Below are 144,179 nucleotides of genomic sequence, written 5' to 3'. Positions count from 1 at the left end.
CAGGTAGGATTGGGGCAAGAGTGCAGGGAGATGTGTGCATGCAAGAGTGGGGAATGTTTGTGGAATATGTGTGCAGAGAGGTTTGAGAGGTGTGTGCAGGCAGTAGGGGGGTAAGTGTGTGCAGGGAGGTATGTACAGGCAGGAGGGGGGCAGGTGTGTGTAGGCAATTAGTGGGCAGGTGTGTGTAGGCAGGATGGGGGCAGGTGTGTGTCAGCAATTAGTGGGCAGGTGTGTGTAGGCAGGAGGGGGCAGGTGTGTGCAGGTGTATGCAGGCAGGAGGATCTGCTCGGATTAGGGACAATGATCTCTCGGTGGAAAATAGGAGTGCATATTAGACTTCGAATATAGATTCATATATTGAAATTTTATATTGAACAAATGCTCCAAATTCTATCACTAAGATAAGTACAATGAAGTTTTCCAGATTCAGATTTCAGTACAAATGTAGAAAGCTTATTTGCCAAACGATCAAATCCTATATTTATACAATACAATATCTACCATCCTTTATTTGCTTCACAGCTCACACATTAAATATTTCCATAACCATGATAAAAATTTTCACATGATACTTTTATACATCTTTAAGAAATTCTAGATAAACTTGCAGCACTAACAATATCAATGACAATAGAAACAACTAAATTCAAGAATCAAGTAGAGTAGAGACACCTTTTTGTTCTTTGTCCATGGCAATTTCTTCTTGTGCTTTTTTGTTCATCTTTTGCAACTTTGCCAATGACTTTGGTGGAATGAAATTCCCTTTTCTGTTTCCTTCTCTCAAATTTCTTATGTTAGCGTGATACAAATTTATAAAATATCAAAAATTATTATAATTGATGGGAAGCAAATTGAATCATTCTTAGTTGAAATGATACCCTTCTTGTAAATCTGATTTGAGGTTCATTCTCGTGTTCATGAACCTCAAGCTCATCATCATTGGGAATATAATCATCATCGCCCCTGCCAGCACTGCTTTTTTCTTTTCTTTTCTTCTTTTTTGTACTTTCAACCAAACTCGTCATAGAGGAAGCAATTCGTTTTACGCCCAACAACTCCAATCTTTGTTTGTTGGCTGCAATTGTTAGAAGCCTCTTTCTTTCATACTCATTCATCTGCTTTTACATTGATCATAAAATTTACAGTTACAAAACAAACACGAGTTGCAGAATTATATTGCACATTAATTGCCTTATAAAACCTAATGCATGGGTGAACCTCCTAGCTACTATACATGTCATGTCAGATACTTTGTTAGTCTAATAAGGCCTATTATCAATAATTATTCACAATAATAAAGGCATTTCACATAAAAATATTCTACAAAAAACCATTAAGCACAAATATAAAGTGTAAGAAAAAAGCAAACGTAATTAAAGAAATAGTTCAAAACGCCTAAGATATAAGTATGAATACAAGCAATTCATAACTTAAAAAAAAACACAAAAAATTTGAGTCAAGCAAGATCAATATCATCATCATTATCACTCTCTTGGTCACTCTCACTATCATCCTCATCATCTTCTAGTAAATCGTCATCATCAAACTGTTCATTTTCTTCAGAACTGAAATCTTTGGGTTGATTTTCCTCAGTGGCATCTATGACGATTTCACCAACATCATCTCTTATTTCAACAGGTGGATCATGAGTCTCCTCTAAATTAGTTGTGCTTAAGACATGAGGGCCTTCAGCGATCATTGGTTGTAGTTGTTGTAATGCATCCTCATCACTTTCAATCACTTCCTTTTCTGGAACATTATAATGATGCCTTGGATGGGTCTTCACAATAACAAGCCAATCAGGATCAAGTCCATCACTAACATAGAATACTTGTTGAGCTTGAGACATGAGCACAAAGGGTTCTTTGGTACGCAATGAACAATGACTATTGACACTCACATTGCCATGCTTGTCAACCTTAACACCTCTTCCAACTTTATGAACATCCCACCAATCACAACAAACAACACCACACGTTTTCCATCCAAATATTGTATCTCAAGTATCTCAGTGAGGATCCCATAGTAATCTTTTTCTGAATTCCCAACAATGCCCTTGACCATAACTCCACTATTTTGGTGTACCCTTTTCATTTCAATATCCCTTGTGTGAAATCTAAACCCATTTGCAAGAATTCCATTTAAACACAAAACACCTTGCAAAGGACCTAAAGCCAAAGTTTTCAAATCTTTTACGACTTGATCATTGCCTTAATTAGGCAGATTCATAACCTATAAATAAAAAATAAATAACATTAAAAAAATGAGACTAACACGAACTGATAATATAAAAAATAATAAAGCTACTTTTAATTATATAAAATACCCGATCACGAAACCAATCCACTAAATTTTTGTTAGATGTGCTCTCTTCATATTCGCTGAAAATCAAATGAAAAATATATCATACGATAGTCGTATCAAAAAATATATTTAGTAGTTTTTTAAAAATAAAAGTAATATATCATACTCTAAATAAGCTTGTGCTTCATCACAATTCTTAAGTATATATTCTCGTACTTGAGCTAACTCTTCCTCATTGAGAGACCTACTTTTAGCCTTCCCCAAAGGAATACCCGATGATGCGAAGATTGATATACCTTCGTAGTCATTATTTCCCGCATCATCATTCCTCTCGGGTTGATTAAATTTGGTCTCAATTTCATGCAAGTACTTTGAACAAAAGTACATGCACTCCTCAATGATGTAACCTTCCGTGATGAAACCCTCCGGCCTACTCTTATTTCGAACATAACATTTAAATCTACGTAGGAGCCTACAAAATAATAAAAAATTTGAAAACATGTTGAAATAGTTAAATTAAGAAACTAAACAAAAAATATTCATATACTAAGGAATACCTTTCTATTGGATACATCCAATGATATTGTACCGGTCCACCAATTTTTGCTTCAGTAGCTAGGTGGACACACAAGTGGACCATGATAGTGAAAAATGATGGAAGAAAAATCTTCTCCATTTCACAAAAAGTAAGCACAATTTCACATTCAAGATTTTCTAAATCTTTCACTTTTAATGTTTTAGAGCACAGGTCCTTGAAAAATGTACTCAATTTCACTATCACATCGTACACTTTGGGTAAGGATACCCCACGAATTGCAAGTGGCAATAATTGTTCCATAAGCACATGGCAATCATGAGTTTTAAGACCATATATTTTACGCTTGTCAAGGTTTATGCATTTTGAAATGTTAGAAGAATATCCATCAGGAACCTTCAAAGTCTCTAAAAACTTACACACCTTTTCTTTTTGTGCCTTAGACAAGGTGTAAAGTGCTGGAGGAATATGCCACTTTCCATTTTATAATATTGGAGCAAGATGCTTCATAACCTTCAAATGCTTTAGATCATGTCTAGCCTTTAAATTATCTTTTGACTTCCCATCAATATCTAGCAAAGTACCGAGAATATTATCAAGTACATTTTTTTCAATATGCATGACATCAAGATTGTGTCGAAGCAAAAGGGTACTCCAATAAGGCAATTCAAAAAAAATACTTTTCTTCTTCCAATTATCATCTCTCTTTGGCAATTTCATTGTTTTTCCTAATTTCATGTCTTCAAGATCTCTAAGTTGCTCTAAAATCTCATTCGAAGATAAATATTTAGGAGGACCTCTTGCTTCTACTTTTCCATTAAAAGATTTGTTATCTCTCCATTATGATCGGTAGGAAGAAACCGGCGATTATCCATGTAACAACATTTTCCCTGATTTGGTAGTCGAGTAGAGCTAGTTTCCTTCATACAATATGGACATGCTTTATAGACTTTGGTAGACTACCCAGATAAGTTAGCGTACGCTGGAAAATCATTTATGGTCCATAATAATGCAGCACGCATTTGAAAGTACGCATCCTTTGAAGCATCATAAGTCTTGGCTCCAGTTTCCCACAATTCTTTTAAGTCCTCAATTAATGGTTGCAAGTATATATCAATGTTATTTCCAGGTCCAATTTTCCCTGGAATTAACAAAGATAGTATTGTGTAAGGTTGTTTCATACACATCCATGGAGGAAGATTGTACACAACAAGCACTACTGGCCATATACTATAGTCACTTCTAAGCCCGCTAAATGGATTGAATCCATCACTTGCTAAACCCAGCCTTACATTACGTATCTCTGCAGAAAAAGAAGGATGTTCTTTATCAAAATGCTTCCAAGCTTGACAATCTGCCGGGTGTTTAAGGACTCCATCATCTTCGCGTTTATCAGAATGCCATCTCATCTCACTTGATGTTTTAGATGACATAAACAACCTTTGCAACCTTGGAATTAGTGGGAAATAGCGTAGTACTTTTGGAGAAGCTCTATTGCGCTTAGTATCACATATGGAACACTTTTCAAGGTTAGCATTTTCTTTCCAAAATAACATACAATCATTTTCACATGATTCTATTTTTTTATAGTCGAAACCAGGATCAGTAATCGTCTTACGTGCTTCATAATAATTTGAAGGCAAATCAGCACCTTCAGGCAAAGCATTCTTGAACAGTTGAAGCATATTAGTAAAAGCTTTGTTAGTCATGCCATCCATACATTTGATTTGGAATAGCTTTAGAATGAATGACAATTTGGAGAATTTGTCACAACCAGGGTACAAAGTTTGTTGAGCATCTCTAATCAAATTTTCAAACATGTTTGCCTCATTTGTATGCTTAGTAAATCTAGGAAAATCAAACTCAGAACCCTGTTGCTCTTCATCCCACATGTCATCTATCTCATCATTTGAGACTCCAGGACTAAACCTATCATGGATCATCCTAAATATATCATCATTAGCACTTTCTTCCAATTCATTTCTACTTTTTTTTTTGTGGCGGCTTGTATTCTCCATGATAAATCCAACGAACATACCCTTGCACAATTCCATTCACCAACAAGTCACTGTATATTTCGTCCCTTGTTTTATGTTGAACATTATTGCAATGATTACAAGGGCAAGGTACCTTCTTATCATCCTCTCCTATATCACTATTTGATGCTAAGTCACGAAAAGCAAACTCAAGAAATGAATTAACCCCTTTTATGTATAAGTTGTCTGTCCTATTAGCACACCTCATCCACTCTAACCTCTCTTGAACATCCAACGTATCCATGTGTAAAGAAAGGCTATGAATACATAAAAAGTTAAAAAAAAAAAAAAAAAAAAAAAAAAAAAAAAAAAAAAAACAAATGAATGAATGAATTAAGTTGCTCCTAACTTGAAAGAACAAGATAGAAAAATTTTCATCTTCATGAACTTTAAGCAAATACTCAACATTACTTCTTTGATTGTAATAATCAACATGTTACTTTTGTAAAATACCATTAGACATTTATACATAAACTGAATTTTCACAACTAACTTCCAATTCAGCACATTATCACATATACAAACAGTTGACCCCTCCTTGAGTGCACACCTTCCCCCCTGGCTACAAACCTGCCCCCTCCCTTAACTTGTTACACCTGCTTACACAACTCTCCCTTGCTTGCACATTGAACTCATCCCCTATTTGTACACTAAACTCATCCCGTCTCTGCCTGCCTGCACACACTAATCCCATCTATTCCCGTCCCCCTCCCCTTGTTGCACACCTTCCTTCCCCCTGCGTACACAACTCTGCCTTTCTTGTACACTAAAATCATCCCTTACCTGCCTGCCCCCTTCCCTACACACTGAACTCACCCCGCCCCCTTCTCGCACACACTAATCCCCTCTCTTTCTGCCCCATTCCCTAGCTGCACATTTACCTTATCCCAGCCTACACACCCCAACATTAATTTTCATTGTAGTTTCATGGTCAATTTTGTTAATTAGCTTTGTATTATTCTTATTTGTTTCAAAAATTGGTATTAGTGAGCTTATGTCAGTTCATGTTGCAATAAATTTGTAGTTAGAGGCTTAGAGCTAGTATTATCTAGTAGTAGTTTTAGATTAAGCTTATGTTCTAATTTTATAGGGTTTTTTGATAAATAGCTTTTCTTATCTAAGTGGACATGACATTATTTAAATCATCATTTACTTTTGTTTTTTTGGACTATTAGTGTTAAATGAAAACAGATACAAAGTTAGGCTTATGCAACACATATTAGCATTTTTAACCAATGTGGTTTAACTGTTTAAGCCTTTAAAGACAAGTTGATTCTAAGATATTGGGTATATAGGCAATGTTAACACCAAACATGAATGACAAATCGACACAAGGTCAATGCAATAGGCAATGTTTGGTCATGCAGATTTATTGAGATTCATGCTAGATGTTAATACATATAATCAGATTAAGCCCATGACCCACCCACTTGGATTGGTTAAGCCTAGTAGCCAAGGGGCTTAGATTAAGTATCCTATAAATGAACATCAAACATATAGAAGAGCAGAACAATCGGCTGCAAGTATCTTCCTACAACTGAACAACAGGGACCTTAAAGACCATGAAGCTAATCAAAATAAGTAGATAACCAACAACAATCACAGCATATCATCAAAGAAACTACTTTTTAAAAATAAATCAAATTAATTAAATGAAAACAAGAAACCTGCCAGAAGAAATTATTAGAATTAAACAACAAAAATCAGTTGAGCCACACCAAATTGAAGCAAAAATTGGAAAAAAAAAAAACATCAAAATTTGAGAACAATTCGATTCAAGCATAGCAACTAGATTCCGTTGTAATTCAATTGCTACCACATAAGTATTGGAAACAATAAATTAAATTCAACATTGATTCACGCATAAATAAACTACATATAAGAAAAACGAACAATAAATAGATCTAACCTTGAAATTTTGACCAAGAATTAATCTTGCGCGTTAGTCGAATCTTCGATCTAGGTATCGTTTGAACGGTTTTGGTTCTCCAACAAAAAAGATTTTTGGTTTTTTTTTTTTTTTTATAAGGGAAGGTTTCTGAGTTTTAAGGCATATTTTGGGGTTTTGCTAAAATTTTTAATAAGTTGGCGGCTAATGAAAGGGAATTAAGCGCCTAATCAAGTTTGGGATTTGTGATGATGTTTTTGTTTTTGTTAATTAACTGCCTAATCAGCAAATCAGTAGTTTTTTTTTTAATTTTATTTTATTTTATTTTATTTGAGGAAGGAAAGATGATCTTACACAACTAATTGTTAGCTTATAATGTAACATGTATAAATTATCATACAAACTAAGGCATGTGATACTTTATAAAACGTATCAATATAGTATAATGAGCATATGTCCTTTATAATCTATATTTTATAAATATAATTTATGATAACTCTAATGTTAATAATTTTTATTTCATAATACATATCACATGATTAAAACTAATTATTCATGAACATAATAATTATTTCATAATATATTGACATTAGTTTAAGTTTTTTTTTCTTTTCCTTAAATGAATGTTCACATTCCTTAAATGAATTTGGGTTAATTTATGTATGTCCTAAAAATATACTACCTCTGTTTCACATTTTTTTGCAATTTTGAAGGGTGTACGGATTCATAGGCAAAATTTGTTTGTGAGTGTAAGATAGAGAGAGTAAAATAGGAATGCATGTGATGAAGAGAGAGATAGAGAGAAATGACAACCTAAAAAGGGACACTAAAATATTAGTTGCAAATAATGTGTAGCATCCATTATTGGAAAAAGTTGCAAAAAATATGAAACGGAGGTAGTATTTTGATGTGGTAAAAGTGTTAATTTGTTGTAGTGTCACCTGAGACAAGGAGATCTGGTATGATGTTAATAAGGTCTAATATGATCTGATCTAAATTTCTATTATCTGGTCGTCTGATTTGATTTAATAATTTGAGTAAATTTTGACCACATTTTAGTATTAAGATATAATTAAACAAAAATATATATTATCAAAATATATTTGTTAGATTCGTCTTATTATGAACTTTTCAAAATTGGATTTTCAAATACATGAAAAACTGTAAAAAAAAAAAAAAAAAAAAAAAAAAAAAAAAAAAAAAAAAAACTGATAAACTAAAACACATCAAACACAGCATAATTAGAAAATAAACCTATTCAAAGTAACCTGACACTGGTTAGCTATATGCATGATGAGAGAGATTGACTTCCGCTCTTTCAACATTGAATATGATGCAATGCTGAAAAGTGCTTCTGATTTTAACAATCTCCTTCCAAATTCAAAAAAAAGGTGAATATCCAAGGGTCCCTTGCTTTTAAGAGAAGTGACAAGTGAGGCAGAGTCAGTTAAGATCTTAATTAATTGACCTATAACCATTTTCACAAGCCTATCTTAATGCATAAAGACAAGCTCATGTAAGGGTTTTCAATTCAAATCGAACCATCTCGAATTAAAACTAGCTAAAATTAGAATATTTAATGAGGTTATTACATCAGTATATTCTTTTACCTATTTACCCAAGGCTTAAGTTACGTGTTACTTTAAGAAAGAGTTAGAGGTTAACTAAATAAAAAAATTGAGTTCTTTAATCCAAATACCATCTTAATAAGCCAATATAAAGCTGACAAACAACATTATTAGAGTAATATTAGCTTATTGTTAAAACATTATTAGAGTAATATTAGCTCATCGTTAACCCGATTCCAATTATTTTTATAAAGCCAAACTCATATAAGGGTATTCAATTCGAGCTGAACTATCTCAAATTAAAACTTGATACTATTAAAGAAAACCTAGTCATGCTATATGTAATAATTTAGTCTTTGGTCTAGCTAGCTTACTTTATATGTAGTTTTTCAATAATACTCAATTACATCATTTATATTTTATAAGGATACACAACTAGTAATAAATTTATATAACTTTAATGAAATTTTTCATCATATGCTTATCTTATCAGTGTAATGCAAATGTGCAACTATGCTCATATCTACTACTCACTTATACCATATTAAATTTATATGTATATTTATAAATTAATGAATTTAGAATTATTCTTGCATAGTGACGGAGTGCTATGTAATATGTAATTGTTTCACACTATCAAAAAAAAAAAAAAAAAAAAAAAAAAAAAAAAAAAAAAAAAAAGAGAGAGAAAATCAAATACAATTTTATATATAAAGTGTTTTTTTTCTATTAAGTTATATAGAGTGGTTAAAAAAAATCTATATTTCAATTTTGCTAATATACAAATGAATTTTAGGCGGAAAAATTACCTCCATAATCAATAAAACACTTGACCTGGTTAAAATGATGGAAATTCTTCCCTCTAAAAGCATTATTTGGCGGAAAAACTTCCTCCGAAATACATGTAATTTATGAGTTAAAAAAAAAAGAAAAGAAAAATGAAGTAAAGCATAGCTACTTCTCCAACGTTCTTCGGTTCTTCCCATCATTCTCTATTCTCTAACGACCATCTCCTAAAGTGATAGGTAATTTCCTTCTCTCCGAAATCTGAAATTTAATATTTCTCTAAAATTAGTTTCGTCAAATCAATTTGGGGCTTCTTTTTTTGTTTTTTTTTTTTGATATTATTGATATCAATTTGGGGTTTCCTTAATTCCATGGGTTGTGAAATTTGTATAATCTATCACCATCTCCCATAGATCAAGTCAAAGACGAATCCACGAAAGAATTGCAAAACTTGAGCTCCAACTCTCTTCCTTTACTTCTTCCGATCGCCGCCACTGACGCCACCCCATAGCGTCTTTCCGGTGATCTGAGAGGTGCAAAAATGGCGATATGTTTGGTGGCTTCAATTGCAAAGTGGTAAGTGGTTTGCTAATTAGTTAATTCGATTTATATCCTAATCCTATTGATAGGTTTTTTTTTTTTTTTTTTTTTTTTTTTTTTTTTTTTTTTTTTTTTGCAATGGGTGATTTAGTTGTATTTTTATTTCGGTTGAATTCAATTAAATTTAATTGTGCTATTATGTACGAGTAATTGATGCCCAATTGAAGTTTAAAATGGAAATTAAAATTGAAATGGAGGCTGAACTAAAATATATATATATAGAGTGGTTTGGTACTGGAGTCTAATTTGAGTATTGTGTTATTGGGGGGTTCGTTTTATCAAGATTTTATGATGATTTGTTGTTAATGATCAAAGTGATACTCTCAGCAAATTCCTTGTCTTTGGTAATTTATCTTCTGTTTGCATTCTCTTACTTGCCTAAATCAGCAAGGTGGCTTGTCAGCAAGGGCCAAGGGAAGGAGGATATCTGAAGCCAAGAAGGAATTAATGAGGTTACGAGGAAATAACGATGTCACAGGTGAATCTCTTCCTTAAATTTTTGTTTTATAGTATATGGCTTACCGTAGTTTTGTGACTTTTGTCCTTGTTTTTGGATTCAAGTAGTGTCTAAAGAATCTAGCTGTAACATTCAAGAAGACCAGCAAGTTACTTATATTATTTGTCAAATGTGGGCATTTTTATGAATCCAGCAGTCAGATATGCATGCATACTAAGTACTGATTAAGTGGTATTAATGTATTATGCTTTCCCGAAGTCTTAGCTCAAAGTTTGAATATGATTTTGGAGTTGAAACTGTAACATGATGTTTGCTTAGTATTAAATGTGAAGACTTAAGTTAATGAATGTGCGTTACTTGTAGACTCAAATAATATTTCAATTCATCCATAGTGATTTAGCTTGAATTGACTCTTTGTAACCAATCAATTCGAGCACGAAAACAAGCAATAAACTGTACTTTATTAAAGTACTTTTACTTGTAGTATATATAAAGAAGGAATTTTGACTTGAAATATTTGCTGCAGATGTCAAGGTAGTCTGGTGCCAGGAAGAGGCAATGAACATGGGCGCTTACAGCTATATTGTACCTCGTCTATGTCCAGCAATGAAATAATTAGACAGGAAGTGCTGATGACATTGAGTATGTTGGGTACCTTCCATCTGCTGTAACTGCTACTGGTTTTATCTTAGTTCATAGAAAAAGACACACTGAGCTTTTGCAGTTAGCATTGCAGCCAGAGCCAGTCCCATTCCCATGAGCCAGTGGGCTGGTGCACGCTTAACACTGATGGAGCAGCAAAGGGCCCTCTTGGGCTAGCTGAGGGAAGGGAAATTATCAGATATGAGACAAGTTAATTTCGAGGTGTTCTGCTACTGTTGTTTGTCGCCACTGCTGGCGGCTCCTTCTGCTTCCCGCCACTGCTGGCTGCTACTATTGGCTGCCACTGTTGTCTGCTACTACTGACTGTTGTTTGCTGCTACATGCTGCTGTCTGCTACTCTGCTAGTAGTTGTTGTTAGTGTTGTTGTCTGCTAGTAGTTGCTGACTTGTTGTAAGTGCTGCTTGATAGCTGCTGTTATTATTGTTGTTTACTGATTCTGTGGTGATTTTTTTTAGAATTGAGGTTTTTCTTGTTTCCTCACTTTTTACAAGCTAGAGACCTACGCAGTAAGTTTTTTCTTTTTCTTTTGACTATTATATTGTTTGGTCAAACATAAAAATTGGTGTATGGATGTTTTTTTTGTATGAGTTATGAAATTATTTCAATTCAATTTATTGTTTAGTATCATATACGTGTAATTCCTCACTCATGGTTGTACATATTTTTATTTTTTATTTTTTGAAACAAGCAAGCGGGAATTTATTAACTTAAATCAAGTTCCGCCAAAGTGAATAAACATTGGGGAAAGTTCAACATACATATGCTCCAATGAGATCGAAGTATCCCATCTAGCTAAACAATGTGTAACTACATTCCCACCCCGCTTCACATGAACACAGTTAAATGACATAAAAGAAGGTTTACTATGAATAATTTCATCATATAAGAGATAGACAGGAGAAGCCCCCTTCAATTCATTGTTGATAGCCGATACAACATTGCTAGCATGCATCACATTCGAGTATGACATCCTCAAAACCAAACCTGCTCGTCAATTGCACACCATGCATATGCTGCAGCCCCTGCTTCAGCAAGCTCAACAGACCACCGCACCCCTTAATTATTAAGGATTATCGGCTTAGTGCAATTTTACATTAGTTCATATTAGAATAGTATCTTTTATGTATATGTTATACTATCTGCATTATAAACTAAACTTGAAAAAAAAAAGAAAAAACCCAAAATTAATGATTAAAATATTGTAAAAAAAAACCTTGTATTTGTGGGCTATTTTACACTAAGGTCTTTTTTATTTTGGAAATAATTAATAATTATGAGAGATAATAATTTTAAAATGAAATTATTGAATTTTATTTGCGTAAATGTCATACGATTATAGATTTATAATGGTGCATAATCAAGTTTCATCAATTTTACATATAAGAGTTTGTAAATAAATCTTTTTACACAGTCGTTAATATCTCATGGTTAAAACTAATTAAATAATTGATAACATTAGTCTTAGTTTATTTTCCTTACAAATATATAATTCGTTTGTAATAACATATTGCCACGGAAATAAATTTTAATGTGGCACAAGTGTTAGAATGATTGTCACAGTCAAAATAAATAAATACCCGTGACACAAGTGTTTGTTTGCAACGAGAAAATTATTTGTTGCGGAAACAATGTCCATTTGCCACGGGAATATAATTATGTGTGGCAAAAGTGTTTATTTGCCACGGGGAAAAAAATTTAGCCGTGGCACTAGTTTCAATTAGCCACGAACTCATTTTTCCCGTGGCATAAAATTTGCTGTCATATCAAGTTTATAATTGAACTTATTTTTCCCGTGGCAAGCTCAAATTTTGCCACAAATTTTGTATTCCCGTGGCATAATTCGTGGCACAAGAGTCAATTTGTTGTAGTGTCGGTTGAGAAACGAGCAAGCAATGAGCAATTGAAGCTTTCGGGTTTCTTCGAGCAGTTTTGCGACGAGCAAAGCAGCGAAATGAAGAGGAAAGGGGTATTTAAGGAAATCCCCGTGCTGGCGCCAAGCCCTATGCATTGGCCTCACAAATTTGGCTTGGGCCTGGCGCTAATGCTAATAAGGTGGCGTTGATGGTTTTTCAGCGACGCCAAAGCACCCAGCCACCTGATGAGGTTGTGCTAGCCTTCTGCAACATATTTTTGGATTCCTTGGTACGCCAGTTAGCCCCTCTAAGCAATTTGACATGATTTAATAATCGGCTTGATTACATAAAGTGATCGACCTGATAAGAGATCGTCTCACTTAGCTTAAAGCGCCTAAGCATTGGCTCATTAAAAAAAAGTACCGACATATAGGTTCAAAAGCGCAAAAAGGCACCGACATATAGGTTCAAGAGCAAAAGAGCACCAACGTACAGATTCAAAGCAACGGAAGCGCCAATGTACAGGCATAGCGGGAGCAAAGTTCAGGCGAACTTTAAAAGATCGACAGGCGTGGATCTTCGGTAATTTCCTATAGAAAGTTATCGCATTAAGTGAAGGTGACTTAAAGAGAAGATATCTTCGAAGGCATTCCCTAGCTTGCGGAAAGTTGTCATGAACAACTGGAGGTAATTTCGGGCGAAGTTATCTTCGATGATATTCCCTAGGATGTGGAATATTATCAATGCGGATGGAGATTTTTTCAAGAGAAATAATCTTCGATGGTATTCCCTTGGATGTGGAATATTATCAATGCGGAGGAGGATCGTTTCAGGCGAAGCATTCTTCTAATTTGGAAGCAATTACAGGCGTAGCGGTTTTCAAGCGGGATGACATTCTCTAGCTTGCAGGAGGTCATCAAAACAATCAGTTACTGTAGAAACCCATTTGTGTCTCCCCAAAACCAAACCCAGTGATGAGTACCTTTCACATCGAATCATAATCGAATAAAACGAAAGTGTGGAAAGATCTAGTGTTGCGGATAGTTTTTATTTCTTTTCTCTTCTCTCTGTTATTAAAAACTTATTTTAAGAAAACAGCCAACCCAGTTTGGTTGGTCCATGATATGGGTCCAATAGTAGTGTAGTTGGATGGGGCTTGCAAAGACCTTTCCAAAAATATATTATAAGCCTAATTCCGATGAATATTGAGGAAATTATGGCCAATTTACTAAACTGGGCCCGGTTTGAGCTTTATGTACGGCCCAATGATCTAGGGGAGGGCCTAATATGATTTATCATTCCTAATGCAATTAGGAATGGTTTTAGTCTTCTAGATTCTTCTAGAAGGTTCTTTTCATTCCTAATTCAATTAGCATTGATAAATTGACTTTTGTTGACTTTTTAGAGTTTTAATCAAAACCAAATAGCATTTTCGAGGAAATTATATTATTTTATCCTCCAGTACGGTAAACTTATCGGATTTTCGAAAACGCATTGGAATCAGGCTTGGCGCCTAACCCCAGGCCTTGGCGCCTGGAACCAGGCCTGGCGCTAGCCATTGGCGCCTGGCACTAGTGTTGGTGCCTGGCGCCAGCTAGCCAGGGTTGGCGCCAGCTCTGTTTTCTGAGCGTCAGACTCTGTTTTGTTAAATTATCTTTTTTGGCTGATTTTCTCTATAAATATCGTATTAAAAACTCCGTTTTCATTCACCAATTATCATCATCTACATTCATTCACCAATTCTCCTCATTCGCAAGTTTTCATCAACAATCATTAATTCTTTAGCATTCTCTAAATCATTCATCTCTCTTAAACATTCAATTCTTTCTTACTTTGCTTTTACATACAAAATTCCGCATTCGCAAGATCTAGAAACACCTAGCCATATTCGAAGTTGCCTTCGCCCTAGACGTGAAAGGTTTTAATTTCTGAGGGTTTGGTCCCAAATCTCTCTTTCCATTATTTTTTGATTGTTTGTTTATTATTTTCCTTGAAGTTACTAACGTGTGTATTTTGTTATTAGAAAGAGGTACGAGACCTCAAAGTAAGTACTTTAATTGCTTTATTGATGTTATGATGTAGAAATCATGCTTATATTGTTATTATGATATTCCTAGTATCATGTCTAAGGTAATTTTAATATTTAATATGATTCTTGCGATGCTTCCTATGTTCTTCCTAATATTTATGATTGTTAGTATCATGTTAGGGTTAAAGATTTGATTTTTATTGCTTAGTGACATGCTAGGGTTTGCTATTAATCTTGTTAGTATCATGCCTAGGATCTTGCTATTATTCTTTAACATGAATATTATTATAATTATAATTATTATTCATGATTGATTATTATTATGTTGCTTGATGATTATATTGTTATTGTTTGATCACACCTTTATTGCATGTTTAGAGGGAATTGGTACTTGTAATCATGCTTAATAAGATAATTAATAATCTTGTTAGGTTTAATGTGATTATATTTCAAGTGATCGCCAATAATAGTTTATTTGTGCATTAAATTCAACCAACATAGATAAACAGGTTTAGGGTTAATCCTATTGATTGCATGTTAATCAGAAAGCGCACATGAATACGAGCAGAATAAAGTAGAGGCCTATTATTAGGGCAGGTTCAATCTCTTTTAGGTTGGATTTGTACCTTCATCCCCGAACCCTTATTTGGTTCTAGACCTTATGGAGTTGACGATCTCTTGGATCGTTAAGGGGTGTAACCTTCACCTCGTGAACGGTTTACAAGTTCCTAAAAAAACTTGTTAGCGACTCTTTTGCTCTATCTTCTTCCCTTTTGGACGCCACCGTACTTTAGTGTATGATCACAGTGGGGTTCAAGTTAGTGGGATTTAAAGCTTGAAATTATTTCCTACTTTTTTTGGCGACTCCACAAGGGAAGATTTCTTTTTTAATTCCTGAATTTGTTTCGGCAATGATTTAGAATGAGTGAATGAGACTCGAAAAGTTCTAAGTATTTCATGTGCGTAATTTTGATTAACATTATTGTCATATGCATAAAAAAGATCTCATTGGAAAGACCATCCGTAATGAGTTAAAAACATAGGATTTTACACGTAGGAAATTTGAGAAATATCTTTCACAACTAAGACTGAAATAACACCGCGCGAAACTGGAAAATTTTATCGAGCACAAAAAGCTGCTGAGGCATGTGGGAAGTAGCGTTAGGGGCCAGAGCTTGGCGCCAGCATTTTAGTCGTAGCGCCAGACGCCAATATTGGCGCCAGGCGCTACAATTAAAAGCTGGCGCCAGTCTCTGATTGCTGGCGCCAATTTCCCCCAATACCGAGCCAGAAATATGCGTTCTAATTTTGTCCGGTTTTTTGTATTGTTTGCTCGATCCTACTTCCTGATTGAATTTTTTTTCTCACTATTCTGAAACCCATATGTGTTCTACATATGGACATAACCCTCTGGGAATTCATGCTCCATCTACCCGATTGAACGCTCCGTGCAACAAAGGGTACATCCGAGATATTGAATTCACCAAACCATGGAAGCGAGTTTTTTTTCTAAAGCTCGCGGTTTCCCATCCACCCGCGCCAACCCTTCACGGTTAGGCTTCCGTGCGGTGCATCCGGAAAATTAACTATGGACCTTCTTTGACTAAACCATATCCCGAACTTTAGAGAACTAGAGCCATGGTTAGGTTGCGAACGCATTGCATCATATTGTGCCTACTTGACTAATTATGCATCATTTGTTGTGCATATATATGTTTCTCTTAACCGTTTGTTGACTTGTGTTGAGACTAAATAAATTAATGACTTAAAGAACTTTGCCTAATTAATTAATTAATTTTTTAATTTGAGTCAATAAAGTCTAATATTTTAATCGGAATTGACCTAGTACGACTTTAGGCATACCCTAGTTGATTAATAACACCGAAAACAGTCCCAGACTGAAGCTCCAATATTGGCGCCAAGGTCTGAGCTGTAGCGCCACACGATGGAGTATAGCGTCTGACGACAGCTATGTTGTCTGGCGCCAAGCTCCACAGTGTGACGCCAGTCCTGTCGCTTGGCCGACAGTTCGGATTATTGGTCGAGTCATCACCTAGGGTCTAATTAATCAGTTTTCTGTTTAATTCGGTTAATTTTGCTGTCAATTGAATCAATGATCGATTTTAGGCACTAAGTCCCATGGTCTCACACAAGAGTCCAAGCATGTCACTTACACTCAACGCACACACCAATACACATACTTTGACCATGATTAAGAGAGTCTTGTGTGCGCGTTTTTCCGTCATTTTTTTAGGGGGGTAAGTCGGATATTAATCCTCCAATAAAAATAATAATACTTAATTCCCTAAAAATATGTACATTATTTTTGCCAAAAATATGCACCCTTTTCTTTTTCTTTTTCTTTTTTCCCTTAAAATAAACCATAAAGTCAAGATGATTCGAGTCAAGTAATTAAAACGCAAAATGGTTTAATTTACATCGCGTGGTCAAGAAAGGAAGGACGATTAATCAAAGATAACCTCTTCGTACAAGTCCAAATTTTCGACAAACCAATAGCTCGCAAGAGAAAAGCTAGGGTTATAATGGCAACTCAAGAAGAAGTCAATGATCTTAAGAACCAGCTGGCTACTGTGAATGAGACATTGAAGCTTCTTGCACTTAGGATCGATGATCCCGTGAAGCAACAACAAATGGACCTCATGCAAGAGAGTTTAAGCAAGTTGTCCAGCGACTACAAGTTTCAAGAGCTTACATCACAAGGGGTCTCGGTGGACAAGGATCTTCTTCCGCAGAAGTTCAACGCCAACGACATCCCAAAATTCAGAGCAATTGACAACCCTTACTTTCATTTGAGAGCGTTTGAAACAATAATGAGTATCAAGGGTATCGATAAGAAGGTCTTTCCTTCTCTTTTCTCACTATCTCTCGAGACCGTTTGCCAACAATGGTTCTTTTCTCTTGAGAAAGAAAAGACCTTTACTTGGGAGTCTATAGCAAACGCTTTCGTTGATAGGTACAAGTGCAACATTCAAGTCGAGACTGACCATAGAGAACTTGAAATCCTCAAACAAAAAGAGAATGAAGGCTTCACTTCTTTCTTTAATAAGTGGAGAGAAACCTCAGCTAAGATGATTGAGGTACCAAGTGAAAAAGAGTCTGTGAGACTGTTTATCAAGAATCACCAAGAAAAATATTCCAAGCACCTTAAATATCAAAATAATCTTCATACCTTCAAGGCCGTTTATGACATTGGGATCAATATTGAAGATGACTTGGCTAAGTCAAAAGCTGCCAACAATAACTCCAACAGTGGCTGGAAAGGAAAGAAGAACGACAATCCTTCTTCTTCCAAAACCGCCCACTCAAATAATGTTAGCACCTTTAATTTAGGAGAAGTTCTTGCCATGAACAACCAAGGACAGAAGAAACCATTTAGGAGGAACTTCACTCATATTGGCATGAGTTATGACACCGCATTTGATCGATTAAATGCAAAAGGTCTTATAACTCCCATTGGACCATTTGGGGACCCACCATTTGAGAAGAGGTCGGTTAACTGGAACCCCAATGCACACTGCAAGTATCACCAAGGTAGGGGCCATTTCACTGAAAGCTGTTGGAAGCTTAAGGAAGCTATCCAAGACCTAATCGACAACAACAAACTGTCGTTGCCCCCTGCCAGTAAGAAGCCAAGTATCGACAATGCACCTCTAGCTCATACTCTAGCTATCTCCGATGAGGAAAACGAGGTTGGCCCCTCTTCTCTCATTGAACCTGTCAAAGAAATCTGTGCCATAGAAAAAGAAGAGGAGATCTTTTTTGATGTCAAGGATAGTCTTCTAGAACCAGCAAATAAGGAAGATATACAATTGCTCACACTGTCTATGAAGGAGGCATCGCAATTACTACGTGAAGCTCTCAAAGTTATGAACGAACTCCATAAGAAATATGATGAGTTTCCACTTCCAAAAGAAGAACCTAAAAGAGAATCAACATTAGTGAGAACGACTTATGAGGCAAAGCGCTTTCCCTTACAAGTCACTGAAAACCCCAAGAAGAGCAATAGAACCTACACTCCGATTGGGATCCCATATGCGCAAATGTTCGAAATGCTCTCCGAGAGTGGCGAGGTCAAACCTCTCAAACCGAGACCATTCGAGTCATTGAAAAGGACAGATAAATATTACTGTCAGTATCATCAATCAGGGGGTCACACTATAGAAAACTGTTTCAAATTCAAGGATTTGGTACAGAAAATGATTGATGAAAAGAAACTAGTCCAAGTTCAACAAGAAGAGGATATAACCATTAATGGAGTTTGGGACAGTGATGAAGAAGATGTCTATCTAAAGGACATAGTAGGACCTTCACCTTCTGTGTCATACACCACAGATGACATTTGGGCTGAAGAAGATTCATCAATAGACGTCCTCACAAGATCTGGGAGGATGCAACCTCCCGTTTCAACACAACCTATGCCCACCATGCATCAAGTTCCCATACCTATCATCGAAGACAACGACATTGTTAAACAATTTAAGAAGACGAAAGTTGAGATGAATGTGTGGAAACTTCTGGCAACATCTCGAGAGCATAGGTTGGCTGTAATGAATGCCTTGGTGAAATCGGGATAGATTCTGACACTACTCCTGAGGGACTAGCCAACTTCCTCACAAGTGACCTTCCTAGTCCGATTAATTTGATCACCTTTTCTAACAAAGATTTACACCTAGAAGGTGACAAACATTACAAGGCATTAAACCTCACGGTAGTCTGCAAAAGGATGAATGTTCCTATGACCCTTGTAGACAATGGATCGGCTATCAATGTCTGTCCACTTAGAACCGCGAGGATGCTCGGCATAAGGGATGAAGACCTAACTCCGTCCACACAAGGAATAAGAGCGTACGATAATACTCGTCGTCAAGCTCTTGGCAAGATTACCCTAAATGTAACGGCAGGAGCAATAGAACATGCTACTACTTTCCAAGTAGTAGACATCAAAGCTTCATTCAGCTTATTGTTGGGACGCCCTTAGCTTCATGATCTAAAGGTCGTCCCTTCATCTCTCCACCAACAAGTGAAGTCTATAATTGGAGGAATTCCAATCACCATCGATGCTTCGCCTATGAGAATCAAATCCATAGAGAATCCAATCATTAATGTGGAGCACGACGAGGATGATGAAGACCTATGGGGCTTTAACGACGAGGACATCTCTTTGCCATGATCCCCATTCCAACATGACCGTCAACGCCATGCTAAAGAAACAAGGACACTTTCCTGGGATGACTTTAGGAAAGAAGAAAGGAATGGCAGAACCGCTGGAGTCACCTGGCCTCCCTAAGTTAGATACTTTCGGACTTGGTTTTGAACTGACTCGGAAAGATCTCAAGCGAGCCTAGGAAAAGTGGTACACGGACATACTCAATTATGTCACCAATGGAGAATACCCTCCTCATGCTGACAAAAGAGCAAAGCGAGCGTTGAGACTTTTGGCTTCTCAATATGTACTCATAGACAATGAGCTACATAAAAGGGTACCTAAAGGTCGAGCTCTCTTATGTGTAGGAAAGATGGATGCACAAAGAGTAATGAGAATAGTTCACGAAGGAATCTGTGGCACTCATGTAAATGGAAAAATGTTAGTCTAGAAAATAATGCGAGAAGGATATTATTGGACTACAATGAATAGGGATTGCCATCAATACGTAAAAAGATGCCCTAAGTGCCAAATTTACGCCAACTTACAACATGTCCCTCCATCTTTGCTCTACACCTACACATCGCCATGGCCATTCTCTACATGGGGAATTGACATCATTGGCAAAATCACTCCCCCAGGAACAGGAGGCCATGAATTTATTCTAGTAGCAATTGATTACTTTACAAAGTGGGTCGAAGCGCAATCGTACGCTAAACTCACTGCAAAACATGTAGCACTCTTTATCGAAAGAAATATTATTTGTCGATATGGAGTCCCACATGAAATGATAAGTGACAATGGAACTCACTTTCAAGCCGAATGTGAAGAATTGCTACAAAAATACGGCATTCAACATCATCATTCTTCCCCTTATAGACCTCAAGAAAACGGAGCAGTCGAGGCAGCTAATAAAAATTTAAAGACTATCATCGAGAAAATGACTGAAAATTATAAGGATTGGCCTGACAAGCTTCACTTCGCATTGTGGGGTTATCGCACGTCAATCCGTACATCAACAGGAAATACGCCATTTTCCTTGGTATATGGAATGGATGCTGTACAACCTGTCGAATTAGAAATACCATCTCTACGCATCGCGTTAGAGAGTAAACTCGATGAAGTTGAATGGACTAGGGCAAGATATGAAGAATTGATTCTACTCGATGAAAAACGACTAGAAGCTCTACATCATACTCAGTGTTACCAAACTCGTATGGCTAAGCATTTTAATAAGAAGGTCAAGACAAGAAATATCAAAGTAGGAGATTTGGTATTAAAAGCGCTAAGGAAAAATGTTTTAGACCCAAGGGGAAAATTTAGACCTAACTGGTCTGGCCCCTACATTGTCAAAACAATCCTGTCAGGAGGTGCAGCAAAACTAACTGACATGGATGGCAATGAATTCTCAAACATGACCAATCTTGACCAACTTAAAAAATACTACCCATAATTACTTGAGTAGGATACTCAAGAGAGCTACGTTCGGCCTGATTCCTTAAGAAAGGATACGTAGGCAACCCTTTATGGGTGCGGCCACTTTATTTTTCGACATCTCCGCGTTCCAGAATTAATTAAAAATTCAACAGAAAATCGGCGAATTGTTGGCGTCGCAGAACAGAGCCTGGCGCCAGCCAGAAGTCATCAGCGCCAGCCGATGGAATTGGCGCCTGGCGCTAGACTTCAGTAGCTGGCGCCAAATACCAATGACAGGCGCCAATTCAGGAATAAAATCTGGGCGAATTTCGGTGTTTTTCGGAAAATTTTCGACTTCCGTACTCGAAGAATTTCTGGAAAATTAATTTTTTCGATTTTCATTGCTTTAATAAAATAAATTAAAAGTAAATAATTTAATTGAAAGCTTAAATTTCATTAATAAAATAAAATTACATTATTGATGGAATTTAAATAAAAGCTTAAATAAATTAACTTTAAATAAAAATAACAATCTAAGTCTAATAAATCTAAAGCTAAGCAATGCTCTTAATCTTTCTTTTCCTTTCTAGCTCTTTTCCAATTCTTGTCTGCTTCCTCCTCTTCATCCATTACTTTAGCTAGTAGGCATCCTTTAGAGGACCTACATTCAATTTTGGAGTAGATGGTCTCCCCTTCTGCTAGCACTCCATGCTTCTTTTCCACCCTAGCTTTTTTGTCTGTGGTGTTAGCTTTCCGTTTTCTTTTGTCTTTGGTAGTATTTTTCTTCCTAGGCATTGCAGGTGTTTTGAATTCAATTCTTGCACCTAAGCGTTCCTTGGCAGGAGTCACTCTGTCACCTAGACGATTCTTCACATCGGTTCTACCCTGATCAATCGAAGATTTCTTCAGCAACCACTTCTTTACATCATTGAATTGGGCAAAGAAGGAGGAACCTTTTGGGTAATCACTTCCCATAAAGGTCTAGCGCCCCAGTAAACATCAAATCTGTCTACTTCTTGAGAAATAGGGTACTCAAAGGGAGGACGAAGATCTCCGGAAGGAATATTCTGAAGCAAGCCGTATTGTCTTTTTACCCTGCAGGGATAATAATAAGTTACACGAGACAAGCTTGGAAGACGGCAGAAGGGTTGCTTGTTAACACCAACCATCCTTTCTATTTTCCACCATGGGATGACCCACTTGATAGTAAAATCACGTGATTCAAAGACTTTTCTCCACCCATGGCGCCTGTAGGGAATAATTTCAAGCCTTAAAATCCCACTAGCTTGAACCCCACTGTGATCATACACTAAAGTACGGTGGCGTCCAAAAGGGAAGAAGATAGAGCAAAAGAGTCGCCAACAAGTTTTTAAGGAACTTGTAAACCGTTCATAGGATGAAGGTTACACCCCTTAACGATCCAAGAGATCGTCAACTCCATAAGGTCATGAACCAAATAAGGGTTCGGGGATGATGGTACAAGTCCAACCTAAAAGAGATTGAACCTGCCCTAATAATAGGCCTCTACTTTATTCTGATCATATTCATGTGCGCTTTCTGATTAACATGCAATTTATAGGATTAAACCTAAACCTGTTTAATCTATGTTGGTTGAATTTAATGCACAAATAAATATATTATTGGCGATCACTTGAATTATAATCACAATTAACCCTAACAAGATTATTAATTATCTTATTAAGCGTGATTGCAAGTACAAATTCCCTTTAAACATGCATAAAGGTGATAAAGCAATAAAGAATAAATAATGTATCAAGCAACATAATCAATAATCATCATAATAATAATTAATTATAATCATAATTAATAATAATAATCATGTTAAAGCATAGCAAGATCCTAGGCATGATACTAACAAGATTAATAACAAACCCTAGCATGTCACTAAACAATAAAAATCAAATCTTTAACCCTAACATGATACTCACAATCATAAATATTAGGAAGAGAATAAAAGGCATCATAGCAATCATATTTAATATTAAAATTAACCTAGACATGATACTAGGAATATCATAATAACAATACAAACATGATATCTACATCATAATGTTAATAAAATCAACTAAAGTACTTACTTTGATGCTTCTTACCTCTTTCTAATAACAAAATACACACGTTAGTAACTTCAAGGAAAATAATAACCAACACAACTAAACTAAATAATTGAAATAGAGATTTGGGACCAAACCCTCAGAAATTAAAACCTTTCACGTCTAGGGCGAAGGCAACTTCGAATATGGCTAGGTGTTTCTAGATCTTGTGAATGCGGAATTATGTGTGAAAAAGCAAGAAAGAATTGAAGAAAGAAAAGAATGCTAAAGAATTAATGAAAGCTTGAGAATGAAGAGAATTGGTGAATGGTAATTGATAATTGGTAATTCGTGAATGTTGGTGAATGAAAACGGAGTTTTTGATACGATATTTATAGAGAAAATCATCCAAAAAAGATAATTTAACAAAACAGAGTCTGAAGATCGTAAAACCACATTGGCGCCAGCCCTGACTAGTTGGCGCCAGCATCAGTGGCTAGCGCCAGGCACCAATGGCTAGCGCCAATCCTGGTTCCAGGCGCCAAGGCCTGGGGTTGGACTCCAAACTATTTTTCAACGCGTTTTCGAAAATCTGATAAATTTCCTGTACTGGAAGATAAAATAATATAATTCCATCGAAAATGCTATTTGATCTTGATTAAAACTCTGAAGAGTCCTAATTGAATTAGGAATGAAAATAACCTTCTAGAATGTTCTAGAAGACCAAAACCATTCCTAATTGCATTAGGAATGATAAATTATATTAGGCCCTCCCCTAGATCATTGGGCCGTACATAAAGCTCAAACCGGACCCAGTTTAGTAAATTGGCCATAACTTCCTCAATATTCATCGGAATTGGGCTTATAATATATTGTTGGAAAGGTCTTTACAAGCCCCATCCAACTACACCACTATTGGACCCATTTCATGGACCAACCAATTTGGATTGGCTGTTTTCTTAAAATAAAGTTTTCAAAATCAGGGAGAAGAGAAAAGAAATAAAAATTTTCCGCAACACTAGATCTTTCCACACTTTCGTTTCATTCGATTATGATTCGACGTGAAAGGTACTCATCACCGGGTTTGGTTTTGGGGAGACACAAATAGGTGTCTACAGAAGCCCCCACTTTGACTGAGTTTGGAGAAACGCGAGTTTCGAAAACGAAAGTCAAAGTATCTATAGGGACGGAGAATGATTCAGAACGTTCTGCGATCCTAAATCATTCTTATAATGTCGATACCTGCAAAACTAGCATTAGTTAAACAGATAGAAGAGTTAAGAAACGCGTATCTTGCACCGCCGAGCACACGTCTCTGAAAGTAGCCGATTTGTTTTGATGACCTCCTGCAAGCTAGAGAATGCCATCCCGCTTGGAAACCGCTACTCCCGTAACTGCTTCCAAATTAGAAGATTGCTTCGCCTGAAACTATCCTCTCCGCTATGATGACATTCCACGTCCAAGGGAACATTATCGAAGATTATTTCTCTCGAAACAATCTCCATCCGCATTGACAATATTCCACGTCCAAGGGAATACTATCGAAAATTATTTCTCTCGAAATAATTCTCATCCGCATTATGATCATCTTCCATGCCTAAGGGACTATGATCGAAGACAACTTCGCCCGAAATTACCTTCAGTTGTTCATGACAACTTTTCGCAAGCTAGGGAATGATGCCGAAGACATCTTCTCTTGAAGTCATCCTCATTTGATGCGATAATCTTCCAAAGGAAATTACCGAAGATCCACGCCTGTCGATCTTTAAAAGTTCACCTGAACTTGCCTTTGCTATGCCTGTACGTCGGCGCTCTTTTGCTTTGAACCTGTCTGTCGGTGCCTTTTGCTCTTGAACCTATATGTCGGTGCCTTTTTCTAATGGGCCAATGCTTAGGCGCTTTAAGCTAAGTGAGACGATCTTTTTATCAGGTCGATCACTTTACGTAATCAAGCCGATTACTTAATCATGTCAAATAGCTTAGAGGGGCTAACTGGCGTACCAAGGAACCCAAAATTGCTGTATGAAGTCGAAATCACCTTTCTGAGAGGCTTCGAGCTCTGTTGTTGTTGAGATATTTTTGGCGCCAAGAATTGATTCTGTCGCCGAAGATAGGGTCTTCCCTGTTCTGCTACACCTGTTTTTATTTTTTACTATATAACTTTGGCAATTTCTTTAATTATCTTAGGGTTGACCTAAGGCTTAAAATTATCTTAAGATTGACCTAAGGTTTAATGTTGCTTGACTCATCGACTTGACACGACTCAAGGTATAAACTTGACTCGCTGATTGACTGACTCGAGGTTGACTCAACTCAAAGTGAAATGACACATGTGTTAGACTCATGACCCGTGTGTGCATTGTAATGTGATCGTGCGACCCGAAAATGCAAAAAGCAAAAATTTTCCGTCATTTTTGTGGAGGGTAGCTACTTTCTCCCGAAAAGGAAAGACGCGAAAAAGAATCGAAAGTCTGAAGATGCATGTTGAATGAGCTTAGTCAAATGTCATTCGATACTATATCTCAAGGTGCAAGGATTAATCCATCCTAGGCTATCTCAATGGTTGACTCCATGATGAAATTATTTGGGTAACTTAGGCACGGAGGCTAAGCACTTCATACTTTTATGTAATGACAATTATGAGTGATGTTGATATGATAAGGTATGCTTCATCGTTATGTTAAGATTTCATGACAAAGGGTTCCTAAGGGAAATATATTTGGTCATGTATGCATGATGTGTGTGATAGTGACACTAAAGTTAGGCCGCAAGAGCTAAGTGTGTGAAAAAATATATTATTGAAAAGAGTCAAATGGTGGTGACTCTTAGGCTAGGTAAGCTAATGATGTAGGGATCAAGCCCCCAAGTCTAGCTCTAAGTGAATAGGGATGAGCATTGGAGATCCCTTGATATGATCATGGTGTAAGTGTGTGAATGTGAATATGAATGCATGTTTATTACGGCCGCACCTCGATGTGAGATTGCCTATGTATCCGTTAGGAATCAGGCCGAACGTAGCTCTAGCCGAACCTCGCACAAGTGTGTATACCTCAAAAAGGTCTTTTTAAGGGTTGTAACGTGGTTAGGATAAAGGTTGAAGAAGAAGGGGATAAAGTCTCAAGACCCTAGACAAGCCCCCAAGGTGTGCAACCTTGCTTTTGAATATTTGTATTTTTATGCTTAAGGTTTTCTACTCTTTTTTTTTAGCTCTCTTTCATCTTTTGCTTTATCATCTATTTCATTTTTATAAGTGTGAGCAATCTCGATCATGTGGTCTATCACTCACTTGGCATTCATGTTTCTCAGGCACAGTACCGAGCACTCGATAAGAGACGCAATCTGAGACGTGTTCTTATCGAAGATATTTTCATATCAAAGACATTGGAACACTTACCCTTTTGTACACTTTTATTTATTTTTTTTGCTATTTTTGCTATTTATTTTGATATTTTGAAATCACTCAAGCTTTTTAGAATTGCATAAGTTGCACACCATCCCATCCCAAGGTAAGGTAGATGTAGGTTGAAAAAAGAAGGGTCTATCGTTAGACGAGGCTCAAAGTGGTTTATGAAGAAAGGATTGTATAATTGAAGGGCGAAAGGAGATATGATGTGGCTACAAGGGGTGCCTCAAATCATTAGTATACCTTGTGCTTAATTCGACATGGTTTTTTTTTTTATTATTATTATTTTATTTTTATTTTTTTGAATGCAATGTAATGAAATGATCATATGCAAGGAAATAAATGCTCATTTTATTAAAAAGGGAAAAAAGAAAAAATCTAGAAAATAAAAGGCGCCTATGCTAGACTTATTGGGGAAAGGAAAAAATGAAAAAGAAAAAAGGTCATGAAATCTTGTCATTGTAGCTCGCCTCTTGTCTTGTGTTGTTCGCTTCATCATCACCCGGTATTCTCGCTAGCTAGAGGCAATGGGATCTTGTTTGCTTCTATGAGATCTTGAATGAGGTTTTGAAACCTGTAGCATTCATCAGTGGTATGACCGTTTCCTTGATGGTACTTGCAATAGGAGTTTGGATTCCATCTTGAAGATCGATTTTCTAGTGTTGGATCCTCGGTAGGGCCAATAGGTTTGATTAATCCTCGATCATAGAGACGATCGAAAGCAGCATCGTAGGTCATTCCAATGGGTGTGAACTCTCGCCTGGGTTTCCTTTTAGATCCTTGATTGTCCATGGCTAAGACATCATTATGGTCAAAGGTACTAACATTATTACTAGAGTGGGCATTTTCGGAAGAATAAGTATTGTCGCTCTTCTTTCCTTTCCAGCCACCGTGGTTACTATTGTTAGTAGCTTTTTACTTTGCGAGGTCATCTTCGATTTCAATTCCGATGTCATAAACGGCCTTGAAAGTATTCAAGTTGTGTTGATATTTTAAATGCTTCGAATACTTCTCTTGGAGATTCTTGATAAACATCCTCACAGACTCCTTTTCGGTGGGGACCTCAATCATCTTAGAGGAAGTTTCCTTCCATTTATTAAAGAAAGAAGTAAAGCCTTCATTCTCTTTTTGTCTTAGCATCTCAAGTTGTCTATGGTCGGTTTCAACTTGGATATTGCACTTGTACCTATCAACGAAAGCGTTCACTATCAATTCCCAGGTAGAGGTTTTCTCCTTGTCAAGGGAGAAGAACCATTGTTGGAAAACGGTTTCAAGAGATAGTGGGAACAGAGAGGGGAAAACCTTCTTATCGATACTCTTAATGCTCATTATGGTTTCGAAAGCTCTTAGATGAAAGTAAGGGTTATCTGTTGCCTTGAATTTAGGGATGTCAGTGGCGTTGAACTTATACGGAAGAAATTCCTTGTCCAACGAGACCCCTTGTGAACTCATGCCCTGAAATTTATAGTCACTAGATAGCTTGCTTAGACTCTCTTGCATGAGATTCATCTGTTGTTGCTTCACGTGATCATCGACCTTAAGTGTGAGGAGCTTCAGTGTCTCAGTCACAGTAGCCAGTTGGTTCTTAAGATCATTGACTTCTTCTTGAGTTTCCATTATCCTTTTAGCCTTCCTCTTTTGACGAATCGGTTTATCGGAAAGTGAAACTTGAATAAAGAGGTTGTCCTTGATTAATCGCCCTTCTCTCCTCGACCAAGTACTGTGGAAAAGGAATTTGGGGATATTCATTATTAATTATTTGACTCAAACTTTATTCAACATGCAATGGATGGAGGAAGTGAAGAAAGATTGGAATAGAATGTGAAAGAATATTTAGATGGAGGGATATGAAGAATTAGGAATAGAATGTACCGCCCAACTCAAATGATGGAAAAGACCGACTTGTGCATGAACCTAAGACATGGTCATGGTGACATGTGCTCAAAGTGTGTGCTAAGACTAGTGAGTGTAGATGGTACTTTAAGACTCGTGTCATGACCATGTGGCTAGACTATGTGACCAAGACTCGATTAATGACTCGACAAGGTGTTATTGACAGCGAAAATTAACCGAATTAATTAGCAAACTGGTTAATTAGGCCCTAGGTGATGACTCGACAAATAATCTGAACTGTCGGCCGAGCGACAGGACTGGCGTCACACTATGGTGGTTGGCGCCAGAAATTTTAGTTAATGTCTTGCGCTACACACTACAATGTGGCGCTACAGCTCAAACTTTGGCGCCAATATTGGAGCTTTAGTCTGGGACTGTTTTCGGTATTATTAGTCAACTGGGGTATGCCTAAAGTCGTACTAGGTCAATTCCGATTGAAAACAAAAAGACTTTATTGACACAAATTAATTGATTAATTAATTAATTAGGCAAAGTTCTTTAAGTCATTAATTTGAGTCTCAACACAAATCAACAAACGGTTAAGAGAAACATAGAATATATATGCACAGCAAATAATGCACAATTAGTCAAGTAGGCACAATATGATGCAATGAGTTTGCAACCTAACCATGGCTCTAGTTCTCTAAAGTTCAGGATATGGTTTATTCAATAGAGGGTCCATGGTTAATTGTCCGGATGCACCGCGCAGAAGCCTAACCGTGAAGGGTTAGCGCGTGTGGATGGGACACCGCGAGTTTTAGAAAAAACTCACTTCCATGGTTTGGTGAATTCAACATCTCAGATGTACCCTTTGTTGCCAGGAGCGTTCAATCGGGTAGATAGAGCATGAATTCCCAGAGGGTTATGTCCATATGTAGAACACATATGGGTTTTAGAAAAGTGAGAAAAAAAGTTCAATCAGGAAGTAGGATCGAGCAAACAATACGAAAAACTGGTCGAAATTAGAACGCATATTTCTGGCTCGGTATTGGGGGAAATTGGCGCCAGCAAACAAAGAACTGGCGCCAACTTTTAACTGTAGCGCCTAGCGCCAATACTAGCGTCTGGCGCTACGGCTAAAAGTGTGGCGCCAAGCTCTAGCCCCTGACGCTACTTCCCACATGCCTCAGCAGCTTTCTGTGCTCGATAAAATCTTCCAGTTTCGCGCGGTGTTATTTCAGTCCTAGTTGTGAAAGACATTTCTCAAATTTCCTACGTGTAAAATCCTATATTTTTGACTCATTACGGATGGTCTTTCCAATGAGAACCTTTTTATGCATATGACAATAATGTTAATCAAAATTACGCACATGAAATACTTAGAACTTTGCGAGTCTCATCCACTCATTCTAAATCATTGCCGAAACAAATTCTGGAATTAAAATAGAAATCCTCCCCAGTGGAGTCGCCAAAAACTCTAGGGAATAATTTCAAGCCTTAAAATCCCACTAGCTTGAACCCCACTGTGATCATACACTAAAGTACGGTGGCGTCCAAAAGGGAAGAAGATAGAGCAAAAGAGTCGCCAACAAGTTTTTAAGGAACCTGTAAACCGTTCATAGGATGAAGGTTACACCCCTTAACGATCCAAGAGATCGTTAACTCCATAAGGTCATGAACCAAATAAGGGTTCGGGGATGATGGTACAAGTCCAACCTAAAAGAGATTGAACCTGCCCTAATAATAGGCCTCTACTTTATTCTGATCGTATTCATGTGCGCTTTCTGATTAACATGCAATCAATAGGATTAAACCTAAACTTGTTTAATCTATGTTGGTTGAATTTAATGCACAAATAAATCTATTATTGGCGATCACTTGAATTATAATCACAATTAACCCTAACAAGATTATTAATTATCTTATTAAGCGTGATTGCAAGTACAAATTCCCTTTAAACATGCATAAAGGCGATCAATCAATAAAGAATAAATAATGAATCAAGCAACATAATCAATAATCATCATAATAATAATAAATTATAATCATAATTAATAATAATAATCATGTTAAAGCATAGCAAGATCCTAGGCATGATACTAACAAGATTAATAACAAACCCTAGCATGTCACTAAACAATAAAAATCAAATCTTTAACCCTAACATGATACTCACAATCATAAATATTAGGAAGAGAATAAAAGGCATCATAGCAATCATATTTAATATTAAAATTAACCTAGACATGATACTATGAATATCATAATAACAATACAAACATGATATCTACATCATAATGTTAATAAAATCAATTAAAGTACTTACTTTGATGCTTCGTACCTCTTTCTAATAACAAAATACACACGTTAGTAACTTCAAGGAAAATAATAACCAAAACAATTAAACTAAATAATTGAAATAGAGATTTGGGACCAAACCCTCAGAAATTAAAACCTTTCACGTCTAGGGCGAAGGCAACTTCGAATATGGCTAGGTGTTTCTAGATCTTGTGAATGCGGAATTATGTGTGAAAAAGCAAGAAAGAATTGAAGAAAGAAAAGAATGCTAAAGAATTAATGAAAGCTTGAGAATGAAGAGAATTGGTGAATGGTAATTGATAATTGGTAATTCGTGAATGTTGGTGAATGAAAACGGAGTTTTTGATACGATATTTTTGGAGAAAATCATCCAAAAAAGATAATTTAACAAAATAGAGTTTGAAGATCGTAAAACCACATTGGCGCCAGCCCTGACTAGTTGGCGCCAGCATCAGTGGCTAGCGCCAGGTGCCAATGGCTAGCGCCTGGCGCCAAGGCCTGGGGTTGGACGCCAAACTGTTTTTCAACGCGTTTTCGAAAATCTGATAAATTTCCTGTACTAGAATATAAAATAATATAATTCCATCGAAAATGCTATTTGATCTTGATTAAAACTCTGAAGAGTCCTAATTGAATTAGGAATGAAAAGAACCTTCTAGAATGTTCTAGAAGACCAAAACCATTCCTAATTGCATTAGGAATGATAAATTATAGTAGGCCCTCCCCTAGATCATTGGGTCGTACATAAAGCTCAAACCGGACGTAGTTTAGTAAATTGGCCATAACTTCCTCAATATTCATCGGAATTGGGCTTATAATATATCGTTGGAAAGGTCTTTGCAAGCCCCATCCAACTACACCACTAATGCGCTTCCTCCTTTTCACGAAGCAATTGGGAGTATATTTTTCAATGTCGTCCGGAGGGCTAATTAATCCTAGCCTCTCCATTAGCCACATCTGTAAAAAAAATTGCAATGCAAATAAATTATTATTACAATACAAAAATATATTTTTTGATTTCTGTAATTAAAAATATTATTTTTCTACCTGTAATAAAATTGGAGAGCCGCGAAGAGGCGCTTTTGGGTCCCTTTTCAATTCGTCTAGACTAATCATAGTCTCTCCAACTATTAATGGCATTGGATTTCTCCCCGGTTCAATTTGTTCTAGTATAGTGGTTATAATTGATTGACCCTCATTATTTTTACCACTACTAAGAAAAAATTGGTTAAGCATGCAAAATAGGAACGCACTTCTTCTATATATATGAAACGATTCAGAAAGAGGTTTATCAAAATAATAGCGTGCAAATTCTTTCAAATTCACTATATTGCCATCCACTATTTTTGATAAATCTCTTTCCTTCAAATTAAAGAAGCGCTCAAAATCCTTATAATAGTATGCGTCTACTCTAGGGATTGCTATAAGGTCTATCGCAGGGAAGCCTAAGATAGCACCAAATTCCTCTGGCAAAGGACTAATCTCATCATACCCTATTCTGAAACAATGAGTATCAACATTCCAAAATTCTAAAGCGGTATGTATGAAGTCTAGGTCTAGATCTACCCCTTTGATGCCATAAATTCCCCCCAAGTGAAATAAATCTAATTCTTTTTTGCCTCTAGCGTTAAGAGATCGACACCATTTATGAATATATTGGGTGAAGGTTTTGATGACTAAAGACATGATTATTATTTTTTCTAAAGAAGAGAATTGTTTTATTCGCTGGAATTATGAGAAGAATCGGCTGGGCAGGGGAATATTTATACACATATTGCGAGGAATTTCAATCAGAATGAAACACGGAGTCAGCGTTAATTGGCGTTAAAACCCCGTGATTGGCGCCAACCGCCAGCGCTTGGCGCCACACGCTAAGTGTAGCGCCTGGCGCCACGCGCCATAGTGTGGCGCCAGCTGGCGCCAAGTTTCCAGACCAACCGCGCGTGCTCAACCTGTGTTTTTAATATTAGACTCGAGTCGGTTAATGACTTTATGGCTCCATTTAATTTTCCTAAACATCTTTTCTATCCTTTTTTCTTAATTAATTAAATATAGCTATTATTTTTAATTTATACTATTCTTTTTGGACTTTATTTTAAATTCCAAACACCCGACATTTTATTCGATTTTTTTTCCTTTTTTATTTTTCTTTTGGGGGAGAGAGTCGGATACCCTCCATCAATAATAAAATTGACGGAATTTTTGCGCAAAATTGTTGTCACACTTTTCTTGCACACACTAACATACACATAATAATAACAATCGAATAAACTCATAATGGCATAAATATACAAAATGTGTCTATGAATAATGAGTCTAAGGCAAAGTTCTATAAAAAAAAGTCAAAATAAAATATACACAGGAACAAACTACGGCGCCGGAGGACATAGGCCCATCATGACATAAAATTGCGCCGTACGAGGAGTCACCTCTCCACAAGCTCCAGCTCCAGCTCCAGTCTCCGTAGGAGGAGGAAGACTCAATACAGGACCACTCCAGCCAGGATCAACCTGAGGCTGAGGCTGCGGAGGCTGCTGCGATGACGAGCCAACCTCGTACATCCCACCACCTCTGAAAGCCGAGGTAGCCTCTCCTACCGGTGCAGCGTGAGCACCCTTAGAGGAAGATCCCGAGCCCTCTGCAACATCAGCTCGAGCAGCCTCAGAGCGACCGCCTCTACCCCCTGACGAAGTGCGACGACGTCTCGAGCTAGACCTCGCTGGATCCCTCCGCCCCTCAGGCCTCGTGCGGGTGTGAGATGCGATAGGCTGGCCCTGCAAAAAGAGTTAAATCAGAAACAAAGTAAAATTGAAGCAGCAATGTAAAAATAATGAGCAAAGAAAGGCTACCTCTTGGATGACGTCATCCCGACGGTAAGTGGCCGCGTTCCTCATCCGGACGAGCTGGCTCCGGAAGGCATCTATGCATCGTACCATCGCCGAAACCACCTCGAGCGAAAACTATCAGAAAAATAAGTCAGTAAATATAAATGATATATGAACACAAGATTCTGAAAAAAAACTAGATTTACTCTAGTCTGGTGGCGAGGAATCGACCGCTCTACGAAGCGCTCGCCCTCGGGAGCCGGAGAAATCATCTCCTCGATCGGCCCGTACATCCCCTGGTAGTGGATGGACATACGGGGTGGCACGAACTCAGCAGCACCGTCCTGATAAAACAGAAAAAATCAGTAAAGCATTACTTGGGGGCTACTTAGTGGAAAGTAAAGCTAAGAAAATCTTACCCTCACATCCTCAGCCGGTACGGGGGCTGGAGCTAACAAAGGTAGTAGCTCCTCAGCATAACACCGCCCGAGGATCACATGGGACCGCCAAGGGTACCAGCTCCCTCAGAAATGCTCGACAACCGCGCCTCGTCGAACATATGACGTGGTGGAGCAACAGGAACGACGAAGACATCAGAAGAGTGCTGTCTAGCAACCCTCTCTCCTAAGTACGCGACCGCTCCATAAGTCCCCAGAAAATAGCGAAGTGGAAGGCGTAACGTCATCCTCCACGGGCTCATGCTCCCGTCTAGTGTTTCGGGACCGTGAACCCGAGTCTCGTTGTCTAGCCATGCTACATTGTGCAAAATTATCATGAATTAAGGTTCTATAGTATCTAAGGTTCGCCTAGCCGCATGATACTATGTTCGCAAAAACAGAGTACGTAGTACTAAAATAGAGCACAAATTCAAATTGAACATGACAACATTTTTTCAAGCAACTAAACAATTTCTTGCAACACTATAGTGATTATTGTGACAAATTGAACAAAAATTGCTAGCAAAAGTGTCAAGATTGAGTCACATTGTTCTTCACGACCTGAAGAGGTCCAACAATGGCAAATTGCTCATTTCTTCACCAAATTGAGTCAAACAAGTCTCAAATTACTCCCAAAGCAATATATAAACATAATCAAGCAATTTCATGGCATAAAACTTGACAAACAAAGCAAATTGAGCATTATAAATTTCGAATTTTCATGAAATTTGTGAATAAACATGCCAAGAATTCATAAAAACTGATGTGAGTTTGAAGAAAACTTACATAGATCAGGAAAATAGATGAAAAGAGCTTTGATTTGCAACAAATTTGAGCGAATTCGGTTGAGAAACGAGCAAGTAATGAGCAATTGAAGATTCAGACTTCTTTCGAGCAGTTTCGCAACGAGCATCCAGCAAAATGAAGAAGGAAGGGGGTATGGCCCTATGCGTTGGCGTCACAAATTTTGCTTGGCGCCTGGCGCCAATATCAGCGCCTGACGCTAAGGCCAGCTATGTGGCGCTGATGGTTTTACAGCGACGCTAAAGCACCCAGCCACCTGTTGAGGTTGTGCTAGTCTTCTGCAACATATTTTTGGGTTCCTTGGTACGCCAGTTAGCCCCTCTAAGCATTTGACATGATCGGCTTGATTACGTAAAGTGATCGACCTGATAAGAGATTGTCTCACTTAGCTTAAAGCGCCTAAGCATTGGCTCATTAGCAAAAAGCACCAACATATAGGTTCAAGAGCAAAGTAGCACCGACATACAGGTTCAAAGCAACGGAAGCGCCGACGTACAGGCGTAGCGGAAGCAAAAATCAGGCGAACTTTCAAAGATCGACAGGCGTGGATCTTCGGTAGTTTCCTTTGGAAAATTATCGCATCAAACGAAGGTGACTTCAAGAGAAGATATCCTCGACAGAATTCCCTAGCTTGCGGAGGGTTGTCACGAACAACTGAGGATTGTTTCAAGAGAAATAATCTTCGATGGTATTCCCTAGGATGTGGAATATTATCGGTGTGGATGAGGATTGTTTCAAGAGAAATAATCTTCGATGGTATTCCCTAGGATGTGGAATATTATCAGTGCGGATGAGGATTGTTTCAAGAGAAATAATCTTTGATGGTATTCCCTAGGATGTGGAATATTATCAGTGCGGATGAGGAGTGTTTCAAGAGAAATAACTAGGATGTGGAATATTATCAGTGCGGATGAGGATTGTTTCAAGAGAAATAATCTTCGATGGTATTCCCTAGGATGTGGAATATTATCAGTGCGGATGAGGATTGTTTCAAGAGAAATAATCTTCGATGATGTTCCCTTGGATGTGGAATATTATCAATGCGGATGAGGATTATTTCAAGAGAAATAATCTTCGATGGTGTTCCCTAGGATGTGGAATATTATCATAGCGGAGGAGGATCGTTTCAGGCGAAGCAATCATCCAAATTGGAAGCAGTTACAGGCGTAGCGGTTTTAAGGCGGGATGACACTCTCTAGCTTTTAGAGGTCATCAAGACAATTGGTTACTTTCAGAGACGTGTGCTCGACGGTGCAAGATGCGCGTTTCTTAACTCTTTTATCTGTTTAACTAACGCTAGTTTTGCAGGTATCGGCATTACAAGATTAATTTAGGATCGTAGAACGTTCTGAATCATTCTCCGTCCCTATCGATACTTTGACTTTTGTTTTCGAAACTTGCGTTTCTCCAAACTCAGCCAAAGTGGAGGCTTCTGTAGACACCCATTTGTGTCTCCCCAAAACCAAACCCAGTGATGAGTACCTTTCACGTCGAATCATAATCGAATGAAACAAAAGTGTGGAAAGGTCTAGTGTTGCGGATAGTTTTTATTTCTTTTCTCTTCTCTCTGTTTTTGAAAACTTATTTTAAGAAAACAGCCAACTCAATTTGGTTGGTCCATGATATGGGTCCAATAGTAGTGTATTTGGATGGGGCTTGCAAAGACCTTTCCAACAATATATTATAAGCCCAATTCCGATGAATATTGAGGAAATTATGGCCAATTTACTAAACTGGACTCGGTTTGAGCTTTATGTACGGCCCAATGATCTAGGGGAGGGCCTAATATGATTTATCATTCCTAATGCAATTAGGAATGGTTTTAGTCTTCTAGATTCTTCTAGAAGGTTCTTTTCATTCCTAATTCAATTAGCATTGATAAATTGACTTTTGTTACCTTTTCAGAGTTTTAATCAAAATCAAATAGCAATTTCGAGGAAATTATATTATTTTATCCTCCAGTACGGTAAACTTATCGGATTTTCAAAAACGCGTTGGAATCAGGCTTGGCGCCTAACCCCAGGCCTTGGCGCCTGGAACCAGGCCTGGCGCTAGCCATTGGCGCCTGGCACTAGTGTTAGTGCCTGGCGCCAGCTCTGTTTTCTGAGTGTCAGACTCTGTTTTGTTAAATTATCTTTTTTGGCTGATTTTCTCTATAAATATCGTATTAAAAACTCCGTTTTCATTCACCAATTATCATCATCTACATTCATTCACCAATTCTCCTCATTCGCAAGTTTTCATCAACAATCATTAATTCTTTAACATTCTCTAAATCATTCATCTCTCTTAAACATTCAATTCTTTCTTACTTTGCTTTTACATACAAAATTCCGCATTCGCAAGATCTAGAAACACCTATCCATATTCGAAGTTGCCTTCGCCCTAGACGTGAAAGGTTTTAATTTCTAAGGGTTTGGTCCCAAATCTCTCTTTCCATTATTTTTTGATTGTTTGTTTATTATTTTCCTTGAAGTTACTAACGTGTGTATTTTGTTATTAGAAAGAGGTACGAGACCTCAAAGTAAGTACTTTAATTGCTTTATTGATGTTATGATGTAGAAATCATGCTTATATTGTTATTATGATATTCCTAGTATCATGTCTAGGGTAATTTTAATATTTAATATGATTCTTGCGATGCTTCCTATGTCCTTCCTAATATTTATGATTGTTAGTATCATGTTAGGGTTAAAGATTTGATTTTTATTACTTAGTGACATGCTAGGGTTTGCTATTAATCTTGTTAGTATCATGCCTAGGATCTTGCTATTATGCTTTAACATGAATATTATTATAATTATAATTATTATTCATGATTGATTATTATTATGTTGCTTGATGATTATATTGTTATTTCTTGATCACACCTTTATTGCATGTTTAGAGGGAATTGGTACTTGTAATCATGCTTGATAAGATAATTAATAATCTTGTTAGGTTTAATGTGATTATATTTCAAGTGATCGCCAATAATAGTTTATTTGTGCATTAAATTCAACCAACATAGATAAACAGGTTTAGGGTTAATCCTATTGATTGCATGTTAATCAGAAAGCGCACATGAATACGAGCAGAATAAAGTAGAGGTCTATTATTAGGGCAGGTTCAATATCTTTTAGGTTGGATTTGTACCTTCATCCCCGAACCCTTATTTGGTTCTAGACCTTATGGAGTTGACGATCTCTTGGATCGTTAAGGGGTGTAACCTTCACCTCGTGAACGGTTTACAAGTTCCTAAAAAAACTTGTTGGCGACTCTTTTGCTCTATCTTCTTCCCTTTTGGACGCCACCGTACTTTAGTGTATGATCACAGTGGGGTTCAAGCTAGTGGGATTTTAAAGGCTTGAAATTATTCCCTACACTAACGTGTGTATTTTGTTATTAGAAAGAGGTACGAGGCATCCAAGTAAGTGCTTTAATTGTTTAATTGATATTATGATTTAGAAATCATGTCTAGGTTGTTATTATGATTCCTAATGTCATGTTAGGGTGTTTTGATCTTCCTAGTATCATGTCTAGGGTAAAGAATAAGTTTCTTAAATCAATTATGATTCCTGCGATGCTTCCTATTTTCTTTCCTAATATTCATGATAGTATCATTTTAGGGCTATATATTTGATCTTTATTGTTTAGTGACATGCTAGGGTTTGTTATTAATCTTCTTAATATAATGCCTAGGATCTTACTATTATTATGCTTTAACATGATTATGATAATTGTGATTGTTATTATTATGATTTTGATTATTTTTATTATTATTATGTTGCTTGATATTTATTGTTATTTCTTGATCACACCTTTTATGCATGTTTAAAGGGAATTGGTACTTGTAATCACGCTTAATAAGATAATTAATAATCTTGTTTAGGTTTAATATAATTATAATTCAAGTGATCGCCAATAATAGCCTTATTTGTGCATTAATGTTCAACCAACATAGATTAAACAGGTTTAGGGTTAATCCTATTGATTGCATGTTAGTCAGAAAGCGCACATGAATGCGAGCAGAATAAAGTAGAGGCCTATTATTAGGGAAGATTCAATCTCTTTTAGGTTGGATTTGTACTTTCATCCCCGAACTACCAGTCATGGTTCCAGATCTATTGGTGTTAACGATCTCTTGAATCGTTAAGGGGTGTAACCTTCACCTCGTGAACGGTTTACAAGTTCCTAAAACTTGTTGGCAACTCTTTTGCTCTATCTTCCTTCCCTTTGGACGCCACCGTACTTTAGTGTATGATCACAGTGGGGTTCAAGTTTGGGGTAATGCTTGAAATATTCCCTACAAGCTGTTTATTTGATCATTGATTATTATTTGTATTGATTATATTTTGTATTATTATATGTAAATTTTATGATTTATTTGTATGATCAAAATTTATATATATGTAATTAAAGTGTTTTATTATATGATTTGATTGTCGTATTAATTAATTGTGTTATTTATGCTAGGGTTTTTTTAATGTTGGTTCTATAGGGAGTATTGTTTTATCGAGGTTTTAGGGTCGTTAATGCAAAGTGTTATTTTTTTGTTGTGAGTTAATTAATTTTGGGAGCTAGTTTTATTTCCCTAAGGGTTGAGATGTTTTTGAATTTAATTGTTGTATTATTTGGGAACTTGTGCCATTGTTGAGTTATTATTATTAGATTGTGAATTATTATTTGATCGAGTCTGATATCAAAAGGTGGAGAATGATTATTTTGTTCTTGGTTTGAGGCTCGGCGTTATATACCTTAGTCCTTGGCATGTTGGTAAGAGAATGATAATCATGAGTTAAGAATGAGGTACAATCTTTATTATTTTTCTATGGTCCCCTACATTGGGAATTGACCCGTATGTGGTCTGGTTCAAGGTGTTTTCTGGTTATTGATAGTATTCTAGTTTTTATACTTGTTGGTTTGTTATTCAAATTACTCATGTCTAAGGCTAAGTATAGAATAAAGAGCGACACACTTATTGATTATGAGTTAATTGAGTGAAGGATTGTATTATTATTCGACGTTGAGTTTGACAAAGGTTATTTTAAGAGTACATTGTGTAATATAGTTTTGAACTACATTGATTAATTGATGAGCTAGTAATGTTGATTATTTTATTTTACTCTATATACTCTGATATGTGATGATTACTCAGCTTTTTGCTGACGTGTGTATTATTTTGTTGTGCTACTTGTGTTTGCGGCCATGTCTTTTTCTTATGGTGGCCCTGCGACAATCTATTTTGGAATTTGTCCTTAATGGTGAGCAGTCAAGATATTCTAAGCAGGTTAAGCAAGTAATCGTAGCTAAAGGAGCTCAAGTGTTTCGATTAGTATGCTATAATGAGTTTGTAAAGTTATATAAATAGCTCACTTAGATTTATTGGGTTGTATTATTGGGATTTTGTAAGCCTTAACACTTGACAAGTTGTTGAGTGTGGCAGTTTTACCTCCGATTTAGGTGTATGCTTCCGCAATTTTATTCAAAGGTTGTTTATCTTTCCTTTAATTCTTGTTTATTACTCCCTCTGTCCCCGGAAGAACGACTCATTTGGCCTAAATTTAGTCCTAAAAAGAATGACCCATTAGCATTAAAATACCCACCAATTTGCAACAATATATGTGCAAAATTAGCTTCCCCATGTAAAATTTTGTTTTTTCATATACTTTTATTACTATCTCTCTCTACTTTTTTATAAACTCCATTAAAATTTATCTTTCCAATATACTTTTACTTCTTTTTATTAACTTTATTAATACCCGTGAAATCAACCCAAAAGGGTCGTTCTTTCGGGGACAAAGGGAGTATTAATTAGTAAACCGGGGGTGTTACACAACCAAAATCAACTTGTCACATAACACTTTATTACTTTAGTTAAGAAAGGGAAAGAGAACACTTACTTTACAGAGGGTCGTGCGTAACCCTAAATGGCCATGAAATAAAACAGATTATCCCTTGTGTGCACACCCCTCACTAATATCTAGTGATTAGGAGGAAGAATAACAACAATATACAATAATTTAAACCATCTAGTAGTATTCATAACTACTAGTGGGCAACCTGTTCTTCACCCTTTATGGTTTCATTTTCCTTCTTAGATTAATTTCGCTATACATTTTATTAGATTAAATCATCTGATTACACTGTACACAAGTATTGCACAAATCAATTTAATTTCAAGTTACAATACTTCAATTTCAGTATTATTAGACCATAGTCATCCTACATGACATACAGACTATCAATCACATGTAATCAATTATCCAATTTCCAAGATTTTATTTATTTTAAAAACTCATACGATATCAAATAATCAATTTTTTTTCGAAAATACATATATTAGTACACAAGATAGAAAACTAGTATATAATATGATTCTACAATATCATACGATAGCCCACTCATCATATATTATTACATTAGCACATAGTTGACCCATAATATTTCAAAACCATTTCCTAACGGGATTCTAAAGATGATGGACATTGAAAATTATCTTGATCGTGCGTAAATACTCAAGGTAATTAGCCTCCAAAACGTTCACCTATTAGCTTCCGTCTACACATAAACCGATCGATGATAAACTAAGTTACTAATACTATACACACCTAGTATCTAATAGAACTATTGTAAATATAAGAAATATATTTTGTGTTTTATAATTTTAATATTCATTTTTCCTTCTTCCCTTTCTTTGTTCTTCTCCATTCCTCATTCTTTGTTCTTCTTCATCCTCTTGTTTCTCATAATGTGGCCTCTTTACCAAAACCACATACAACGACCCAACACTACTATTTTTGCCGTAAAATTAAACAAAAAACTCTAAAAAAAATATAAGGATATTATTAACCTTACAGGGTAAGGATCTTTCTGCTCCATTAAAAGTGAATGGAAAAAGGCAAGGGCGGGGCAAAGAATTTCGGGAGCAAATTTTTAAAATTGGATGGGCATTTTTATTTTTATTCAAAGATAAAAAAAAATATATATATCTAAATAAAATTATGTTGTCATGTGTAGCTTTGTAAACTTAGCATGTTTTCATCCAAATTCATTTTTCAAAATGACTGGTAGTGAAATTAGGAAATAGATACTGTATTATTTTGTGGAAGAAAAAGATAAAAAAATAAATAAATAAATTAAAAAAAAAAACCCAAAGAGATTATATGAGGGTGAAAAATGCTAATTAAGAACTAGTATTCCTAAAGTCCTAATGTCTTATGCATGAGATAGAGAGGAGAGAGAGAGAGAAGCAAAGAATAAAGTGAAGTCCATTAAAAAAAAAATACACTTGTAGACACCCAAACGTGTCTCCCCCAAAACCAAACTCAGTGATAAATATCTTTCACGTCATTTGATTATCGAACAAAGTGAAAGTGTGAAAAGTCTGGTGATGTGGTTGTTTTTATTAAAATATCTCTCTTGCTGTTTTTGAAAATATTTTTTTTACCCTCTATTTATGAAAATATCCAGTCCAATTTAGTTTGGTCCATGATAAGGGTCCCATAATAGTTTAGTTGGTTTGGGCTCGAAAAGATCTTTCCAACGATATATTATAAGCTCAATCCCAATGAACAACGAGTAAGTTATGGCCTAAATTAAATTTTGCCCGAAATGAATTTTATATGTGGCCCAATGATCTTGAGGAGGGTCTATTAATTATTAAACCTAAAGTTATTAGGATTGATTTTAATCATCTAGAATAATATAGAATGTAATACCCCAATAATTCTCTTTTTAAACCTGTGAAAACCCTGAACAAAATCCAAGAGAATTACTGGCGTGCTACCGTCACGTGTTCAAACGTTAAGGTTATATCAGAAATTAGCAGCGAAAAAACTAAATCAGTTATATAAATAAGTTTCAAAACCAACGAATGAAACCAAATTAAGTGTCACAAGTTGGAACCATTAAGGCCCTTATTCAAAACCCAACAAAAGTAGCAAATAAATAAAACCAGAGTTTAAATAAATTCAAACTTATGAAAAGAAATAAACTGCGAATAATAACCAACTCTCCACTCAAAATCCCACAAACCCTGATGTGAATGTTGCATGTGTAACAAACTGTGGTTAATCTGCTCCCCAATATTACAAGTGTAAAAATTGGATCATCACAGGGTCATTGAAAGGCGAAGGTCATGACCAAAGAAAGACACATAAAGCATGAAATCAGCAAAACTGAGTACATACAAGCTGCAAAACATAAAAGAAATTCCTAACATGCTACTAATAGTCAATCATCACGCACCATTAGTTTATTGACTCGACACATGACTCAACTATTTATATTACAAAGACTTCATTAATTAATAATAGGTAAATCATTATTTTTATTCATTGGATTACGCAATAGACAAGGTTGTCCAACCCATGCTCCATTTGGAACATCAATAAAAGAAAAACCCCATGTCTCCTTTCGGAAACATCAATAAACATCCAACGACCACAGGCGCGACTCCGTGACCATAGTTAGTATGAAATCTCACCTAACTCCTAGTTTTGAAAAATATTTAAAATAAGAGACTCGTAGATCAGACGGCCTCGAGAAAAGTACACGGCTAATACCCCGTGTACCCCAACCCCTAATTGTTATCACTCTAGAAGTGCACCAATCCGGAGTTTTATTGCTCATTTATCTTGCAGTTTACGTGATTTACATGTTTAGACTTGGTGATGACTCATATGCAAATAATACAATCTATCCAATATCAATTCAATCAAGTAAAACAACTTTCCAATTTCAATTCTTGATTTATTAGTGACAAGCAACATTTATTATTTACTAGGGCGGTTAAAACGTGCGATGCCATAATGAGAAACAAGAGGATGTTTGAACTAGCCATATTCGAAAGTTCTTTTGGTTTGACCTTAAATCATGAATTTAGTTGTTGATATGTAACAACTATGTTTAGGGGTTTAATTGTCCAAGACAACTTTATTTTTTTGAATAACACCATGGCTACTAACATTTATGATAGAAAATAAGTAAATAAATATTTTTGAGGATATAATTGTCCAAATACTTTTCATTAACAGAAACTTGTACATATTAATGAGGGTATATATGTAAATACACTTTTTAAGGGATAAATTTGGTGTCACACTATTCATAAGAGTAGTTTTATACTTTTTATAAGGTAGGGATTCCTTTAACTATCTCGGTGTATAAACACCTTGAGTGCATAAGGCACCCCCAAAACCTTAGCCTCGTCTTATAAGACTTGAATTCTTCCTTTACTCATCCTATTTCAATAATCATGAATGGGTAATAAATAAATCATTCCACATATTCACATACCTTTGCCTCTAAGCGCATCTTGCAAAGTTAATGCATATATAAATAATATTTACAAAGTAGAATAGTGCACATCACACGGAAATCGCAATGTATAACCAAACAATCATTCCCAGTCTTCTCTATACATGATACTAGGTTCTCGTTATGTTCCTAAACATGCTTCTAAAGGAAAGATTTCGTAACTCATACGTACCTTGAATAAACAAGTTGGTAAAACGCTTTTCCAACTAAAAACACCTTCTATGAGGTCCTCTCCTAAACCAAACAACAAAACCTCAATCAATACCCAAACAACCAAATTTACAGCAATACTAACTCGCTTAAAAACCTTCAAAATCTAATTAAACAACACTTTAATACATTCCCTTTACTTAAAATCAAAAGCTTATACATAACTCTTTATATTTCCTTCATAAAAACCTTAAAATACACCTTTATACATAAAATTTCAGCACACTTAAGTTACTACGAAAATCTGAAATTTTAGTTTGTTATTATCTTTTGGAAAATCAACAATATACTCTTGAAATATCAAAGTAGTAGCTTAATAAAATATGTAGAAACATTAAAACTTCTTATTTGATACTAAAACAATACAATTCATATGACAAAGTCTGAAATTTTATTAAGATCTTTAAATTTGAAACTTTATTAGCAACCCATGAACATAGTTTAATTGGAATAGCTCGGGAGTATATATAGAATTCTAAAAGTATGGTTTAGAATAGTTTTAACCCAAATATTCATACTTTTATAATCTGAAAATTACTTTTAATAGTCAAAACTAAAGATTGAAAAATATTTAAACACAAAGTAACTATTTAAATAATAAAAAACTGCCCGAAAATCATATTTAGAGGCTGAATTTGGCCACGAGAGGGTGGTTCTCATTACCAAAGGTAGTGAATCTTTCTTAAAACGTTGTTTACACATGGAAAACACTACTTTTTTTTATCAAAATCGGATGAGTTCAGAACCTGACCGGGATTAAAACGGGATTAATATTAACAAACGAAAATCTAAAAATTAAAACATGTATATAATCTGAAATTATAACCTTTTACCATCAAAATATAGATTTGATACTAATTATATCAATTTCAAACAATTAAATCAAAAACCCAAAACAATATTTATATAATTATGCAAATAGAAATAGAAATAAGGGGAAAAGAAGGAGAGGAAGAAGGGGGAAAAGGTGGCTGCGGTGGCTACCGGCTGGGTGGTCGCCGGCGACTAGGTGGCGGCAGCAGTAGGTGGGTCCGGCCGGCAGGTGGGGACAACAGTGAGTTAATTCTCACGTAGGAAGAGGAGGAAGAAAGAAGAAAAAGAAAAGAGAAAAAAGAAAAATAAAATAAAAATGATAAGAAGAATAAAGGAAAAGGAAAATGAAATAAAATAAAATAAAGGAGAAGGAAAAATAGAACTAACCTTTTGTGTGACAAAATTTTGGGGATTAACGGGGTATTTATAGGAGAGAATGTTGTAGGGTAAGTAAGAAGATTGAGCCTCATAAAAATAATGGGCCAATTAGGTAAATGAAATGGTAGGCTTTGTTTGTATGATCATGAATTGTAGATATATATTCATAAAATAGTTTGTGCTAAAATAATTTCGACCTATATATATTAATAATTTAAAATTTTTGAAATTAAATTCCGAAAAAGTACAATTAAATATTATAAATAAAATAAATTTTCATTTATAATATATTTAAAAATACGAGGGATTACATAGAAGGTTCTTTTAAATTCTAATGAGATTAGGATTGATAATTATATTTTAAAGAGTTTTATTTAGAATAAAATAAGTGTTTTATCACAAAACCTGATTTTAATCTGATCAATGCGGAATTAGCTACTTACTCATATTAAAAAGAGGATTCCGCGTACAAAGCACGTCTTATCTTTTAATTAACGCCAAACGACAGAGTTTGTCACCAGACAACAGAGTCTGTCGTCTGGTGCTAATGTTTGTCGCCTAACACTAATCTTGTTGCCTGGCGCTGATATCTGTCACTTGGCGACAGCTGCCAATTTTATTCCGTATAGAACTTGAAGTATTTTCTATCGTTTTCGGACTATTTTTCTATAAATAGGGGTCGTATCTCCTCATTTTCATTCATTGACAACCATTATCTCTCTCTATTCTCTCTCTAAAAGTTAGAAGCTTGCTCTCTCTATTCTTTATCTAAATCTTCCCTCAAACAAAATTCCACATACATTAGTTCTAGACACACCTAGCCAAGTTCAAATTTGCCTTCGCCCTAGACGCGAAAGGTTTATAATTTTTTAGGGTTTGGTCTCAAATCTCTATTTCAATTGTTTAATTTAATTGTTTATTATTTTCCTTGAAGTTACTAACGCGTGTATTTTGTTATTAAATAGAGATACGAGACATCTAGGTAAGTCGTTTTAATTATTCTTTTAATATAGAAAGCATGCTTTGATTATTTTAATTCCCAGTATCATGTTAGGATGTTTTATTGCTTCCTAGTATCATGTTTAGGGTGATAATTAATATTTCTAATATCATGTATGCCTATGATGCTTCTATTTCTTCCTTCTATCATGTTAGTATCATGTTAGGAATAAAGATTTGATATTTATTGTTTAGTGACATGTTAGGGCTTGTTATTAATCTTGTTAGTATCATGCCTAGGATCTTGCTATCATTATTATGCTTTATTGAGAGTATTATTATCATTATTATGATAATGATTGTTATTATTGCTTGATATAATTATTATTATTATTGCTTGATCACGCCTTTCATGCATGTTTAAAGGGAATTTGTACTTGTAACCACGCTTAATAAGATAATTAATAATCTTGTTTAGGTTAATGTGATTATAATTCAAGTGATCGCCAATAATGGTTTTCTTTATGCATTAATATTCAACCAACATAGATAAACAGGTTTAGGATTTATAATGATTGTATGTTAGCCATAAAGCGCACATGAATACGAGAAGAATAAAGTAGAGGCCTATTTTCAGAGCAAGTTCAATCTCTTTTAGGTTGGATTTGTACTTCATCCCCGAATATCCAGTCATGGTTCCAGACCACTATGGAGTTAGCGATCTCGTAGATCGTGAAGGGGTGTAATCTTCACCCTGTGAACGGTTTACAAGTTCCTAAAACTTGTTGGCGACTCTTTTACTCTAGCTTCCTTCCCTTTGGACGTCACCATGCTTAAGTGTATGATCATAGTGGAGCTCAAGTGTGAGATGCTTGAAATATTCCCTACTACACTTTAATAATCTCAACTATGAGTGATTTACCTACAATAATCTCAACTAAGGTTTATTTTATTAATAATCCTATCCATTACATCGATTTTTCTCCATCAGTCCCAAAAATCGGTTACCTGCTGAAAGGGTAAATTTTTTTTTGTTTTTTAAATGCCACATGTCAGAAAATGATTGACTTAATTTTAAAAAAAAAATTTAAAAAAAAAACAAGTACAAAAAAAAAGAAAAAAAAAATAGAAATCTATCCTATATTCAGCCAACCGCCGCCGTTCCTAGCCACCCACATCAAATTGGAGCCGACCAATCACCTCCCTAACCTCTCAAAAATGACCGGCCAGCCCTCCCTATCCTCGAAACACACACCCCTGATTGGCTCTAACCCCCTTAATCACTCTCCTCCCTTCCCTCCCCTCCCCTTCGCCGGAAAATCGATTCAATCAAAAACAAAAAACACTCCCTGACAGGGTAAAGTCGTATCCCCTGATCAAAAATAATTACCTAAATCACTAACTACAGTAGATAGGGAAGTAGGGTCGAACTCCACAGGGAAACAAGTCTTTTTAATTCTAATTAATTGTTATAATCTAAATTATCTAAGTAACCAATATTTTAAATATGAATTCTATACTACGAAGGATGAGTTTAGGGAGAAAAGAATCAATAATAAGGAAACCTAGGGTCGCAGGTTCACCAATAATTAATATTCCGGGATAGAACGAAGCAATTAATAATTAACAATGCATCAATAACATGATTAACAGGCTCCCGCAATTTATTAACCAACATGGATCTAACAGGCTCTCGCAATTTATTAGACCTAAGTTCCTATTAAAAATAGCCTTTAATATTAAATCAACATCTGCTCGATTCATCAATTCAATATTGCTAAACATTCACAACCAAATTACATCTGCTCGATTCATAATCTAATTGCAAAGAATTAAAACAATTCAATAGGAAATTATCATGCAATATCAACAATCAATAATAACAAGCTATCCCTTCATATTAATTATGGATCCCCTTAAACCCTAGAATTAAACTACTCACTAATCATCATAACTAATCCAATCAAATAAACAATTAAAAACATAAACAAGAAAACAATTAAAATAGCTGAAATTAGAAAGGGAAGAAATTGTACCAAAACAAATCTGGAATTAATGAAGGAATTAAGTACAAGAGTTTAGAGAGAATTCTAGAGATAGAGAAATACTAAGTAGAGAGAGAAAGTCTAAGAGAAGGAAGTGATTAATTATCCGTACAAAACCAATATAAATATCTCCCCTAAAACACGAAATAAACAAAGCTTAATCAGGTTCTAACAAAACACGCGCCCGATCGGGCGAAGGGGGCGCCCGATCGGGCCCGCCTTTTTTTCTACGCCTATCTTTCAGTGCTGCGCCCGATCGAGCCTACGCTCACCCGATCGGGCGCGCATCTCCTTGGCAGCTGGCATACGACAGCTCGCCCGATCGGGCGTAAGCTTGCCCGATCAGGCCCGGCTTCATCTTGGAGGTTTGGACTTCGATTTGGGCTAGATTTCTCGGCCCAATCCATATTTCCTCCCGGGTCTCGAATACATGGTCCAATTGCCTCGGGCTCCGAAAATGGTCATGCTCCTTCGATGCTCGTAGTCGCTTCATAAAAATCTCAGGAAAATACTCCAAAGGTGCAATTCCCTGCAAAACTTAACCAAAACTACGAAAACACTAGAAAACACATATTAGTAATAAAAGTGGCCTCAAAGGGCCAAAAACACTACTAATTATGACCGAGGGACGGGGGTAAAATACTATATAAAATAGACATATCAAACTCCCCCAAGCCAAACCTTTGCTTGTCCCTAAGCAAAGAGCTCATCAATGAACATATAAAACATACTTCACCCCAATCAAAAAATCAAAAGCCAACGATTCAAGGTAAAATTAAACAAACATGCTTCGACGTCAATCAATCTTATTCATCTAATCACCCTTCCTCCCCAACAATTGTCAAGTAGAGCAAACCACAAGAGCATATAGAATTCAAGACTAGTGCTCACACACTCGACTCTCATTTATGTGGCGAGTAAAGAATGTACTCGATCGCTCTCCACCCAACCCCTTTAATGTGAACAATGCCCTCCCAACTCACACTCTCGTGTGTATAAAAACATTGAACGCTCATCCTACTAGTCGACTCGAAATATGTCAAGTCATAACTTGCATTGAAAAACAACACTTTCACATTCACATAACTTCTATGCACATGGTCGGAAGGTCTTTTAAGCTTGTAATGTAAGGCTAGGGTAAAGGTAGGATAAATTTGGGATTATGTGAGAGAAAAGCTATGCATTAAGGGAGCCAAATCCTAATAAAACCATGATCAAAAGTAATGATCATACACATCTCCAACATAACCAACTCCAACAACAACCAAATATAATCCAAACAATAAAACAATCCCAACACTCACAAATTCACTCATAAAAACATGATAGTGTAGAACAAGAGTGAATAACAAACTTTGAACTCATAACTTGAAATATTTACATTGAAACTCAACTTTTTTTTTCTTTTCTTTGAATTAACCTTCACTTAGAACATTTGAACATCAAACACTTTTTCTCTTTTTTTTTTCTTAGAAGTTCACTTTCTTTTCTTTCATATTTCTCATTTTTTTCCTTGAACTTCTTTTTTTTTCCATCACACTTTTATTTTTCAAATATATACAACTTTCAAATTCATAAAAACAAAAAATATGATCAAGAACAAATTACTTCTCAAAGCCCACCCAAATTGTGCAAATAAAGTGCACACCACAAACTCCCTCACCTCACTCACTAATAGCTCCCCCAAGCCAAACTTGGGACTAGTAACCAATGGGGCAAATTAGGCTTGCAATGCAGCTATGAACAATAAAAGGGCACAAGCAACAACATGGGTGACAAGAAGGGAACAAATGTATCTAAATATCTCTGAAGGCTACCTAAGGAATGAACGCCTTCGTCCTCCTCATGTGCATATTATAAAGTCATGAAACACTACTCATAGTTGCAAATCAATACTCAAATTCATTGACATACCAGGAATTATGGAACTATCACACATTTCCTAACCAAATCAACTAGTCAGGCACTATATTCACAAGTAGTTGGACAAAATTGACGCAAGTTAAGGAATCCAAACAATTAGACTTCAAATCATGACCAACAAATCCACAATGTTCATCATCAAATACCAAGAATCAAAACAATTTTCTCAAGTATGGGGCACAGGGAAGCATGATTTACAATTCATTGGAACGTATTTTTGATTTTTATTTTTTCAATTTTTTTGTATTTTTCATAAATAAGAAAGCAATAAAAAAACTATACTAGAAAGCAGATAAAGACTACACCAGAAAGCAAATAAAGGGAGAGGAGGAAGAGAATTTCAAAGTGAATGAAGAAGAAGAAATAAGGAGGAAATGAGGGAAGAAAGAAGAGAAAAGAAAATAAAGGGGGTCGTCCTGATGGCGCGCCCGATCAGGCGAGCCTCGCCCGATCGGGCATAGGTGTGATTCTCCAAAATTCAAGTTGCGCGCCCGATCGGGCGAGCTCCGCCCGATCGGGCGCGAACGCGAACGATTTTTCGCCCTTTTTTCTCGCCCAATCGGGCGAGCTTCGCCCGACATTTCTTTTTCTTTTACTTGATTTTCCAAAAAATTTGCCCGATCGGGCGAAAATAACCCTGGAATCCACTTAGCTTGCGCGCCCGATCGGGCTGTTTTGCCCGATCGGGCGAAATTTGCTTCGATTCTTAGCTCACTTACGCGCCCGATCGGGCAAAATTGACCCTGAATTCTGGCTCACTTGCGCGCCCGATCGGGCGAGCCTCGCCCGATCGGGCCCGAGAGAGCCTTTTTCCTCCGATTCCGTTTCTTCTTCAAAATTTCTCTAAGTCTTTATACCCTGTGAAATTCATACCTGTACAATAACACTTAAAACCGGTGAAATATCACTCTCCTCGCCTCTCTAAAAAAACAATAAAAATAAAAAAGGAAAAATAAGGAAAAGGAAAACTAGCCTATAAAGCATGAAATACGGGTTGCCTCCCGCAAAGCGCTGGTTTATCTAGGTCCCGCACGACCTTCTCACCACCTTGAAACTCATGTTGGAAGTGGAGTTAGGAGAGTCTCCTCCCCATCTCTAATGGTAGCACCTTCATGATACCTTTTCAACCTTTGGCCATTCACCTTGAATTCTTCACCTTTGTCATTCACCAACTCTACCGAACCAAATTTTTTTACCTTTGTGACAGTGAAGGGACCGGACCACCTAGACTTCAACTTTCTTGGGAAAATCTTCAATCTAGAATTAAAGAGAAGAACCTTATCGCTCGGTGCAAACTCTCTTGGTAGGATCCTCTTGTCATGCCACTTCTTGGTCTTCTCCTTGTAGATCCGCGCACTATCATATGCCGACAATCTAAACTCATCCAACTCGTTGAGTTGAAGGAGTCTCTTCTTACCCGCGGCCTTAGAATCCATATTAAGCTCTTTGATCGCCCAAAAAGCTTTGTACTCCAATTCGACGGGAAGATGACATGCCTTACCATAAACCAATCTATAAGGTGAAGTACCGATCGGTGTTTTAAATGCAGCCCGGTATGCCCAAAGTGTGTCATCAAGCTTCATGCTCCAATCTTTTCTTGACTTGGCTACTACCTTTTCTAGGATCGCCTTGATTTCCCTATTAGAGACCTCAACTTGACCACTAGTTTGAGGGTGGTAACTAAGCCCTGTTCTGTGATGTACGCCATACTTCTTGAGGAGGTTATCCAATTGTCTTTCATGGAAGTGGGTACCCCCATCACTAATAATAGCTCGTGAAACACCAAACCTGGGAAATATGATCTTCTTGAAGAACTTAATGACTACCTTGGAATCATTCGTTGGTGAAGCTATGGCTTCAACCCACTTGGACACATAATCGACGGCTACAAGTATGTAACAATTCCCATTGGAAGATGGGAACGGCCCCATATAATCGATACCCCAAACATCGAATATTTCAACTTCTAGGATGCCAGTTTGGGGCATCTCATGCCTCCGCGAAATGTTGCCAGTCTTCTGGCAAGAATCACAAGCCTGCACAAAAGTGTTAGCGTCTTTAAACATAATAGGCCAAAAGAAGCCTGACTCATTAATCTTGGCCACCGTTTTAGTGGGGCCATGATGTCCACCATAGGGTGAAGTATGACAACTGGTAAGGACGCCGTGAACCTCCCATTCGGGAACACACCTGCGAAATAATTCATCTGCACACTCACGAAACAAAAAAGGGTCATCCCAAAAATAATGTTTAACATCATAGAGGAATTTCTTTTTCTGTTGGTAGGACAAGTCAGGAGGTAGAGTACCACCCACTATATAATTAGCAAAATCGGCGTACCAAGGGTGATGCTCTACAACTGCATACAGGTTATCGTCAGGGAAAGAATCATCTATAGGTAAAGAATCCTTACCCTCATCATACCTGATACGTGACAAGTGGTCTGCCACTACGTTCTCTGCTCCTTTTTTATCTTTTATTTCAATGTTTAAATCTTGGAGCAAGAGAACCCAACGGAGTAGCCTTGGCTTTGATTCCGCCTTGGCTATCAAATATTTTAATGCTGCATGATCAGTAAAAACAATAACTTTAGAACCAACTAGATATGATCTAAATTTCTCTAAAGCATATATAACAGCAAGAAACTCCTTTTCTGTGGTGGCATAGTTGACTTGGGCTTCATCTAAGGTTTTGCTAGCATAATAAATAGCATGCAAAACCTTATCCTTCCTCTGTCTGAGCACGGCTCCTAGTGCAAAGTCACTTGCATCACACATGATCTCGAAAGGGAGGTTCCAATCGGGAGCACATATGATGGGTGCCGATATCAAAGCCTGCTTAATCCTGTAAAAAGCCTCAAGACACTCGTCAGTAAAAATAAATGGGGCATCCTTGAGCAAAAGCTGTGTCAGTGGTTTAGCAATTTTAGAAAAATCTTTGATAAAGCGGCGATAAAACCCCGCATGACCCAAGAAGCTTCTAACTCCCTTGACATTAACTGGGGGAGGTAATTGCTCAATCACTGATATTTTAGCTTTATCTACCTGTATGCCCTTATCAGATATAATATGACCAAGGACTACTCCCTCTGTCACCATAAAGTGACATTTCTCCCAATTAAGCACTAAGTTGCACTCCTCACATCTTTTCAAAATTTTAGCGAGATTAATTAAACATGAATCAAAAGAAGAACCATATACGCTAAAATCATCCATAAAGACCTCCATAATAGACTCTATGAAATCAGAAAAAATGCTCACATGCAACGTTGAAAGGTAGCAGGTGCATTACATAAACCAAAGGGCATTCTACGATATGCAAAAGTGCCATAAGGGCATGTAAAGGTGGTCTTTTCCTGATCTTCAGGGTGAATCGGAATTTGGAAAAATCCCGAATACCCGTCTAAATAGCAAAAGAATTTGTGATTAGCTAACCTCTCAAGCATTTGATCAATAAAGGGGAGAGGGAAATGATCCTTTTTAGTGGCGATATTAAGTCTACGATAGTCTATGCACCTACGCCACCCTGTACAGTTCTGGTGGGTATTAATTCATTTTTATCATTGGTTATCACAGTCATCCCACCCTTCTTCGGTACTACCTGCACAGGACTTACCCACTTGGTGTCAGAAATAGTATAGATGATACCTGCATCGAGTAATTTCATCACCTCTTTCTTGACTACTTCCTGCATGTTTGGATTTAATCTTCGTTGGGGTTGAATGCAGGGCTTATAATTTTCCTCTAGATGAATCCTGTGCATACAAAAATCAGGGCTAATACCCTTAAGATCATCAATACTGTACCCTATAGCCTTCTTATGGGTTTTGAGAACCCCTAGAAGTTGGGAAGATTGTAGGTCAGTGAGTGCAGTACTGATGATCACGGGGTGTAGTTCCTGCTCATCTAGAAAAACATATTTTAAATGAGAAGGGAGAGGTTTTAGCTCAGGTTTCTTGACCTCTGTAGGTTTTGATTCCTGAACTAAATTTACTACCTTCATTGTCTCCTTGGGGCGTAACTCTTCTAAGGAAAGAGCTTTTTCAATATTTTGTACCTCATTACCCCAAATGCTTGCATTATCGCTGGATAAATTCCCGCAGAGACTTCCTCCAAGGGATCCTTAGCAAGAACCTGTGGCAAGCTATCAACACAAATATTGTCCATTATATCAATTGTATCAATATAACAACAATTTTCCTCCAACATAGGCCCTTTCAAAACCTTCCCTAAATTAAAGGTAACATTATCGTCGCCTACAGAATGGGTCAGTTTACCATTTTTCACATCAATAATAGCTCCTGCAGTGTGGAGGAAAGGCCTACCTAATATAATGGGTATTTGTGTGTCCTCTGCCATATCTAAAACAACAAAATCAACTGGAATGAAAAATTTACCAACTCTGACAGGTACGTCCTCTAAAATACCTAAGGGATATTTTACCGAACGATCTGCCATTTGTAAAGTTATATTAGTAATTTTTAATTCCCCCATATTTAATTTAGCACATATAGATGATGGCATGACACTGACACTAGCACCCAGATCACATAAAGCCTTATCAATAAAAACATTCCCAATGTGACAAGGGATAGAAAAACTACCGGGATCCTTTAATTTAGGAGGTGATTTATTTTGCAAATAAGCGCTACACTCCTCTGTGAAAGCTACAGTTTCTACTTCATTAAAGGCCCTTTTCCTAGTCAGAATGTCTTTCATGAATTTAACATAAGCAGGTACTTGAGTGATTAAATCAGTGAAAGGGACTATTACCTGCAGGTTTTTCACAACCTCTAAAAACTTACCGAATTGTTTATCAAGCTTACTCTTCAGTTGTCTATTAGGGAATGGAAGCTTGATAACTGGGCTCTGCACAACTCCTCCCTTATCCTGCAATTTACCCTGCACAGAAACATTAGTAGGGTTAGTGTCTTTTTGTAGCCCTGCAGGGCTAGCAGGATTACCGTTTGATATAGAGGAATCTAGATTAGAAACTGGTCCATCTTCCTGTGGCATAGGAGGTCCATCATAATGGGAACCACTCCTTAGAGTGATTGCATTAGCATGATCTGTAGGATGGATAGGCTGTGACGGTAGAGCTCCCTGCTAACGGGATTGTAGGGTAGATGAAAGTTGTGCAATTTGATTGTCCATGATTTTATTGTGGGCTAGGATAGAATCAATTTGCGCATCCCTACTCTCCATGTGCTTTTGAGTATTAGCTAGCATCGCTCTAATTTCTGTCATGGCAGGGTCGGAAGATGATGAGGGTGATACTTGGTTTTTCTGGCCGACATTAGGATGATAATATTTTTGCTGTGGTGGGGTTGCTGTTGTGGTTGTTGTGGAGGTGGAGGGTTTTGTACATTGGTACTCCGGTATGAAAGGTAAGGATGATTTTTATAACCGGCATTGTAGGAATTGGAATAGGGGTTGTTTCGGGGTTTTCTGATGTCCTGCGGGAGAGTTACAATTCCGAGACTGGAACCGGACGCCTGTACCTGCAAAACAAACGGAGACTCCTTGTGGTGGGAGCTCCGCCTCCGACGGTCAAGTTAGTACTTGATTAAGGAGTAATTAATGCGGAAATTAAAGTGATTGGGTCTCTCTAGGTGAGAGTGTTTAATGTGTGTAATCTGAGTTCTCTTGTTCTCTCCCCTCTTAATGAGGATTAAGAGAGGTATTTATAGCCTCGGGAAACGTGCCAATCTAGGTTTAGGTTAACCTTGGGCTGATTGGGCTTCCCTCGGAAATTGGGCCTAGGTGGTCGGGTTCTCCATTAGGCATGAAGTATGCCATATGTCATGGCATAATAGGTCCAAGGTGGACGAATAAGCGCGTGCCACGTGGCAAGCCCTGAGAGGTCCAACTGGGGAACACTTGGCAGGACCTGATTGGCCCACGTGGCGCATTCCGATTGGTGGGAGCAAAATCCCTCAATCATTTGCCCCTCACAGGTGGTACGTGACTGGTCACGTGTTACCTGTGACAGGTGTCGCCCTGTAACAGGCGTCGGCCTGCTACAGGTGTCACTCGGCGAAAGGCCGACAGATTCTCCCGCCAAAATTTTGAATTCTGGAAGTGACCCTTCGCCTTCTCACTTCGCCTATATAAGGGAGTGTTGACTTCAGTCATTTTCACACTTGAGAACTTTGTGAGAGAACATTCGGACCCCTGAACTTGCTCTGACATTTTGGACCTTTTCTGCCTACCGCCTGCTCTGACAAGCCGACTGCTTAGGATTTTCAGAACTTCATCAATCGTCATTCGTTCAGGTAACCGTCGGTTCTCTTACTCTTAATTTTCTTGTTTTTTAATTCCTTTTTTGAAATGGAACCACGGAAGCACACGACACGACCTAGGTTAGTGATCAGCCGGTCACCGGGGACGGCTGAATCTAGGACTAGGAGTGCCGCCTGCCCTTTTCCGGACCCATCTTCGCCCTTTATACATAGTCCGACTGTATTTGTGTCTATGCAGAACGTGATGGCCAGGACAAAAAAGACTGCCAGGATATCGAACTCAGACGGCTCCCCCCACAGGGTGCCGATTAGTGAAACATCTGACCAGGCGCCAGATGTGGAAGTGGTACAAAGCGGCTTGAAAGCCGGCAATTCTACCTTCTCTCCTGCTCCTTTGAAAGGACAAAAGGCGAGCCCCTCCGAGAGAAGGGAGGAGTCGTCCTCTTCGGACTCGTCAGAATCTAGCTCTTCTGGCCATACTTCTCTGGACACAGAAGAGAAAAACAGTCGTCTACAAGAGGCGAGGCTGTCTCATGCAGTTGAGAAGGGGGATGATTGGGCGGAGCCTTCCGCCTCTTACCGAGAGAAAAATACCCCGTACTACTGCAAGGTACCTCGGGGCCGGATCACGGCCATGCAAGAGAAAGTGGGGAGCTTTATCGCAAACCACACAATGGGCCCCGGCTTCTTAGTGTTCGTGCCGGATCCAGAAGACACGGTCGTCTGGCCGGCTGGTACTAGCTATGACAGCGCCTGCTTTGGCTGCTACGAGGCGGCTATCAAGGCTGGGCTGCGCTTCCCACTACATCCGGCTGTTCAGCGGATTTTGGATGGGTATGAGTTGGGGTTATGGCAGTTAGCCCCAAACTCCTGGGTCAACGTACTCGGCTATATGGCCGGGTGCGAACTGCACGGGGTGGAGCCGAACTTCGAGGCTTTCGCCCATATGAACTACCTCAGCCGGACCCCTAAGGCAGGCGGTACCGGCTGGTATCAGTTGACGAGCCACAAGGGCTACCTCATGTCAAGAGGTAAAGCAAACAAATGGAAGGACTGGCGGAGCACCTTCCTCATCATTGAGAGTTCAGACACAGAGCTGAACAAGCGCTTAAACAAGTGGAACAGGAATCCGCCCCTTCTTGCAGGCGGCCGCAGCATGCCGCCTGTTCCCCCAAAGGCTAAGAGAGAGATCCTAGATAAAGGACTCTTTAAGGTAGAGTCGAGGGTCGACTCTACTACAGGGGTACGAGAGCAAGTGCCCCTGCACTGCGTCCCGAGCTTCAAATGGCTCTACGACGAGTACTTTCTGGCCGCCTGCGGCCTCAGCAGTCGGTGCTCAAGAGGTAGCCGGCCTGTCGAACACTCTGTTGTTGTGCACATTCCTTGTTATAATTTTTACTAACTTTGCTATTTGCTTTTGTAGCGGACGCCATGAGTAAAATCACCGCCTCCAAGACTGCGGCGGCCATGTTGCGGGCCTCAATCATGCAACAGACTTCAACCGACTCCCCCAACAAGGGGGCACCCTTGGTGGGCTTTAAACCTTTCTCTCTTGTTGGAGTTGTAGTTAAGCATATACTGACTATTTTTCTTCTTTTTTAGACGGGCACTCCAAGAGCTTCTTCCTCACAACAGCCGGACCCCAAGGCCCGGAGGACGACTGTTTCGAGCTCTCCTGGTTCTGCCAGGAAACGTGCGGCGGCTGAGAAACAGCCGGCCGCATCCTCTAAAACCCCAGTTGGGCCGCCTAGAGGTATGAAATTGGCCTTGTATATTTTAGACCTTTTTTGTGTTTTTTTTTTTGTGTTTTTTTTTTTTTTTTTTTTTTTATAAGTCTAATCCATTTGTTTATGCTTGATGCAGCCGGCCCTCAGGAGCCTGACTTGGTCGAAATGGCCAAATCTATGATCAGGGCTGTACCTCCAGCTGAAACGGAGGCGGTCAGGGGTGTCGGCACCCTTGACCTAGACGGAATTGCAGGGGTCCTTGCTGAGGTATGCTTAGCCTATTTTTGAGTACTTGAATTCTAGGACGCCTGCTTTCTTTATGTTTGGGAACTGACGCCTGTTTCCTTTTTTACTTAGGCCCTGCTCCGAGTGAACGGCCTTCGCAAGCCGCTTACCCAGAAGAACAAAGAGGTAAAGGCTGCAAAAACTATGGCCGCCTCTGACTGTGACAAGGCAATGTTTCAAATTGCCCAAAACGAAACTCTGACAGTTGATATTCTTTATTATCAGGCGCAGGCTAACGCCACTATCAAGGCTGAGTTAGAGGCGGCCCAGAAGAGGAATGGCGAGCTGGAGGCGACCATCAATGCCCTAAAGACCGAGCTGAGACCTCTCCGCCATAAGATGTCCTCATATGAAGCCATGGAGAAATCTTTGGCGGCTGTTAAGGAACGCCTGGTGACCCAGGAGAGGAGTCTTGTTAAGGAGCTCTCGGAGAAGGCCGAGTAAGAGAAGAAGGAGCTGGTCAGGGAGATGATGGAAGACTCTGCCCAAATTCAGCGCATGACCTGGGGCCGCCTCTTCCCCAATGCCGACTTTGCCTCATGGGAGAAAACGTACCGCCAGTGTTCTGATAGATACAATCAGGAGATCCTGGCGGCTGCTGAGGACGAGGCGCTGGAAAGGGAGGAGGAGGAGCCGGTAGTGGCGCTGGTGCCGCTTGGGGGTAATGCATCAAAGAAGAATGCAGCTGAAGCCGAGTCCAACAAGAAGAGTGCTGACCAGGCGGTAGCTGCTAATATTGAAGATCTGCCCCCTTCTTAAGCTTTATGTATTCTATTCACGGCCTGCGTGCCGTTTGTTTTTATTTACCCGGCCAGGGGGCCGGGGCTTTGAATATTTTGCCGGTCTTTAATGACCGGCCTTCTTTTAATGAATATATATATATTTTCTTCAAATTTACTCAAGTATTGAATATTCAGATATCCAATTGTAGACCATACCGACTGTTTTACATGGCCGATAATTGCACAGGTACAGATAGTTAGTCACGCCGCCTATGCCCCTGGACGACTGGTTGTCTTTTTCCAGGCTAGACGATCAGTCGGCCATCTATTCAATCGGTCTTGTCTTTTGCAAAATTAACCAAATAGGAACGTGGTTCCCTACTTGTTATGTTTTTAGGCTAGAGACTCTAGGCCGTCTAGGCCGACTGTTCAATATACTAAGTTTGGTACTTAGTTTATTTCGTTAAGGTATGGCTGGTCGTCAGCTTTGGCGGCTGCATAGTAGCAGGCGTTAAATAGGACGTCCAACCAAAGTAGGTACGCCTGTTTGGTTACAGACGGCAGGCTTAAGTATAGACAACCTAGTAAGAGTAGACGAGTACCTCTGTTTACCAAAAAACAGGCGGACTCCTCGTACCTTTTAGGTTCCATGCTAAGTTTGAGAGTGACTATGAGTTAACATGGGAGTTACTCAGTCTCCGTCACTCTCTAGCTTGAGTAGTAGAGGTACCAGGCGGCGTAGGCCGGCTGATCCCCTTGATTCGCCAATTTTTGTTGGCTATTAACCCAAGTAGTGGTAACCCAGTAGGAGTAGTGGTTTGAGTGCCCCTGTTTGCCAAAAAACAGGCGGTCTACTCAAACCTTTTAGGCTCCATACCAAGTTTGAGGGAGTGACTATAAGTTAACGTTGGTGCTACTCAGTCGCCGTCACTCTTGCTTGAGTAGTAAAGGTACCAGGCGGCGGAGGCCGGCTAAACCTTTTGATTCGCCAATGTCTGTTGGCTATTAACTCAATAGGTACCCCCTGAATTTATCCCAAGTAATACAGGGGATCATCCGACTCAGATGTCAACTGCTACCACTGGTTTGGTTAGTGATAGAGTTATCCTTGTCTCAAAAACGGCTACGTGGTTGCCCTTGGGGACAGTCGTATAGGTACCGTGTAATTAGTTTATAGAGCAATGTTCCACCCAAAAGGGAGCTGCTCTCTGCGACGAATTTCATCCGGAGGGATGCCGCCGGACGCCTGCTATAATGTTGGGACAGGTCGTATTAGTTTAAATATTGGATCAGTTGGCTAGGCGCCTGGACTGATCATTCGGCTTGTTGCCTTGGTTAGTTCTTGGTGAACGTAGGTGCTAAGTTAGAGGAGGGTAGCCGCCTGTTTAGGCACAGGGTCGGCCAGGCCCTGATCATTTTTTAGCTAAGTATAGGAGGGTGGCCGTCTGCTTTGGAAACAGTCGGCCATCTTCTATGGAGAGTAGCCGACTGTATGTCCAGACGGCATGCCCCTCTGGTGATGGAGTGAAATACTGAATGGAGAGTAGCCGACTGTAGAGGTACAGGCGGCATGCCCCTCTGAAGATGTAGTAAAATACTCAATGGAGAGTAAGAATTTAAACATGGAGAGTAGCCGACTGTTTGTCAGTCGGCATGCCCCTCTTAAGTAAAAACTATGGAGAGTAGCCGACTGTTTGTCAGTAGGCATGCCCCTCTTAAGTACAAAATTGAATATCAAGTATGCAAACTTTTATTAAGTAGCCCTTGACTTTACATCATTCAAAAGAAATATTTCTTAAGATTATCTACATTCCAAGTTCGAGGCAACGGTTGGCCGTCTGGTGTTTCCAGACGGTAGGTACCGTCCCTGACTTCTGCATAGATTCGGTAGGGTCCTTCCCGATTGGGAGTTAGTTTGCCAGACTCATTAGCCCTTCCAACTGCTTCCATTTTTCTAAGTACAAAGTCCCCCACTTTGAGTGGACGCCTGTGTACTTTTTTGTTGAACGATCTAGTCATTCTCAGGCGGTAAATTTCATGGCGCAAGACAGCATTGCCCCTCTTTTCAGGGAGTGAGTCTAATGCCAAGCGCATGGCTTCCCAGTTTACCTCTTCGTCGTATAGCATTACTCGAAGAGTCGGCTCGTAGTGTTCTATTGGAAGAACAGCTTCCGCACCATAAGTTAAGAGGAATGGAGTTTCTCCAGTCGCCCCTTTTTCAGTCATCCTAATGGCCCAGAGAACATGTGGTAATTCATCCGCCCATAGGCCGCCTGCTCGTTCAATCTTTTTCTTGAGACCGTCTGAGATGATTTTATTAAAAGCTTCCACCTGGTCGTTTGCTTGTGGTCGGCCGACAGATGCAAAATAGTGTGCAATTCCTTGGTCACCCAACCAGCTTTTGAGAACAGGCGTCTCAAATTGGGGACCATTATCAAAAACCATAGACATGGGAACCCCGAACCGAGTGATGACATTTTTCCAGATGAATGAAATTACATCCTTCGTCTTGATTCCCTTTACAGCCTCCGCCTCTACCCATTTAGTGAAGTAGTCGACGGCAACAAGTATGTATCTCCTTCCGCCTGTAGCAGGCGTATATGGACCCAGAATATCCATGCCCCACTTAGCAAACGGAAGTGGGCTTTGAATGGTAGTGAGGTCAGTAGCCGGACGGTGAATTAGTTTGCCAAACCTTTGACACTTGTCACATTTTTTCACCATCTCCATCGCATCTGCTTCTAAGGTAGGCCAGAAGTAGCCCTGACGCCTTGCCCGTTGAGCAAGCGTCCTACCGCCTATATGGGAAGCACAGTAACCAGAGTGGAGATCGTCTAGTATCTCTCGCCCCTTTTCTGGAGTAACACATTTTAAGAAAGGTTGAAGGTACCCCCTTTTGTGAAGCTCTCCTTTTATCATTTCAAAACTGGTTGCTCGTTTTTTTAGTACTGCCGCCTGATGATGATCATCCGGCAGAGTACCGTTTGTCAGATATGCCCTGATTGAATCCATCCAGGTCGAGCTTCTGTCTAAGATTCCAATAGGGTCTTCTTCAATGCTTCTCCTCTCCATTACTTCCCAAAAAACAGTTCGAGGAGTATCACAGGAGGCGGACGATGCTAATTTTGAAAGTGCATCCGCCTGGTTGTTTTCTGACCTTGGCACTTGGGTCAGATGGAAATCCTCAAGGGAGCCGACTGCTTGTCGGACCGCCTGTAAATACTTGATCATGGCCGGATGGGTTGCTTCGTATTCACCATTGTACTGACTCACTATCAGTTGTGAATCGGAACAGGCGTCTATTTTCCTTGCCCCTGCCGCCTTGCACATGCGGATTCCGGCTAGTAAAGCTTCATATTCTGCCTCATTGTTTGAGGCCTGAAAACTGAAGCGTAGAGCATACTCGTACCTATCGCCTTCTGGCGACTGACATATGACGCCTGCTCCACAACCATTTGAAGTAGAGCTCCCATCCACATATACCTTCCAGACTTGGTCTGGGGCTTGAGAGTCAGGTGGACGAGTCATCTCAACAATAAAGTCAGCAAAGGCTTGACCCTTCACTGCTTTTCTAGGCTCGAAGGTAACTTCGAGGCTTTGTATTTCTATGGCCCATTTGATCATTCGGCCTGACGACTCCATGACGGTCAGTGGCCGCTTGATAGGTTGGTCTGTATACACGAAGATCGCATGTGCCAAAAAGTATGGCTTCAATTTTTTAACAGCCATGAAGAGTGCAAGACCAAATTTCTCTACTAAGGGATACCTCAACTCCGCATTCTTCAGTACATGACTGACAAAGTAGACCGGGAGCTGACAGCCGTCTCTTTCAGCAAGAAGAACAGCGCTTAGTGCATGATCAGAGACGGCCAGGTACATGTAGAGTACTTCTTTGGGCAAAGGGCTAACCAGCCTCGGCAAGGAATGCAAGTGAATCTTTAATTTCTGGAAGGCCGCTTCAGCATCCGGCCCCCATTCAAACCTTGCCTTTTTCTTAATTGCCTGGAAAAAGTATAGGCATTTGTCGCCTGATCGGCTTAGAAACCTTCCCAAGGCCGCCAGACAACCTGTTAACTTCTGAACCTCTTGGACGGTACGAGGCGACTGCATGTCGATGACCGCCTGTACCTTCTCAGGGTTCGCCTCTATTCCTCTCTGATTGATAAGGAATCCGAGAAATTTCCCAGACTCAACTCCAAGGACACATTTCTTGGGATTGAGCATGACATGGTGCCGCCTGAGTGTGGCGAAAGTTTCTCAGAGGTCCGACAGATGATCTCTCTGTAGTTTAGTCTTGACAATCATATCATCAATGTATGCCTCGACATTTCTCCCAATTTGATCAAAGAACACAGTGTTTATCATTCGCTGGAAGGTGGCCGGGGCATTTTTCAGACCAAACGGCATGACCGTGTAACAGTATAACCCCTGATCAGTGACGAAGGCTGTCTTCTCCTGATCTTTCTTCCATAAAGGAATTTGATGGAAACCAGAGTAGGCGTCCATAAAGCTCATCAAAGCATGGCCGGCTGTTGAGTCGACCAGGTTATCAATTTTAGGCAGAGGGTAACTGTCTTTGGGGCACGCCTTGTTTAAGTCTGTGTAGTCTACACACATTCGCCAGGTGCCATTCGGCTTTTTAACAAGCACCACATTTGCAACCCAGTCTGGGAAGTAACATTGCCGAATGAACCCTGCATCAAGTAGTTTTTTGACTTCGGCGGCTGCCGCCTGACTTCTTTCTTTGCCATGGTTCCTCTTTTTCTGCCTTACCGGCTTCTTTTTCGGATCCACGGCCAGTTTATGTACCGCCAGATCAGGACTTATGCCTGGCATTTCATGGACTTCGAATGCAAAGATGTCCTTGTATTCTTTCAATAGTTTTTGAAAGTCGTGACCCAAGTCTCTTAGAGCAGCCGTCCCAACTTTGACAGTTCGGTCAGGACGAGAGTCATCTAAGATCAGGTCCGTATGCTCACCAGCCGGCTGAGGGCGGAATTCATCCGACCGCCCCTCTGCCAATGATTGCTATTTCCTGTCTTTTCTTGCAGCCTCCAGCTGGGATGCCTTTCTCTTCTTGCCGCCTGCTTTTTGAACAGGCGCAGTCTCCTTGACATTGTCAAGGTCCGTTTTTCCACCACTTGACCCAGCGGCCGTAACAGTGGGCTTGACATCCGAGAGATAGCACTCTCGGGCCATCTTCTGATCTCCCTTTAGGGAACCGACTGTTCCATTATCCCTCTCAAACTTGAGCAGCATTAGAGATGGGATTATAACAGCCTTGGAATTATTCAGGGTTGGTCGTCCCAGAATCATGTTGTAGGCCGAGAGCTCGTCTACTACCAGGAACCGGACTACCATGTGTCGTCCTTCCCCTTTCTCGCCCAAGCGGATGGGTAAATCTACTCGTCCCACTGGGTGGACGACTCCTCCTCCAAACCCTACTAGAGGGTGGGATACCGGGTGTATGCAATCAGTCTGATATTTGAGCTTTGACAGACATTTGCTACTGATGAGATCTGAGGAGCTTCCGGTATCTATGAGAATCCGGCCAACTCTTTGGTTGGCCACTTTACATTCAATGACGATAGGGTCGTCATGCGGCCCTCTTACCCCTCCTAGATCCTCTTCGGTGATGACAATCTCAGGAAATGAATATTTGGAGGGCCGTTCTTGGTGAACGGAATTTATATCTAACCGCCTGATATTGTCTTTGTTGCCCCTAATAGTGGGGCCGCCTCCTGAGAAGCCGCCTGCAATGGTGTAGACGACTGCATCATCTGTATCTGAGCTGTCGGCCTGTTGATTCTTTTTGGCCGACTGTTTTTTCGAGGAAGTGTTCCCCGTGGATTTCTTGACATAAGAGTCAAGATCACCTTGCTCAGCCAGGCGGTCCAGATACCGCATGAGACTGATGCATTCTTTGGTGTGATGACCAACATCTTCATGATAATCACAGAATTTTTCTTGGTTCCTGTTGCTTGCAGAACCTTTCATGGGGACTGACTTTTCAATTGAGATCCGTCCCTTGATTTCTTTTAGGATAGCTTGGCTGTCCTTGTTAAACGCATACTTTGGGGAGTATGGTTTGAATTCTTTTTTCTTCTTCTGGGACGGCTGTTTAGAGGAATCAGCCACCCAGACCTCTTTTCTTTTCTCGTCTTTGTTGGACGACTGCTTCTGTCGTCCCTCTCTTTTGTCTGACCTTTTCCAGTCCGACTGTTTTGTACTGCAAAGATCAGTCGCCTGTATATAGGCTTCTGCTTCAATCAAGGCCTCTTGAAGAGTCGCCACCCTCTTTCGGACCAAATCGAATTTGAAGGTCGACCCGTCTTTGAGACCTCTGAAAAAGTCAGTATAGGCTACTTCATCCGGTAACCCCTGAATCTGTATTCTCATCAGGTTAAACCGCCTGATGTAAGAACGAAGCCCCTCCTTCTCGCCCTGCTGAATTGTCCCTAAGTCAAGGGTCGTCTTCTTCGCAGGGATGTTCATGGCGAAATTGGAGGTGAATAGGTAAGCCAGCGTCTTGAAATTATTTACACAACCAGTCGGCAGGTTGCCGAACCATTGTTGTGCGATTCCTTTGAGATTCGCTGGGAAACACTTGCACCAGGTGGGATCATCCAACCCTTGAAGGTACATCAGGTTGGTGAATGCCATCAGATGGTCTTCTGGATTAGTAGTGCCATCATAGGCGCCTACTAATACATTTTTTACCTTGGCCGGCTGAGCGGCTTCAGTAATTTCCTTGGAGAAGGCCGACGGCTGTTCCCCAAGTCTAAGCAACCGTAGCTGCCAGTCCATAGGTTGGACATTTTTTGCTGCAGGTCCACCAAACGGAGGTGGCTGCAAGAAATACTGTTGTTGCGGTACAAACGGTAAGTTTGGTACCGCCTGGTCGCTATGAAAGCCGGTCTGACGGGAGGTGCCGCCTGTCTGACTCTCATGGTACGACTGAGTATGCCTCATCGAGGTATTTCGCAGACTATCTTGGAAGTTTGAAGTAGAGGCCGACTCTGACAGTCGGTCACTCTTCTTCTGCTCTAGCAGTAGCCGAGCGTCTGTGTATGTTTTCTTCGACCCGTCCGCCTGAATATGACGAACAGGTTTCCTATTTCCTAGAGTAGGAAAATGGTATTTTGTGAGATTAAGGGCAGATGGCTCCCACTTCCTAGACTTAGGATGAGGGGTCGCCTCTCGCCCCTGAACTGGCTTCCTCTTCCGTGAGGTGGAAGGTTTCTTAGCCGACTGCTCTTTGTCCAGAGCAGGCGACCTCTTAGCGATAAATTCTTGGATTTCTCCCTTGAAGTCCCTCATGAAGGCCATGAGGTCGTTTCTTGTAATAGGAGCAGATCCATCAGTCGGCTGCTGCCGAACAGGCGGTGCGCCTGCTGGCTCGCTTCCTGCTTGAAAATGTTCCCGCTCCCTCCTTTCGGTAGGACGGGTACGTCGGGCCCTTAGGGTCCCGTCTGAAGCTGTGTGAGTTTCAACTTCAAATTCATTCTCAGAATCGTGGTCCGACTGAACTTGAGGGTCGTCTAGGGGACGCCTCTCTTCAGGAGTCGGTACAAACGTGGATGCCATCTCAGAAGTACTCTCCCCACAGACGGCGCCAAAATGTTTCGGGGTTTTCTGATGTCCTGCGGGAGAGTTACAATTCCGAGACTGGAACCGGACGCCTGTACCTGCAAAACAAACGGAGACTCCTTGTGGTGGGAGCTCCGCCTCCGACGGTCAAGTTAGTACTTGATTAAGGAGTAATTAATGCGGAAATTAAAGTGATTGGGTCTCTCTAGGTGAGAGTGTTTAATGTGTGTAATCTGAGTTCTCTTGTTCTCTCCCCTCTTAATGAGGATTAAGAGAGGTATTTATAGCCTCGGGAAACGTGCCAATCTAGGTTTAGGTTAACCTTGGGCTGATTGGGCTTCCCTCGGAAATTGGGCCTAGGTGGCCGGGTTCTCCATTAGGCATGAAGTATGCCATATGTCATGGCATAATAGGTCCAAGGTGGACGAATAAGCGCGTTCCACGTGGCAAGCCCTGAGAGGTCCAACTGGGGAACACTTGGCAGGACCTGATTGGCCCACGTGGCGCATTCCGATTGGTGGGAGCAAAATCCCTCAATCAGGGGTTATTTTTCCTATAGGTTTGAAAGGCATTAACCTGTTCCATAGAGCTCCTACAATCTTGCTCCCAATGACCTACAATTCCACAATTTTCACAAAAAGCTTCATGGTTAGCAACAGCAGAAACATTAGCTACAGAGTTAGGAGTAGTAGTAAGATTATCTAATTTTTGACAAATAGAAGTTAATTGAGCTTGCAAAAAGGATACAGAATCGACATTATGTTTCCCCTTATTTGCAAACCCCCTCGGATTCCCATATTGGGAATTGTGTATTGCCATGTCTTCGATAACCTGTCCTGCATCATCCACATTTAAATTCATAAACCTCCCACTAGCTGCCGAATCTAGTACTGATCTGGAAGAATTTCCAAGTCCATTATAGAATGCTTGGATCAATTGCCATTGTGCTAGATTGTGGTGGGGGCACTCTCTCTGTAGATCCTTGAACCTCTCCCAAGCCTCATATAGTGTTTTGTCGGCCTCTTGAGCGAAGTTCTGAATAGCACTTCTTAGCACCGCTGTTCTCTCTGCAGGATAATATTTATTATAAAAGTTCAAAGCAAGAGTTTCCCAGTCAGTAATACCAAGTGCAGTTCTATTCAAACCATTAAACCATAATTTTGCTTTGCCACATAAAGAAAAGGGAAAAAGAATCTCCCTGATTTGGTCCTGCGTAACCCCGGCTTGTCTAATGGTGTTACAATATTGGCAGAAATCTGCGATGTGAAGATTAGGATCTTCACCCTTAGCTCCGCTGAACTGCTTCCTCTCTATCATAGTGATAAATTGGGGCTTGATCTCAAATTGAACTCCATCTAGAGCCGGAGTAGGAGTAAGGTGCGGGAAATCTGTGAGCTTCGGTTGCGAATAATCACTGAGTTTCTTCTGGGCCGTCATCTCTGATTCCGAATCTGAAGGAATATCTGTATCACTAGAATCAGTGGGAGGATCTCTTCGGTCGTTGTCCTCCTCAGAACCCGCCAGAATTTGTCTGTAGAGTCTCCTTTGCCTATGAAAAGAACGCTCGATCTCAGGATCAAAAGGGATGTCACCTGATCTAGAACACCTGGGCATAAACAAAGAACTAAAGACAAATATGAGATTTGCCTCAAAGAACTAATGTTCTCTGAGGCAAAAAGGGGGATAATCTAGACTACAAAAATATAATCTGAAAATAAAAATAAAACCGTTTCCCCGGCAACGGCGCCAAATTTTGACAGGGTAAAGTCGTATCCCCAGATCAAAAATAATTACCTAAATCACTAACTACAGTAGATAGGGAAGTAGGGTCGAACTCCACAGGGAAACAAGTCTTTTTAATTCTAATTAATTGTTATAATCTAAATTATCTAAGTAACCAATATTTTAAATATGAATTCTATACTACGAAGGATGAGTTTAGGGAGAAAAGAATCAATAATAAGGAAACCTAGGGTCGCAGGTTCACCAATAATTAATATTCCGGGATAGAACAAAGCAATTAATAATTAACAATGCATCAATAACATGATTAACAGGCTCCCGCAATTTATTAACCAATATGGATCTAACAGGCTCTCGCAATTTATTAGACCTAAGTTCCTATTAAAAATAGCCTTTAATATTAAATCAACATCTGCTCGATTCATCAATTCAATATTGCTAAACATTCACAACCAAATTACATCTGCTCGATTCATAATCTAATTGCAAAGAATTAAAACAATTCAATAGGAAATTATCATGCAATATCAACAATCAATAATAACAAGCTATCCCTTCATATTAATTATGGATCCCCTTAAACCCTAGAATTAAACTACTCACTAATCACATAACTAATCCAATCAAATAAACAATTAAAAACATAAACAAGAAAACAATTAAAATAGCTGAAATTAGAAAAGGAAGAAATTGTACCAAAACAAATCTGGAATTAATGAAGGAATTAAGTACAAGAGTTTAGAGAGAATTCTAGAGATAGAGAAATACTAAGTAGAGAGAGAAAGTCTAAGAGAAGGAAGTGATTAATTATCCGTACAAAACCAATATAAATATCTCCCCTAAAACACGAAATAAACAAAGCTTAATCAGGTTCTAACAAAACACGCGCCCGATCGGGCGAAGGGGGCGCCCGATCGGGCCCGCCTTTTTTTCTACGCCTATCTTTCAGTGCTGCGCCCGATCGAGCCTACGCTCACCCGATCGGGCGCGCATCTCCTTGGCAGCTGGCATGCGACAGCTCGCCCGATCGGGCGTAAGCTTGCCCGATCGGGCCCGGCTTCATCTTGGAGGTTTGGACTTCGATTTGGGCTAGATTTCTCGGCCCAATCCATATTTCCTCTTGGGTCTCGAATACATGGTCCAATTGCCTCGGGCTCCGAAAATGGTCGTGCTCCTCCGATGCTCGTAGTCGCTTCATAAAAATCTCGGGAAAATACTCCAAAGGTGCAATTCCCTGCAAAACTTAACCAAAACTACGAAAACACTAGAAAACACATATTAGTAATAACAGTGGCCCCAAAGGGCCAAAAACACTACTAATTATGACCGAGGGACGGGGGTAAAATACTATATAAAATAGACATATCACTCCCATTCCTCCACCACCAAAAATGCCCCTTCTCCCTTTCCCCACTCTTGAAATCGTTCGTTTCGGTGGTGGGAGAAGGGAGGAAGGGCAGTTATAGTGGCGGATTCAAGTAGGGGGTCAAGTTTCGAGGGTTGTTGTAGGTTAGGTTGGTGGTATTCGGGGTTGGCATGGGCTAGGTTGGTGGTTTAGGAGGTCGGGGGTGGGTTAGTTGGGTGGTAAAGGGTTGGCAGCTGGTTTCCGATGGAGGTTAGGGTAGGCGCGCGGTGGATGACTGTGCTGGGTTGTGTGTTTTTTTTTGGACCAATGTCATGGTACCTGTTATAACATGTCGTTGACTTTGTCTTGACCGGTTGGGACAGTTGGAGGAATACTCATGGCATAGTTAGGATTATTAAATAATAAACCTTAGTTGGGATTATTGTAGGTAAATCGCCCATAATTGAGATTATTAAAGTGTATTTTTCCAAAAAAAAAAAATAAAAAATAAAGAATAAAGTGAAGCACTGAAGTTATTTCTATATTTATATTAAGGCATCAATTAAAAAAAAAAATACTTGTATAGTAATAGGTTATAGGTGGCGAAAGCATTTATTGATAAAAAAAATTGTAACAAAAATTAAACACCTAACTTCTTTTAAATAATCCAACTATTGAGCAACCTCGAGTATTGCCCCGGGCTGAACTGTTGTAGGCGTACAATTGATAATTTTTTTAAAAGGCTATTCAAAACTGTAATTGTCATTGTGAAACTAAAATTGAGTTATTCTTTGAAATATTGAATATAGTTTTTTTTTTTTTAATTGAACCTTGTGGTTTGCACTTATATGATTTTTTTTTTTCATACAAATACCTAACTTGATATTGGCTTAAATGGTTAAATAGTCATATGTGTTATCGGAGGTTGAGGGTTTGAACCTCCTTATCCTACCGAAAAAGCTCTACATAACTATTATGTTCACAATAACGTTTTATAACTTTTATTATATTTTGAGTCCCTATTATTCTGGGGGGCTTACGCGGTCGCCCAAGTTACGTCGTGTCAGCGCCGTCCCTGGAAGAAGGCGAAGAACAGATAGACGAGAGGAAATGAAAAACAACAAGCAAATTACAATTTGACTCCCATCTTATTGTAAAAAGACGAATACAACCCTTGAGATGCTTATCAAGTGTATTTATATTTTTCCATTCTAGCAGGTAGAAAGAGCATGCCATAAATGAGGGTTCGCAAAAGTATGATCAGGTATCAAAATCACACTTGACCTGACCCAAAAAATATAAGTTAAGTATAAAAGTAGGTACTATCTTTTTAGATTTTTCACCTTTTGGGTACTCTATGTTTTTTTTTTCACCTTTTAGGTACTCAAAGGCATTTTCCGGCCAAAAGTTAACCAAAGGTGAGTTAAAAACTGAGTACCTTGGTTAACACGTGGGACCCACTTAAAAAAGACCATGGGAAACGAAAAAACTGAGTCCCCTCATAATGGGTTTTTTCTATATTATTTTGCATTAATGTATTATTGAAATCACAATTCAAATCATTGAATCTTATGGAGTATGATTTAATTATTCATATATGACCTTATGATTCGCATTACGATATTTTCCGGTTTTACATACTTCTCTTAAATAACGAAAACATTATAAGTTATTTTTTTTTAATGGACGAAAACATTATAAGTTTACAAACTTATTTAGTAAATAATACTCCCTCCGTTTTTAAATACTTGCTTCATTTCTATTTTTTGCACTATTTATTTGTCCTACTTTGACTAATGTTTGTGATTTATACATAAGAAAAAATATAGTCTTGTGGGTACTTATTGGAATCATCTCAATGAATAGATTATTAATTTTCAATTGTTAGAATTCATACTTATTGATAATTAAAGATATTAGTGATCAAATATTAGCATCGGCATACGTGTCCAAAAGAAATGAAGCAAGTATTTAAAAACGGATGGAGTACCAGTATATAGCAACTATATAAATTTTTTTTTACTCGTATTAAATTTATTTTATTTTTTTATTTTTTTATTTTTTTGAGAAACATTACCCGTATTAAGTTTTATACAAACACATTCAATCATATTTGACTATAATGTCTTGATTATGCATGTTAGCTTTCGATTCTGAAAGCCCCTTTCGATTAAAAATAAAATTCCGAATTTAATAACGTTGATTGTTACTAAATTTAAACTAATTAAATTATTATTTTGTATAGAGAAAGCAAGCATGAACATGATGATGGTGGAAGGAAAAGAGTGCGTGGAATATTTCCCATGGATTACCCCTCATGATAAAGTACTTCATGCTCCCTGTAAAGATGAGTGTTACAAGAGACATGGAGTTACTGCTTCTGTGGAATGTTTTATACCAATTGAACACCCGTTATTTGGTGTGAGTGTGATTATTCATGTTAATTAGTATGAATTTTGATCTTTAAACTTAAGAGAAATAATTTTATTATATGGACACAATAGTATAAAGGTTTTAATGCAAAAACTGAGTCCCCTCATAATTGTCATATATGAATAATTCAATAAAGGGACTGAGTTTTTTCTGCATTTAATTAGCTAAGGTACTATGTTTATTTCCGGTGGGTTTATGTTGGGTTAAGTCACCGATTTCTTAACTTGAGTACCTAAAAGATGAAAAAAAAACATATAGTACCCAAAAGGTGAAAAATGCAAAAAGATAGTACCCAGTTTTATACTTAACTCTAAAAAATATCCAATTTATTGATTTAAATTTGGATTTTTTTTAAGGACAAGAATTGGATTCATATGACTCAAGTATTCAAAGTTTTAAAATTGACCTGATATGACTCGACTCCATGTATCCGATTGTCCAAATTGACATCTTTAGATGTATGTATTGATGTTTGTTTGTCAATACTCTATTACTTCGTTTGTACTCTCTCCGTATTTAAATACTTGTTTCATTTCTCCATGCGCGGAGTTTTAGGAGAAATTGGAGAGAGTAACAAAATATGGAGGTAGTGGGGTAGTTGAGAAAAAAAAAATTGTAAAAAAAAAAAAAAAAAAAAAAAACTACTAGAAGAATAGGAGGAGAGAGAGTATTATGTTAGGTCAACTAAGTGTGAGAAATGAATTAAATATTGTAAAAGCTTTCCATAAAAAGAAATAAAACAAGTATTTAAAAACGGCCGGAAAAAATGGAGACGGAGGGAGTATATATGTATCATTAATCTTATCTTCCTCAAACATTTTCATTTTTTGAAGCTCTTCACTTTTGCAAATTAGCCGTAGGTCACCCCATCCTTCTCTCTCCTCCGCTGAAGCGCAATGCTTTGAATTCTCCATTAAAGCGCACACTCTAAATTCACCATCGAAGCAGCTTCTGAGATTTCTCTCTCCTCCATTAAAGCAGCTTCTGAGGTAAGTTATTTGTTTGTTTTTAATTTTTTTTATCTTAAGCATCAGATTCCAATTTCACAATGTAGGTTTTTTGTTGATTTAATTGTTAGTGTAGTCAATTTAGGGTTCTTCTTAGATGAATTATTGAACTTTTGGTTGTATAATTACTCAAGTTATGAATGATTATAACAATTGATTTTGTTGCTAGAATTTGCTATGTGCAATCTGCGTTGACATTCTTAAGCGAAAAGAATTTAAAGTGATGATTTTGAAGCCTAATTTGATAATTAAGTCAAATGTAGTTGCTAATTTGTTGAATGCTGTTGTGTTTATGACCAATTTTGCTCCTTATCTTGACCAATTTAGGCTCAAATAATTGTGTTTAGGGATTTGTTTGAGTATTGGATTGGTTTTTAGCAATTACTGTTACTTTTTAAATATCGATTTATCGGACTTTATGTTGGGACTAGAGGACAGGACATTTTTTATGTCTACACCATGTCAAGGGTTGTAGAGAAATTTTTCAGTGTCACATTAAAGCAGTAGATGGAAATCAATGATGAACTCATCTAAGACGAGAAAAAGAAAAAGGAAAAAAAAAAGAGAGAGAGAGAGAGAGAATGGAAAGAGTAACCCTGTTAATTTCCATTTTCTACATTTTGCCTAACATACCCTGCCGTTATCCCGTCATTAAAAATTCCGTTAGTGGGCCCAATCTCAATTTATTAATATATTTTTTATCGATTTGTTCGTTGGAAAATGTTCCGTTCAAGGTTTTCGGGGTTATTGGTTCTTAAGAGTCCAAATTGAGCTCAGATTTGGCAAAAAAAAGGACTTAAATACCTCGTTTTGCTTATTAAGTAATGTCTCGATTTACGTGTTTACGTTTTAATACTTATATTGAGGCATTTATATTATTTTTTTTTTTGTGAAATCTGAGCTCAATTTAGACCCTTAAGAACCAAAATAGCCCCCAAAACCTTTAACGGAACATTTTCCAATTCACAACTAGATTAAAAAAGTACTAATAATTTTTTACGGCGGGATAACGGCAAAGTTACCGTATGGAAACAAAATGTATATTGGGCTTACAGTGTAGAAAGTGATATATGTCGGGGCACAACGTAGAAAAGTGAAATTAACAGGGTTACTATATAGAAAAACCCAAAAAAAAAAAAAAAAAAAAAAAAAGAGAGAGAGAGAATGGAAAGAGTATTTCTATTACGTAGTATATTACTGCAAAACAAATCAGTTTTTATAATAAAACCTACATCTATTCACATATTCTTATGTGTGGTTAGTCACACTATCGTCACTATATAGCCACTTCACAGTTCACATGTAAGACAAATAATTGAGTAATGGAGGTTATGATAAGGAATTAGTGCTTACTGAGATGAATAAATGGGGTTAATTTTTGTTAATAAATTGATGTTACTCATGTTATGAATTTGGTTTACTCTCATGGAAAAAATTAGTTTACCCAACTCATATTAATGAATAATGGTTAGTCTTATAAGCAATGTGGTCACGCCATGTGATAGCAACGCTCAAGATTTGCCGATAAAATTTAGGTATTTGAAAAATATAAAATTATACGAACTTAAAAGACCAATTTAATGTGTAGTATTTATTAGTATATTTGCATACAAATACGGTTAAATTTCAATCCCAACAAACTTAGAGATTGTATAAAAAAATTTGTTATATTGTAGATAATGCATGTAACAAAGACATTTTTCGTCATTTTAGGCATTATGAGTAACTTAAGGATTACAGGGAAAAAGAGAACGGTGTAACTGTGTAATGGGAAGTTATTTTCCAAAAAAATACATACTTTCCATGTTATATCAGTTATATGCACTATTCAAAACAAATAGACTTATTGATGAAAGATTAAAAAAGGTTGAGTCCTATCCTCTACTCACATAGTCACATTGCCTCTTTTCAGCAACAGTTGAAGAAAAATAATTAGCAAGAGAGAGGAAAGATAGCCATTGGAGATGTCTCTTCCTTCTCTTTCAAGGTCAATTTACTTCCTCAATTTCAGATTTATTGTCTTGATTTTGATAATTATTGATTTGCATTGACATCAAATTTGAATTCTATAAATCCTCAATTTTCATTTTCATGGCGAATTTTGCAGCGGTTGTTGTCACACTAATGGTTGGAATTCGTTGAGCTTTTTATCTACTCTTCCTAATTCCAATTATAAAAACTTTCTCTCTCCTCGTCGCAAGCTCAATTACAGGAAATTTCCTCTGACTTGTTCAGCTTCTGCTACCACTGGTATGGATTTTTATAATTCTGAGTTTAATTTAAATGCTTATAAATTACAATCTCCGTCTTTTTGGTGCAACTTTTATATTTCCATGCTTCAAAATACTTAACACCATTAAGGTTTTTAACGAACAATAAGAAAAATATAAAATTTAACGGGTCATTTGGTATGTGGTAATTAGGGGAAGAGAGAATGGGAAATGTATTGGAAATTGCTGGTTGGGTATTTATAAAAATATTACCAATGGCTTGTTTGGTGGGGAATATGTTAAGAATAGATATCACAGGAAACATAATGAGCTTAACTTATGTTTCCAAGAGTTTCACAGGAGGTTAAATCTTAGGAGACCGGGTATTGTTTGTGGTAGTATATGTTAGAATGTACAAATTGAATCTGAGGAGCCCTGTATTATGTCTTATTTGCATCATGGTAGATGGCTGACTATTTGACCTATGCTGAGATTGCTGACTATCATGGTAGAGAGCAGTGATGAGTCTGATGACGATATGTGCGCTCTTAGCACTTTCCATGTATCTGTCTTTTTTTTTTGGCTAGATCTCTTATTTCCTCCACATTTTACAAAATTCAGATCCACTCTTGGTTCAGGCTGCGAGAGGACAACCTGTTAGCCGCCCCCCAGCATGGATGATGCGCCAGGCAGGAAGGTATATGGCTGTTTACAGAAAGCTCGCAGAGAAATACCCATCCTTTAGAGAGAGATCAGAGACAACTGATCTTATTGTGAAAATTTCCTTGCAGCCTTGGGAAGCATTTCGCCCTGATGGGGTTATTATATTTTCTGACATACTCACCCCTCTTCCTGCTTTTGGGGTTCCTTTTGACATAGAAGAAGTCAGAGGCCCTGTCATCCAGTCACCTATTCGTGATGAAGATGCCTTGAAAACATTGCATCCAATTGACTTGGAAAAACTTAATTTTGTTGGTGAATCTCTTAAAATTTTGCGCCATGAGGTGAATGCTATTTTCTTCATGATCCCTGTGTACCTCGTGCTGTATGAATCTCTGTTGTTACTAAATGCACTCCCTTCCCCTTAGGTTGGTGACAAGGCTGCCGTTCTGGGATTTGTGGGTGCACCTTGGACTATAGCAACATATATAGTGGAAGGGGGTACTACCCGCACCTACACCATAATAAAAAGTATGTGCCATACATCGCCTCATGTTCTCGAGACTCTTCTGTCACACATAACGGAGGCAATTACTGAATACGTAGTTTACCAAGTTAAGTCTGGAGCTCACTGTATTCAAATATTTGATTCATGGGGTGGACAACTACCACCACATATGTGGGAACGCTGGTCTAAACCTTACATTAAACAGGCAAGTCTCCAATCTGTTTTCTACAATTTATGACTAGAACATTGTTCATTTGTTAGCTTGTGCTTTTGAAATTTATCTATTTTCAACGCCAAGAGACTTGCATTATTGTTTAGAAGTTGTCTGCTAGGGGTGATTAATTCTCTTTATCAAGCAAGCCAGAAAAATTAGATGCAAGCCTCTATACTGCCTTTTACAGATAAAATTTTAAAGCTAAACAAGATAAGAACTTTTGTCAAATCTTGAGTCCACGTCCCACTGATTCGTAATCATACATAGATTACTATGGAACTGTTTTTCAAGAGCTTTGATATCCCCTGACAAACACCTACTACCTACTCATTCTTTCCTTTTCCTGTCATTTTTAATCATTGCTTTCTCTGTTTTGTAATGTACACTGACCTGGTTGAAGCTCTTTCTGATGTTCCTACTTTCCTGCCAGTTATTACCCTTATTTTTGTGGGGAATTGGGGGGTGTTGATACAATTGAAGGCTTGAAGCTGACCGTGGATGTAGGGTTGCATAGCTTGATGGTAATTCTAAAGCTGATGCTGGTTGTGGGGTTTGTCGGTTTGATAACTTTGCAAGGTTTTGTTGAATTGTATTCCTGTGCCTGTGAATCCGCACCGCATACTAAGGTCTTTGTGGTTTTTTGAGCTGATTACCAGGCTTAAATTTTCCAAATACGCTTCCTCTGCAAGAGAGTAACACATTGTTCTGGATGAGCTTAACATTGACATCTGGAACAGGGCCCTAGTATCATAAATGTATCTACTCCTTGGATGTTGGATGTTTAAATTGTCTTAGGCCCTATTCTCTTCACCTTGAATAAATATAATAGAGAATCAGTAAAAATAAGTTAAGTTTAGGATAAACAAGTAAAGTTCAGTAAAGGTAAGTTAAAAGAGCAAATATAATAGAGAATTAGTAAAAATAATACGAGTTGTTGATTTTAATGGCTATACCTTTTCACTACACCTTACTTTTTGTGTGGTTGTAATTTGGAAAAGCTTGGTGGTATCTGATAGACTTAGAACAAATGCAGATAGTAGATGCAGTGAGGATAAAATGCCCTGAAACACCACTTGTTTTCTACATCAATGGAAATGGCGGTCTCCTTGAAAGGATGAAAGATACTGGAGTCAATGTGATTGGGCTGGACTGGACTGTAGATATGGCTGATGGGAGGTCACGATTGGGTCCAGAAACCAGTGTACAGGGGAATGTTGACCCTGCTTGTTTATTTTCTCCTCTTGCAGCCTTGACTGATGAAATCCATAGGTTGTCTTTTCAAATTTATGCAACCTTAGGCTTCTATCTTTTTTATACAGGGTGATGGTTAAGCTGATTTTTTTCCCTTTGATATTTGCAGAGTAGTGAAATGTGCAGGGCCGAAGGGTCACATCTTAAATCTTGGTCATGGCGTTCTTGTGGGAACACCAGAAGAAGCTGTTGCCCACTTCTTTGATGTTGCAAAAAGCTTTAAGTTTGACTGAGTATTAATTTGAGGGAAAAAAAATGATTCAGCTTACTCGTAGTTAACAATTTTTGGTATGAGTCAACTGGTTTATAGAGGGCTGTATGTTTTTAGTTGTATGATGAAGTTTGCAGGCTGCATATCTTAAACTCTGACCAAGTGCTATTTTGTAAATGTAATGCTGAGGAATAAGCTGTTTGTAATTGAGTTCCAGCTAAATAGAACTGTTATGTCAAATTGTTGAGTCCGTCGTCAAATGTTCCATTTTTATTCGATTAGGGCTTCAATCTGCCCCCTGTGTTCATTTGTTTTAAATCTGATTCTGTTTACTTAATCTTTCATGTGGTTTGAGAGTGTCTTAAGATTACCTGAAGTTGGTATTTGCAGAGTGGCATCTTGTCTTGCAGTAAAAGTAAGAAGTGTTTTGGCCTTCTGGTGAGGCTTATAACTTGTTGGAGGATGAAGTTGGGGATTAACTACATTGCTGATAAATAGTCTACTCCCTCCTTCCCCTTTTGATAGTCACTTCTAGTAGAAATCACGGGAATTAATAAATATAAATAAGAAGTAGCAAAAGTACGTTGAAAAAGTAAATTTACATTGAGTATGCAAAAAAGTAGAGAGATAAAGTAATTACATTGCATGAGAAATTAAAATTTACATGGAAAGGTTAAATTTGCACATATATTTTTGCAAGTGGGAGAGAATTTTGGTAAAAAATAATATTAATGGTACTTGAAAAAAGCAAATGTGACTAATATTTTGGGTCACAAAAAGTGACATAAGTGACTATCAAAAGGGGACGAAAGGAGTATTACCTTAGTAGTTTGCTGCTATTCAATTAATACAAATGGTAAAAGCACCATTATAGTAGTATTGGAATACCATTCTTTTTTATCCTATTATCTATATTATAATTACAGAGTCGTTTTGATGAGAGTGCTCGAAAACCCAAATGCTCAACTCTTATGCATTTGGTTTTTTTTTTCTTTTTTTTTTTAAATAACTACCCATCCCAATACTTTATTTTTATTTTTATTTTTTTATTATTTTTTTAAAAAAAAATCAATAACTATCCATTCACTATTTCCTTTTGGTTTTTCTTTTTGTTTTTTTTTTCAAGGGACTACTACTAACATTTCATTCGGGTACAATAGTATATATATGTCATATATTAGCACGAGTATACAATTTCTTTATCAACAATTCACTACAGTACTCTAAATACCCACCCCTTCAATTATATGCATTTTTCAAGGGACTACCCTCCAAACATTTTCCACTTCTTTAATCATCAAAAAAAAAAAATGTACAACACGTTTTTGTGCAACTAGCCTCAGCGAATAACTACTTGCAACAGAACAAAGTTTGTAACTCCTAGAGCAAGACACTAACCCATATGACACTAACCAAGTAACACGAGTAACCCCTATAACACTGAACATCTAACCTCTATAACTTTGAAAAAGTAAACCCCATAATAGCATTGGGTGGCTACCGACATAAAAGAGTAGGATCCTATTTTTTTAGCTTCTAAGCAAAACATAGAATATCATATTTCAGCATAGCACAGCAGGTGTCAGCACATTATTAATACAATTATTTATACTCAATACAACATAGCTAATTAGAGTTCAACAAAACCGGCCAGTTCAAAACCGACCATTGCAGATCAAGTCTAAATTACAACATCAAAATCAACTTTCCACATTTTAAAAATATTTTTTCTTATATATCTCGTGCATTTTTCACGGGTACACTCTAGTTTTTATAATAGAGGAGCGGAGGAGGCATTTTTAAAGGCCATAATTTAATTACCTTTCTAACTTCGCCATTGGCTATGTAAGAGTGTTCTTCTTTGCTATGGAAGATTGTTCTTCTTTTGGTCCCCCCTTATATTATAATTTTTCTACAACCCTTGTATCTTTCTACTATTGCATTTATTATGAAACAAAAAGAGTAATTTTAAGAGTACTTGTAAAGTAGTGATTTAGTAGAAAATCCTAGCCTCCTCTCCTTCTTCTCTCTCCTAAACTCTAGCCTCCATTGTTAATTTTGAAGGGGATTCCATCGGATTTCACCGGTGGAAAACCCCAATCTTTATTTTCTTTTAAGCTTTTTGTTTCTTAGGTCACAATAATAATGTCTCCCTCGAAAGAAATGATATATCTCCTTCGAAAGAAAGAGTTTTTTCGATCTCCTTCGTAAGACAATGTTTTATTTGTGTTTAATTTAGTCTCTAGTTGTGTGGGGTTACGATTGATTATGACTCGAATTTGAGTTACGGAATCAGCACAAGAATTAACTTTCTCACAAAATTGTGAAGCGACGACGGATCCACTCAAAAAATTGTATGAGACAATGAATCGAGAATGTGCCAAATTGTCATATTTATGTATTTGGATTTTTAGCCCTTTTCCGATTAATTATTGTTTGATTTTGATAAATTCGTTTTCATTATCGTTAATTGCCAATTATAGATGTCGTATGGCTGTATTTAATGAAATTTAATGTCCTTTAGGTCTTTAGGACTTCTTTCAAAAAAAAAAAAAATACTTGTAAAGTAGTGGAATATCCTAAATAGAGGTCTTAAAAACTAATATGGCCAACCTAATCCAAAAAAAATCCAATTTTAAATTTCGATTTTATAGATATAAAACATGACTTTACAATTTACATCCACTCCGAACCAATCTCATCAAACCCGACCATATACCTGAAATGACATAATTAAGGAATGAGATTAATCTAAAGGGTAATTTGAATTTTAGTACCTCAAAATTGGGGGTAATTGAATTTTAGTACCCATCTAATTTTTTTTTTTAAATTAGTACCTCCAAACTGACAAAAGTATAGGTTTCAGTACCTCCGTTACTATTCCGTCTGATTTGCCGTTTGTGGGCCCCATGTCAACGGCTAGTTTGTTACTTCCCTTTTTTTTAAACCACGATTTTCTTCGTTTTTTGCCCATTTTTGCTGCTGTTTATAGTGAAGAATCAAAATTTGTGGGATAGAAATTCAATTAGACTTAGGGTTCTTGTTAATTGCTTAATTGCGAAGCTGTTGGGAGGATTGTTCACGCATTTGCTGAAGATTTGGTTGGTTGAAAAAAAAAAGGTCAGTTTGTTCATAATTTTGTATACGAATTGTTATATTTGAAGTTGATTTGAGTAGAATTGTGTTGTATTTGTGGTTCATATGATATTGACATTGTAGTTTGTACTGCCAATTGTGTGTTTATTTGAATAATGTTGATGTAATTTGTATTTTGATGCTGTAGAAAAGTTAGGGTTCTTTAATTTGGTTAAATTGGGGATTTTTGGTGTTATTGAAATTAATGTTGCATGTGTGTCATATTTCTAAAATTGGGGTTTTTTGTTGCATATGTGTATTTTTATTTGCAGAATGGCTGAGGATAGAGTGGTTTTCAGATATAAGTTCTTGAGTGTAGTGATTGACATTGAAGTAGAAATAGGTAAAGACAACTTGATGGATAAATGCTTAGAGTGGGAAGACCGTTTGCGTGAAATGGACGATCCAGTAGAAGGATCTATAGATATTTTGTTTCCCAGATTCCAGTACATTTATAAAGGGAAATATAGGGATTTAGAGGATGATGGGGATGTGTTCAAAATGATTAGGAGGCTTGGTAATAAGGACATCTACACCATTCATGTGGGCACCACTGATGATCCTGGGTTCTTGGCAGATTGTATGTGGGAGTTTAGGCAGAAACAGAATGGGAATTGGCCACCCCCTGTCTATCCCTATAATGGTGCTCAGCCATCAGTTTAACAAGGTTTGTGTGATGCATGGTGTGTCTAAGTGGTGTTGTTGTTGTTGTAGTGTGTTTTGTCTAATGCCCTTATTTTTATTTTGTTTGATGTTTGCAGGAGTCATAATGTCCTGCAATACTGAATCTCCCTCTAAACTGAAGAAGTGTAACTGTGGGTTGCCACTAGCAAGGCTGACATCTTGGACGAGGGAGAATCCAGGGCGCAAGTTCAAGGCTTGTAAATTTTGGGATCCAAACACTGAGACAAGGGGTTGCAAATGTTTTGAATGGGTTGACTTAGAGCAAACTGAGTGGCAAAGGGAGGTAATCAACAACCTCACTCTTGACAAGAAGTTAATGAAGTCTGAGATGAATTCTTTGCAAAGGGAGGTTGATGATCTTGTTGGGCAAAGGAGGTGTTTGCTAAATGAAGTTGACACATTGAAGACTAAATGCAAGGCCTTGTCTGGTGATAGGAAGAAGATGACAGGCAACAATGGTAGTGGTGACAGGCTTCAGTTGACTGTAGTTGTTGTATTTTGTGTACTTGTTATGGTTTTAGGAGTTTGTGTAGTCATAAAACTTGTTTAGGGGAGGGTGATGAATTCCAGGGTATTATGTCTAAGTATGGTGATACTAATTTTCCTACTAATTATGTATGGTTCTTAATTGTAGTTGTATTTGTGGTTTGTATTGAACTTAAGTTATATATTGCACATTATGTATGTATGAATTTCAAAAAATATTGGCCTTCAAATATATGTGCTTCATTTATCTAATAAAATAGAGTCATATCATATATACATAAATATGTCTACTTACAAGGGACTAAGTCCAAAAAGTGACTACTAAATATATAAGTTCATCAAAGTGAATACATAATGGATACTGTCAGAGAAATAGGTTCAACAATTTTCAGAAATTGCACTTAATTTTTTTTCTTGCTTGGCCTTGTTGCTGTAGTATTTTTTGCTGTTGTTGTGGTTGATGCTTGGCTGCAGAGGTATGGCTCAGCTCCTGCACTCTGCCTTGACCTTGTATTAGGCCTTTGAGAAGGTGCTGCTTGTGAGGGTGCTGATGCTCCTTGAGATGCTTTTGCTGCAGCAGTTTTTGAGGATGCCTTTGGTCCTTGAGATGCAGCAGCTCCTGCTCCTTGAGATGATGCTGCTGCAGCAGCTGTTGAGGAAGCTTTTGCTGCAGCAGTAGCAGCCTTCTTCTTAGCCTCTTCTTGTGGGAACTTCTTATTGGCAATGCTGTTAGGTCCTGCTGATGCTCCAGGAGTAGTCTGCAAAAATTAGGGGATGTATACTAAATTAAGACAAAGAAAAACAAACTAAATGACACATAAATGAGAAAAATTTCAGAAATAACCTTGTTTAAAGCTCTTGCAGCTTTGATTCTCCTCTGTTCTACCACCCATGGTGTGTTTACAGCAGGTTTTCCCATAGAGTTAGGCTTGGAAGAAGGCTCTTTCACTTCTGCAGGAATATTGGAGCAAGTTTTTGCATAGTGTCCAAATTGAGCACATTTTTGGCATCTCTTCTGCCTTTTTTGTGAAGTACCCTCAGCTGCATCTGCTACACCCTCTCCCTTTTCCTTCTTTCTCTTTTTGGATTTAGGTCTGCCAGGCATGACTCTCACAGGTGGTGGCAGTGGCTCCCTTAGTTGAATCTTTTCCCAGTGTTTGGGACCTGGCATAGGCTGTACTGGCAAGTCATATGCCTCTAAATATCTCTCCCTTGTATAATAGTGGTCCACATACTCTTCTGGATCACTTCTCTTGTCTAATATACAAGAAAATCCATGCACACAAGGGAGGCCAGTTAATTGCCAGTGGTAGCATGTGCATGTCCTATTTTGAAGGTCAACAGTTACTTGGTCTGAATTGAGGTTGACCTCATAAGTGTCATCCCTAGAGACCTGCACTATGCAGTGCCTAGCCACCCTCTCCATTCTCTCATACAGTTTAGTCACATAAGGCATGACTTTTCCTTGAATTTTTTTCACACCCTCCCACTTGTCATTGTGTCTTTTCATTGCATACCTCCTTAACCATTCCATTTGGGTTAGGATAGGTTTGTCCCTAGCTTCTCTAATGCAAGCATTGAAGGTTTCACACATATTATTCAATAGCATATTAGATTTGCAATTAGTTGAAAAGGCATGCCTAGACCAATGTTGGGCAGGGATGTTGTCAAGATATTCATAGGCATCCTCACTAAGGAACCTTATGGATTCCATTGCAATTTCAAAATCAGCCTACAATAAGTGCAAAGCAATTACATATAAGTATGCTTATAAACTAATCACATCTGGATTTTCCACAAAAAATGACAAATTCAGCATTCAAACTGAGCAAACACAGTGCCCAGTCATACTTTAATGACAAAATGAGCATTCATAATGACCTCACAAACTGAGCAAACAAATAACACATAAACTGAGCATACAAATAGAACAGGGCATATATTAGCTAACATACTGCAAGAACATAACAGACAAATCAGCATACCCAAATTAAGCTTGCAAACATAGTCAGCATACTCATATTAAGCCAGCAAACAAAGTCAGCATACCCATATTAAGCCAGCAAACTTGTTTACCAAAACTGACCACCTAAACTAACCACAAAGTTATGCTTATAAACTAATCACATCTGGATTTACCACAAAAAATGAGCTAATGCCATACTAATAAACAAACAAAGAACAGAGCATACCCATATTGTAGCTCTAGCAGCATTCCAAAACAACTCTTTGAATGTGGACCCTGTGAACTGTAATTTGAAGTTTGCCCATATGTGTCTCACACAAAACCTCTTCTCAGCAAAGGGCACCACCTCCTCAAATGCCTCAAGAAGGCCCTAAAAACACAAAAATGACAATTATATGTGAGTAAACAAATAAAACACAGTCAATTCAAAATAAATGCCACAAAAAGTCACTAAATTGATAGTTCACTAACCTTCTGCCTATCTGAAATGTAAGTGAAGCCACCTCCCATTGTCAAGTCATCCAAACTTTGCTTCAAACACTCCAAGAACTAGCACCAAGTTTCTTTGTTCTCCACCTCTACAGTAGCCCATGCAAAGGGGTAGATGCTGTTGTTCCCATCCTTTCCCACTGCCACCAGAATCTGACCAGGGTAGGAGCCCTTCAAATGGCATCCATCCACCCCTATTAAAGGCCTACAGCCTTTTAAGAAACCCCTTACCAGTGGGGAAAGACACACATACATCCTCAAGAATAGTGGTGGCTCTGGCCTATCCAATCCATCAACCACCACATTCACTACAGTCCCTGGGCTATATTTCTGCACTGCCTTCCCATAATCCCAAACTCTGGCATACTGTTCAGAAGCAGAGCCATATATCATGAATTTAGCCCTACCCCTGGCTAACCATGCCTTGTAGTACCCAATCTTAATGCCCAAGTCACTCAAAACCCTATCCCTAAAGTTGTTTATCTTCCAACTAGGGTTGTTTCTCCACTCTTCCACATATCTCTCAGCCAAGTACTCTGCTGTAACATTGGCATTCATGTTACTCCTCATACAATTGTGTTCCAACTTCAGATCTTGGATTTGCCAAGCACTACTCTTGAACAAAGGCCTTGCAATGACCTTATACTTGCACCTCCTCACTTCCTCACTGCACTTACAAATAGGAAGCTTACTCCTCTTTGAATCCCATTCACAACCACATCTCTTCCTGCAGAAAGTGGTTAACTTCTCTTTGTTGTTGTGTAGAAAATAGAACTCATATCTATTTTCAATTGCATGAGTTCTTAGTGCATTCCTAAGCACCAAAATGTTAGTGAACTTCTGATTTTTCACCAACACAATAGGTTTCTTGAAATCTGTATCCTCCCTAAACCAAGGATTGTCATCTATGTCCTCATCAGAACCATGCTCACTTCTCAGCTCATCATCATCAGTTTCTTCTTCATGAAGCTGTACTTCACCCTGCCCTAGATCTTTCACCAGTTGATCCAACTTCTGCTTACTCCCCTGCCCTGAACATCCAGGATGAACCAATGCCAAACTCTTTTCCACCTCACCTAGGATGTTAGCAGTGCTCTCACCCAATCCCTCATCTTCAGAATAACCCTCTTCCTCCTCACCTGGATTCCAATCTATGTCTATGTCACTTAAGTCCTCACTAGAAGAACCTGAATCACTCTCCTCATCATCAATGAACAGCTTCCTTTGTGCCTTACCCTTCCCTTTCCCCTCTGATTTGGCTATCCTCTTTCCCAACCCAGCAGCTTCACTCAGCTTCCCTTTCCCTTTATGATTTCCCACCCCTTAATTCACTTCCTGAGGAAAACCTAGGACTCCTCCTCACTAATGGCTCACTAACTGCACTACAAGTTTCTGTTAATAGGTTGGACTGTTGCCACCTAGGGCTCCTCCTCAAAACTAATGAAGTACAAGCTTTTTTGAGAGTGTGTTGCTCCTCCTCAACAGTGTTATCAAGCTCATCCATTTGAGATTCTACAAATTAAGGAATAAACAATCTAATTAACCAATTTTCTATATCACAAACAACAATAACATCAACTGTAACATGCATTACCCTACACTAATTACCATAAAGCAACAACACAAATACCCTAACACATGCATTTGTAACATTCAATTATAAATCAATTTCAATTAAATTGATACTTTAATCCAAACACAGTAATCTAGGGTTTAATTAATTTTTTCCAAAAATACCCACAAATTTCATCAAAATTGCGCAACAAATCATTAATGGACAGTACAAAAAGTTGGGGAAATCATACATGTTCGTTGTCAGAAGAATCTCCCACTTCTTTCAATGGAGATGACGACTCCAAGATTGACCTTTCCCAGAAGCTTGCTGATGTGTGCTTTGAGTCAAAAGAAGACACCTTTGAGTCAATTGCAGAGGTACAATGAAAACAAAAAAAAAATAAAATTACAGCCTAGTAATTGACAGTGGAGAGAGAAAGAAAACGTGGTTGAATTTGGGCAATGGAGTTATTGCATGTGGTTGAGCATTTGATTATGGAGGAACAGGGCAAAGAGAGACAAAGAGAGTAAAATGGAGGGAATTGAATGAGAATCGAAGAGAGAGAAAGAACAAAGGGAGGGAAGTTTGGTAGCCGGGGCCCACAAACGGCAAATCAGACGGAATAGTAACGGAGGTACTGAAACCTATACTTTTGTCATTTTGGAGGTACTAATTTAAAAAAAAAAAATTAGATGGGTACTAAAATTCAATTACCCCCAATTTTGAGGTACTAAAATTCAAATTTTTCTAATCTAAATCAGAGATGGGATCATATAAAGATCACGTGAGAATGTGGTAGGAAGCAGAGAAGAACGAAATGTGTTTCGGAGTTATTAAGTTAAAAGGAAACAAATGATGAAACATGGTCCCGCAAACGATGCAATATTGCCGCACGTATTAAATGGGGTTTGCCTTGTTCTTCGTCATCATTTCCCACCTCCAACCGTCAACACTCAACTGGTCACTCACTCTTTCCCGTACTACTACACTACACTGTCCCTCCCCCCCAGGCGTACTATAGCATCAACGTTAACATCGGAAAATAGTAAAATTTTTAAACGTTAACATAAAGCTATAAAAGTGAACTCAACACATGTGGGCCTACTAAATAAACGAATTTTTGTTAATCTGATAACATTTTTGTAAATATATTGAAAAAACGTAGTTATTTATTCAGTACTTTTGATGAACTGTTTAATTACTGTTTGCAACTTGCTTTTACTAATTGGTGAGAAAATTACATATGTACCCATCAACTAGTATATGAAAAGACGCATGTAATCCTCCACTGATATTAAAAAAAAAAAAAAAATTATACCCCCAAATAAACAAATGAATTAATTGGGTGCAGCTCAACACATATTAATACTCTCTATCATTTTTTTTTCTAGTGTTACACATATTAGTGCAATTTTTTTTATTTAAACTTTTATTATTTGACACACATAGAGAAGCGGAGGGAGCTATGTTACATGGAGTCATGGACTAGGGTATCCATGTCCGATATGAGTATGCATCCAAGCATCTAACTCAACCATTTTGTGAAGACAAAACCATTTTGTGAAGACAAATTCATAGTTTTGAATCAAAAGTAAAGTGTCCAAGTGTCATACTCATATTCGAGTGTCGAGGATACAACATGGACACTAGAGGTGAAATGAAAAGCCCAGGTAACATAGGAAGAGACCGAGGGAGTAATAAAAGTTGTGCCTTAATGGCTTAATGTATATACCATTAGATCATTCGTATACGAATAAATGCATCACTTCATTTAAGTGATTGTATCTAAATAACTACATCACATTCTTAAATGAAACTGCAAAATATATTGTTTCATGTTTAATCATTTTCCTCCTACAAACTTCACTTGTTATACTTTATCATTTATTTTTCTTTCCATAGTCTTAACACATAATCACATTGCCATTCCAATAAAATACCACCTCACTTATCTTTTATCAACATATCTAACCCAATTCACACATTACGAGTAATAATCATTAGATTTCACTTGCATTAAAACTTTGCGCACAATCTAATAATGCACTTAAATTAATCTAAAGGATCGAAGGTAGTATTTTAGACTTAAGCCTGTTCTGACTGAGCTGAGCTGAACTGAACATAATTAAAATAAAGTGAATTGAACTCAATATTTTATAAAAGAAGGAAATTAAAAACTAAACTGAAAAATAATATGAAGAGAACTTTCCTAATTAATACTCGTAAATACAAAGGGACGAAGGGAGTATATGATTTTTTCCCCACCTGTGAACAATTAATGACTATGGAACAAGTAAATTACATGAGTACCTTTTTCTCCTACTCTCTCTATGCTGCTAAGTGCTAACATGCGCCACATTTTCGTCTTTCCCAATTACAGCTTATCTCTGTCTGATACAGTACCAGTAATAAACTAATAAAGGAGAGATAAGATTCTGTCTTCCTCTTCAATACGGTGTCGTTTCAGCCTCTCTGCTTCGTTTCTCCTTTTGGGTTCTTCAGTATTTCCGCCTATTTTCTCTCTCCTATTTCTCACTTATTCAGGTACTGTTTTTCTCTTTTCATCTTTAGAATGTTCTATACTTTCAGAATCTATGTTTTTGCTTTTAATGTCTTTTTAAGATTTGGGTCTTTTAGCTTTTACTTGCTTTTAATGTCATTTTAAGATTTTGGGTCTTTTTAAAATAATAATATGGAGTAATAAAATTATGTTTTAAAAGTGACCCTTTTTTCAGTTGTTGATAAAGTAGTGGAAATTCAATTATTTTTTATTTTTTGGTGGGTCTGTTATCAATTGAAATGTTGTTGATTTTTGATTGATTAGGATTATATAGAAGGGAGCTTGTGCATATGAAAATGTTTGGTTTTACGCGGAGGCGGCCGAAGCTGGGAAGGTCTGTTTACTTATGGTTTATTTAATACGCACTCGATTTGAATTAGTAATGTGACTAAATCCGGACATAGGTAGTACAGTAACTATGCTAGTGCTGCTGTCCTTGTTTATGAAGTATATGGTAATTTTTTTTTATGATATTACAACTTGAATTTAATGGGGACATGGGGTACAAGTATTTTTATACTCAGTGAATTTTGAATTTTGGGTTGAAGGAGGTTAAATTCATATATTGTTGCTGAGTAATATGTAATAATTATTTTAATTCTTGGAATTATGTTTTCTACTGTTGAATTTTGTGTTGAAGGATCTTACATTTAAGACAAGTGATATGTAATTTACTAATTTATGATGTTTTAGTACTTGGAATCATGTTTTCTGGCATTGAAATTTGAATTGAAAGATCTTACATGCATGCTGAGTAATATATAAGTTATGATGTTTTAATTCTTGCAATTACGCTTTCTGGGGTCAAATTTGGTTAAAAGGAAGGTACTGCAATGCATTTTCTAAGTACAGTAATATGCAATTCATGATGTTTCAAATCTTTCAATTCATGGAGTTCCATTTGACTTTCACAATTCACATTATACCCATGAAGTCATTATGATACATTCTTTTTTATAGGATTATTGTGATTTTTGTTAAAGGGTCTTTTTTGTGATTTTTTTTATGACAATGGGTTTGAGCAATTGGGCTGTCGATTCGAAGGAGGGAAGGAGAGTAGATAACAACATTGAGGTTTTCATATTTATAAGCTGTAAAAGAAGAGATTCTTACTTGATTGAATTTTATTCCAGGATGAAAGTGCACCTTGCAGACTCGGCCCAGGGTACAAAAAGTCCTTTAAGACCTCTCAAGCGGACTAGCAATTCCAATGTAAAACATTTTATTCACCTTTATGTAACATTGTGTCAAGAGGTTTGAATCTTGCATAATAATCCTTATACTTATAGGTGGAAACCACTGTGGTTGCTTCTAATCAAGAAGGCGAGTCTGATTGTCATTGTTCATCTGCTCCACGAGATATCAGCAATTGCACATCAGGAAGCTCTGAGAGCTGGATGGTTTTGTCAATTTCTGGAGACAAGCCCAAACCTCGCCTGAACGTAATTTTGATTTCACATCAGTCACTCATCATTAACTATTTTAATTATTTTTGGTAAACAGATTGAGCTGAACAAGATATATCATGTCCTGTCTATTTGAGCAGCATGCTGCAACTGTAGTAGGAAACAAGATGGTGGTGGTTGGTGGGGAATCTACGGATGGAATGTTAGATGATGTGCAGGTTATCCCTTACATTCTTCACTGCTAATTGTAATGATTAAATGTCATACAACATCATGAAATTAGAAAGTATCATCGCTGTTCCGGTGTTCCCTTCAACATTTTGTTGCACGACTGCAGGTGCTTAGTTTTGATCAATTTTCATGGACCACAGCTTCTTCAAAAATATATTTGTCACCAAATACCCTGCCCCTGAAGATCCCATCTTGCAAGGGACATAGTTTGGTATTGTTTCTATATTATGATATATATAATGCATCAGATTGTTGAAAATTATTTACAAACAAGCCTGAGGCTCTTAACAATTTATATGTGTTCCTTGTTCTCTTTACTAGGTTTCTTGGGGTAAGAAAGCTCTCTTGGTTGGAGGTAAAACTAATCCTGGTAGCGAAAAGGTTTCAGGTTTGCACTTTGAGCGCTTTCACTGTCTATATGTTGCTACGCTCGCTGAAAACTGCTATTATGGGGAAGTAAGCAAATCTAATTTTTATGCTTATGTTCTACAGTGTGGGCATATGACACAGAAACAGAATGCTGGTCACTAATGGAAGCAAAGGGCGATGTACCGGTATGCTCTCTTCACAACTTCCAAGATGAAAATTGACTTATGTTGGAGCTTATTGTAGTACTTTATTTATCCAAGTATCAAATAACCAGCCCAAAGGTGATTCTTTCTCGAGGATACTGATGTGATAGTTCGTATATGGACCCTTTGTTATTGTAGAAAGATGACCACGATTTTGTTCTGCCATTCCACCTGTTTTTGCTCTTTAATCCTTTACTTTGATGGGAAAACCCAATAGAGAGTGGTCACTGAAAGAGATCATATCCATCATCTGATTTTAAGAGTTGTATGCTAGGAATTAACCCAAAACAAGGAATAGAAACAGAGGATTAGGCAGAAAATTAAGTAAGTGGCTGATATTTGTATTGATGATCAAGGTAATCAAACAATACAATCACTCTTCATTCGAGAGGAAGAGCAGCTCTCCAAAACTAAGCAAAAGCTTAACAATATTTTTCAGCATATCCTCCCCCTCAAGCTAACCTCCTATTAATACCACTAATCATAACAAACTGACTAGCTTAGGGAATAATCAACTAGGAAAAGAATTACAAAACTGCCCTCAAGGCTAACAAACTCATAACAGAATTATTCCAGCTCACTCTTCACTTAGATGCTCCAGCCGACTTAGTTTTCTTGCGGGAATAAGTGTAATGGATCACAGGCCTGGGCTGCACATTGGGCTGATTCCTTGCATTGTACACCCTCTGTCCCCTTTTCTTTGCTCCAAAGGGATATAGTTACTTTTTTAATGTTAGGTTGAAATGAGTTGATGTGAGAGAAAAGTGGTGGGTTTAGAGGTAGTGGTTGTGACTTGTGAGAGTAAAGATGCAAACAAAATAGTATGGGTCGACAGCGGAGGTACTAGTTAAGAGCCAATGGAAATGGAGGATAACATTTCTTTCATATACTTCTGAAATCTTTTTCAAAAGTGGAGAAATATTTAGGACTGCTTCTTTTGTCTATCTTATTCTTTCTCCTGTGCCATGGTTTTAAATCTTGGATGCGGTTGTGTAACCACTTTTGTGGGCAATGCGGGTGGAATGCGGCTGTTGCGGCCTAATATCTCAGTTGAGTGATATCAAATTCCTTTTTTATGCGGTCGCAATACAGTGATGCCACTGAGATTAATACCATGCTCTCTGAATTCAAGGTTGTGAATTTTGCTTCTGTGTCCATACACTTGTCTTCCTACCAAACATGGCTAGATTTTTAGATTGTGATTAGTGCTTCCAGTCCACTCTATTACGCTGGCTGAACTCAGACATATGCTACAAAGTTGTGCATATTTACTTATACCATAGACCCTACCTGTAATTAGTTTATTGGGATTGAAATACCTTGGATTGTTGTGATAGCTAACAATGACGATTTTATGTGAGCAGTGAGTGAATTTGTACTCACTAGTCAATGATTAAGTGCAAATTTATTTCGTTGCTTCAAAGAACTTTGAAGGAAAAACTTGGGATCATTATATTTTTAAAGGTACAATAATGTACCCTATCATTCCTGTTGTGGCTGCTGTAGTTTCTGTTGGTTTTCCCTAAATGACTGTCATGCTTGGTCATTGTTATGCAGTTTATGCATATTGGACACTTGAACTCCTTGGTTTTTTGACATGATTTGGATACGTTGTAGATGTGTGTGTGTGTGTGTGTGTGTGTTTTTTTTTTTTTTTTCAGGAAAGGGATTCTTTCAACTATGTCAATCATAATAGAAAGACAAGAGTAGTTATGTGTGAATAGTGTATGTCTTTCAAACATGTTTAGTTATTTGTCTACTGGTGATCCAATTTGGGTTTGATGCGGTTTAATAAAGTGTGGACAATACATTAAACTATGTGAGCTATTCATGTACCTCCTACCCTTCATTAAAAAATTTAATGAGATATTGATCATTGTTTAGTATAGTTAATTATACTTGTCTACCGAAAGGTATTTGTACAACCATGTCGATGGGTCATGATTATTTATATGTATCTACATTAAAGCTTCTATTTGAAAGTAGAGATCCTTAAAGGAAGCATATCCGTGTAGGTTGCTCGTAGTGGTCATACGGTGGTCAAATCAAGTTCTGTTTTAATACTCTTTGGAGGTGAGGATTCTAAAAGAAGGAAGTTAAATGACCTTCACATGTTTGATCTGAAGTCAATGACTTGGTTACCTCTTCAATGCACGTAAGTGGATCTCATTTTCCTCCACATGTCTTTAATCTTTTCTTGGAATTGTTAGCACTTTCGCATCTAGCTCAAATCTAGCATGGTAATAAATTGTGGTGATGGAGATTTTAAAATTGTATTTTTCCAAAGAAAGGTCTAGGTCAATGTCCATGGTAATGCCTCTATCCCCAAACATGTACTCTTTATTTCATTTATCATGAATTTTTATTTTGTACCCAATGCCACTCCTTTTATTTGAACTCAATGCCACTTCGTTTACTTGCACTCACTGTCACTTTCTAAAGAAGAAGGTAGTGAAATTTATGAAGAAAAAGAGATGTTTGTGGGTGGACAAGCGTATGCATGTCTTCGTGAAGCTTTTTGTTTTTGTTTTCTTTGCAATATACATAAAATTTTTAGTCCCATTATTGCTACTTGTTACCGATTATCTAATTGATTGTTAGTCCTATACCTTAGATGTCCAACTAAATGATTCAAGTTACATATAAATTCATTTCCACTATTGTCATGTATTACCAACTGTCAAATGGGCCAAATGCCTTACATGTCCAAGGTTATGTTGTACCTGATTTAAGTTATAAACTGGTACTTGTTTGGGAGAGTCCTAATAAATTTTGGGGGTGGGGGTACTTGGAAAGTATAGAATTGCTGGTATCACCAGAGCTTTAACAAATAAAATGTGTGAACAGGGGAACAGGTCCATCTCCAAGATCTAATCATGTTGCAGCTCTATACGATGATAGGATACTCTATATCTTTGGAGGGTCTTCAAAATCTAAGACTTTTAATGACTTGTACTCGTTAGATTTTGAGACGGTGAGTTGAATCATTCCTGCTCATTTATCACTGTTCAAATTTTCATCTAAAATCATTCTGTACTTTCATTTGTTTGATATGAATGGATAAATTAAACTGTGCCTTTGTGTTGCAGATGATGTGGTCAAAAAACAAGATCCGGGGTTTCCATCCTTCACCAAGAGCTGGTTGTTGCGGTGTACTATGTGGAACTAAATGGTATATTATTGGTGGTGGAAGCCGTAAAAAAAGTAAGTATTAGCAGTGTTTATTTTAATTGATTTATGCTAATTGTCTTGCTTATGCTTTCTGCAATAGCTCGCTGGATTCAGGAGTTTTTGAACTAGTTAGTGAGAGAAGCTTGCAACTTTATTGGGGTGTCAAATCTTTCCAATAAATAGCCACTGTGAATTTTTCATCTTAATCCAAACCCAACTCATAATCAATTTTTTGGCATAATTGGAAATGGACAACTTATCAGTACATCGATATTAAATGATATATTTTACTAGTTGAGTTCTGTACTAAAAACTTCCTTTACACTGAACCATCATGAGCACTTGTTCTTTTTATTTTAACATAAAGCATACTTTTTCCTTGTTTATGAAGTAAAAGCCTATTTTCAATGGATGAAATAGCGTTGAAACTGCTCATGTTTCAATGGTGTTTTTCTTATGTCTTGTGCAGGACACTTGGAGACCTTAATTTTTGACATTGTAAAAGTTGAATGGTCAGTTGCAACTACATCACCTCCATCTTCCATCACAACCAATAAAGTGAGATAACTCTCTCTTTCACATGTAGCAGTTGTAGATAGTTTCTCTGGAGGTGTTGTCCAAGCATGTCTACGTTCCTTATTTCTATTTTCTGATGTGATATACAGGGATTTAGTCTTGTGCTGGTAGAACACAAAGAGAGGGACTTCCTTGTTGCATTTGGAGGATCTAGGAAAGAACCATCAAATCAGGTTGGTTCTAAGTTTTTCTTCCACAGCTGGTGTTAGAGATCACTTGTGTTTCAATGATTTACCATACTTAATTGCACAGGTTGAAGTGCTGATATTGGACAAGAGTGGAAACTCTTCTGGGAGAAGGTTGGCCCCAAACAAAAATCCAGGGTCATTACCACGGCATAATCGTTCTTCATCTAATGAATTTGCATCTCAGCTTCATGGTGCTCCTTCCTGTCCAGTTGATTCTCTTAGACAAAATCTAGCATCGATAATAGAAGAACATGGCTCTACTAGGAGATCTCTATCAGAGTCTGTCCATGCCGATTCAACAAATGCCTCTGGAAGCGTTTCTCTAAGAAAGCAATTTCACTGTGAGGAGGATCCAACTCGTAAACCATCGAATTCGAGGAGTTCTGACGATGAGAACTCACTCTCTCAGGTGAGGCCATCACAATTTCACTCTGTTATTATTACTAGTCTGAATTTCTTTATAACTTTGTATAATTGTATGTAATATTGGGCTTTCTGTTAATTCTTGGAGATTTTTTTTTTTTTTTTTTTTTTTTTTTTATTTTTTTTTTTACTTGTAAAATGTAAGTGTTGCTTGGTGAATGCCTGGTTGTTAGCTTATAATATGTGTCCCTTGATAATGTGATGCTTGTATTTAATATTTTTATTTTGTACAATTTGAATGAATTTCAGTTCTTAGAACAAAGAAGACCCCCTGAAACAGCTTGTCCAGCCGAAACCTCAGGCAGATTTATCATGGAAGATATACCTTCTTTTTCAGAGTCTGGAAATCTTAGTGTCCCCAGCTGTGTCAGTGAAAAGTTTCCACTTGATAACGAGGAGATAATTTTCCCAGAGAGTGATGAAAAGTGTGGAGTTTATTCTGCTCCTTCAAGCATATATCAATTGTATGAAACAAGAATGGCTGCCTTGATACGGAAGAATGGGATGCTTGAAGGTCAACTTGCAGCTGCTTTGGCTAATCGTGAAGCTACTGAGAAAAACGCATCATCTGCTCTAAAGAGTAAGCAAGAGGCAGAGAAAAGGCTGGCTGATACCACGAAGGAGTTGGAGTTGCTAAAGGAGAAGTTAGGAGGTCTGGAACTGGCACAGGAAGAGGCTAATAATTTGTCTAACATTGCACATTCTGATAACATCAGACTTGAACATGATGTAGCTTTCTTGAAAGCAGTCTTGGATGACACTCAGAAGGTATGTTTTTATTTGACGCCTTTACTAAAAAGCGCTCCATTTTATGTACATTGATTTATATGATCACTTGCTTAGTAGATTATTTTATGTTCATGTATCTCCTCTTTTTCCCTATAAATTGTATGTAGGAGCTGCATTCTACCAGGAAAATGCTGACTAATGAACGAACAAGAGCTTTCCAATTACAGGTATGGCCTTGAATTTTATGTTCAAGTTTCACTTGTGCATATCCTAGTATAAAGTTTTCATTTACCCCTTTTCTAAAACAATTTCAATAAATATTTACGTAGGACATACTCGACATACATGGCAATAAACTAATTTTGCATCAATATTATTTTCAGTATGAAGTTTTTCACCTGAAGCAGAGATTGCAATCATTAGAGAATCGTACATCTACGCCAAGAAAACCATTTCAAGGATAATTCAAGAAAGCATCAAGGTTTTCCAAACTCCACATAATAGCTTTGGCGATTAATTATTTTTGGTTAGCTTGAATTGTAATATTTTGTAAATATCAAGAACTATCAGGAACAAATTCAAGTATCATCTATTAATCTCGGCTGCTAATTATGCATGCTCTAATTCTCTGGAAGAAGCTAAGTGATCACAATTCCATAACTCGAAACTAAGTGGTTAAACTCATTCAACATGAAGCATCAACTCCCGATTCTCAACTCTTGGGGTTTTTACCTAAATAAATTTGCTGATGTTAATTTCGCCGTAAATCACGAGCAGGGATATAGCACTGTTTGCACAAGTGTATTCAACATGCTGCATAAACTTTCGGCAGAAAACTTGATCATAATACCCAAGCTAATTTGCAGGTGTTTGTACAACATATTATAGAGAAAGCTGTTACTTTAGTGCATCACATATTCGCATATGTTGCTTGTATACCTGAGAGTGATTCTAGAGTGTCATGAGTAAAGAATCCAAAAACGAATAGCTTTTTTGAATAAATCTGTTCTTCCTTCTGAGCAGAGGAAATGTCATAGGCTCAAGGATTAACATCAACGACATAACTTAAAACTTGATCATCCAACTCTTCCCTCTCTTTCCTTCTCCAATTAGCAAAAACGTGGAAGTATGAGTATAGCAGTATGCAAAATTTACAAATCCTACTAAGTTAAGAATGTTTTACTTCTGAACGGAATATTTCAAGTATATTTCAGAGCAAAATTACCTACATTTCTCAGCAATGATATTTGTTTCAAATTGGAAACATTAAGCCCAGCCATCCCAAAACAAAGCCATAACTAGTTAATTACTAGTGGTTGATGCTCAAGTCTCCCATTGATGTTCCTTTCTCATCCATCCTCTTTCTTTTCTTAAGCATGCCTCCTTCAGAGAAGCTTAGTTGGGGAGTTTTAAAAAGTGTTGACTGGAACCAAATCTGACTAATTCTGAAGATTAAAAAAATACTTTGGTGATTTTTACAGAAAAACTATTTGTATCCCACATTAGCCAATCCGAACTGAATGACAAACTACATATGATCCAAAAGAATTGGACTTGAACCATATTCCATGTGAATAATCCATTGCCTGCCTCTACACAGATTGCCACAGCTACTGCTTCATCTCTTTAATATTTGGTCGAATTGGAATACATTATTAGCAATCTAGCACAGTTAACTTATCTGTAATCCACCTAACATACACATGTCTCATTCCACACCAACAGTTCAGCAGAATGCTATCAAGGGAAGGGAAAGTGTGCATACTAATGCCTCGTACAGTCGCACTGCAAAAACTAAGCACTCTGGAACCCGAATATGCGGAAAACACCTGCCAGAATCCCACCAAAAAAATAGGGTGAAAATTTGAAGATCGTCCTCTCAAAAGGAATTGAGCAACGTGCTTACAAAATTAAATAAATGGATTATCAGCTTCAAGAATAAGTGCACAGAAATCTTAGGACCTTCATCGGCTTGGTATTTGTTTTTATCATCTCCAGCATATGCAAGCAAATTTGATTTTGGATTCCATTCAACACTATTCATTGCCGCCCGACAAGGTATTTGATGGATAGATCGTCCAGTTTCAATGCTTGCCTGTTAAATTCAAGTCAAAATAAACCAGATAAAGCATTTCCAACAATCATGACCAGATTGACCACACCTCACAAGGGGTTCTTAATGCTAATTGAACACAAGGAGTTTAGATACCAAACAGAGCAGTAGATTTAGGAAAGGGTTGGAATCAAATGTCAGCAAAAGAATATCTAGGGACTTACTATGTCAATAAATAAATCTTCACTGGCTGAAGCAATATATTCTCCAGTGTGATTAAAACTTATTGTTCGAACAGGCCACCTGAGATTATTAACAAAAAAAAAAAAAGAAAGAGTTACAGAAATATAGGAGGATCACCATATATATAAACATAAGATAAATCTGAAGTAATCTTACTCGAGTTTTACAAATGTTCGAACACATAGCATCTCTTTAATATCCCAAAGACTGACCAATGAGTCAGCACTTCCAACAGCAAAATATCTGCCATTTATCCCAAATTTATCAACAGGACTTATTTGGATTAATTACAAGGAAAAAGTTATAAATGATTTGATCTTTGTAACCAATAGACATGAACTATACACACGTCAACAATGAATTATTAGGAGCAAAATAGAGATGATTAATGACCAGAGAGCTACAAACATAATACTATATTGATAACACTGTATAATCACAAGCTATGTAACTCGGACTTTTCATTTCTCTTCAAATTCCAGAGTCAGATTCTTGACACAAAAATTAAACTTTCACAAAATAGACAAGTTGGACACCTGAACACGTAATTGTGTCGAACACAAGTACAGAGTACCCAAGTAACATAAATTGCAAGGGAATAGTAGCTGCCACCAGATTACCAAGAGCACCAAAACTAATGACTATAACTAAAAATTAGATCTAATATCAGGAACAGAAAATCACACCATACTGCAACCATGAGAGTTTGAACAAAGGTATCTTAGCAAGAGAGCTGCAATTTCTTTTTCCTGCTTATCTTCCAACAAATGAAAGACAAAAAAAATTCCTTATCAGGATGGATAGATAAGTTGAGACAGAATTAGGGATACCTTCCTAGTGGATCAATCGCAATACAATAGCAACCAGCAGTGTGAGCCGTAAGAGTGTCAAGTGCCTTCAAAGAGGGGTATGCAAGGACTTCAACAGTACCTATAGCGCAAAACATGACTGATACTGACATTTCCATTCTATAAAAGCACAAATAAATATTCTACATCAACAATCAAATCTTACCATTTCCAGTTGTCAGAAAGAACTTCTCTCCAGTCATGTCCCATGCAATCTCATTAACCTGCAAAAAAATTAGTAATAAATACATGATAAACTCTGTAATTGAACAAACTATATTGGAGCTGATTTTTTACACTTGCTTAATTGACTTTTACACTCTTCTACTTAGAACATGAGAATTAAGAGCACAGTTTCCATTGACTTTTACACTGCAGTCTAGGTGAGAAAGAGTACGGAAGTTAGCTTCCCACACTAAACCCCCAAAACTGTGAACCATTCATATTCATCCAGGATAATGGACAACAAGGAACCAATGCATAGTTGCAAGCAAGTATATATAATAAACATAAAATGTTTACATTTGGTTTAGGTATAGAAGGCCCAACCTGGGCTGCCTCTCTCAGGCCCAAAACACAAGTTACACGGAAAGAAGTGTGTTGTGGTGACTGAAGAAAACTAACTCATGCTTGAACTAATTGGGATTTCCCATACAGGAATGCATGCAGATAAATACATTACAACTATAATAACCCAATTTTCTTAGTTTTTCAAAAAGATTACTTTCTTTTTTGTGAATTTTCCTTCACCTTGAACTTTAGTAATACTACAGAAGATCTAAAACATGACCTTTTGATTGACTTAAGCTTTCAACCTTTTAACAAGCAGCTTCATTGCAATCATATAACTATTTGGTTTTCAACTAACATTTAGAATTTCAGCTAGCTATGCTAAACACAACTGTAATCTAAATGTTGTGTTTAGCATAGCTAGCTGAAATTCTAAATGTTAGTGGAATTTAAAGCATTTTGAGGAAATAAAGAGCATAGAGACAAACTGACAGTAAGATGAAAGGAAATCACCTCATAATTGAACTTGCGTCTGTGAATTGGCTTAAATTTTCTAACATCTAGAATTGTTAGTTCATCATCCTACGAAAAGGAAAAAAAAAAATATGGTGTTAGAATGAGCAAAACATCCCAAAGCCAAGGTCAGTTGTGAGATGGCCTCTTACAGCAATAGGGGGGACAAAAGTTGCCAGCAAGCTGGCATACCATGCATTAAGTGACATTCTAATTAAGTGATCAAAAAGAACAAAACTCAAAACTGTGTAAGAGCTACTCAAGAACAAGCATGAAAATTACAGAAAATTACCCTGTTTCCAACAGCTATGTGTGCCCCATCAGGTTTGTATGTAATGTTAATATTTTCACCACTAAGTTCTGCTTGCTGTGAGCATTTTCCACCTGCTCAGCACAAAGGCAAACATGCTAAGAGTCTCATTCTAGTGAATATGTTGTAATAAAAGCAAAGTTGGATGATTCATTGTGATAGATATTATATTTAGGATAATATTTGTCGCAGATTAGGATATATTTAATGTATATTTTGTATGTTTATCGTATCTAGGATTCCTAACGTGATTAGGCCTAGCGTTGTAAACTCTATATATTTGATCAATGGTACACACTCCAGGATTGAGGAGTTTTCCCGAAATCTAACGTGGTATCACAGCTTAGGTTTTAGATCTCAAATTTTTATTTTTTTTCCACTTCGTTGGTTTTTGTTTTGTTTGGGACCTTGCCTTCCAAGTCTTCCGCAAATTGTTATTTTCGTTCTCTGTTTTCCAGATTTCTGTTTCTTCTTTTAGTTTCCTTTTAACACTACACTGCCCTTCTTCAATGGCCAAAGACAGCGACTCCCCTCCTCCACCGCCTCCACCGGCCAATGAATTTCACCCGGCTCTCGCCGTTAATAATATCAAGAATGCGATTCCTCTTATTCTAGATTATGAGAATGTTCAATATGCTAATTGGGTTGAATTGTTTGAGAACCATGCTTGTGCCTACAACGTTCTTGACCACATCAATCCCAAAACTCAACGACCTTATGAGATTTCGGATGCTCTTTGGACACGATTGGATGCCATTGTCAAACAATGGATCTATGGAACTATTTCTCTTGATCTCCTCACAACAATTCTTTCTCCGAATTCCACTACACAACAAATTTGGAATCGCCTCAAGGATATTTCCCAAGATAATAAGAGCACAAGGGCGGCGTACCTTGAAAATCAGTTTAATGCTCTTCATCTTGACAACTTTCCCAATGTGACTGCTTTCTGCAAGCGTCTTAAAAGCATCTCCGATCAGCTTGCCAACGTCGATCAAACTCCGATCAGAAGTTGGTACTTTGTCTTGTTGCCGGCCTCACAAAGACCGATTTTGACACGGTCGCTACTATGATAGCTCAGACAGACCCGCTACCATCTTTTAATACCGCAAGATCGCGCCTTTTATTGGAGGAAACCCGCCGCAACACTGACTCCACAACAGCTCCGGCGTCGTTCGTCGCTCAGCAGCAGTCTGCTAATAATGCAGCGTCGAACTCCACCTCGCAGCAGAATTCAGCCGGTGCCGGCAGAGGCGCCGGTGGCAGTGGGCGAGGACGAGGCAGCGACAGTAAAGGGAGAGGCAAGGGCCGCGGCCACGGTGGCCCTGGTAGGGGCAGTCCCCCTCAGCAACAGACCTCGCAACAACAACAACACTGGCAATCGCAGCAGGCCGCACCTACTGGCCAGAACTGGGTCCAGCAGCCCCCTTGGCCCAACCAACAGCAACAGTACTGGCAGGGGTGGGCCGCACCTCCAGCCCTTTTACCAACAAGTGGGCCTTATCAGACTCGGCCCACTGGTCCTCCAGTCCGTGGCTTATTTTCTCAGCAAGCTTACACTATTGGATAGTCACAACACGGCCCACCTATGACCCCTACGGAGCTCGGGAGTGCATACTCTTCGATGAGTCTGTCCAATCCGGACAATGGGTGGTACATGGACTCCGGAGCTACATCTCACATGACTCATAACTCAGGTAATCTCTTGCCCCTTTTTAATTCAAGCACGAATAATCATATTCTAGTTGGCAACGGTCACCGCATTCCTATTAATGGTTATGGTCATACCACTTTCCCTAATAATTCACTTTCCTTAAAAGATGTCCTTTTAGCCCCTCAAATCATTAAAAATCTAATTTCAGTTCGTAAATTTACTTCTGACAATTTGGTTTCAATTAAATTTGACACTAATGGCTTTTCTGTGAAGGACCTTCAAACGGGGAGGGTAATTACGAGATGCAATAGTGCCGGCGACCTTTATCCAGTTACACCCACTACACCAAGCACTTGTCTTGCAACCTCTCTCACCACAGTTGCTCCATCCACTTGGCATGACCACTTAGGACACCCTAGGGCTTCTTCTCTTCAGTTTCTTAGGAGTAATAATTTTATTAATTGTAATAAGGGGCTTGACTCCTCTTTTTGCAACTCTTGTCAAATAGGGAAACATGTTAGACTTCCTTTTCATGATTCAAATAATTTTACTAATTGTGCGTTTGATATTATTCATGCTGATTTGTGGACATCTCCTATTCGTAGTGTTAATGGACACAAATATTATTTGGTTTTACTTAATGATTACACTCACTATGTATGGACTATTCCTTTAGCTTCAAAATCTCAAGCCTACCAAAGCTTTCTAATTTTTAAACAATATGTTCAAACTCAATTTGAGCGTCCTATTAAATCATTCCAAAGTGATCATGCTCGTGAATTCGACAACGATCTGTTTAGAAATTTTTTTAATGCTAATGGTATGGTGTTTAGATTCTCTTGTCCTCACACCTCTTCCCAAAACGGAAAAGCCGAGCGTATGATTCGAACTATTAATAATGTCAAACGCACATTACTCTTCCATGCCTCCTTGCCACCATCTTATTGGTCACATGCTCTTAAGACGGCAACTTATCTTCTTAATATTTTGCCAACCAAATCTCTAAAGAACATCACTCCGGCACAGGCTCTCTTTAAAAAAAAACCCATCATATGATCATCTTTGGGTTTTGGTTGTCTTTGTTTCCCAAATTTGTCGGTCGTTGCTCCACATAAACTTGCCCCTCGTTCTACTCCTTGCATCTTTTTGGGATACCCATCAAATCATCGAGGCTATAAGTGCTTAGATATCTCCACCAAGAAAGTCATCATATCTCGAGATGTCACCTTCAATGAAAATGTTTTTCCATATCAAACCATGGAAAAATTCACCTTGAAAGATTATACCTTCTTGGGTCACGATGAGCACTCTCCCCTCCTCACTCATTTTCTTATGGGTTATCCCACTTCACCCCAAACGGCCCACACTGCAGCAGGCCAAGCATAGCCGAGCCCACACACAGCAGGCCAGCACAGCCGAGCCCACACACAGCAGGCCCAACACACCCCATGCCGCATAATAGCCCAACCTCCCTCACCATTTCACCCGCACCTGCCAACCAGCCCAGTCCGCGGCAAACCAGCGGGACTGCTTCCCCAACCGCGGCCCAGTCGCGGCACCCCCTGCCCTCTTCGCCTAGAGGCCCCACCTCACCACCCTCATACACCCCGCCAACTATGCGTGGCTTAGCCCCTTTGCAGCCCACTAGACCTCCCCCACCGTCACCCCGTATCACCCGTAGTCATCGGGGCATATACAAGCCAAACCCGAAATATTGCAATCTTACCGTACAACCCTCCGGTCCACCTCTTCATAAATCTCCCCTTCCAAAGTCTTATAAACAAGCCTTAAATGACCATAATTGGAATGCGGCGATGAATGATGAGTATAGTGCTTTAATTAAAACAGGGACATGGGATTTGGTACCTAGGCCTGCGGGGGTGAACATTGTTAATTGTATGTGGCTTTTTAAGCATAAATTCAAATCTAATGGTGACCTTGAAAGGCACAAAGCTCGTCTTATATGTGATGGCAGGTCGCAGGAAATTGGTGTTGATTGTGATGAGACATTCAGTCCGGTAGTTAAACCGGCTACTATTCGCACTGTTCTCGGTTTAGCTATGGCTAAGAAGTGGTCGATTCATCAATTAGATGTCAAAAATGCCTTTTTACATGGAGATATGCAGGAAACTGTTTATATGCATCAACCTCCGGGTTTTGTTGATCGGAGGGCTCCCTCTCATGTTTGTCGGCTCCGCAAGGCGCTTTATGGTTTGAAGCTCCCAGTGCTTGGTACCAACGCTTTGCGAATTTTCTTATCAAATTGGGCTTTGTCATTGCTAAAAGTGACAACTTTCTATTTACTTTCCGGCACGGAGATGATATGGAATATTTTCTCTTATATGTTGATGATATTATTTTAGCTACCTCATCTGAGAGGTTACGCACAGGGATCATCTCTCAGTTGCAAACTGAGTTTCCATGTCAGACTTGGGGCCTCTGAGTTATTTTTTGGGTATTGCAGTAACCCGAAAACCTTCTTATTTGCTACTTTCGTAGGAGATTCAGGAGATTTTAGAGCGTGCAGGGATGGCCTCTTGTAAACCTGCAGCCACTCCAGTTGACACTAAGTCCAAACTTAGTGCTGATGCAGGGCCACCTTTTCAGGATCCTACTTTGTATCGCAGCTTAGCAGGTGCTCTTCAATACCGATATTTCTTATGCGGTACAACAAGTGTGTCATTTTATGCATGATCCCCGGGAACCTCATTATGAGGCTTTGAAACGCATTCTGCGTTACGTTCAGGGTACCATTGATCATGGTCTACATTTATATCCTACTATTTCTCATCGACTAATTACTTACACAAACGCTGACCGGGGAGGTTGTCCCGATACCCGACGTTCCACTTCGGGCTACTGTTGTTTCCTTGGGGACAACCTCGTTTCTTGGTCGTCCAAGTGTCAACATACATTATCTAAGTTGAGTGCAGAAGCAGAATACCGAGGCGTCGCGAATGTTGTCCCTGAGGCGTGTTGGCTTCGTAATCTTTTACTAGAGCTACACTGTCCTCTATGGCAGGCTACTATTGTTTATATTCTGGCAACCCCGTCCAGCACCAACGCACCAAACATGTGGAGATGGATATTCATTTTGTTCGAGAAAAGGTTGCATTGGGACAGGTGCGGGTTCTCCATGTTCTTACTAGATATCAGTTTGCAGACATTTTCACTAAAGGTCTACCACGAGAATTATTTCTGGAATTTCGATCCAGTCTTAGCGTACGACCTCCTCCCGCTACGACTGCAAGGGTGTGATAGACATTATATTTAGGATAATATTTGTCGCAAGTTAGGATATATTTATTGTATGTTTATCGTATCTAGGATTCCTAACGTGATTAGGCCTAGCATTGTAAACTCTATATATTTGGTCAATGGTACACACTCCAGGATTGAGGAGTTTTCCCGAAATCTAACACATTGTTCTCACATCTGATCTTTAGTTCGGTTATACAATCTCTGATTATTGTTTTCCCTTTTCAAGGTAAATGAAATATATGAATGCAGCATCACCCCTAACTAGTTATATAACTGTATTGAGTATTGTATTGATTTTGACTTTATAGACTTTTTCTCAGACTCTTAATACATGCATCATTAAATTTTTACGCTATTCATATACTAACTTAGATCACATGGTATTAGACCACGTGTTATTATTATTATGTGGTTATATATGTCATGATCTAAATCTTGTTGGGTTAATCTCAATGTATATTTTCAATTTTCAAAAAAATAACTTTTCATAATTTTTTTGGAAGAAATAATAAAATTGTGCACTGATACATGCACCAAACAATTTAAATAAACAATTGAGTCATAAAAAAGGAGACTATATGAAAAGTATTCAAAAGCATGTCTGGAACCACCTATAGCTAGATCATATTTTGACTTTGTTTTGCTAGAGATGCAATAATAGGATGAGAGAATATATGGAGCTTATAGAAAAGAAGCATACAAAAACAAAGATCACAAAGCGACAAGGTTCTGGACATGTGTAAGTGTGTAAGTAATACTAAGTGACAAAGATCACAAAGTGACAAGCATCTAGATTATCTCAACTTACTGCGAGCATCCCACAAACGAACTGTTTTATCCCCTGATGCAGTTGCAAGTAGATCTGCGTGTTTGGGATCCCAACAGAGCTGGTCCACACTATCAGTGTGCCCCTTAAATTCAATATCCTTTACCTTTCCCTGCAGTAAATATCAAAAGGATAAGGAATTTAAACGCATACAAAAACACAAAACTATAAATACTATAATAGATGTATTTCAGACATGATAGCACTTGCCAGATACAAGTAACATAAAATTTGCACAAGTCAGGATACCAACTCTTTGTTATAATCACCATGGTTACATGGTAACCCAAAAAAATCTCAGTTCATGCCATCGTGAAAGGACTACTGGGAACTTAATATAGTGTAGCACATTGCAATAGATATCAACAGTGTCCAAGCCTTGACTCTAATGGGATGGAGTTGGGATCAATTGCATGAACCAAAGAATTATATCCAGTGGTTGTCAACAAGGATCCTCTTACTTCATTCAACACTATCAAGTACTGTATTCTCCAGAAAACCAAATTTCTATTTATCATTTTTAACTTTATCCAAGTTATCTTGGCCTACCTCAACTTCTAAAATCCCACATTGCAATAGACAAGATATATCAAAACAGGTACTCCCTCCATCAAGATTTAATTTTCACATTTAGACTAGTCGAGAAGCATTTTGACCATTTAGGTACTAAAGAAGCATGTTTACTGGATATTATCATTCTTTAAAACTATTATTAGTCGGGAAGGTTTTTAAGAACAAGATAAGGTATATGTAAGAGTCGTGCACTTATATGGTCTGAATGCTAGGGACGCAGCTGAAAGTAGTAAAATTGGAGAAAAGAGGAAAGACTTTGGGAATTATGATAACCAAAACCAAAAGTGTTATTGATCATCTTATACTTCCACCATTTTTTATTAGATGGATCACTTTTCTTTTTAGTTCATAAATTATCTCTATCTCTTTCCTATCACATGGGCCCTATTTACATTTCTTTCTATCTCCCTCTAGTTCAAAAATTGTCTAGGCGTCCGCAATTACAAAAGTGATGCATCTAATTAAAAAACGGAGGAAATATCTTTTAAAGTTATTATACAGGTAAGAGAGACAATTATTGGGGTGTTACACTTGTTGTATCAAAAGCAAGGCAGCTCAAGCTCCACGCATCGGATGTAATAGTATGTTATCGTATCAAACAATCAAAGACATCAAGGGATAAAGTATGCACGTTATAGTACAATATTCCAATAGGTCTCCCCAATCCACAAATATAGTATCCACACAATATTTCAATAGGTCTACCTAATCCACAGATCTTGTATCCAAAACAACATTTTAATCAGTCTTCCTAATTAATAGATCCCCATAGAAAGAAAACAAGGGAAAGCTATGTTAATTGACCTCTTCATTTCACCTCAATAGCACATTTGTACCTATGTTGAATTCCCCATGGACATTCCAGCAGTCCACTTTGGGCCAAAATTAAGGAAATTTTTCACAAATTAGTCAAGCGCCTATATAAAGGAACCCTTTTAATCAAAACAAGAGCAAAACAAAGTTGAGACAAAAAAGGGTATACAAGTAATTCAACAATCTCACATTCTCACGGTCTCACCTCACAAGCTAAAGTACATAAGACTGAGATAAATTAGAACCACATCATCAAACTACAACTAGCTTAGGCAAAGTCACAGTTTTTTAAATACTAATTCGCTTCTCAATTAGTTCTAGCAGCATCATCAAACTACAACTAGTCAAATTCAAACATAAATTTCTAATTGAATATCTTCCTCTCCTCACCTATCATTGCTCTCAAAACAATTCATGGACAGCTAAGTAGGTCAATTGGTCACTAAATGATAAATTTGACAATCCAATTCAATAAAACATTTCAACCACCGGTGTACCCAGTATTGATCCCCCATTTGGCGAATATATGCAATCTCACCTCTAACCAATTACAACTTTAACAAAACCACCTAACCCTTAACAAACTACCCAAAACAGATTCATTCAATCTTAGCAATATTATACAAACATCAAATAAGATAAATTTTAATAGACGAGTGCATAGAACCAATACTTACATGACTATTAGGTTCAATGTGCCAAACTCGAGCCGTTTGATCAACCGAACCCGAAGCAAGCTTAGTTCCAATACAATTCCAAGCCACTGAATGCACCTAAATATATTTTGGAACACATTCACAATATTATACTCACAAAACATTATACTCGAATGCAGGAAATTGGACCAAAAAAAATAATGAAAATCCTATATATAGGGCAATTAAAGCTAAAATTACCTTCTTTTTGTGACCCTGATATTCTCTACTGTAGAGATTCTTAAAAGGGTGTGTTGCATCCTCCGCTTTCTGCTGCGCCATTAAAATAAAGCTCTCTTTCTCTCTCCTATTTTGCCGAGCAAGAAATGAGCTATTTTGTCATACCCAGAATGGAAATCATTCAATTCATCACATATTTTATTCGCAAATATGAAATTAAAGACAAATAATGGTAATGCAATACACAAATCAAGACTTGATTGAGACAACAATTCGATGAACAATCACATACAAATTCAATCAACAATTGAACAGAATTTATACTACGGAGTACTTTTATATTAAATTAGGGGCAACCTTGTTGTGCAAACGATGCTTCGAGTAGTGGAGGTAGGTTAAGCTGTGCGCGGCTGCCGGAGAAATCGGAGGCGAAGAGATGGGGAGCTGCGGCGGTGGACGGTGGATGAAGATGGAAGTGGGGTGGGGGTACTTGCCTGAACCAGTTTTTGAATAAGTATACTGCAAGTCTGCAACTGTAGTGCTTAAAGTCGGATTATTTTCGAATTTCGAAAATGTTTTGAGCAAAAATAACAAATGTTTGAAAAAAACGACGTTTATATTTCACAAATTAACACCCACAATTAAACATGAATGGACGAACAAACCCTCACTATCATTTTTTTTTCTCGTATAATTTTCTTTCCTCCAAACAAACCACCACCGATTGATAGTTCGTGTTTTAAAAAAAGAAAAAAAAAAAACATTGGGTGGAGATTAAGGGTCTGTTCTCATTGATTGAATTCAGCTGAACTGAACTGAACTGAATTGAGCTGAATTGAACTGAACTGGGCTGAACTGAACTGAATTGAATATTTTATAAGAGAAGGAAACTAGGAGCTGAACCGAACTGAACTTAACTGAACTGAGCTGAACTAAACTGAGCTGAACTGAACTGAATTTCAACGTAAGAGAACAGATCCTAAATACCTAGTTTTTTTTCGAAAATTTGAGCAAAAAACGCATACGTAGTAAAAATTTTGAAATTCAAGCGGATGAACTAAAATTCTAGGCATTTCTCCCAATGGGATTTTGAAAATTTTAGTTTAGCCTTTATTTTCTAGTCTTTTTGCGGTTTTGTTTTTATTACTCAATAACTTTTTCGAAACAAAATATCATAACTTTTCTAGTAATATTATTGCGCCAATTATTATGCCTACTCGTATTTACATATTTAAAGTTACCCAATATATGTTAAAAAATTACTTTAATTGACTAAAAGTTACATAATACGAGTACATTCAGTGTATATGATTCGTAATATTGTTATAACTCATCACTCTTCCTTATGAAATAATGCGTTTTGTATATGGCTTACCACACTATGTGATTGACTGATGACTTATAAAAGAACAAAATAACTTTTATAAATTGACCGAGTAATTATAACCCCTATAAAAAGTATCGAGTAACCCTTATCTTTATAAAACAGATCGAGTAAACCTAACACTCATTGAGTAACCCTTACTTGAGAGAGTAAGGGCCTGTTCTGATTTATTGGGCTGAACTAATTAGAGCTTAATTGAACTGAAATGAAATGAACTAAACTGATTTTATGAGAGAAGGAAATTAGGAACTGAACTAATTGGATTTGAACTGAAAATAAGCTAAAGAGATTAGACCCCAATTTCAATATTCTTATAGCATTACTTAGTGTCTAATCACTTAATCAGTGACATACGAATTTGTGAAAATTAAATTATACTCGTACTCGGTAGCAAGGCCCTGTTCATTTCACCTTAAAAAAAATATTTAGTAAATATAAATTCAGTTTAGGAAAAAAAATTCAATTCAATAAATATAATTTCAGGGAAAATTTGAATTTTGGTACCTCGAATATGGGGGTAATTGAATTCTAGTACCCATCTAAAATTTTATTTTAAATTGGTACCTCCAAAAGTGTATCTTTATAGGTTTTGGTACCTCCGTCCATGTTCCGTTAAGTTTTCCGTTAGTGGGGTTCATCATCTAATTATTTAATAATTTAAATTATTAAAAAAAAAAGAAAAAACATTTTTAAAATAAAAAAAAAACAAACAAACAAAAAAACTTATAAAATAATAAAAAAACCAACAGCCACGCTTCCCTCCTTATTCCGGCCAACAGCGACCACCAAGCCACGGCAGCTGCCGCCGCGACTAGGCACGAAGCCCAGCCACAGTAGCTGTCGCCGCGGCCAAGCACGAAGCCCAGCCACACTTACCCGGATACCCGATAATAAACTAGAAAAAAAAAATCCTCCCTCAGCTGAGCCCACTAGCCCAGCCCACTTACTCACCAAGCCACTTAGGGTTTAATTCTCACCCCCTCAGAAAATAACGCAGCTACTCACTTCCTTTTTCCTCTTAGGGTTCAATCACACTTTCAAACCTTTTTCCTCTTTCTATCTCTCCTTCTCTCTCTCATTCATTGAGAGAAAGGCTGGTTTGGAATTCACCCTAAAAGCACGATAACCTTGATCTGAAGTTCAAACTACTCGAAGATCCGGGTACCTGAAATTTCGGGTACCCGAAAACCCGGGTACCCGGATCTGAACACCCCTAGCGGGGAGGCAGGGCTGGGTGGCGGGGTACTATTATTTTTTTAAGGTTTTTTTTTTTTTTTTTTAAATTATTTTTTAAGTTTTTTTTTAATTAAATGTTTTTTTTTTTAATAAAGTAAATTATTAAATAATTAGATAATGGGACCCACTAACGGCAAAGTTGACAGAATGGAGGTATTGATATCTGTAGTTTAGTCATTTTTGAGGTACCAATTTAAAATAAAATTTAGATGGGTACTAAAATTCAATTACCCCCATTTTCGAGGTACCAAAATCCAAATTTTCCTAATTTCAATTTAGTATAATTAATTCATGTTCAATTTAGTAAAGAAGAAATATAATAAAAATTCAGTAAAAATAATTTCAATTCCGAAAATTTAATTTTAATTCAGAAAAAATAATTTTATTTCATCAGCAAAAATAAGCCGAAGTTATTAATGCGTAAATTGTAAAAAATAAAAATAAAAATAAAATAAAAAAGAGTAAATTAATTTGGATCTGAGAGTCTGGTTTCTTCTCATCACACTCATCACGATCTTCCTCCTTCCATTTCGCCATTGAAGCTCAAGCTGAAGAACACTATCGAGGAGAGAGAAAATCCATGGAGTCGTTATCCCTATCATCATCCTCAAACCTAGACGACAATGGCGAAGAAGTCGCAGGTCTCATTCCTCTCGCTTCAATCTCCCAGCAACCTTACGTTTCTGAGCTCCTCTCTTTCACTCTTGATCGTCTTCACAAGGTCAGAATCTCTCAATTTCTCTCTCAATTCCTCCATTTCTGAGCTCTAATTTTTGCGCCATTTTTGAATTTCTGGCAGGAACCGGAGCTTCTTCGAGTTGATGCGGAGAGGATTCGCCGGCAGATGCAGGAAGTTGCCGTCGCGAATTATCGCTCTTTTATATCTGCTGCTGATGCTTTGGTTTCGATTAGGGAAGAGGTTTCTTCAATTGATAATCATCTTGAATCACTGGTAATAAATTGATCTTGTTGCTGTTTTAATTTAGTTGGAAATGTTGATTGTTTGTAATTATTAATGTTATGATTAGGTTTGAACAATGTTTGCGAGTTAGATCCTACACTCGAGAGCATCATGCGCATTCACATAACAATGTTGATAGCGGTGAACAATGTTGATTATTTGAACTGGATTTTATTTTTTGGTAGCTTTTACTTAGATGTTAAAATGCGGCAATGCAATACACTAATTGAAAATTTTAAATTGTGTACACACAGTAAATTTTTGTTTTTTAAGTCTTATGATTTTGATTAAGATTGATTCCAAATTTGTGTCTAAGTTCCATCTTCCATGTGTTATTGTTGATGATTTGAAATTGATGAATTACTCAATATTCTCCTAATAAAGTTGGGTTTGATTTGCTGTTTATATGTTACTTGGAACTCGGGTGTTTGATGTGGGAATGTGTCCAAGTGTAAGGCTCAGCTATTTCAAGAAAAAATTCCTTTATTTGGTCCAATGTAAAGTCTCAATTAGACATCCATACCCATATTTTGCGAATTGTTTAGATAAAAGAAAATGGAGAGAAAGGGAGGGGGACAACAGGACAAGTTCCATAGTTTGGATAAGATATAGGGGGAAGGGGAGGGTTTTACACCCCCCCCCCCCCCCCCCCCCCCCCCCGGCGATATAAAAACCATCTTTTCAAAATGGAGAGATCCCCCCCACCCCCCCCCCCCCCCGATATAAGAACCATCTTTTCAAAATTGGAGAGATTTGGAGGGAAAATAGAGCTCCACTTTCCATCTTCCTTTTTATTCCTCTGATCCCCTCTACTTCCTCACGTTTCACTTGCCTTCCTTTTCCTTATGTCTTGAGAAGGAAAATAGAGTTTCTCGATGATACTTGAGAAGTGAAAAGTCCAAGGAACATAGTCATTTTTATTTGAGGGAATAAATCCGATTGCAGATCAATGAACAATACACTGTGGATGTAATTGCTATTTTTTAGGTAGAAGTAAATTGCAGGTTAATACAACTGTCAGTGGACTCAACTGTTATTTTCTTTAGCTTACTTCGTCTGTCACCTGCATAAAATTAAAATGAATGAGAAGTTCATTGAAATGCCATCATATTTTGCTTATGGAATGGACTATGTATGAGTTTCTATATCGAATGTGGAGGTTCTTGAGAGCAAGAGGTTGTAGGTGACACAAGAATATGCAGTTTCAAGATGAAGTTTTGATTAAAATTAACAATTTACTGTGAAAAAAGTTAAAAGAAGAAGAGGGAGTAAGGAGTAAGTTGTCTCTAGGCCCTTGGGGATCATAATTTCCTAGAATGTATACAGTTCTGATAAGTTTATTAGTAAACACTTGCCAGATAGAGGATTTCATAGAATTAATTTGACGAATTTGATATCTTTGATAGCCTGTAAGAAAGAGAGACTATTTATGCAGACATCTGTTAAAGCAATTTTAATTAGAGGGAAATCATTTTAAAGATAGGACTTGCACAGACAGGAGAACTTACATTGTCTTATTTTTTTCATTGGCTAATGAATATTTTGATTTTTCAAATTAAATCTTCTTTTGTGTTTATCTCTCTATCCTAATTAAGAAGTCTGTCTTTCCTATAAAAGATGTTTTGAGACTTGAATTGCTCCTCTGACTATATCTGGTGTATCTTATTTAGTGAAAATCTAAAGTTCTAATACACTGAGTAATAACTTTTTAAGTTTTAGATTAATGCATAAAGTAATAATATAGTCTATAGGGTGACCAGTGACACTGTCCTGTTTGACGGTCAAATGTCAGGATTTTAGAATCTCAATCACCACTAAGTTTTTATCTCCTCTGTTTGCATGAAGAAGGAAGAATAATAGAAAACCCTAGAGTTAAAAGCTCTTCATTCCTTTATAACACATGTCAGCATCTAAGCATTTATAAGCGTGAACATTCTTCCTCCACCTTGTGTCCCCAAAACTCTATAGAATTACGTATATGCCCCTGTTTTTCACATGGGAACCAATTCCCGCTTGACTTAGTTCATGTAATTTTCTTAGTTTACAGTACCCTCTTATGCCCCTCCTTTTTCTCCTAAATTATGGTGCCAAAAGAAATGGTGCAAATAAATAGAAACACAGGAAGTTTGTTTAAAATTTGAAGCTGTATGCAATCTTTAATGTTTAGAATTTTATTTTTTCTCAAATTTTGAAATAATTTGATATTTGTAAATTGATCATTGATTTTTGGAAATGAATATATGCTTTAATGTTTGTTGTAGATTGATGAAGTCCCTAAGCTGACATCTGGTTGCACAGAGTTCATTGAGTCAGCTGAACAGATTCTGGAGAAGAGGAAAATGAACCAAACATTGCTGGAAAATCACAGCACTTTGCTTGACTTGCTTGAAATTCCTCAGCTTATGGACACGTATGTAGTTATAAAGTGGTAACGGTGTTTAATCCTTGAGGGCACCCAAAATGCATATGCTTGGTGTTTTGACTAGATATGTGACTTTAGGGCAATTATAGAAAGTGGTTAAATTTCCCATGCATAACATGGTAGAAAACACTAACGGTTTCTAGTTGTAGTGCCACTTCTTTTTTTTTTTTTTTTTTGTTTTTGGCCCTTTTCATCTTTTTCCTTTCTTGCATTGAGAGTCTAAGAGCAGATATTTATTTGAACTCAAAGGGTTTCTTAATTTGGTTCTAACATTGAATATGACTCATATCTGGTTAGGATTTTGCAGTGGCCTGTAATCAGGCAAATGAGTAATGAAAATTGAACCAGAATTCATATTTAATGGCACAGTAGCAGTTGGTTGAAAATCTGAATATCAATTTGTAATCATCATGTTATCTGCCTATCCAGTGTTTATCACATACCTATTTCACTATGAAACCTTTGTATCCTAGTCAGCAATAAAATTTCGAGATGCTTTCCTGGCTTTTGATTTCTGTTCGTAGGTGAGGTACTTAGCTCATTGCTGATAATTGTGCATCACCTTTTCTGTCCAGATGTGTTAGGAATGGAAATTATGATGAAGCTCTTGACTTGGAAGCTTTTGTTAGTAAGCTTTGCACCATGCACCCAAAGTGAGAATCATGCTCCAACTATGTTCATTACAAGTATTGTCACAGTTGAGCAGTTTAGAGAATCGTACTGATTCAACGTGATTTATTTATTATTCTTTATGTTTTATAAAGGATCCCTGTCATCCAGGCTTTGGCTGCTGAGGTTAAGCAAACAACTCAATCTCTGCTTTCACAGCTTCTTCAGAAGCTCAGATCAAATATTCAGGTAATAATGTGCCTGTTTTTTTGACTCAAAAGATACATGTTTTATATTAAATTCATAGCTCTTTCTTGCCCCTCCAGTAATCCTGAAACTTCTAGGAAGCCAGGGCAATATGAATTTGACAAGTTTTATATTGCAGTTGCCAGAATGTCTTCGTATCATTGGATATTTACGTCGGATTGGTGTCTTCAGTGAATACGAAATGCGCTTGCAGGTTAGGCTTATTTTGGTATAAAGCTATTGAATTATAAGTGTAGTTTAGGTGTCTTTTTGCTCCCTATTCAGATGTTCTTGATTTTTTGTTCTTGTTGGTGATTTTTGACTTTTTAGTTTGTTTGATACAGTTCTTGAGATGTAGAGAGGCATGGATCACTGGAACCCTTGATGATTTAGACCAAAGAAATCCGTATGAATACTTGAGAGGGATGGTTAACTGTCACAGGATGCATTTATTTGATGTTGTCAACCAATACCGAGCGATATTTGCTGATGACACGTCTGGAAGTGAAGAAAACTATGATGGTGGGCTTTTGTTCAGCTGGGCTATGCATCAAATTACATCTCACCTTAGAACGCTTAAGGTCATGCTTCCCAAAATAACTGAAGGAGGATCTTTATCAAACATTCTCGATCAGTGCATGGTAAGTGATTTATTGTGTTTGGTGTAGGTTGTGTGCAATTAAGTGATTAAATACCTATTTGTGTCTAGATTCACTTGCTAACCGAAGAAGTTTATATCCTAGAAATCTGTAGGCAGCACAAATAACCGTATGTTTATTCTCATTTTATGAATGGGTAGTTGGTCATGTTTAGATGTATGTATTTCCCCTAGTATTGAAAGACCATGTGTATCATATATCAAACCTTGATGCCTTGTTTGGTAGATAGTAATGGTAAATTTACTTCCTCTGTTCTAATAATACTGCCCGAGCGAACTTCCTAAAATGGGTATGATGCAATATAAGTGAAACTCTCTAAGGTAAATGGTGCAATATATATAGAATGGGGTAAAAAACAATTTTGCTAGAAAAAATCTCATGTCAATTTCCATAGTAGTCCAAGTCCTCCCTCAAACAAGTGTCTTACTTCATATGTTATGATTACCACTTTAGAGGTGGTATTACAAAAAGAGATACTTGTGTGTGTGTGTGTGTGTATGTTGGGGGTGGGGGGTAATTGTCTCATTAATATGAGACTTTCTTTACAGAAATACACATAAGCTCAAGAGCATTATCATTTTCACCATTTATTACAACTCACCAAAATGATGCGTGGGTCTTATTCTCTTTTCAATTGCTTGGAAATGAGAGACAAAGAAGATAAGGACATTACTTTGCAAAACCATATAGATATTTCTCAATCTGGTTTTACTTTGCATAATATAGCTTGGTTCTTCATCTTCATCTCCCTTATTATTGTTCACAAAAATTTACACCTGTCCCAGATTAGCTCTTACACTTTTCCTTTTCATTTGCCCAGATTAGTTTTTATACTTTTAATTTGGGAAAGGCCTGCCTAATAATATAACACCTTCTCTTCCTGCCACTAAAAATCTAGGACCCACGGTCTCTCTTGTTCAATAAAATTAAGTCCTATCTTCTATCACTACAACAAATGTTATATTGATGATCTAGGAATGCATATAATAGCTGCAGAAGCACCAGGACATGGAAGGCACCAATGATGGCTTCAAAGCCAACTAGCTGCATCTTATTCCTCTTCAAATTTGAAAATGCACAACTAGCTGCATCTGATCTCTTTTCAATCTTGGAAATGCATTATTTCTGAGTGTTTTCTTAAAAAGAATTTTGTATCCTCTGATCCTGAAGTTAATGCTAGACTTCCTGCTTTGTGACAGCACTGGGCGATGGGACTTGGTTGGGTCGGACTGGATTATCGAGGTCTTCTTCCATCACTATTTGAAGAGTAAGGATTTTTTTTAGATTGAAGTATGATGCTGGAAAGTCCAAAGAATTTTGCCAACTAAATGCATTTGCTCTCTTTCCAGGGCTGTTCTCAACTTATTTTCAAAGAATGTTGCTACTGCTGTTGAGAATTTTCAGGTAACACATGTAGCTAAATTCTAAAATTTATGACTGCTACTATATTTGAATAATATATGTGGGGCTTTGATTTAATGCTTACAGCGATGGAGAGAAAATAGTGTGTATAGTGAAGGAAAAAAGTATTTTAAAAACTAAGATTTCTTCATGAGGCTATTAATTTGGATAATTCACTTAGCTTTCACTTCAACTAACTGATTACCGTGGAGTCATGACTCTTTCTTTCAGTATTTCTAAAATATAGCTCATTTCTTGTATAATTGCATCTTACTCTTCAAATACTTTGCCAGCTTGTCCTGGATTCACATCGTTGGGTACCTCTTCCAGCAGTTGGGTATTCAGGCAGTACCGCCAGTGAAGAAAGTCAAGAGGATGTGACCCCACCTTCATATTTGATGGAGCATCCGCCCCTTGCTGTATTTATAAATGGTATGTTTTTCAAGCATATATTTAGGCTTGAAATACATTGTAATATTTAAAAAATTGGGTTATTATGTGTAAGAATCTGTTTCAGCTTGGGTGAGTACTAGATGAATGTAAAGTATGTTCTATCCAATGTCAGATCACAAAGCACTAATTAGATTAATCCTGCCTTAGATCAGTTTTCTGACTGGTTCCTTCTTTCTCTGATCTCTTGATGCTGGTAGGTGTGTCAGCAGCAATGAATGAGTTACGTCCGTGTGCTCCAGTAAGCTTGAAACATATTCTTGCGCAGGAATTAGTGAAGGGACTGAAAGCTGTTCATAATTCATTGTTGAGATATAACGAAGCACGGATGCTTAGAAATAATGAATCCACTCTTTTCTTCTCACTTTGTCGCGCATTCATGGAGGTAAATTTCATATAGTTCTCTGCTGTTTCTGATTTGACATTATATCTTAACTATAACGTGGATTATATTCTGATCAGGTTGTCTTTCCTCATTGTGCAACTTGCTTTGGTCGTTGTTACCCTGGTGGTGCTGCCCTTATTACGGATGCCAAGGGTTCATTTGATGGGTTAAGCCGTTTGTTATCCGTATCGTCATCATCAAGAGAGATTCCTAGGCGAACACAAAGTACAGATATACAAAACATATCAGAAAATGGGAGTTCATCTATTGTAGAAAATGGGATTGTCCCTGAAAGTGAGCAGAAAGAGGATACAAATGTAGTTGAAGACGAGGAGAAGAGTGAAGACTCGAAGGTTGATGGGAGTTTGGTGACTCATGATAGCAATGCAGAATGATTCCTCTAAGATATAATTGATGTCTTGGAAGATGGTTCACGTTATCAAAAATTTATGTCTCTGGTCAGATTTGGATTTTTTTCTTCATCACGAGGAAGAAATAGCTTGAGTGGCCAATTCATTTACGGATAAACAAGGGGGTAAGTAATAGAAAATTGAGAATTCGTATGTGAGCAGTCACATATATTGTGGAAACACATTATATAGGGAAAGGGAATAGGATTACAAAATTGGGTATACTTATGTTTTGTATGTTTTCAGGAGCAGCATTTCAGAAAATATCATTGTACATTTTTTTTTTTGGCATGGGTGAACTTAACCAAATGTACATTTGAGGCGTTAAAAAAAATGTACATTTGAGGCCATCGAGGATTTGGTATGATTGTGTAACATATTTTGCTCCCTGCATCTTATTGACAGACCTGGTTCGACGAGTGTTATTATGTAGAGTAGGAGAAGGCAGAACATATGTATCAAACTATCAGTCATAATTACATAAGATTATTGGCCATTTTCATTTCTTTTATTTCAATGGAGCTATCTGAGAATCTTTTTCTTATGAATTTCTAAGTCTTATCACTTGACAGTCATCTACTTCGTATTATTTTCTTTTAAATGTAACAATTATGGATTACCATTATTTAGGTTTTAATAAAATCTTATACAGCTAAAATTATTTAGATTTTCCAGTTGTTAGAAAAGTTTAATTTATATCATGTCGACTATTTTATTTGAGATTTTAATACATGATCTTCTCGGATTCTTGAGAAATCTAGGATGGTTAAGCCAAAATTTTCTGGATTATAGCAGTATAAGCGATTAGCATACAACCTTACTATAAACATGGTAAATTTTACTATCAACTTCGTAGAACTAGAGTAAAGTTGGTGCAGATAAATTGGACACTAATTCAAGATAAACAACTCAAACCAAACAATCAAGTACAAAATCGGGTTATACTCACAAGTAAAAAATCTATTTTGACCTATTAAAAGCTTTTCATAACCATTTCAAGACAACTTTTTTCAAACAAGGAAAATTTAAGAAAAAGCACAAGTCAGTTTCAGGTTCTGGTGAAGAAGGCAGGCACATCTACAAAGATTGTTCGAGTCAGTGAGGAGATTGAGGAGCAGTGGTCTTCTTGAAATCAATCTTATCCACCTTAACTTCCCCATCAATAAGCTCATAAACGTAAACCACCACACGCAGCCCGTCAATGTCCATCAGAACAAAGCTTGGATTAACATCATAAGTGATGCTGCTGTATGCACCCGTGGCAGATCCTGGATTTATGACAACACCACCTTCGTGTTTGTATGCAGTAAATTGATGTGTGTGCCCAGTCACAAGGATGTCCACATCCAACTGCCTCTGAAGCATAGCTAAGGAGTCCAAGTCTCCCCATGGAATAACCTGAAAGAATTAACCAATGGTTGAATAACAAGAAGAATCACAAATGTAAAATTCATGCATGCATTTAGCTTAGGAAAGTTTGAAGGGTCTACATAAATATGGGCAACTATTTCCTAAATAAAAATGAGTCAGTCATATCGAGACACTGGAGTAACACGTCTCTAGTCAAAATGGCAGAGACAAATTTTTTTAAAGAGGGCCTAGGTTTGAACTCAAGACTCAGGAGTCTTGAATATTTAATTATAATTAGGTTAATAACCTATTTTCCATATTCCTTTTCATGCTTTTCAATATCAAATACATCATGTTGAATAAAAGAGTTTTATGGAAGGAGAATATCAGATATTGCTTGTTAGTATAGCAGACATTAGTGTCCATTCCGCCGTGTCAAGGGTGGAGGAGAATACAAGCAAATTCCATGTAATCCTAGACCCTACACCTTTCTGGGTGGCTGGTGGCCACCTCAAGGGTCCCCAACCTAAATCTTCAGGTCCTTTTCACAACAATATTCTAAACCCAATCCCACCACTATGATTTTCTCTTCCAACTATCACTCTCTCATACCAAACAAGAATAGAAATTGAAATGAGGGAGTGTATGGTTGAGAAAGATATGGGGCAAAAGGCTAAACGAGAAGCAGGGTTTAGGAGCTTTTTGGAAGAGAGCTTTTGAAAGAGAGTTATTCTATCCAGGTCAAATTTGCTACTCTTTATAGAGTTCTTAAAAAATTCTCCTACCAATAAATTGTTCAAATATTTTTATTGACCAATTTACAAAAGTAGCTTGCTAACAGCTATACCAAACTATTTTACACAAATATCTAATATAATTAGGTAGTCAAACCAGTTAATAGAGCCAGCTAACTGCAAATTGCTGAACAGGGATGATCTATTTATACTGTTTTCTCATCTCCTTATCCTCAAACCAAACTGCTCAGGATTGACAAAGCAATAAAGGGCTAGTGAAGGCCTGCTTACATAGATTTGAACAATGTCATATAAACACACCTTCAGCTTCAAATTCATGATCTTCTATAGTCATGACGGATCAATACAGTAGACAACTGAGAAGTAATATGCGGGAAATAAGAAAGAGAATTTGCAATTATTGAGCAGGGAACTTTTTTCATCATCTAAATAGCATTTAGCAAATATTTTATCTTCTATTTACTAAATTCAAATAGTCCTAGTAGAAAAATCCTGGCCAAACTCTATAACTGGCGTGTACTACATAGAACATTTAATTTAGCATTCAAGCTAAGGTTGAATTTTAATTTGGTGGTGGATGGGATGGGAAAGATTTATTAATTATTTTACATGTACATGTAATTACATTCTTCCAGTGCAGTTACAGGGTCTTCGGGGGAGGACAACAATGATATACTCAATGCACATCCTGATCAGTTAAATTGATTCTCTTGTTAAAGATGATGCAACTAGCAATTCCATTTTCACTTGTTATACATCCCAACATCAAAGATTTTGCAAACCAAAAATAATCATAGGGCCAGCAAATTAAAACAAAAGTCCAACCTGGTGACCATGACAAAGTCCAAGCTTGAATTGACCGATTGTTAGGGTTTTTGTCTCTGGATAACGTGCATCTTCATCATATTCTCCTCGAGTAATATGGAGATCTGGACATATGGTTTTTAAGTAGTCATGTACTTCCTGCAGATAACAGCTTAGAATGAGTAAAATATTCACGTTTAAGTTCAGGCATCTGCCAACAAGGTTTTCAGGATTATCTAAGCATATCTGTATTGAGTGCAATCCGAAACATCTCAAACAACTGTCACATGAAAGGAAAAAAAAAAAAAAATCAAAATTACTCAGCAACTGAACATGGCTTATGCATCTCCAACAATTTAAGCAAAGAAATCATCCATTATGCAAGAACTAGAGGAGAGAAACCAAAGTCAATACAACAGATGGCAGAACCGAGAATCAAACAAAAATTTAAATAATTTTTTTTTTCCAATCTATCCTCACATATTATTACGATATTAACCTATCAGTGGATACAGTGAAGATATAAGAATCAAGCAGATAAATTTAAGTTGGATATGTTCTCTAACCTATTTGTGGGATAAAGAGATTAGAGAGGAGATAAGAATCAACAACACCAAGCAGGTAAGTAGTCTCCCCCAACTATTTACTGTGTGGATCCAGCCAACAACTAAAATTTCCATGAAAAATGACTCTTAATCTATGTATAAAAAGCTGGGCACATTTAAGCTTAATGTGGTTTTAAGATAGCTGGTAGAACCATACTATGCCACGTCTCGCGGCTAGATTCTGGAAGTAAATCTTCAGGAAATCCTATATGTGAAGTATGGCAGTCCTCCCATGGATGCATAAAATATAGTACAAATTGAAATAGGTATAACCTACCATCATAAAGCAACACAATCAACCACCCAGAATGTATACTGCAGGATCTAGAACTGAATGGAATAATGAGGTTGTTCAGATAGAACAAAGACATATGATTGTAAAAATAACGAATTAATTATATGTTGTAAACTTGAAAGCTATTAGACAGTCATAGTTTCTTTTATCAAAAAGTTGTTCAAGTATTGAAGTCTTACAGTCAGCAAACAATAGCATTAGAGCATTAGACAGCTCATGCCTCATAGAGCTAAGAGACTAAGAGAGAGATTAAGCATCCAAAACTAACGCTAGTTCTTTTACAAAATTTAACCTGGTTGACTTTTCAAACTATGATGAAGTGTAATTGATGCACATAATAGAAGTAGATACAAATGCAAGTAGTCCAAATTACCTTTTGCAACTATATCTCAAGCAAGAGCATTATACTATTTGAAATGCATATTAATAAATGTAGTGCTGTACCTTAAGAAAAAATTGTTTAGACTTTAGAGTAGTTGATTTGAAACATTCCTTAACCAAACCGAGGACAGATGCAGCAAAATGAACTTAAAATTATAAAAGGAGTCCTCCATAGATATAATGCATTGCCAAATTAAACTGTATCACAACTATGGAGAACATAGAAGAGCTTAACCCTGTGCCAAGAAGGCTTCATGAAATGAATTATGAGACAATCTAAGCTCTTAAACTAACTACAAGGATTAGGCTACCTCATGAGATAATTACTTGCTTCTTTAACTCTCGTTGATCTCCCACTGGATTACTCTTGCTTCCATGGGGAGTCAGAGTTAGGCATATAGACCAGACATAAATTTAAGGAGATATTGAGAATTGATATAAGGAATTTCTGCTTCAAAGTTTCTGTTTGGTTCTTCTCTAGTGGTCAACTACTCAATAAGCAAGTAAATCATAAAAAGTGAATTTCTAATTGACTAGTGAATGTTAAGATAGCTTCCAGACAACAAAGAATAGGTCCCACTTCAATTCAATCATCAGTTTTGGTTCCCAAAAAAAAAAAAAAAAAAAAAAAAAGGAAAGAAATAGAACTCTGTTAGAGTTTGTAAAAATGGATATAGATGTGTCGTACAAGAAAAAAAATTCACGTCTTGGTTAATGTTAAAAAATAGAATTTTCCCTAACATACTAAAAGTCCTACAACATGCATCCTCAGTCAATCCTGAGACACCAAAATCACAGAAAAAGCAGAGTCATAACTCATAAGTATGACAAATGGCCACATATTTCAAAATAAAACACTAACATTCACAAATTACAAAAGAGCCGGCAATCTGAATTCTGATCAATTCCCTGTCGTGAATCCTCATTTCATGTACCCTTTTCTTATTATAATCCACTAAGCAGTAAGCACATACACAAGACCACATTAACTTGAAAGGGAGTAAGGGACAGACCCCTCTAAACTTATTTCCCAGTTTTGAATGTAAATGGACAACATTAAGGATTTTAAAGCCAACCCTGAAAGAGCCAATCCCATCTAGTTCTATAAATATTACGCTGCAAAATTCCATTTCAGCACAAATTGATAAGTAGTCCCACTCACTCAACCAAAAGCCTTCTTAAAAATCCATTTTAGTTACGACTCCTTTTTTCCCCTCCACCTTACCTATTCTACAAGTTGTATTGATGGTATGATGAACCTTCACAGTAGCAGTTTGTCCTAACAATGTATAGAAGAATTACAAAAGTCTATTCTAAGGTACCTTATTAAAAATCTGGTAAATACTTGAAATAAGCCTGATTGGAGAAAGATCTTAGACTTCTATGACATCCAGTAGTAAAGGTGGGAAAAAGAGTCCAGATGATAGCCTTATCCAGTATCACATCTCATAACATTCTTGAAATGTCTCAAGGAGCCCATTCTTAATATCCCAACACCCAAACTAAAATTAAACTGCTCTTGAACAATCTCGATGAGAGACTTGTTTATCTCTGTATTACAAATACATTGACAAAACACTACTTAAGTCTTGCGAACCAAACAATGTCCTTAGTCACAAATAGGTTTAAGATCAAAATCAGATTATTGTTTTATGTGCAATTTTTTATCGCTAAATATCTTTAATTTCGTAATGAAAAAAATCATGAAATACACATTATTATGAATCTAACAAGACCCTACATATTAATAAAATACACATTATTACGAATCTAACAAGACCCCACTTGATATATTTTTTCCTTATAGATTATCATACACTTATGGTCAAAGTTTGGTCAGATTAGACACTCACATCAGACCAGACCAAAGCAAAAATAAGTAATATCAGAGCCTTAATCCCTCTATTTTTAATAGTTACATGTTGCATCACTTCTCTGTGTGCGGGAGACTTATTTATTTATTTATTTTTTGAAAACATTAGGAGACTTATTTTATGGTATTATTATAATGAGTAAGTGACAGTTATTTAATGTAAAATTGGATAAAGGAAGAATTAAAAGAATTGGAAGAAATAAAGTGGAGACCATCCATTGAGTGTGAAAATATACAATAATAGAGAAAGTTCCAAATATGGGAAGTGATGCAAATATTATAAAACACCCATATTTAGGAAGTGATGCAGCTATTAAAAAACAAAGGGAGTACTTTTTTCCACTCAAGAGTCCCATATTTTCCATTCAGACTGGAATCACGCACGACATCCAGTTTCTTATCTGTGAGATCACAAAGTACTTCAAGCTATCGTTTCTGCTAGTGCTTCACAAAATATTATCACATGAAAGGAGTGTTTCAAATTTTCAATCTCACTCCTGCCACAACATACAAAGATTACCTTAAGTTCCTTTTTACAAAATTTGACCCCTAAAAATAGAACCTGGGCTAGGCTGCCAAATGATTGGAAGGTTAATACAACCCATATCTAGTGTCAACGCAGATAACACCTTTCATTTGGCCAATCATGCACTTGCCTATAACTTCTTAGCCAATCCCTATCTCTTCTATATAAGCTCCTTATAGAGCCCCTTTCCCTACTTATATATTCTTTGTTGATGAACAATTCCATTAGGTTTATAAAAGATACTTTATTCCCTTTTGCAACTAATGGTACTAATTCAATACAACAAATTTTGGAAACCATCTGCCCTAAAAAATCACCCTTTCTCTAGAAACTTAGAAGCAACTTCCTAAAAGCATTGTAGTTTTAAGCAGATCTCTGAGAGCATAATGAAACTCAATCTATAATATCTGCTAGTATTTCACAAAAAAACAAACAAGCAAATAAACTACGGTCTTACAATTGGCTATCTTTAACACTACCTTCTGTTACATTACACACTGGTGTGGCAGGAGAGTTAAGAATTACATGGACCAACAAAGTCGTAAGTTTCTGTTCTTACATGAATTTATACGGATCTAAAGTAGAAAGATCCTCTCCTCCCCTCCCTAACCCCAAAACTGCCAACCTAGTACAGTCACCTTAGTCCTAACTGGTTACTAGACGCAAAAAATGTACTGGCTTTTATGGGAGATATGCATCATTCATCAGTCTTATGCATGCATATGATTGCTTGTGCTAGCAACTAGCAAATGTCAATAGCATGAGGATATTACTCAAAATCGCAATTTATGTCAAACTTTGAAGCCAGAGATTTTCATTAGGCCTATGATGTACTTGCCTAGCTCCTTTAAGAATTCCATTTTGTACATATGAGATACTTTCTTTGCTTTCGCGGCCAATGGTTCTAATTTACAACAAACCACTTGCCCACAATAGTATCCCCATTCTCTAAAAAGTTGGATGCAAATGCAACTTCCTGAAACTCTTTGTAATTTGAAGCACATTGCAAAAATTACATTCACACTGCATAAAGTAAATATGTTTAATCTTCGCCGTATCATATCCTTTATCTATTCTTCGATCAACATAAAAAATGGTCGTCATTTTTATCTCAATAACTTTAAACCCAACTACAGCAAAATTCGGAGAACAACATATTCACATGATTTTCTAAATAAACTAATTCAAAATTTCTGGACATTGTAATTGTAACCCAGATAACATAAACCATCAAAAACAACAAAATCAATACATTACTTCATGATCATCAACCCAGAAAATCAAACAATCCAAAACAATCTCAAAACCCCATTTCACAAAAAGTTCCCAAAAACACAATCAACAAAAAATCAAGAGCAACAAAGCAAAACCCAGAAAAAGTCAAAGAGAGGTCAGGGGATATAGAAAGAAAGAAACATACTTTGATGCAAAGATTACCAGTACAGATTACGTGTTGAATCTTTCCAGGAACAAGCATAGACTTGAATTTGGCAGGGAGATCAGGTGCTCTATGTGGGATGTGTAAATCCCCAATTGCCAAAACCAACACCATTGATTTGCTCGGTTTTCTCTCTCCTATGAAGAGGAATTAGCTCTGGTCGTGAAGAACAGAGGGAGCATTCGGGGTTTGATGCGTACAAATCAGTCTTCGTCTCTGAGATCGCCAAAAATTGCAATTTTTTTTTTTAATTTTTTTGTTTTTGTTTTTGCTCTTTCCCTAAATAATGATGGGAAATTATCTACTACCTCCGACAAGTCAGTAAAAATAACAGATTACAGAGTATGACGCGCGCATAACGGGGTTACTGGTTTTGTCAGGGTTACTTGTATTTTTCAGGGGTTACTTGTATTTTTTTTTCAGGAGTTACTTGTATTTTCTTTTTTCAGGGGTTACTTGTATTTTTTTTTTCAGGAGTTACTTGTATGTTTTTTCTCCAAAGGTTACTTGTATGGATTACTTATTCAAGGGTTACTTGTATTTTCAGGGGTTACTTGTTTTTTTTTTTTTTCAGGAGTTACTTGTATTTTTTTTTTCCAAGTTTTTTTTTTCAGGGGTTACTTGTATGGGTTAATTCAAGGGTTACTTGCATGAGTTACTTATTCAAGGGTTACTTATATGAGTTACTTCAAAGGTTACTTGTATGAATTACTTATTCAATGGTTATTTGTTACTTATTCAAGGGTTGCTTGTAGGCCCCATACCAAACCAGTAACACCCTACAATTAACCCTTGACCAAAACCGGTAACACCCTACAAGTAACCCATGACCAAACCAGTAACACCCTACAAGTAACCTCCGACCAAAACCAGTAACACCCTACAAGTAACCCCCGACCAAACCAGTAACACCCTACAAGTAACCCCCGACCAAAACCAGTAACACCCTACAAGTAACCCCTAACCAAAACCAGTAACACCCTACATATAACCCCTGACCAAACCAGTAACACCCTACAAGTAACCCCTGAACAAACTAGTAACACCCTACAATTTTTGACGTAGAATGTTCGATCTAAGATTCCACAAAGAAAACGAGCTGAAATTTCTTTGGTTCTCATCGATTTCGCTACTTCAAATGTTGTTGATGATCTTAAGGATAATTAATCACAATTTTTCACAACAATTTACACCCAATTTCTACAATTTTGGGCTTTAATTGTAGCAGTTTAGCAAAGAGGAGAGAGAAAATGGGTAGAGTAGAGATATGGTTGTTGGTGATGTGTGGTCTGGCTTAAAGAAGAAGCTAAGAAAAGAAGAGAGAGAAAATGGGTGGAGTAGAGATATGGTTGTTGGTGATGTGTGGTTTGGCTTGGAGAAGAAGCTAAGAAAAAAAAGGAGATAGAAGAGTTGTGGTATTTTAAAAAATAAATAAATAAATAAAAATTGTGGTTGCCACACCGTGTGGCCAGCCACATACAAAAATTTGCGCCTTCGGTACACATTATATGCAACTTTTGCCAAAAAAAGGAAATTTCACATTAGATGCAACTTTCACCTTCTTTCCTTTTTAGTAAATTTTTTTAATGAAATTACTCAAATACCCTTACTCAAGATATCATAAACACAATTAATTAACTAAATTAGAATTAATTAGAATAAATTATTTACTTAATTAACATCATTTTTCTCACCCAAACAAATCCAATCAACCCAAACTCAAAAAATCATTCAACTCCCATCCTTGTTCATCTTATACAACTCCAGCAACCACCATCGTCAATGTCGCCGGCCACCACCACCTTAAAGATTTCCGACTCCGCCTCCGCCTTTGGTGAAGCTCTCTCCGTCTCGTGCGCTCTCTATCTTTCTCTAGCGCTCCCGCTCTCTCTCTATCTCTATCTCTTTCTCCTTCTCTTAATCAATTCTTTAGATCTGATGATTTAGGGGTTGGTTGGGCTTGAATGGGGTGTTTTAGGAGGTTTTTGGGGTAAGTTAGAGTGGATTGGGGTGAGTGGTGGAAGGTTTTGAGTGCTTTAGGGGGTTTTCTGGGTGGTTCAATGATAATTGGCCGTGTGAGTACTGGTGTGTGTTTAGGGTGTTTTGGGGTGATTAAGGGTGGGTTCGAGGTAGATCGGGGTGAGTAAGGGTGGGTTTGAGGTTGATCGGGGTGAGTGGGAGATGATTTCTGGTGTTTTGGGATGAGTGGGGGTGGTGTCGGGTTAGTTCAGGGGTAGTTTAGAGTGAGTCAGGCGGTTTTGCGGTGGTTCAGAGTGCGTGGAGGTGGTTTCAGGGTGGTTTGTGGTGGTTCAAGGTGAGTGGAGGCGTTGGTTGGTTCAAGTGTGAGGGTAGGCGGCGTTTCAGGGTGACGGTTGTTGGTGGTGGCAGGGGTGACTGATGTTGGTGTTGGTGGTTCAGGTAGGGGTGATTGATGTTGGTGGTGGTGGTTCAGGGGTGACAGTTGTTGGTGGCCATTCTCTCTCTTACGCTTAATTACATACTCTTTAATTCATTAATTAACTATTATGAAATTTTGTCTTGGGTTTCGTGAGAGCTCCAAAGTTACATATAATGTGTACCGGAGGTAGTAAATAATGTTTTTGCCCTTTCCCTAAAACGGGTTTATTAGAAAACCGCTACTTCAAGTTAATGTTTATGCAGCGTTTTGATTTCTATTCCTATGCAAAGTGATCATTTAGCGAGATGAAAATTTGTTTATATACTCTAGAAGACTCCAAGGGTCATTTTCATCTCAAACTCAAAACCAAAAACTCAAGCTCAGTTGATGTCTGGGTGGGAATTTGGAGAGTCATCTGCGTAAAAGAAAGCTAAGATCGAATCTTTAACCTCTGCTGAAGATAAGTTCATCACCAATTTCATTTCGTTTTTCAATTTTTGAAGCATACCCTATTTTGTTGAATGAAAACAAGTTAGGGTTTAGTGAAATTGTTAAAAACTTTGAAATTTTTTGTGTTGATCTACTTAAATTATGCTTCAGTATGTTATTCTCTGCAATCGCATGTAATTTGATGTTGTTTTGTGTGATTTTTATTGAGTTAGGGTTTGACACTTAAAATCGAAAAGTATAGGGTTTGTATGTTCTGTTTTTTTTTTTAATGTGATCAATAAAAATGGCCATTGTAATAGATGTGTTCACCTAATAACCTAGGTATGGATGATTTGGATGACACTCACCCACTGATGAGAAACCAAACTCAAATGGGAGGACCAACTAAGTGTCGAGAGGGTTTGCTAGCAGTAGTGTCTTTGGTGGAGGCTCTGCACATTACACCTTACCTACTATACCATGTGCACAGTCGAATGAAATGAGGGACTGGGCTCTTCATGTCATTCTATACAACTTTGGGAGGGACTTCTTTGTGTGGATTGAGAAGGACATGACTGTGTACTTCGATGGTTTTCCACTTCTATTCAAGGAATATTAGGGGGTGGGTTGTATGTGGGGTGGTAGGTGGTATTATTTTTGCTTATGATGGCAGTAGGTTTTTGGGTTGTTAATGGATGATTTAGGTTGACTTTTGTCATTGTCATAGCTTAGAATGTAAGTAGGTTGGGTGAATGTGAGATTCATTATGTTTTTTTTTGTACGTCACTTCTATGACAATGTAAGATCTAAATTATTTTGATTAGGCTTCATTTAGTGATCTAGGTTGATGGAATGGTATGTAATTTAATGAAGCCTATGTAGGATCTTTTGTAATGAACAATTTGCTAGTTTATATTAATGAATAGGAATGTTATTATCCTGTTTACACTGGTGTTCCTTGATCTATTTTGCATTTAGTTATTATTATTGTATGTTTGATTTGATTTATGATTATGATGTTCATCAATGTTATTTGGTTGTAAATTTGTGTACTTAGTTGATTTTGCCATTGTTAAGGAAGTTAAAAGTTGTCCATTCTTTATGATTGTCAGATTATAGAATTAAAAGCTTGTTTGATTGTACATCATGGTGGTCAATGGCAAATTGGTTGTGATTCATTTTACCAAGGGGAATAAAAGTATTTGAGGATAATCCTAAAACTGTGGATGCTGAGTATGTGAAAAATTTAATAGATGGTTTAGGGTTTGATGACATTGTTAAGGTCCATTTCTTAGATCATAGGAACGATTTTAACTATGGGATTAGGTACCTAGGCTTTAAGAAAAATATATGTGATCCATTCTTGACTCTACTTCTACAGTACAAGCTCATTAATATATATATAGAGAATGAGGAACTTAACACCCCTTTATTTCAGAATATATAGGGAGAAGGGGTACTTTTATGAGTTTATTAACAAGAGATAATGTGGAAGAATATGAGCATGTTGAGGCATCAACTGGTTAAATTGCATGAACAATTCCTAGGCATGAATAAGTTGATATAAACTATGACACTGAAGGAACTGATGTAGATGATGATGATTTTGTGCAAGCAAGGTGTGAAATAGCCAAAGACAAAAAAAAAAAATGATTTCTTATGAGGATGAGTTGGAGATGTTGAGGAAGGTAGCTACATATAAGGGTTTGGGTGAAATATGGAGTGACTTTGATGGGTTTGATGAGCTACATAGCCCTGATGAAGATGACGATGACAGTGACCGTGGTTTTTTAGTTGCTCCACCTTCCAACAAGTATGTTAAGTCATCAAATGTTAGGACCATAAAAATTAAAAAAAAACAAGTCTTTTATGCTGGCAGACCTTTGATAACCCATCCACTTTTAAACAGGCTATTAGAAATCACTCAATTGAACAGGGAAGAAACAGGCTATGCGATGTAATTTCACGCTTTTTTACCTCAATTATGCAATTTATTGCTTGAGTTTGCATGATTTTGCTTATTAATATGCATTATTATTGTGTTTACATTCAATAGAAGTATGTAAACTTTGGCTAAGTACGAGTTCATTAAGCATAAAGTTTAGTTTGTTGAGTGTGCATGTTGGGGACCAAGCAATTTACAGCGATACAACACACAAAAGTTTGAATGGTTTTTGAAAATTTATGATTTTGGGGTTAAGTTTCGAGGGCGAAACTTCTTGTAAGAGGGGTAGATTGTAAACCCCCGTATTTTTAAATATTTTATGAATGAAATTTTATTTTATTTTATTTACAATATTTATTTGTACTTTTCCGGAATTTAATTTCAAAAGTTTCAAATGATTAATATAGGTCGAAAATTATTTTAGCACAAACTATTTTATGAACCTATGTTCTACAATTCATGATCATACAAACAAAGTCTAGTCCATTTCATTTACCTAATTGACCCATTAATTTTATGAGGCTCAATCTTCTTATTTACCCTACAACATTCTCTCCTATAAATACCCCATTAATCCCCAAAATTTTCCACACACAAAAAGGTTAGTTTTATTTTCTTTTCTCTTTTTTTATTTTTTTTATTTTTCTTTTATTTTTCTTTTCTTTTCTTTCTTTCTTTTTTCTCTTCCTACGTGAGCTACTGCTCACTTTGCAGCCACCGCAGCTAAGCTGCTGCCGCCACCTGTGCTCGCCGGAAATTGGCGCCGGCCTCCCCTGACCGCCGGCGATCACCACCAGCCCGACCTCCCATCGTGGTTGGTCTTCCTCTTCTTCCTTTCCCCTTGTTTCTACTCTTATTTGCACAATCATATAAGTATTGTTTTAGGTTTGATTACATGGTTTGAAATTAATTTATTTAGTATCAATTTATGTTTTTGATGTTTTAAACCTATAATTTCAGATTATAATTGTTGTTTTTATTTTCAGATTTTATGAATATAAAACCTAGGGTTTTAATTTATTTAAAATGAGATTCTAGGGTTCTTATGATCAATTAAATTGGGGCTTTTGTCCCTATTGTATTTCTATTGATTAATTGAGCATAAAACATGTTTTAAATGAAGTTTTAAGGTGTTTTAAATCTAATTATATTGCTGGAATTTTATTTAAAAAAGTAGTGTTGTGATTTTAATGAAAGGGGTTTGATTACCCATTAAAAGAGAGATTAATTAAGGGTTTTTAAATAATTTTCAGAATTTTAATTATAAAGTATTAAACTTGCTGTAATTCCATGAAAAAGTGTATTTTAAGGTTTTCATGAAGGAAATTTAATGAACTATATATAAACTTTTGATTTTAATTAAAGGGAAGGTTTAATGTTGTTTATTAATTGGATTTTAAAGGTCTTAAAGTAAGTTAATATTGCTGTAAATTTGATTGTTTGGGTATTGATTGAAGTTTTATTGTTTGATTTAGGAAAGGAGTTTATTGAAGGTGATTTCTAGTTAGTAAAGTGGCATATCAATTCATTTATCAAGGTACGTACGAGTTACGAAACCTTGCTTTTAGATGCATGTTTAGGGACGGATCGAAAACTTAATATCATATATAGAGAAGACTGAGCTAAATTGTTTAGTTACACATTGTGATTTCCGTGTGTTGTGCACTATTCTATATTGCAAGTATGGTTTATGCTCTAATTATGCAAGGTGCGCATAGAGGCAAAGGTATGTGATTGGTGAAATGATTCATTTATTACTCGTTCATCATCATGTTTATACACCGAAGTAGTTAAAGGAATAAATAATAAATATTGTTTGTCACAAATAAATCAAGAATTGAAATTGGAAGTATGCTTTACTTGATTGAATTGATATTGGATTGATTGTATTGTTTTGCAAATGAGTGATCACCAAGTCTAAACTTGTAAATTACGTAAAGTGCAAGATGGATGAGAAATAAAACTATGGATTTGTGCACATCTGGAGTAATGACAATAAGGGGTTGGGGTACACGGGGTATTAGTCGTGCACTTTTCTTGAGGTCGTCTGATCTACAAGTCTCTTATTTCAAATACTTTTCAAAACTAGGAGTTAGATGAGATCTCATACGAGCTATGGTCACGGAGTCGCGCCCGTGGTCGTTGGATGTTTATTGATATTTCCGAAAGGAGGCATGGGGTTTTCTTTTATCGATGTTCCAAATGGAGAATGGGATGGACAACCTTGTCTATTGCTTAATCCAATGAATAAAATGAAATGATTTACCTATTATTATTTAGTGAAGTCTTAGTAACGTAAACAGTTGAGTCGTGTATTTGAGTTTATAATTAAATTGTATTCGATGATTGATTGTTAGTAGCATGCTAGGAATTTCTTATTATTTTTCGTAGCTTGTATGTACTCAACTTTGCTGATTGCGTGTTTTTGTGTGTCTTTCTTTGGTCATGGCCTTCGCCTTTCAATGACCCTGTAGTGATCCAATCTTCACACTTGTAATATTGAGGAGCAGACTCATCACATGTGTTTACATAGTTTGGACTTGCATCAAGGTGGTGAAATTTTGAGTGGAGAGTTGGTTATTGTTCGCAGTTTATTTCTTTTCATAAGTTTGAATTTATTTAAACTCTGGTTTTTATTTATTTACTACTTTTGTTGGGTTTTGAATAAGGGCCTTAATGGTTCCAGCTTGTATCACTTAATTTGGTTTTATTTGTTGGTTTTGAAACTTATTTATAACTGAATTAGTTTTTCCGCTGCTAGTTTCTGATATAGCCTAAACGTTTGAACACGTGGCGATAGCACGCCAGTAATTCTCTTGGATTTTGTTCAAGGTACTCATAGGTTTAAACAGAGAATTATCGGTGTGTTACAAAGTGGTATCAGAGCTTAGGTCTATTTTAAATATCACTAAAGATAATTTAAAGTTTTTAGGCGCCTAATGTTTTAAGTGTTGTGCCTTTTAATTTAATTACTTGATTTAAAATCAAACTTCAATTTTGGAAAATTATTTTATTTAAAATAAATTCATTTGGCATAATATATGAATTTTTTTTATAAATGATTGTGTTATTAATTATTTTTTTAAAACGAAATGAATTTTGGTATTTATTTGATTCTTTGAACTTGAGAATTTATTTTATTTTATCGGTGAGTTTTAGGTAGTCTTAAGATGGGAATATAAGATAGATGATTTCTCTCTATGCATTGTATTGAATTCATTTATACTTTTATTCTTTAATGAAGAAGAAATGATTATGCAAGGGATTTAAATTATGTATGTGTTGTTTAATCGTGCAAATTTGGGTGTTTCACCTAGTATCATGTTTTAGGATTAAAGAGTTGTGTAATGTGATAGATTTGAGGATCATTATGTGAGGATTATATTTATGTGACTATTACTATGGGTTTATTGAATAATGTTATTCATTTAATGCTTGGTTTTTTTTTTTTGGGGGGGGGGGATATTTCTTTCTTTTAATTGCTAACCTCCCAACCTTACACCCAATGAGAGAGAGTTTATTTTTTAGAAACCTTGTGAAGCTATTGTGGATATACTTGGGGAATAGATGAAACATGTGGTGATGATGAAATATTGAATTGAGAATTGGTTTATGACACTCTTGTTTTTTGTATGGTTATTACTTGGAATAAGTGTTTAGTGAAAAGTTTTACTTGGGAATTTTTGAAAATAGGCTTATGAAGGAATTGAGTAAGTTTTATTGGGAAATTAGAAGAGAACTTGGTGAGCTAGTTAATAAGTATTAAAGTGTGAGAATATGAGTTAAACTACGAGTGTTTCGTAGAATATTGGGAGATGATTGAGATGAGAACTACGTACGAAATTATAATTAAATGCGTGGTGATGTTATTTATTGAGGTGAGTTAAGGGAGCGTAACTCTTTTCTTTATTGCTTGAGTTTGCATGATTTTGCTTATTAATATACATTATTATTGTGTTTACATTCAATAGAAGTATGTAAACTTTGGCCAAGTACGAGTTCATTAAGCATAAAGTTTAGGTTGTTGAGTGTGGTGGTAATACCTCCGATAGGTGTATGCTTCCGCAATTTTATTCAAAGTGTAGGGAATAATTTCAAGCCTTTAAAATCCCACTAGCTTGAACCCCACTGTGATCATACACTAAAGTACAGTGGCGTCCAAAAGGGAAGAAGATAGAGCAAAAGAGTCGCCAACAAGTTTTTTAAGGAACTTGTAAACCGCTCACGAGGTGAAGGTTACACCCCTTAACGATCCAAGAGATCGTCAACTCCATAAGGTCTAGAACCAAATAAGGGTTCAGGGATGATGGTACAAATCCAACCTAAAAGAGATTTAATCTGCCCTAATAATAGGCCTCTACTTTATTCAGGTCGTATTCATGTGCGATTTTTGACTAACATGCAATCAATAGGATTAACCCTAAACCTGTTTATCTATGTTGGTTGAATTTAACGCACAAATAAATCTATTATTGGCGATCACTTGAATTATAATCATATTAATCCTAACAAGATTATTAATTATCTTATTAAGCGTGATTACAAGTACCAATTCCCTTTAACATGCATAAAAGTGTGATCAAGCAATAACAATAAATATCAAGCAACTTAATAATAATTATAATCATCATCATGTTCATGTTAATATTAAAGCATAATAATAGCAAGATCCTAGGCATGATACTAACAAGATTAATAACAAACCCTAGCATGTCACTAAGCAATAAAAATCAAATCTTTAACCCTAACATGATACTAACAATCATGAATATTAGGAAGAACATAGGAAGCATCATAACAATCATATTCAATATTAAAGATACCCTAGACATGATACTAGGAATATCATAATAACAATTTAAACATGATTTCTACATCATAAAATTAATAAATCAATAAAGTACTTACTTTGATGCCTCGTACCTCTTTCTAATAACAAAATACACACGTTAGTAACTTCAAGGAAAATAATAAAAACAACAATTAAATTAAATAATTGAAAGAGAGATTTGGGACCAAACCGTAAGAAATTAAAAACCTTTCACGTCTAGAGCGAAGACAACTTCGAATATGGCTAGGTGTTTCTAGATCTTGTGAATGCGGAATTTTGTATGAAGAAAGCAAAGGTAAGAAAAAATTGAATGTTGAAGAGAGGTGAATGAATGAAATCAATTGGTGAATGAATGTAGATGATGATAATTGGTGAATGAAAACGGAGTTTTTCATACGATATTTATAGAGAAAATCAGCCAAAAGATAAATTAGACAAAACAGAGTCTGACGCTCAGAAAACAAGGCTGGCGCTAACCCTGGCTAGCTGGCGCCAGGCACCAACACCAGCGCCAGGCGCCAATGGCTAGCGCCAGGCGCCAGGCCTGGTTCCAGGCGCCAAGGCCTGGGGTTAGGCGCCAAGCCTGATTCCAACGCGTTTTCAAAAATCTGATAAGTTTACTGTACTGGAGGATAAAATAATATAATTTCCTCGAAAATGCTATTTGATTTTTGATTAAAACTCTGAAAAGTCAACAAAAGTCAATTTATCAATGCTAATTGAATTAGGAATGAAAAGAACCTTCTAGAAGAATCTAGAAAACTAAAACCATTCCTAATTGCATTAGGAATGATAAATCATATTAGGCCCTCCCCTAGATCATTGGGCCGTACATAAAGCTCAAACCGGGTCCAGTTTAGTAAATTGGCCATAACTTTCTCAATATTCATCGGAATTGGGCTTATAATATATCGTTGGAAAGGTCTTTGCAAGCCCCATCCAACTACACTACTATTGGACTCATATCATGGACCAACCAAACTGGATTGGCTGTTTTTCTTAAAATAAGTTTTCAAAAACAGAGAGAAGAGAAAAGAAATAAAAACTTTCCGCAACACTAGACTTTCCACACTTTCGTTTCATTCGATTATGATTTGACATAAAAGGTACTCATCACTGGGTTTGGTTTTGGGGAGACACAAATGGGTGTCTACAGAAGCCCCCACTTTAACTGAGTTTGGAGAAACGCAAGTTTCGAAAAACAAAAGTCAAAGTAGCGATAGGGACGGAGAATGATTCAGAACATTCTGTGATCCTAAATCACTCTTGTAACGCTGATACCTGCAAAACTAGCGTTAGTTAAACAGATAAAAGAGTTAAGAAACGCGTATCTTGCACCGTCGAGCACACGTCTCTGAAAGTAACCGATTGTTTTGATGACCTCCTGCAAGCTAGAGAATGCCATCCCGCTTGAAAACCGCTACACCCGTAACTGCTTCCAAATTTGGAAGATTGCTTCGCCTGAAACGATCCTCCTCCGCATTGATAATATTCCACATCCTAGGGAATACTATCGAAGATTATTTCCCTTAAAACAATCTCCATCCGCATTGATAATATTCCACATCCTAGGGAATACCATCGAAGATTATTTCTCTTGAAACAATCTCCATCCGCATTGATAATATTCCACATCCTAGGGAATACCATCAAAGATTATTTCTCTTGAAACAATCTCCAGTGGTTCGTGACAACTTTTCGCAAGCTAGGGAATGCCGTAGAAGATATCCTCTCTTGAAGTCACCTTCACTTAATGCGATAATTTTCTAAAGGAAACTACCGAAGATCCACGCCTGTCGATCTTTAAAAGTTCGCCTGAACTTTGCTCCCGCTATGCCTGTATGTCGGCGCTTCCGTTGCTTTGAACCTGTACGTCGGTTATCTTTTGCTCTTGAACCTATATGTCGGTGCCTTTTTGCGCTTTTGAACCTATATGTCGGTGCTTTTTTTTTTTTTTTAATGAGCCAATGCTTAGGTGCTTTAAGCTAAGTGAGACGATCTCTTATCAGGTCGATAACTTTATGTAATCAAGCCGATTACTAAATCATGTCAAATTGCTTAGAGGGGCTAACTGGTGTGCCAAGGAACCCAAAAATATGTTGCAGAAGGCTAGCTCAACCTCATCAGGTGGCTGAATGCTTTGGCGTCGCTGAAAAACCATCAGCGCCACACAGCTGGCCTTAGCGCCAGGCACTGATATTGGCGCCAGGCGCCAAGCCAAATTTGTGACGCCAATGCATAGGGCTTGGCCCCAGCACGGGGACTTCCTTAAATACCCATTTCCTCTTCATTTCGCTGCTTTGCTCGTCGCGAAACTGCTCGAAGAAACCCGAAAGCTTCAATTGCTCATTGCTTGCTCGTTTCTCAACCAAATTCGCTCAAATTTGTTGCAAATCAAAGCTCTTTTCATATATTTTCCTGATCTATGTAAGTTTTCTACAAACTCACATCAGTTTTTATGAATTCTTGGCATGTTTATTCACGAATTTCATGAAAATTCGAAATTTATAATGCTCAATTTGCTTTGTTTGTCAAGTTTTATGCCATGAAATTGCTTGATTATGTTTGTATATTGCCTTGGGAGTAATTTGAGACTTGTTTGACTCAATTTGGTGAAGAAATGAGCAATTTGCCATTGTTGGACCTCTTAAGGCCGTGAAGAACAATGTGGCTTGTTCTTGATGTTTTTGCTAGCAATTCTTGTTCAATTTGTCACAATAATCACTATAGTGTTTCAAGAAATTGTTTGATTGCTTGAAAAATGTTGTCGTGCTCAATTTGAATTTGTGCTCTGTTTTAGTACTACGTACTCTGTTTTTTTGCGAACATAGTATCATGCGGCTAGGCGAACCTTAGATACTATAGAACTTTAATTCATGAGAATTTTGCACAATGTAGCATGGATAGACAACGAGGCTCGGGTTCACGGTCCCGAAACACTAGATGGGAGCATAAGCCCGTAGAGGATGACATCACGCCTTCCACTTCGCTTGGTCGACTTCCGGAGTGGGATGAGCGTACCTTGTTCTTCGCCCCTGTCCACCACATTTCTGAGAGGGTGAGACAAGGCATTGCGCCCGGGAGGACACGGCATCACGACTCTGGCTGTGATGGTTTAGGTGATTTGTACAGGATGTACATCGCTAGGGATCTTGAGACGAGACTCCTATGGGAGTCTTGTGGACTAGCTACTCTGTTCGAGACCTCCGAGGCTATGGTTGCCTCCAGCGGGGGTCATCACGTAGTGCGCGCTTTGGTGGAGTTCTTCTGGGACACCACCAACACCTTTCATTTCCCCTGGGGCGAGATGATGGTCACCCCTACGGACTTCAGTCTCATCACAGGACTGGAGTTCACTTCTGTGCCACTGCCGTTTGACAGTGGAATCGACGTCTTTTCTTCGGAGGTCGAGGAGTTGTTGGGGCCGATCGCTATTCGGGCCCGAGCTGAGGTCGAGACGACTCAGTTTAGTGCTAGGGGAATTCGCCGCTCGACGCTGGCAGCGGCTCTTGATGACGATGCGACCACCTGAGAGCAGCGGGTGCGCATCATTGTGCTGATGTTGTTGTCAGGGACATTCTCCCCTGACAAAGGTAGTAGAGCGTTGCTTTACTATCTTCCTGCTGTCCGTGATCTTCACCGGATCGGGACTTATGACTGGACCAGCTTGGCCTATGCTAACTTCGTTCGTGCGCTGAGGGACTCGTGTCGCCACCGGTCCTTTGGGACGAACGTTGCTTTGTCTGCTTTTTAGAAGGTCGTAGAGGTAAACATTTATTCCTTATAAAGTTTAGCTCTGCATATTAGTTAGCATTTGCTCACACTTTTAGCTCTTTGTAGATATGGTTTTACGAGTATTTTCCTTCTGTTGCGCCGGCGAGACCATCACCGCGGGGATTTCCAGTGAGCGCCTCTTGGGGCGATCATCATGTGGACATGTCCACTACACATGTCCGGAGCCGGATCATCGCGGTACGACTTTTATTGTTTTTCTTGCTTTTCTGCGGTGCTTTAGATATATCCTTGCCTGATTGATGCTTTTTATAGGGACCTGAGGTGGTATACCGGTCGTGGGGCGGCTGGGCAGTCCCTGGATTAGCCGCACAGTACTCTGCTGAGCGTCGCTATGTTCTGGGGACTTATGGAGCGGTCGCGTACTTAGGAGAGAGGGTTGCTAGACAACATTCCTCTGATGTCTTCGTCGTTCCTGCTGCTCCACCACGTCATATGTTTGACGAGGCGCAGTTGTCGAGCATGTCTGAGGGAGCTGGCACCCCTTGGCGGTCCTATGTGATCCTCGGGCGGTGTTACGCTGAGGAGCTACTACCTTTGTTAGCTCTAGCTCCTGTACCAGCTGAGGATGTGAGGGTAAGATTTTCTTAGCTTTACTTTCCACTAAGTAGCCCCCAAGTAATGCTTTACTGACCTTTTCTGTCTTATCAGGACGGTGCTGCTGAGTTCGTGCCACCCCGTATGTCCATCCACTACCAGGGGATGTATTGGCCGATCGAGGAGATGATTTCTCCGGCTCCTGAGGGCGAGCGCTTCATAGAGCGGTCGATTCCACGCCACCAGACTAGAGTAAACTTAGTTTTTACAGAATTTTTGTGTTCATATATCATGCATTTTTACTGACTTATTTCTCTGACAGTTTTCACGCGAGGTAGTTTCGGCGATGGCACGATGCATGGATGCCTTCCGGAGCCAGCTCATCCGGATGAGGAACGCGGTCACTTGCCGTCGGGATGACGTCATTCGAGAGGTAGCCTTTCTTTACTCATTATTTTTGCATTGCTGCTTCAATTTTATTTTGTTTTTGATTTAACTCTTTTTGCAGGGTCAGCCTATTGCTTCTCACACCCGCGCGAGACCTGAGGGGCAGAGGGGTCCAGCGAGGTCCATCTATAGACGTCGTCGCACTTCGTCAGGGGGTAGAGGCGGTCGCTCTAAGGCTGCTCGAGCTAACGTTGCTGAGGGCTCGGGATCTTCTTGTGAGGGTGCTCATGCTGTACCGGTAGGAGATGCTACCTCGGCTTTCAGAGTTTGTGGGATGTACGAGGTTGGCCCGTCATCGCAGCAGCCTCCGCGGCCTCAGCCTCAGGTTGATCTTGGCTGGAGTGGTCCTATATTGAGTCTTCCTCCTCCTACGGAGACTGGATCTGGAGCTGGAGCTGGTGGAGAGGTGACTCCTCGTACGGCGCAATTTTATGACATGATGGGCCTACGTCCTCCGGCGCCGTAGTTTGTTCCTGTGTATATTTGTTTTGACTTTTTTTTATAGAACTTTGCCTTTGACTCATTATTTATAGACACATTTTGTATATTTATGCTATTATGAATTTATTTACTGTTGTGTGTATGTTTGTGTGTGCAAGAAAAGTGTGACAACAATTTTGCGCAAAAAATCCGTCATTCTTATTATTGATGGAGGGTATCCGACTCTCTCCCCCAAAAAGAAAAAATAAAAAAGGAAAAAATCGAATGAAATGTCGGGTGTTTGGAAATTAAAATAAAGTCCAAAAAGAATAATAAAAATTAGAAAAATAATAGCTATATTTAATTAATTAGGAAAAAGGATAGAAAAGGATTCAACAGAGCTATAAAGTCATTAACCGACTCGAGTTTAATATTAAAAACGCAAGTTGAGCACGTGCGGCTGGTGTGGCAACTTGGCGCCAGCTGGCGCCACACTATGGCGCGTGGCGCCAGGCGCTACACTTAGCGTGTGGCGCCAAGCGCTGGCGGCTGGCGCCAATTGACGCTGATGCTGTATTTTAATCTGATTAAAATTCCTCGCAGTTTCTGTATAAAGATCCCCCTGTCCAGTCGATTCTTCTCATAATTCCAGCGAATAAGTAATTCTCTTATATATAAAAACAATAATTATGTCCTTAGTCACCAAGACCTTCACTCAATACACTCATGAATGGTGTGGATCTCTTAATGCGAGGGAGAGAAAAGAATTAGATTTATTTCACCTGGGGGGAATTTATGGCATCAAAGGGGTAGATCTTGACCTAGACTTCATACATACCGCTTTAGAATTTTGGAATGTTGATACTCATTGTTTCAGAATAGGGTATGATGAGATTAGCCCTTTGCCGGAGGAATTTGGTGCTATCTTAGGCTTCCCTACAGTAGACCTTATAGCAATCCCTAGAGTAGATGCATACTATTATAAGGATTTTGAGCGCTTCTTTAATTTAAAGGAAAGGGATTTATCAAAAATAATAGATGGCAACATAGTTAATTTGAAAGAATTTGCACGCCATTATTTTGATAAACCTCTTTCTGAATCTTTTCATATATATAGAAGAAGGGCGTTCCTATTTTGCATGCTTAACCAATTTTTTCTTAGTAGTGGTAAAAATAATGAGGGCCAATCAATTATAACCACTGTTTTAGAACAAATTGAATCAGGGAGAAATCTAATGCCATTAATAGTTGGAGAGACTATGATTAGTCTAGATGAATTGAAAAGGGACACAAAAGCGCCTCTTCGCGGCTCTCCAATTTTATTACAGGTAGAAAAATAATATTTTTAATTACAGAAATCAAAAAATATATTTTTGTATTGTAATAATAATTTATTTGCGTTGCAATTTTTTTGCAGATGTGGCTAATGGAGAGGCTAGGATTAATTAGCCATCCGGACGACATTGAAAAATATACTCCCAATTGCTTCGTGAGAAGGAAGAAGCGCATCCCTAAAATTGGGCGCCATGGGTGGAGAAAAGTCTTTGAATCACGTGATTTCACTATCAAGAGGGTCATCCTATGTTGGAAAATAGAAAGGATGGTTGGTGTTAACAAGCAACCTTTCTTCCGTCTTCCAAGCTTGTCTCGTGTAACTTATTATTATCCCTGTAGGGTAAAAAGACAATACGGCTTGCTTCAGAATATTCCTTCCAGAGATCTTCGTCCTCCCTTTGAGTACCCTATTTCTCAAGAAGTAGACAGATTTGATGCTTACTGGAGTGCTAGACCTTTATGGGAAGTGATTACCC

At 37.6% G+C, this 144,179-nt stretch overlaps 8 protein-coding genes and 1 long non-coding RNA gene across 17 annotated transcripts in view; 4 read left to right on the top strand and 5 right to left on the bottom strand.

Annotated features, from left to right (window-relative positions):
- Positions 1-7,252, bottom strand: part of LOC110716745 — an 11,262-nt gene extending 4,010 nt beyond the window's left edge. For 2 of the 6 annotated variants that reach the window (XR_002510586.1, XM_021895380.1), the window contains exons 1-3: positions 6,785-7,247; positions 879-1,115; positions 673-788 (exon numbers count right to left, since the gene is read on the bottom strand). Coding sequence is in view for 1 of the 6 variants with exons in the window: in XM_021895380.1 (XP_021751072.1) it covers positions 673-788; positions 879-958 (196 nt within the window). In the remaining 5 variants the exon portion in view is untranslated. Of the gene's footprint in view, positions 1-672; positions 1,116-6,784 lie in introns of all 6 variants that reach the window. The other 4 variants (XR_002510588.1, XR_002510587.1, XR_002510590.1 and 1 more) reach the window with 4 other exon arrangements.
- On the bottom strand, positions 1,126-6,778 carry LOC110716747. Its single transcript, XM_021895381.1, has 3 exons — positions 2,471-6,778; positions 2,327-2,381; positions 1,126-2,232 (listed from the first exon to the last, which is right to left on the bottom strand). The coding sequence occupies exon 1, from the start codon at positions 4,891-4,893 to the stop codon at positions 3,799-3,801; it is 1,095 nt and encodes a 364-aa protein (XP_021751073.1). The 5' UTR covers positions 4,894-6,778; the 3' UTR covers positions 1,126-2,232; positions 2,327-2,381; positions 2,471-3,798.
- A 1,822-nt stretch (positions 7,253-9,074) lies between the features above and the next one.
- On the top strand, positions 9,075-10,777 carry LOC110716648. The gene is made up of 4 exons (XR_002510553.1): positions 9,075-9,356; positions 9,531-9,693; positions 10,105-10,195; positions 10,701-10,777. It is a non-coding gene; the product is annotated as an uncharacterized LOC110716648 (long non-coding RNA).
- A 62,630-nt stretch (positions 10,778-73,407) lies between these two features.
- LOC110716634 (uroporphyrinogen decarboxylase 1, chloroplastic-like) lies at positions 73,408-79,034 on the top strand. 2 transcript variants are annotated; one of them, XM_021895280.1, is made up of 7 exons: positions 73,408-73,657; positions 75,588-75,662; positions 75,783-75,925; positions 76,507-76,889; positions 76,974-77,258; positions 78,301-78,536; positions 78,628-79,034. In XM_021895280.1, exons 2-7 carry the CDS (start codon positions 75,640-75,642, stop codon positions 78,749-78,751), a joined length of 1,194 nt encoding a protein of 397 aa, XP_021750972.1. In that variant the 5' UTR covers positions 73,408-73,657; positions 75,588-75,639; the 3' UTR covers positions 78,752-79,034. The 2 variants fall into 2 exon arrangements, with proteins under 2 accessions (XP_021750972.1, XP_021750973.1); XM_021895281.1 differs by lacking the exons at positions 73,408-73,657; positions 75,588-75,662 and having other exon boundaries at positions 75,818-75,925; positions 76,524-76,889.
- A 4,332-nt stretch (positions 79,035-83,366) lies between these two features.
- On the bottom strand, positions 83,367-84,781 carry LOC110716714. Its single transcript, XM_021895349.1, has 2 exons — positions 83,879-84,781; positions 83,367-83,792 (listed from the first exon to the last, which is right to left on the bottom strand). The coding sequence occupies exons 1-2, from the start codon at positions 84,746-84,748 to the stop codon at positions 83,436-83,438; spliced, it is 1,227 nt and encodes a 408-aa protein (XP_021751041.1). The 5' UTR covers positions 84,749-84,781; the 3' UTR covers positions 83,367-83,435.
- A 4,398-nt stretch (positions 84,782-89,179) lies between these two features.
- Positions 89,180-97,516, top strand: LOC110716743 (acyl-CoA-binding domain-containing protein 4-like). Of its 2 annotated transcripts, XM_021895376.1 has the most exons (17): positions 89,180-89,588; positions 89,869-89,938; positions 90,738-90,816; positions 90,894-91,046; positions 91,151-91,228; positions 91,348-91,452; positions 91,563-91,629; positions 91,734-91,795; positions 93,829-93,968; positions 94,661-94,787; positions 94,903-95,017; positions 95,454-95,542; positions 95,650-95,733; positions 95,813-96,157; positions 96,421-96,939; positions 97,068-97,127; positions 97,284-97,516. In XM_021895376.1, the coding sequence occupies exons 2-17, from the start codon at positions 89,895-89,897 to the stop codon at positions 97,362-97,364; spliced, it is 2,148 nt and encodes a 715-aa protein (XP_021751068.1). In that variant the 5' UTR covers positions 89,180-89,588; positions 89,869-89,894; the 3' UTR covers positions 97,365-97,516. The 2 variants fall into 2 exon arrangements, with proteins under 2 accessions (XP_021751068.1, XP_021751069.1); XM_021895377.1 differs by lacking the exon at positions 89,180-89,588 and having other exon boundaries at positions 89,713-89,938.
- A 548-nt stretch (positions 97,517-98,064) lies between these two features.
- Positions 98,065-110,054, bottom strand: LOC110716744 (THO complex subunit 3). Of its 2 annotated transcripts, none has more exons than XM_021895378.1 (12): positions 109,737-110,054; positions 109,401-109,530; positions 109,182-109,277; positions 107,101-107,230; positions 101,360-101,451; positions 101,068-101,136; positions 100,211-100,268; positions 100,027-100,126; positions 99,353-99,439; positions 99,178-99,256; positions 98,863-98,995; positions 98,065-98,729 (listed from the first exon to the last, which is right to left on the bottom strand). In XM_021895378.1, exons 2-12 carry the CDS (start codon positions 109,479-109,481, stop codon positions 98,695-98,697), a joined length of 960 nt encoding a protein of 319 aa, XP_021751070.1. In that variant the 5' UTR covers positions 109,482-109,530; positions 109,737-110,054; the 3' UTR covers positions 98,065-98,694. The 2 variants fall into 2 exon arrangements, with proteins under 2 accessions (XP_021751070.1, XP_021751071.1); XM_021895379.1 differs by having other exon boundaries at positions 109,401-109,506.
- A 2,320-nt stretch (positions 110,055-112,374) lies between these two features.
- LOC110716726 (conserved oligomeric Golgi complex subunit 8-like) lies at positions 112,375-120,090 on the top strand. Its single transcript, XM_021895360.1, has 12 exons — positions 112,375-112,720; positions 112,799-112,951; positions 115,222-115,370; positions 115,958-116,035; positions 116,147-116,240; positions 116,377-116,451; positions 116,582-116,878; positions 118,096-118,163; positions 118,246-118,300; positions 118,591-118,729; positions 118,948-119,132; positions 119,210-120,090. The coding sequence occupies exons 1-12, from the start codon at positions 112,580-112,582 to the stop codon at positions 119,525-119,527; spliced, it is 1,752 nt and encodes a 583-aa protein (XP_021751052.1). The 5' UTR covers positions 112,375-112,579; the 3' UTR covers positions 119,528-120,090.
- A 321-nt stretch (positions 120,091-120,411) lies between these two features.
- On the bottom strand, positions 120,412-127,855 carry LOC110716728 (vacuolar protein sorting-associated protein 29). Its single transcript, XM_021895361.1, has 3 exons — positions 127,552-127,855; positions 122,473-122,610; positions 120,412-120,940 (listed from the first exon to the last, which is right to left on the bottom strand). Exons 1-3 carry the CDS (start codon positions 127,681-127,683, stop codon positions 120,638-120,640), a joined length of 573 nt encoding a protein of 190 aa, XP_021751053.1. The 5' UTR covers positions 127,684-127,855; the 3' UTR covers positions 120,412-120,637.
- Between the last annotated feature and the right edge of the window lie 16,324 nt (positions 127,856-144,179).

Source organism: Chenopodium quinoa, unplaced genomic scaffold (genome assembly GCF_001683475.1).
Source record: "Chenopodium quinoa cultivar QQ74 unplaced genomic scaffold, ASM168347v1, whole genome shotgun sequence".
Taxonomy (NCBI): Eukaryota; Viridiplantae; Streptophyta; class Magnoliopsida; order Caryophyllales; family Amaranthaceae; genus Chenopodium; species Chenopodium quinoa.
The sequence above is the reverse complement of the archived record's forward strand: the minus strand, read 5'-3'. Positions and strand labels throughout refer to the sequence as shown.

What these genes read in the sequence shown, in the direction of transcription:
- LOC110716747 (XM_021895381.1), bottom strand. Translation starts at nt 4,893, where the DNA reads ATGGAATTGTGCAAGGGTATGTTCGTTGGATTTATCATGGAGAATACA.
- LOC110716634 (XM_021895280.1), top strand. Translation starts at nt 75,640, where the DNA reads ATGTCTCTTCCTTCTCTTTCAAG. An exon ending in TTCAGCTTCTGCTACCACTG is followed by an intron (nt 75,926 to 76,506) that starts GTATGGATTTTT and finishes TACAAAATTCAG; the next exon opens with ATCCACTCTTGGTTCAGGCT. An exon ending in CTAAACCTTACATTAAACAG is followed by an intron (nt 77,259 to 78,300) that starts GCAAGTCTCCAA and finishes GAACAAATGCAG; the next exon opens with ATAGTAGATGCAGTGAGGAT.
- LOC110716714 (XM_021895349.1), bottom strand. Translation starts at nt 84,748, where the DNA reads ATGGAATCCATAAGGTTCCTTAGTGAGGATGCCTATGAATATCTTGAC. An exon ending in CTGCAAGAGCTTTAAACAAG is followed by an intron (nt 83,793 to 83,878) that starts GTTATTTCTGAA and finishes TAATTTTTGCAG; the next exon opens with ACTACTCCTGGAGCATCAGC.
- LOC110716743 (XM_021895376.1), top strand. Translation starts at nt 89,895, where the DNA reads ATGAAAATGTTTGGTTTTACGCGGAGGCGGCCGAAGCTGGGAAG. An exon ending in AGCCCAAACCTCGCCTGAAC is followed by an intron (nt 91,047 to 91,150) that starts GTAATTTTGATT and finishes CTATTTGAGCAG; the next exon opens with CATGCTGCAACTGTAGTAGG. An exon ending in TGGTTACCTCTTCAATGCAC is followed by an intron (nt 93,969 to 94,660) that starts GTAAGTGGATCT and finishes ATGTGTGAACAG; the next exon opens with GGGAACAGGTCCATCTCCAA.
- LOC110716744 (XM_021895378.1), bottom strand. Translation starts at nt 109,481, where the DNA reads ATGGCGCAGCAGAAAGCGGAGGATGCAACACACCCTTTTAAGAATCTC. An exon ending in ATCAGGGTCACAAAAAGAAG is followed by an intron (nt 109,278 to 109,400) that starts GTAATTTTAGCT and finishes AAATATATTTAG; the next exon opens with GTGCATTCAGTGGCTTGGAA. An exon ending in ACATTGAACCTAATAGTCAT is followed by an intron (nt 107,231 to 109,181) that starts GTAAGTATTGGT and finishes TATTTACTGCAG; the next exon opens with GGAAAGGTAAAGGATATTGA.
- LOC110716726 (XM_021895360.1), top strand. Translation starts at nt 112,580, where the DNA reads ATGGAGTCGTTATCCCTATCATCATCCTCAAACCTAGACGACAATGGC. An exon ending in CTCTTGATCGTCTTCACAAG is followed by an intron (nt 112,721 to 112,798) that starts GTCAGAATCTCT and finishes AATTTCTGGCAG; the next exon opens with GAACCGGAGCTTCTTCGAGT. An exon ending in CTGCTGTTGAGAATTTTCAG is followed by an intron (nt 118,301 to 118,590) that starts GTAACACATGTA and finishes ATACTTTGCCAG; the next exon opens with CTTGTCCTGGATTCACATCG.
- LOC110716728 (XM_021895361.1), bottom strand. Translation starts at nt 127,683, where the DNA reads ATGGTGTTGGTTTTGGCAATTGGGGATTTACACATCCCACATAGAGCA. An exon ending in CTGGTAATCTTTGCATCAAA is followed by an intron (nt 122,611 to 127,551) that starts GTATGTTTCTTT and finishes TGTTATCTGCAG; the next exon opens with GAAGTACATGACTACTTAAA. An exon ending in GACTTTGTCATGGTCACCAG is followed by an intron (nt 120,941 to 122,472) that starts GTTGGACTTTTG and finishes TAATTCTTTCAG; the next exon opens with GTTATTCCATGGGGAGACTT.